Genomic DNA, 141665 nt, shown 5'->3' on the forward strand with positions numbered 1-141665 from the left:
CACGACAGGACCTCCTCTTCCCGTTGTTCTTCATGGTAGTGTTTCTTAGGACATGGAGCTCTGTCTGGTCCTCCAGCCAGACATGCTGTTGATGCAGATGCTTCTAGCCAGTGGGCAGGGGAAGGGTGGGGCCTGTAAGAGGGAGCAGACGCTGCTGGAGGGGTGGGTCTCCCAGAAACGCTCATTTTTTGGGGGGCTGTGCCCGCAACATGTAGAAGTTTCCAGGACAGGGATTGAACCTGCAGCACAGCAGCAACCCAAGTAGCAGCAGTGACAATGCCAGGTCCTTAACCCACTGAGCCACAGAGGGACTCCAGAACCCTCCTCTGTACCTAAGATAGAGAGCACTCTGGACGGGGTTGGATGAAGGGTCATAGGATACAAAGGGCCTGGGACAGGGTTTGGGGGGTGGCGGGCTGGTCCTGGTGATGAAGGGCCCACATGGTGGTGGCAGGTGGCCTGCAGCCCCTTTGTGTTCCTCCCTCATGTCCAGGAGCCCCACCTCCTTTCTGCTCCGCTGACACCTCCCATCACCTGGGACGCCTCTCCAGCTGGCTTTGAAAAGCCAGGTCGATTCCCTCTGCTTCCCTCTTCCTGGTACATCATCTGGACAAAGAGCTCACAGGCCCTTGTTGTGTTAGGATCTTTACTGCCAACCGCAGGGGGGAAAGGATGGAAGCACCACAATGACAAAAATGAGGAAGCGTGCTGTGCTCTCTGGTCTGAGCTGAGCTGTGCTTGGGGCTCCCTCTCCACTCTCCTGGCAGGATCCCCCACACCCCCCACATCCTCACACAGTTCCAGGAGGTCACCTCTGCTCCTCAGCTGGTCTTCCCACGCTTGGTTGCTGAAAGATTCCTGCTTATATTTCAAGTCATACCTCCTCGAGAAACTGCCTCTGCCAGCTGATTTGCAGTTTTGTTTTTTCCCCTGTATTTTCCCACAGCACCTTGTATTAATACTCACCCCTTGTGGTAATTAATACTCACCCCATGTGTCACCATGCAGGTCTATCTCTAAGACCAGGTGGTGTGCTTGGGCTGCGGGGGGAAGGGATGTTTTTACCCCTCCTCCCTCATGAATAGTTTGTACTCCTACCTATGTTTTCCTTTGCTGTGCTCAGGGCAGGCATTATTAATCGAGCATAGCACTCTTTTTTTTTTTTTGGATGATCCCAAACTCAGCACTTCACAGTCATTCTCAGCCCAGCACTTCAGGATCCAAACAAGCACGACCCCCTTAAGAGGAGTCCAATGCGCTGGCTGGCCTTAGGCACTCCCTAGCAGAGGTGTACCCTGGTTCTCTTGTCACTTGATACTCATCAGCTATTGGGTTGACATTAGGAAAATGATAAACAATGCAGCTATCCCACAGAAATGTGCCTATTCTCATCAAGGGGAGAAGAGGAACTTGGGGGATGACAGGAAAAATGATAGGATTAAAAAAGAAATCCAGGGGAGTTCCCATTGTGGCTCAGCAGTAATGAACCTGACTAGTATCCATGAGGACTAGGATTCAATCCACAGCCTTGCTCAGTGGGTTAAGGATCCAGCATTGCCGTGCACTGTGCTGTAGGTCTCAGACACAGCTTGGATCTGGCATTGCCATTGCTGTGGTATAGGCCAGCAGCCTATACCACACTATAACTCCAATTAGACCTCTAACCTGGGAACTTCCACATGCCACAGATATGGCCCTAAAAAAAAAAAAAAAAAAAAGAAAGAAAGAAAGAAAAGAAAAAAAGAAATCAAATCCTGACATGATGGGAAGTGGTCCAGATTGTGGTGACACATTTCTCAGCTCCTGGGCTGAGAATTAGTGTGAGAACCAGAAGAAGGGGGCCAGAGCTGGTGCCAGGCTGGTCCATCATGGATACACTGCACGTCTTTCCTCTCCAGCTATGTCTGCACTAATGCCCTCCTTGATTCTCCAAGGCCAGGGGCTCACAGAAGAGTGCCCTGCCAGGACAAATTATCCTGAAGACATGCTATCCCCCTGGGCATCCTGCCCTGTATTTGCTCAGCAGCCCACATCCTGCTCGGCCCTGAACCTTGGAGCAGACGTCCCACAAATCCATCCACATTCTCCAAGGTTCAAATGCAGCCTATATTCAGGGAGCGCCTCAGAGTCTTCCAGGTTCACCTAGAAGGAAGTTGGAAATTGCATGGCTAATGTCAGTGCTTTTGCAGCTGGGGAATAGCCAGTCTGTTCATATGACAATCAATTGAACACACCTAAGTTGTTCCCACAGATTAGCCACTGATTGTTAGAAAAGTCCTTCACTTCCTTTATATTGATTTATGGCAGCAATAGAAATCCACTACCGGGGGAAGACACGCCCCCTTTTAGCTGAGAACCTATAAATGTCAAGGCATTTCATTCAAATTGAGAACCCAGCAAAATGGGGACCTCCGCAGTCATCCTTGAAATATGTCTTTTATTGAGTCAAGTTCTAACCACAGGTATGATACCTAATTTTTACATTTGTTCATTTCATGATTGCAAGTCCGAAACATGGCAAATTGTATCTATTTGTTTCTTGGCGCTAGATTTTTTTCTGTCCCAAGGGGAGTTTTGTTTCAAGGGGGAGGAAGGTCTTTACTGATAATCCTAAATGGGAAGTAGGTTTTGTTTGGTTTCTGGCTGAGAAATGCAGTGGTAGCTAGAAAGAGTCTGTCATTCTGTCAAGGTTTTCAGGGAGTCGCTCAAGTAAGGACATTATTGATGGGTCTTAGGAAATTTCTTAAAATTAAAGTTGTGTTTTATTAAGAGGCCCTAAAACTCTGTCACCATTGGTTCAGCATGAAAATGGGCAGATACGATTGCCCTGCAAATGCTCAGAATGGGCCTTCTTTTCTGCAGGCGTGTCTGGGCTTGATAATATTTGCCCAGTAAAATCCAATCAAGCAGCTGAGCACAGATAAGATTATTACGATTCCAAGTTTGTGTCTGTCACTGCTTTAGAGAAATGACTTGAAGCTTAGCTACTTAAGTATTTCTTTGTGTTCTTAGAGTGTCAAGTGATAAAAGGTACAAGAAAGAGCCCCGGGCAAATCAATGAGACCATTGAATCTCCCTGTCATTATACTGAGATGCTAGGCAAACAGGATGATTGGCCAGTCTATTATCTTCCTATCTGGTTCTCTCTACTTTTCTCTGTCTCTTCTATTTACCTGTGTTTCCATCCCTCTTCCTCCTTCCCTTTCTCCCTCTCTCTTTCTCATCCTTCATTTATTTCTTCCTTCTTCTTTCCACACCCATGACCTCCCCACCCCCAACTTTTTTCCTTAGTGTCACGTTTTGCTACATGCATTAGTTTCAGAAGACAGGGAAAAACTATCCTAATTTTCGAATAACTTCCAAAGCCCCAAGGCTTCACAGGGGCAGCTCTGAAAGTAGATTAATATATATTCTTTTTTCAGATACTTTTCCATTATGGCTTATTATAGGACATTAGCATAGTTCCCTATGCTGTACAGTACGACTTTGTTGTTTACCCATTTTTATATATATATAAGTTATCCTTACCACCCTCCCCCAGCAGCTTGGCAACCACAAGTTTGTTCTCTATGTCTCTGGTCTGTTTCTGGTCCATAGGTAAGTTCATTTGTGTCATATTTTAGATTTCACATATAAGTGATATCATATGGGATTTGTCTTTCTCTTTTTGACTTACTTCACTTAGTGTGATAATCTCTAGGTCCATCCATGTTGCTGCAAATGGCATTATCTCATTCTTTTTATGGCTGAGTAATATTCCACTGTATGTAGGTACCACATCTTCTTTATCCATTCATCTGTCCATGGGCATTTAGGTTGTTTCCATGTCCTGGTGATGGTGAATAGTGCTGCTAGGAACATAGGGATGCATGCATCTTTTCAAATTATAGTTTTGTCCAGATATATGCCCAGGAGTGGGATTGCAGGATCATACGGCAACTTTATTTTTAATTTTTTGAGGAATCTTCTTCATACTGTTTTCCATAGTGGCTGCACCAATTTACATTCTCAATAAAAGAAGAGAGGGTTCCCACCAAAAGATTTTTTTTTTTAGGTCCATATCCGGGGAATATGGAAGTTTCCAGGCTCGGGGTCAAATCGGAGCTGAGGTGCCAGCCTATACCACAGCCACAGCAACACCAGCTCTGAGCCTCGTCTGGGACTTATACCACAGCTCACAGCAACTTGGGATCCTTAACCCACTGATCAAGGCCAGGGATCAAACCTGCCTCCTCATGGATACTAGTTGGGGTCATTAACCACTGAGCCATGACGGGAACTCCACCAGCAAAAGAATTTTTTAATTTCATTTCTTGGTTCCAGTTCTTTAAGGCTAGGTTTTGCAAAATAAGAAAGGAGTAACTGCTAACAAACTAATTCCTCGTAAATTGTTAATGCTCGTACATCCCTTTCCACGGTTTATCGGGGGGTTGGCAATGATTAATGCCTTAAAAAGGAGGAAATCTAATGGGACTTTTAGTCACGGTGAGATGTCTTTAATTGGGTGACATTTGGCCGGGGGAGGCACTTCATTGACATAGACCACACAGAGGTCTCACTACTCCCTCGCCAGCTCTCTTCGCTGCCACCCGTCTTTATTGCGCAAACTCCCTACTGGGCAGTTACGTAACTCAGTCCAGGGCAGGTGCGGAATTTTACAGAACAGGGAGAAGTGCAAGGCGGTGCCCGGGCCTGAGTCCAAGTGCTGCCGCAGCCCTGGCACCCCGGACCCCACGGCCCCGCCTGTCCTTCCCAGCATCTTGACATCTTCACACCTGCCTGACAACACCCACCTGGGTTTCGGTTCCCACATGCTCCCTGCTCTTTTCCACCTCGTGGTTTTAGTTCTGCTCGTTTTGCAGGATCCCTTGCGGCAGGATAGCTCATAGTACAGAGCAACCTGTTCTGCCCCCTTCACAGGGCACTGCAGTAAGGCCACCTCTTGTCATGGTGACTGTGCTCATGCTGTTCCCTCTACCTGGAAGGCAATCTTATTCTCACCCACCCCTCCCCAGCCTGGCTAAATCTAGCTGCTCTTTTTAAATACCATGGACACAGTCCCTTTCGGGACACTTATGGGAACGTCTTTATGTCAACAAGTCAGACTTAGGATGTAGCCAACAACCATTTGGGAAAACCTTAAAAACCTAACTTTACTTGACGTTAAGCAAAATACAGACATTAAGGAAAGATAAATAGATGAGGTGAGGGATGCGTGAATTAACTAGATGGGAGAGGGTCTTTCCACATTGCGTATGCATCTCGAATCACCAGGAGGTGCACTTTAAGTATCTGGTCAACCACACCTCAGTAGCCTGCGGGCTCCAGAGCCCTGAGCCTCCCCCTCTACGCAGGGTCCCATCTTTCTCCCTGAATTTTGGCGCAGTGCCCCTTGTGGTCAGACCCGGCCGTATTCCCAGTGAATCAATTAATGAGTGGCGGGTCCAGCTACCCTCCAAAGCAGCCCCTTCCTCTGCTTGAATGAACCGGTGGGGGTTGGCGGTGGGGTGTTCAGATTTTAACGTTTTCAGAAGAGCGCTCATTGGGCTATTTTTCTTAGTATCTTCAACAACGCAAACAGAATCGACCACTGAAGACCGAACACAAATCACAGAAACTGCTTTCTGGGAGACGCAGACAATCAACTCTGGTAACTCTGATAAACTCTGCCGCGGGGTGATGGTGGGACTCAAGCCACCCTCTGGGACTCGGGAGGGACTGCTGCAGAGATTCCTGCTGGCTTTTAGATGTAGGACAGGAAAGACCTCCTCCGATGGGGTCCACTGGGACTCTTAGCCCTTTCCTCGCGAGTTTCTGTCCTGACCAAGAGGCAGGCCCGTGCAAGTCTCTGTCCAGCCACCCCTCTTTCCTAAGACCTCTGCCTCTGAGGCTGCCCCGCTGGGTGTCCAGCAGGGATTATAGACAACAGGGCAGAGGGGGAGACTGGGGACAGCAGCATCTAGCTGAGCCTCGCTGGACAAAATCACATTTCTCTTCTTTTCTAGAATTGTTAACAAGTCTTGGGGGAACAAGGACTGTCCCTGCCTCAGCCAGTGCTTTAAACGATAACGGCTTCCATGCACTAATTCCTCGATAATTGGCATTCTGTGTGTGCAGGAGTGCACCTGCCTGAGCAAAAGCACAGACCATGATTTGGGCCAAAGAATACAAGTACTGAAAATATATATTCTGGGAGGCAGACTAGTGAAGTGGTCAAGCCCAAGAGTCTGGGCACAAATCCCGCCCCCATCACCTTCTGGTCCATTGATGTGGGTTCCCTTCCCTAGCCTCAGATTCCCCACGGGATTGTGTGAGGATTGTGAGATGACACGTGCAAACCAAGGCCCCCGGGTTAGAAAATGTTCAAAGTCATCTGTTATGATGAATATGACCCAAGCCCGGGTTAGAAAATGTTCAAAGTCATCTGTTATGATGAAGCTTTAAAACTCAGCCCCTCGGCTGTGTGTGAGGGAGGAGAAGAGAAGTCACAGGGTAGACCTCGGGATGCAGGGATGTAGCCATTTTATTTATTTTTAAAATGTATTTTATTGAAGCATATTTTATTTACAATGTTTATTTATTTGCTGTCCAGCAAATTATTTATTTGCTGTCCAGCAAAGTGATTCAGTTACACACAGGTATGTACACTGTCTTTCCTGTTTTTTCCATTAAGGTTTGTCACAGGATATTGAGTATAGTTGCCTGTGCTGTATTGTAGCACCGTGTTGGTTATCCACTGTGGATATGATAGTTTGCATCGGCTAATCTCAAAGCCCAAATCCATCCCTCTACGCCCCACCCCTGCCCTCAACCACAAGTCTCTTCTCTTTGTCTGCGAGTCTGTTTCTCTTGCAGATAAGATCATTTGTGTCATATTTTAGATTCCACATATGCGTGATATCATAGGATATTTGTCTTTCTCTGTCTGACTTACTTCACTGGGTATGATAATCTCAGGTCCACCCACATTGCTGGCACCTTATTTCATTCTTTTTTAATGAATATGGCTGTCTTGGAAGCGAGCCTAGGTCTCTCATTGCACACACTAGAGCCTCAAGAAATCTGTATTAATTTGCATGACATTTCAAAAGCAGATTCCAGACTTGTTGATGTAGATCTACCTGCAGTTATTATATCTTGACTTCAGAGTCAACTCTAAGAAAAACAATGGCTCAGAGGTGGCTCTCTTAATTAGGGCCCCTGTGTATGAAACATATGTGCTGATTTTTCTTTTACTCCTTTACAGTTTCTGAATCAGATCTTCCTGGAACACATGGTAAGTGATTTGAAAACAATATCCTGTGTTTGGTTTAAAATTTATTTTTCATTCTATGCAGACATTTATATCTTACAAACAAGCCCTGCCTTACTGGACTTTAATGAATGGTATGAGGGCTGCATACAAATATGGTTTGTGTCCTTAATGGAAATACAAGGCAACAGAATCTTCTTTCAGCCACAGCATGAAGTAGACCATGTGGTACTACAGTTAGGTTCTTCTAAAGTAGTATTTTGCATTTGCTTCAAACTTCAGGGCACATCAGAATCAACTAGCGTATTTGATTGAAGTCAGGTCTTTGGAATTAACCTCCCTGCTCCCGGCTTGGATTTAGAGGGTCTGGGTTGGGGCTCAAGAATCTGCTTTTTTATTTCTTTTTCGGCTGAACCCATGGCATATGGAAGTTCTCAGGCCAGGGATCAAATCTGAGCTGCAGCTGCAACCTACGCCACAGCTGTGGCAATGCCAGATCCTTAACCTACTGTGCCAGGCTACATATGGAACCCATGCCATCTCAGAGACAATGCTGGGTTCTTAACTTGCTGTGCCTCAGTGGGAATTCCAGGAATCTACATTTTTATATAACTTAAAATAAAGATAGTCTACAGACCACACCTTGAGCAACCATGCTGCCGGGTCCAGGACTCAAGTTTTCATGTTTGCAGTGTAATTATGGAAACATGACTTTGCCAAGAAATTCCAAAGCAAGGACAGAAGATATGTGTGTATATTTTAAGTGCTACCTTTTTTTTAACTTATTTTTCTTAATGTCTATATTTTGCTTGATGCCAAGTAAATTTTTGAGATTTTTGATATTTTCCCAAATGGTTGTTGGCTACATCATAAGTCAGAGTTGTTGATGCAGAGACTTTTCCATAGGTGTGTTACTAAATGAACCTTCAAACATCTTTCAAGATGGCCTCAATATCTGTGCCACCTCATTTGGCAAGAAGCAGTCCTACTAGGATCCTCCTAAATAGGAGAAGCTCCAGTGGGGGCTTTCTGTTATTTCAGGGGAATATGATTCCTGCCTTCAGGAACTTAGGGATTAATGGCGAGAAAGGCATTAATCAGCTGAGCACACAGTTACAATTACAGCCGTATAAGGGGTCTGTAGCAGCGGAGATGTGACCAAGCCATCAGTGAGAGGAGCCCTGAGAAAGTCACAGGTGAATGGAGGCCAGGGCTGGGGTAGGAACCAGCCAGCCAGAAGCAGAAGGAAGAGTTTTTCTGTTTTCCACAGTTGCAGTTGTCAGGACCTTGAGGGGGGTGGTACAGACTTCCACTGACTGCAGCTACCCACGCCCCCCAGGTCAGCCGTCCTAACATGGCATCTAGCCAGCACAGGGCCCCTGGGTCCCATTCCCCACACTTTCTGAAGTTCTAGAGAAAAAACCTTCTGATCAACAAAGTTTGGAAATGTCCCCTGCCTTTGGCGATAGAACACGGTCTGTCTTTTGGGACAAGCAGGGAAAGAGCAGAGAGGGCGGCCGCTGCAGTCAGACTCGGTTCTTATTTGCCTTCGAAGTCCTTGTCTAAATCGGCCTGGGGGTGGTGCAGGCAGAGCTGTATCCATGGGAAAATCTCTGGGATGCTCATCCTTGGTCACGTCTTAAACCGACGCATTAAAAATGAGCAGTCTTGGAGCTCCCTTGTGGCACAGTAAGAATCCAGCATAGTCACTGCAGCAGCTCAGGTTGCTGCTGTGACCAGGGCTTGATTCCTGGCCTGGGAACTTCTGTGGTTTTTTGGGTTTTTTTTTTTTTTTTGTCCTTTTTTTAGGGCCGCACCTGCATCATATGGAAATTCCCAGGCTAGGGGTTGAATCGGAGCTGCAGCTGCCAGCCTCCACCACAGCCACAGCAACACAGGATTAGAGCCATGTCTGCGACCCACACCACAGCACATGGCAACCCCAGATCCTTGAACCCACTGAGGAAGGCCAGGATCCAACTAGTGGGGTTTGCTACCGCTGAGCCATGACGGACGGAACTCCACGTCCCCAGAACTTCTGTCTGCTGCAGGCACGGGGCCACCCCTCCCGAAAAACAAAACAAACAAGAAATGAGCCATCTGACACCATCTCCGCTTGGTGGCACCCTGTCCCTCTGTACCATACCTTTAGGCTGGCCATTTGCTTAGGAACAGTGAGACCCCATGAAGAGGGCTCAGACAAGGCTCCCATCTACAAAAATCTTTAAACCCCACTGAGACGAATGCAGTCTGCATGGCAGAAAAGATTGTACCTGAGAGGGTGAAATAAGCTGGATGCTTGTGACAGAGGAAAGCCACAATGATCTTCTTATCAAAAGTTGCTTAGGCTAGCATGGTGCTGCAAAATCAACGGAAAAACAGTGGTCATGTCTCCTGGGTCACTTCCCATTGAAAACTCAGTTTGGGTTGGTTTATGGAAAGTGGGTTAGCACAGACCGCTGTCCTTGCAAGAACCACACAAAGTGAGTTGATGGCAGGCAGTGGCTGTGACAAAAGGCAGCACTGGATGACAGCCAAAAGCATGGACAGTGGAGTTCCCTGGCGGCTCGGCAGGTTAGGGATCCGGTGTTGTCAAGGCTGTGTCTGAGTCACTGCTGTGGCACGGGTTCGATCTCTGGCTTGGGAATTTCTGTATGCCACAGGTATGCCCCCACCCCCCAAAAAAGGCGAGAAAAAAAACATGGACAGAAGATGGAATCTGTGTGTCCTTGGGGTACCTTTTTGTTTGTTTTCGGCTTTTAAGGGCTGCACCCACAGCAGACAGAGGTTCCCAGGCTAGGAGTCAATTCGGAGCTGTAGCTGCTGGCCTACACCAGAGCCACAGCAACGCCAGATCCAAGCTGTGTCTGCAACCTACACCACAGCTCACAGCAACACCAGATCCTTTAACCCAGTGATGGAGGCCAAGGATCAAACATACATCCTCATGGATGCTAGTCAGATTTGTTTCCACTGAGCCACGACGGGAACGCCTGGGCTACTGTTCTGATGTTTGTGCCTCAGTGTCCTGGTCTGTAAGTGGGAGAGAAAATTTATTTCACTATTTCATCTTCCTTTTAGGCAATTCTGCCATTCTTCCATTTTTTAAATTATATATCTTTTACAAATAATTGTTAATAATTGATGAGCAGTGGTGAACTAATCCTTTGAGTGAGGAAATACCAAAACATTTGAAGATATGGGAAAAATTAGATCACTGAAGAGTCCATAATACATCTTAGATTTATAAAAGGATCCAATGAATCCATAAAGTGCCTATAAGATAGAAGAAGTTTTATTCTATTTTTTTTATTAGTAGTAGACTACTCTCTAACCAAGCTAACTGGCTACAATTATTCTATTTTTTAAATGAATAAATATTCTTTTTGTGCTTTGGAAGACCTCTAGAAACATATGTCGTGAAACATCCATCCTCACAAATACAGTTGATCTGCTCAAAAAAGTAACTCAAAAACTAAAATTGAGGAATTGCCATTGTGTCTCAGCAGTAGCAAACCCAACTAGTATTCAGTATTTATGAGGGCTCAGGTTTGATCCCTGGCCCTGTTCAGTGGGTTAAGGATCCAGTGTTGCCATGAGCTGTGGCATCATAGGTCACAGATGCAACTTGGATCTGGCGTTGCTGTGGTTGTGGTGCAGGCCAGCAGCCACAGCTCTGATGGGATCCTTCGCCTGGAAATTTCCGTATGTCTTGGGTATGGCTCTAAAGACAAAAAAACCCACCAAAAAACCCCACAAAAAAACCAAAATTGAGTTTAAAGGACTATGAGGGTACGCTGAGGGTTGACCTGAAGTGAGGAGGGCGTGGAGTAAGGCCTCACTGATGATAAAATTCCAGGTTCTCTAAATTTCAGTTTTCTTCAAGGTACAGTGGAAATTTCTCAGGATACACATCGTAGGGAACAGGAGCGCTGACACCAAAGTATTTCCTTATTTAGGGGGCCCCCCAGTGGCCATTCCCAGTGCTGACTTTCCTCAAATTTCAGACTGGGGGGTGGATTCATCCACCGCCCAGATTTCTTGACGACCAGTTTAACAACCAGTTTAGATTACATCCTGCAACTATAACTAGCATTAGGAGCCTAGTAAAGAGACATGCACTTTATTATATCTAAAATTACTTCCAACCTACTTGCGTTAAACTTCTAGAGCAAAACCCCACTTTCAGCAAGAACATATAAACCCAAGATGGAACCACAGCGCCCCCTGGCAGGATTGCAAGGTGAACCTCAAGCCAGTTTCTGTGACTGCCCATCATTTACCAAGAATGGAATTGCCTAAAATGAATTTGGTTTCTTTCTAGACCAGTGGATTCCACAGACTACAGACAATGATAAGATAGGGTTTTTTTTTTCCTGTCTTCCCGTGGTTTTGCTCACTGGCTGGGTAGCTGCTGTTGGCTGCTGGAGGCTGAGTGCCGTCTTGGCCACAGACCAAGCACTTGTCCTTTAACGCAGGGATGGAGAGGGAGGGGTCGAGGGGTGCAGAGACCTGAGCATGTCCCCGACACGCACTCAGCCAATCCCCTCTGTCATTCTTCTTCCTTCTTCTCTCTGCCTCTTGGTCCTTCATTGGATGAGATCAGCTTCAACTCGGTGTCAGGAGAGAAAGATGAAAAAAAAAAATCAGTGCCTCTTCTCACCATTAATGCCAGTTATATGAAAGATAGTTAACATCTTCCAAGCCCTTGCTTTGTACCCTGGGCAAGATTATTTTCACATATGAAATGAGTTAATAAATTTAAAAAGCATTTAAAATGCTAGTGGCCCATAATAAGTGCTCGACTAATGCACATGGTAAGTAGTGCTGTTGTTGTGAAATCTTCCCAACAACACTTTGAGGTAAGTTGCATTATTACGCCCCTTGTGCAGATGGGAAACTTCGGCGCAGATAGGCCAATCGCCAAGTTCTATGTCTGGGGTCACATGGGGGGTACGTGGCCGGGCAGAGATTTGAACCCGGAACAGATGCCTTTGCCTCTGTTGACAATTTTTACTAAAAGTCTTATCTTTCCTTCTCTGCGGTGAGAGTATGCACCCTTTGCGTGCTCACTTAGGACAGCCCACCCCTCCATTGGGTCTTGGCTGTGTTGTCCTTTCAGAGTGTGCCCTGGGAGTCCAGAAGTGGCCTGGGAGGCACTTGAGGAGCAGATTTTTGGTGACTGACCCCCAGTAGGGGGCAGACTGAGACTGGGAGCCTGAGATCTCTTTGGCAGGGACCGCTCACAGGAGGGACGGGAGGCAGCAGGAAGGGCTAAGGAAGCCCAGAATGCACCTTGGAAACACCCCCCAGACGGTCGGACTGGTCTTCCCTCCCGCTCCCTGAGCCCGCTCCTGACAACAACCATAGACGCCACCTGTGCCCTTCTCTCCCATCGCATTCCAACTCTCTGGTCACTCCTTGACCAAACATTCTCATGATCTCAGACTAACCACTGACGAGGCTCCTGCTGTCAGGATGCTGGGCGGTCAGCAGGCTGGGCTGGATCCCTCGGAACCTGCTGCCTGTTTTCCTTGTGTTATCTGTGTGGGTGATTTAGCAGGATCATGCCAGGCAGGAGCCTGGTGCCACTGACTCTCTGGTCATGGTCAGCTTCATGGTGGGAATCAAGGCTCTCGAAGCCCCTCACAGGGGGCTCAAAAGGTAGGTTGAGGCCCATTCTTGGACAAGCCCATCTTGAACTGGTGGGAATGGAGAAGACACTGAAGCATTTTGAACAGGAAAGTGACTGAACATACCTGTACTCTATGAAGATAAGACTTGAGACAGGGAGTTCCTGCCGTGGCTCAGTGGAAACGAATCTGACTAGTATCCATAAGGACACAGATTCAATCCCAGGCCTTGCTCAGCGGGTGAAAGATCTACCATTGCCGTGAGCTCTGGTGTAGGTTGCAGACACGGCTCAGATCCTGTGTTGCTGTGGCTGTGGTGTAGGCTGGCAGCTGTAGCTCAGATTCAACCCGTAGCCTGGGAGCATCCATAGGCTGCAGGTGCAGCTCTAAACAAACAAACAAACAAATAAACAACAACAACAACACAAAAAAACCCCAAAAAACTTGAGACGATCTCGGGGAGACAGACGAAGCATCTCAGCACAGGAACTGGCTTGGCATAAGCACTTCATGCACACTGCTTTCATCAGCGGGTGCGGCTGGATTCGAGAAAGGAGAAGGAGGGAGCTGAGTGGGGGACCCCGGCCAGGTTCAGGAGAAGGAAGGTCTTACCTGGCAAAACTGCAGCGCAGTGAAAAGAAAAGACCACTTGGGTGATATTGGACGTAAGAGGCGGGGAGCACGAAGAGTCAACTGCCCCCCCCCCATCTCCTACACAGCGCGGTGGACCGTGATGACGCTTGATTCCAATGGAAGAAAGAGCTGGTGTTGAGTGTGGGATGACGATGGGGACCCAGGAGGCTCTGAACATGTCGGTCTGGGATTGGGGCTGTCCAGGATCAGAGAGGGGTTTTGGGGGTCCTCTTCCTGGAAAGCTCTCAGATTACATGAGGTCCTTCAGGTGGGCAAGAGAGGAGAGCTAAGATGGTGCCTGGGGGAGCTGTGATGTGTAAAGTCCCAAGGGAGGAGAAACATTGCTCGAGGAGAGGGGACAGGGGTCAGAGGGGACAGGCGGGCAGGGCGTGCTGGGTAATGAGAGCCGGGGGTGGGGGGCGAGCAGAAAGAGGGATGGGGGGCTTTCCACGGTGTCAATACAAGGTGGTCCTGAGGCCGGTGAATGGAAGTGACGGGTGTCAGGGCCGGGTAGAGCACCTGTTCCATGGCTGCTGGGGCACCAAGTGCGATGGCACCCGGGACACCTGGGATGCAGATGTCATTTGTCTGGAGCTCAGCTGTGGCCATTCAGTGTCGCTCCTGGGTGGGGGTCCCCTCCATCAGGGCTCAGGGAACATTCTCCTGGGCTCCGTGTGCTGCTTGGGACAGGAGCCCTCTGTCAAGCTGCTCCCACAGCAGGTGATAGGACCATGAATGTGGCCACAGGGAGAATGCTGGAGTTGGGGGCTCAGGTCGTGCCACCATCACTGGCACTGTCACCTGTGTCACTCTGAGGACAGGGGCTCCTGTGCTCCTCAGTATCACATATACGTAACACTTGGCAGTTTACCTGCTCTCTCTCCTCTAAGGTGTGTCTTCTTTGATGTTGGGGTGGGTATTACTCTCCTTTCTCACACAGAGAGAAATGGAGGTTCAGAGAGGGTAAGCCACTTGGCTGAAGTCCTAAAGTTGGGGGGGGGGAGTTTCAGTCTCAGCCCTCCAGAGCTTGCTGATGCAGTCACCCCGGGCACACCACCCCTCAAGCAGCATCACGACCGTCCTCAGCCCAGGGTGATCACATAACTTCCTAAGTGGTACCTCCTCTGCGCTTTAAATGCAGGGAAGGATCGGGGACTTCCAGCCTTTAAAACTTAAATCTATACCAAAATCAAACTGAGGAGTATCCAACATATCCTCTTTATGGGGGATTAAATGCCAAACGAAGGATGTTTACGCTTTCAGTGCAGAAGAGAACTTCTCCCCAACCCAACCTAGCAAATCCCGACATTTCTCTGTTGTTCGCAGAGGGCTGGTGGGTGTTCTAGCACCAAGGGGTCCTTTAATCCACAAGCAAACCTCGAAGGATACTGCCTCTTATGTGAGCCCCCAAAGGGAGTCAATCTGCCCATCTTTAGAGCAACGTCTGGCATTTACGATGTGGACCACTGTATGCATATACGTCACTGAGCCCAGGATGGAGCCATGATATTCCAACCACCACAGGAGAACACGTTCCCCAAGAGAGCGTGTCGGTCCAGGCACTCACTTTGGAGCCGGTTTATTTCAGTGTTTGGCCAAGCAGCTTGGAGCCTTCCTTTCCTCCTAGTTGGGGCCACCCTTCAGGAATGTCTCAGTGATGGGAGATATTGGTCATTCCTTTGAGCCAATAGGCAGTCGGCATTTGGAGTTTAACCTTGTGAAGAGATGTGGGTTGTTCATCAATGGGGTGATTTTTTTTTTTGGATGGAGACGGTGGAAGCAGAAGAGGCGGGAGGATGCTGGCAGGAACCAAGAACATCCCTGGTGGCCTCCAACATTGACCGAGGGCTGGCAGAGTGGCAGAGAGATGGATTCTGCCTCACAAGGAAGACAGCCTTGGGGCTGGGGCAGGGCTTCCGGATCTCCATCTCCTGTTTCAGAGCCAAGGGGCAGGGGGGTCACCCCTTCCCTAAGGAGGACCCATGTCCAGTGACCTCTTCTTCTCCCCACTCTGCAGCTTCTTCGTTTCACACGGAGGAACCCTTAACCACAATCGCAGCAGAAGGTAACGTTTGGTATGAGGGGTCCCTGTGGGCTCATGACCCTGCTGCACCCAGAGGATTGTCTCTGATCCACAAGGGGTGCAGCAGGTGTAAGAGAGGGGGGCGCTCAGTTCTCCAGGGTGGGGCTCTGAACCAAGCTTCAGGCCTGAACATGTATCTCTTCCACGGGCCTTGACTCAAGTTGGGGAGGTGCCAACGGGCAAGGGGTGCTCCAAGGTGGAGCTTGGTGTTCTGTCTCCAAGAGGGTCCTATTGTCCAAGCTTAGAGCCTGCCCGTGTGGTCCTCACCAGTGTACGTTGGCTCTGGTAGGGCCAGGGGCCCGGGTCTCTGCCTGCGGAACCTGGAGGGGCAGGTGCAAACCTGTTGGGACAGGGGACTCCATGTTCCCCTTCCGGGGCCACATCAGGTCACTTTGATGTGTATCTGCTGCAGAGGAAACACGACCCTTTAGCCTGTGGGTACTGGGGGTCCTGTGAACCCCCCAGCACTTCCTATAGGAGAGCTGGGAGGTACAGCGAGAACAGCTGAGCTTCTGACAGCCTGGGCTTGGGGAGGAAAAACCTCTTCCCTTTCCCGGTGATACAGATTAACTCATGGCCATGTTCAAAGGTGAATCCCTGCCTAGACACTATGGCCAACAGGGAGTCCCCTAAGTCTGAGCCTGCCTGAGGCCTGTGACCTCAGGAGACATGAGGCTGTGTTCTTGTGCTGCCCCCTAGGGACCGAATGGGATTTGGCCCTGAGGCTGGTGAATGGAGGTGACAGGTGTCAGGGCCGAGTGGAGGTCCTGTACCAAGGCTCCTGGGGCACCGTGTGTGATGACAGCTGGGACACCAACGATGCCAACGTGGTCTGCAGGCAGCTGGGCTGTGGCTGGGCCGTATCGGCCCCAGGAAGTGCCCGGTTTGGTCAGGGCTCAGGGCCGATTCTCCTGGATGACCTGCGCTGCTCAGGGCATGAGACCTACTTGTGGAGCTGCCCCCACAGTGGCTGGAAAACGCACAACTGTGGACACCAGGAGGACGCTGGTGTCATCTGCTCAGGTTAGTATCAAGTCTTGGGGGCGGAGATTCCTCTCTGGGGGCCTGGTTTCCTTCTTATATTGTGATCCTCTTCAAATTTTTCTACGTGTCTCCTTTCCTTAAAATCACCAATTTTCCTAAGTTAATAGGAGCTTTTGTCAAGCTGCCAGCATGATGGTGGTGAATGAGAACAGAGGTCACCTCTAAAAGCGACAATCAAGGCTTTATTCCCCCCTGTGACAGACAGGGCCAGGCTGAGATAAAGAGGAAAGCTCTGTAAGGAGGCCTCTGACCAGAGGCACGTGGGCCAGGACCGCAGGTGGCCCAGGTGTTGGATCCCGAGTCCTGGACCGTAGCCCCTCCAGAGCCCTGAGATGCCCTGTCTGGTCACCAGGTCTGCTGTGCGCAGGGCAGTGGCCCCTGTGGGGCTTGTCAGGCACAGCTTTGTTCATCAGCTCACACATGAGATTTAGTCTGAAGGTGGGCTCTGCAGTCTTACTGCCTCTGTGAACCCATAAAAGCTGTGGCTGCACTGGCTGGGCATCAACGCTGTCGTCTAGACACAGAGCTCATCAGCTGACACTGGGAGTACTGGTTGGAAATCCGCCTGGACCCCTCCCAGGAGCCTCTTTGGAGGCCTGTGGGTGGCAGAGGTCCCCCCTCCAGGGCAGGGGACAAGCACGGACTGAGCATCTCACCTGCTCAGCATCGTCCCCTTTGGCCCCGTTGTGCCCCTTCTGTGCGATGTGTCTGATCTGCCTTCTGTCTCTCACAGGTGCCCAGCGCTCGTCCACGGTCATTCCAGGTGAGTCCAGGTGCCTTTGACTCTTGGGTGTCCCCTCTGTCCCCACTCACCTCCACAGCCCCAACCAGGAGCTCCAGGAGGGGCGTGTGGAGCTTCCCTCTCAGTACCCGCCGTGGTCACTCTAGAGCATGTAGACGGCTCCAGATGAGCCATAACCCCTGGATCCTCTGTCAGGCTCTGTGATTTAAGGACAGTGTGGACACACATTGTTCCCTCAGAGGGCTTGGTGACAAAGTGCTTTGTCTTGGGGTCATCGTGCTTGAAAATATTGTCTGGAACCAGAATTCTGTGTGAGGGGAGACTACAGCTCTTCCATGTCATGTTCCGCAGGCAGAGTCTACGGGATGCTTTTACCGGGAGCACTCCGTCAGGAGGGCACGGGGATTGCTCTGGGGACGGTACCCCCTCAGTGCCATGTGTGCACATTTGAGGGCAGGATTGAGCTCACAGCAAACTCTCAGAAAAGGCCTCTTTCTCCCCCAGGCCGGGAAGCATCTCAGACCCCACTGTCCTTGATCTCAGCTCCAGGTCACTAGACCAACCTGGATTCTACCCACCTCCTTCCTCCCTCCCTTCCTTCCTTCTTTCTGTCTTTCTCTTTTGGCCACACCCATGGCATGAAAGTTCCCAGGCTGGTGGTCCCATCAGAGTTGCAGCTGCCAGCCTACACCACAGCCACAGAAGCACAGGATCCAAGCCAAGTCTGTGACTTACGCCATAACTCATGGCAACGCTGGATCCCTCACCCACTGAGTGGGGCCAGGGATTGAACCTGTGTCCTCATGGATACTAGTCAGATTTGTTTCTGCAGCACCATAATGGGAACTCCCTCCCCACCTTCTCCCTTCCTTCCGTTCATCTTTCTGTCTTTCTGTATTTCTTTTTTTGGTCTTTTCTTTCTTAGGGCTGCACCCGCAGCATGTGGAGGTCCCCAGGCTAGGGGTCTAATCAGAGCTATAGCTGCGGGCCTACACAACAGCCACAGCAATGCGGGATCCAAGTCACGTCTGTGACCTACGCCATAGCTCACGGCAACGCCAGATCCTTAACCCGCTGAGCCGGGCCAGGGATCGAACCTGCAACCTCAGGGTTACAAGTGGGATTTGTTTCTACTGCACCACAATGGGAACTCCGTGAATATAATTTCTAAATCTCGGTGGAAGCCTCTGTGTTCCCCACCTCATTCACTGTGGCAAGTTCCCTCCTCCGAGCAGAACAAGCAGATACATCAGCACATGGCTAAGCATCACCTACCCATTAGAGACTGCGTTTGTCAGGATGGCTGTGTTGGCAAGTGGCAGGATCCCCCTGAAACTCTCTTAAGCCAGAGGGGGATGCACTGTCTTCCAGAGCCAGGATGTTGAGTGGTGGGCCTGTCTTCAGGCAGAGCTGGATCCAGAGCTTGCAAGGCTTTCTGTCCCCCTCTGCACGTCTCTTATCTCTACGTGCTCATGTGTTTGGGCTTCCCGCTCAGCTTGTTTGCTGCCATGGAGCAGGGGCCATCCCCAGGTCGATGTCCCAGCAGGAGAAGGAGTCTGTCCCTGTCCTTCAGGGGACAAGTCCTAGAAGGACTCTGAGCAGCCTGCTGGCACCAGGCACCTTCTCCCCAGGCATCGCCACGTGCTCTGCTGACATTCAGCGGGTCCGGGGTTTGTTTTCGATTCGGGCTAAGCTAGGGCTTGACAGTGGCACGAGGGCGTGCTCAGGGGAACGGGAGCCTTCAGAACAACGTCAGGCCTGATGAGGCAGGGGCTGGGGGAGGGGCGAGCAGCCGAAGGGGGCTCCTTGGCGGGGGCCGGGAGGCTGTCTCTGGTGGTGCCCTGCTGCAGGGGCTCAAATCCATCAAGCGGTCACTGTGGAGGCAGGCTGGGGGCTGCCCCGTCCCCTCTTACCTCCCAAGGCTGGGTTGGGCTCTTCGTTTGGGGCTGTGGTGGGGCAGCAGTCAGAGAACCTGCACGGATCAGACCCCCACATGGCAACTCCTTGGAGATAGTGATGATGAACCGGCTTCCTTCCGTCAAGTGCCCTCGATGGGGAACATTACCTAGAACTCAGAGTCTTTCCTGGGCGAGTTCTGACTCTCACGCAGCCCTCAGGCCCTCTTCCTTCAGGAGACACAGCAGAAGGCAATTTCCTGTCTCTTTCAAGGAAGTGAATCGGGTTTGGCCCTGAGGCTGGTGAATGGAGGCGACAGGTGTCAGGGCCATGTGGAAGTGCTGTACTAAGGCTCGTGGGGCACCTGTGTGACGACAGCTGGGACACCAATGACGCCAGCGGGGTCTGCAGGCAGCTGGGCTGTGGCCGGGCCATATCGGCCCCAGGAAGTGCCCAGTTTGGTCAGGGCTCAGGGCCGATTGTCCTGGACGACACGGCCTGGTCAGGGCATGAGACCTACGCGTGGAGCTGCCCCCACAACACAAATATCCGGTGTGCACTACATTGGGAAGTACTCTGTACTCCCCGCCCGTTTGACCAGTCACTGTGTAAATTAGGATGGTCAAGGCTCTGAGAAGTCCTGCAGTAAGGCAAAGGATTTGCTTTCTCCATCCACGTGATGGTCATAGAATTAAAAATGTTTTACCCAACAGTATCCTAAAATCACTTTCTTTTCTTTGTAGCTTGGTGGCACCCAACAACTACAACCGCAGCAAGTAAGTACCACATTTTTCCACCTGAATTATCCCCTGGCCTGGCTGTCTGCCACAGATGCCTACACATGCCCAGCACCCCCCACCCCCCACCCCCCACCTGCACACACGACCTGCCCAGGCTGCCCCTCCCTATCCCCCCCTGGCCCGCAACCCACAGCTGACATGGAGCTTCCACACCCTCCGCCTTCATATCTCCCCTGCTCCAGAGATGACTTTCGTTTTAACTAGGAAGATCACCTGCCCTTTTTATATGTAAATGAGAAGAGAGATTCCTAAAAGCATAGATTTTGTGGCTTTTACTTTTTAGAGTATCTCCAAAGCTTTGAGAGGAAGAAGGGGGACAAAGAAGAAATGGATGATTTCACAAATCATCATATGCTCTTACCCATAATTCTTTATCTCATGATATGGCTATGGTTCCACTGTTCTTAAGAAAAGTTATGGCTGGACTTCACATCGAGGCTCAGTGGTCACAAATGCGACTAGTATCCATGAGGACACGGGTTCGATCCCTAGCCTTGCTTGGTGGGTTAAGGAGCCGGTGTTGCCCTGAGCTGTGGTGTAGGTCACAGACACGGCTCGGCTCTGGCGTTGCTGGGGCTGTGGTGTAGGCTGGCAGCTGTAGCTCAGATTCAACCCCTAGCCTGGGAGCATCCATAGGCTGCAGGTGCAGCTCTAAACAAACAAACAAATAAACAACAACAACAACAAAAACACAAAAAAACCCCAGAAAACTTGAGACGATCTCGGGGAGACAGACGAAGCATCTCAGCACAGGAACTGGCTTGGCATAAGCACTCCATGCACACTGCTTTCATCAGCGGGTGCGGCTGGATTCGAGAAAGGAGGAGGAGGGAGCTGAGTGGGGGACCCCGGCCAGGTTCAGGAGAAGGAAGGTCTTACCTGGCAAAACTGCAGCGCAGTGAAAAGAAAAGACCACTTGGGTGATATTGGACGTAAGAGGCGGGGAGCACGAAGAGTCAACTGCCCCCCCCATCTCCTACACAGCGCGGTGGACCGTGATGACGCTTGATTCCAACGGAAGAAAGAGCTGGTGTTGAGTGTGGGATGACGATGGGGACCCAGGAGGCTCTGAACATGTCGGTCTGGGATTGGGGCTGTCCAGGATCAGAGAGGGGTTTTGGGGTCCTCTTCCTGGAAAGCTCTCAGATTACATGAGGTCCTTCAGGTGGGCAAGAGAGGAGAGCTAAGACGGTGCCTGGGGGAGCTGTGATGTGTAAAGTCCCAAGGGAGGAGAAACATTGCTCGAGGAGAGGGGACAGGGTCAGAGGGGACAGGCGGGCAGGGCGTGCTGGGTAATGAGAGCCAGGGGTGGGGGGTGAGCAGAAAGAGGGATGGGGGGCTTTCCAGGGTGTCAATGCAAGGTGGTCCTGAGGCCGGTGAATGGAAGTGACGGGTGTCAGGGCCGGGTAGAGCACCTGTTCCATGGCTGCTGGGGCACCAAGTGTGATGGCACCTGGGACACCTGGGATGCAGATGTCATTTGTCTGGAGCTCAGCTGTGGCCATTCAGTGTCGCTCCTGGGTGGGGGTCCCTTCCATCAGGGCTCAGGGAACATTCTCCTGGGCTCCGTGTGCGGCTTGGGACAGGAGCCCTCTGTCAAGCTGCTCCCACAGCGGGTGATAGGACCATGAATGTGGCCACAGGGAGAATGCTGGAGTTGGGGGCTCAGGTCGTGCCACCATCACTGGCACTGTCACCTGTGTCACTCTGAGGACAGGGGCTCCTGTGCTCCTCAGTATCACATATACGTAACACTTGGCAGTTTACCTGCTGTCTCTCCTCTAAGGTGTGTCTTCTTTGATGTTGGGGTGGGTATTACTCTCCTTTCTCACACAGAGAGAAATAGAGGTTCAGAGAGGGTAAGCCACTTGGCTGAAGTCCTAAAGTTTGCGGCGGGGGGAGTTTCAGTCTCAGCCCCTCCAGAGCTTGCTGATGCAGTCACCCCGGGCACACCACCCCTCAAGCAGCATCACGACCGTCCTCAGCCCAGGGTGATCACATAACTTCCTAAGTGGTACCTCCTCTGCGCTTTAAATGCAGGGAAGGATCGGGGACTTCCAGCCTTTAAAACTTAAATCTATACCAAAATCAAACTGAGGAGTAACCAACATATCCTCTTTATGGGGGATTAAATGCCAAACGAAGGATGTTTACGCTTTCAGTGCAGAAGAGAACTTCTCCCCAACCCAACCTAGCAAATCCCGACATTTCTCTGTTGTTCGCAGAGGGCTGGTGGGTGTTCTAGCACCAAGGGGTCCTTTAATCCACAAGCAAACCTCGAAGGATACTGCCTCTTATGTGAGCCCCCAAAGGGAGTCAATCTGCCCATCTTTAGAGCAACGTCTGGCATTTACGATGTGGACCACTGTATGCATACACGTCACTGAGCCCAGGATGGGGCCATGATATTCCAACCACCACAGGAGAACACGTTCCCCAAGAGAGCGTGTCGGTCCAGGCACTCACTTTGGAGCCGGTTTATTTCAGTATTTGGCCAAGCAGCTTGGAGCCTTCCTTTCCTCCTAGTTGGGGCCACCTTCAGGAATGTCTCAGTGATGGGAGATACTGGTCATTCCTTTGAGCCAATAGGCAGTCGGCATTTGGAGTTTAACCTTGTGAAGAGATGTGGGTTGTTCATCAATGGGGTGATTTTTTTTTTGGATGGAGACGGTGGAAGCAGAGGAGGCGGGAGGATGCTGGCAGGAACCAAGAACATCCCTGGTGGCCTCCAACATTGACCGAGGGCTGGCAGAGTGGCAGAGAGATGGACTCTGCCTCACAAGGAAGACAGCCTTGGGACTGGGCAGGGCTTCCGGATCTCCGTCTCCTGTTTCAGAGCCAAGAGGCAGGGGGGGTCACCCCTTCCCTAAGGAGGACCCATGTCCAGTGACCTCTTCTTCTCCCCACTCTGCAGCTTCTTCGTTTCACACGGAGGAACCCTTAACCACAATCGCAGCAGAAGGTAACGTTTGTTATGAGGGGTCCCTGTGGGCTCATGACCCTGCTGTACCCAGAGGATCGTCTCTGATCCACAAGGGGTGCAGCAGGTGTAAGAGAGGGGGGCGCTCAGCTCTCCAGGGTGGGGCTCTGAACCAAGCTTCAGGCCTGAACATGTATCTCTTCCACGGGCCTTGACTCAAGTTGGGGAGGCGCCAACGGGTAAGGGGTGCTCCAAGGCAGAGCTTGGTGTTCTCTCTCCATGAGGGTCCTATTGTCCAAGCTTAGAGCCTGCCCGTGTGGTCCTCACCAGTGTACGTTGGCTCTGGTAGGGCCAGGGGCCCGGGTCTCTGCCTGCGGAACCTGGAGGGGCAGGTGCAAACCTGTTGGGACAGGGGACTCCATGTTCCCCTTCCGGGGCCATATCAGGTCACTTTGATGTGTATCTGCTGCAGAGGAAACACGACCCTTTAGCCTGTGGGTACTGGGGGTCCTGTGAACCCCCCAGCACTTCCTATAGGAGAGCTGGGAGGTAGAGCGAGAACAGCTGAGCTTCTGACAGCCTGGGCTTGGGGAGGAAAAACCTCTTCCCTTTCCCGGTGATACAGATTAACTCATGGCCATGTTCAAAGGTGAATCCCTGCCTAGACACTATGGCCAACAGGGAGTCCCCTAAGTCTGAGCCTGCCTGAGGCCTGTGACCTCAGGAGACATGAGGCTGTGTTCTTGTGCTGCCCCCTAGGGACCGAATGGGATTTGGCCCTGAGGCTGGTGAATGGAGGTGACAGGTGTCAGGGCCGAGTGGAGGTCCTGTACCAAGGCTCCTGGGGCACCGTGTGTGATGACAGCTGGGACACCAACGATGCCAACGTGGTCTGCAGGCAGCTGGGCTGTGGCTGGGCCGTATCGGCCCCAGGAAGTGCCCGGTTTGGTCAGGGCTCAGGGCCGATTCTCCTGGATGACCTGCGCTGCTCAGGGCATGAGACCTACTTGTGGAGCTGCCCCCACAGTGGCTGGAAAACGCACAACTGTGGACACCAGGAGGACGCTGGTGTCATCTGCTCAGGTTAGTATCAAGTCTTGGGGGCGGAGATTCCTCTCTGGGGGCCTGGTTTCCTTCTTATATTGTGATCCTCTTCAAATTTTTCTACGTGTCTCCTTTCCTTAAAATCACCAATTTTCCTAAGTTAATAGGAGCTTTTGTCAAGCTGCCAGCATGATGGTGGTGAATGAGAACAGAGGTCACCTCTAAAAGCGACAATCAAGGCTTTATTCCCCCCTGTGACAGACAGGGCCAGGCTGAGATAAAGAGGAAAGCTCTGTAAGGAGGCCTCTGACCAGAGGCACGTGGGCCAGGACCGCAGGTGGCCCAGGTGTTGGATCCCGAGTCCTGGACCGTAGCCCCTCCAGAGCCCTGAGATGCCCTGTCTGGTCACCAGGTCTGCTGTGCGCAGGGCAGTGGCCCCTGTGGGGCTTGTCAGGCACAGCTTTGTTCATCAGCTCACACATGAGATTTAGGTCTGAAGGTGGGCTCTGCAGTCTTACTGCCTCTGTGAACCCATAAAAGCTGTGGCTGCACTGGCTGGGCATCAACGCTGTCGTCTAGACACAGAGCTCATCAGCTGACACTGGGAGTACTGGTTGGAAATCCGCCTGGACCCTCCCAGGAGCCTCTTTGGAGGCCTGTGGGTGGCAGAGGTCCCCCCTCCAGGGCAGGGGACAAGCACGGACTGAGCATCTCACCTGCTCAGCATCGTCCCCTTTGGCCCCGTTGTGCCCCTTCTGTGCGATGTGTCTGATCTGCCTTCTGTCTCTCACAGGTGCCCAGCGCTCGTCCACGGTCATTCCAGGTGAGTCCAGGTGCCTTTGACTCTTGGGTGTCCCCTCTGTCCCCACTCACCTCCACAGCCCCAACCAGGAGCTCCAGGAGGGGCGTGTGGAGCTTCCCTCTCAGTACCCGCCGTGGTCACTCTAGAGCATGTAGACGGCTCCAGATGAGCCATAACCCCTGGATCCTCTGTCAGGCTCTGTGATTTAAGGACAGTGTGGACACACATTGTTCCCTCAGAGGGCTTGGTGACAAAGTGCTTTGTCTTGGGGTCATCGTGCTTGAAAATATTGTCTGGAACCAGAATTCTGTGTGAGGGGAGACTACAGCTCTTCCATGTCATGTTCCGCAGGCAGAGTCTACGGGATGCTTTTACCGGGAGCACTCCGTCAGGAGGGCACGGGGATTGCTCTGGGGACGGTACCCCCTCAGTGCCATGTGTGCACATTTGAGGGCAGGATTGAGCTCACAGCAAACTCTCAGAAAAGGCCTCTTTCTCCCCCAGGCCGGGAAGCATCTCAGACCCCACTGTCCTTGATCTCAGCTCCAGGTCACTAGACCAACCTGGATTCTACCCACCTCCTTCCTCCCTCCCTTCCTTCCTTCTTTCTGTCTTTCTCTTTTGGCCACACCCATGGCATGAAAGTTCCCAGGCTGGTGGTCCCATCAGAGTTGCAGCTGCCAGCCTACACCACAGCCACAGAAGCACAGGATCCAAGCCAAGTCTGTGACTTACGCCATAACTCATGGCAACGCTGGATCCCTCACCCACTGAGTGGGGCCAGGGATTGAACCTGTGTCCTCATGGATACTAGTCAGATTTGTTTCTGCAGCACCATAATGGGAACTCCCTCCCCACCTTCTCCCTTCCTTCCGTTCATCTTTCTGTCTTTCTGTATTTCTTTTTTTGGTCTTTTCTTTCTTAGGGCTGCACCCGCAGCATGTGGAGGTCCCCAGGCTAGGGGTCTAATCAGAGCTATAGCTGCGGGCCTACACAACAGCCACAGCAATGCGGGATCCAAGTCACGTCTGTGACCTACGCCATAGCTCACGGCAACGCCAGATCCTTAACCCGCTGAGCCGGGCCAGGGATCGAACCTGCAACCTCAGGGTTACAAGTGGGATTTGTTTCTACTGCACCACAATGGGAACTCCGTGAATATAATTTCTAAATCTCGGTGGAAGCCTCTGTGTTCCCCACCTCATTCACTGTGGCAAGTTCCCTCCTCCGAGCAGAACAAGCAGATACATCAGCACATGGCTAAGCATCACCTACCCATTAGAGACTGCGTTTGTCAGGATGGCTGTGTTGGCAAGTGGCAGGATCCCCCTGAAACTCTCTTAAGCCAGAGGGGGATGCACTGTCTTCCAGAGCCAGGATGTTGAGTGGTGGGCCTGTCTTCAGGCAGAGCTGGATCCAGAGCTTGCAAGGCTTTCTGTCCCCCTCTGCACGTCTCTTATCTCTACGTGCTCATGTGTTTGGGCTTCCCGCTCAGCTTGTTTGCTGCCATGGAGCAGGGCCATCCCCAGGTCGATGTCCCAGCAGGAGAAGGAGTCTGTCCCTGTCCTTCAGGGACAAGTCCTAGAAGGACTCTGAGCAGCCTGCTGGCACCAGGCACCTTCTCCCCAGGCATCGCCACGTGCTCTGCTGACATTCAGCGGGTCCGGGGTTTGTTTTCGATTCGGGCTAAGCTAGGGCTTGACAGTGGCACGAGGGCGTGCTCAGGGGAACGGGAGCCTTCAGAACAACGTCAGGCCTGATGAGGCAGGGGCTGGGGGAGGGGCGAGCAGCCGAAGGGGGCTCCTTGGCGGGGGCCGGGAGGCTGTCTCTGGTGGTGCCCTGCTGCAGGGGCTCAAATCCATCAAGCGGTCACTGTGGAGGCAGGCTGGGGGCTGCCCCGTCCCCTCTTACCTCCCAAGGCTGGGTTGGGCTCTTCGTTTGGGGCTGTGGTGGGGCAGCAGTCAGAGAACCTGCACGGATCAGACCCCCACATGGCAACTCCTTGGAGATAGTGATGATGAACCGGCTTCCTTCCGTCAAGTGCCCTCGATGGGGAACATTACCTAGAACTCAGAGTCTTTCCTGGGCGAGTTCTGACTCTCACGCAGCCCTCAGGCCCTCTTCCTTCAGGAGACACAGCAGAAGGCAATTTCCTGTCTCTTTCAAGGAAGTGAATCGGGTTTGGCCCTGAGGCTGGTGAATGGAGGCGACAGGTGTCAGGGCCATGTGGAAGTGCTGTACTAAGGCTCGTGGGGCACCTGTGTGACGACAGCTGGGACACCAATGACGCCAGCGGGGTCTGCAGGCAGCTGGGCTGTGGCCGGGCCATATCGGCCCCAGGAAGTGCCCAGTTTGGTCAGGGCTCAGGGCCGATTGTCCTGGACGACACGGCCTGGTCAGGGCATGAGACCTACGCGTGGAGCTGCCCCCACAACACAAATATCCGGTGTGCACTACATTGGGAAGTACTCTGTACTCCCCGCCCGTTTGACCAGGCACTGTGTAAATTAGGATGGTCAAGGCTCTGAGAAGTCCTGCAGTAAGGCAAAGGATTTGCTTTCTCCATCCACGTGATGGTCATAGAATTAAAAATGTTTTACCCAACAGTATCCTAAAATCACTTTCTTTTCTTTGTAGCTTGGTGGCACCCAACAACTACAACCGCAGCAAGTAAGTACCACATTTTTCCACCTGAATTATCCCCTGGCCTGGCTGTCTGCCACAGATGCCTACACATGCCCAGCACCCCCCACCCCCCACCCCCCACCTGCACACACGACCTGCCCAGGCTGCCCCTCCCTATCCCCCCTGGCCGGCAACCCACAGCTGACATGGAGCTTCCACACCCTCCGCCTTCATATCTCCCCTGCTCCAGAGATGACTTTCGTTTTAACTAGGAAGATCACCTGCCCTTTTTATATGTAAATGAGAAGAGAGATTCCTAAAAGCATAGATTTTGTGGCTTTTACTTTTAGAGTATCTCCAAAGCTTTGAGAGGAAGAAGGGGGACAAAGAAGAAATGGATGATTTCACAAATCATCATATGCTCTTACCCATAATTCTTTATCTCATGATATGGCTATGGTTCCACTGTTCTTAAGAAAAGTTATGGCTGGACTTCACATCGAGGCTCAGTGGTCACAAATGCGACTAGTATCCATGAGGACACGGGTTCGATCCCTAGCCTTGCTTGGTGGGTTAAGGAGCCGGTGTTGCCCTGAGCTGTGGTGTAGGTCACAGACACGGCTCGGCTCTGGCGTTGCTGGGGCTGTGGTGTAGGCTGGCAGCTGTAGCTCAGATTCAACCCCTAGCCTGGGAGCATCCATAGGCTGCAGGTGCAGCTCTAAACAAACAAACAAATAAACAACAACAACAACAAAAACACAAAAAAACCCCAGAAAACTTGAGACGATCTCGGGGAGACAGACGAAGCATCTCAGCACAGGAACTGGCTTGGCATAAGCACTCCATGCACACTGCTTTCATCAGCGGGTGCGGCTGGATTCGAGAAAGGAGGAGGAGGGAGCTGAGTGGGGGACCCCGGCCAGGTTCAGGAGAAGGAAGGTCTTACCTGGCAAAACTGCAGCGCAGTGAAAAGAAAAGACCACTTGGGTGATATTGGACGTAAGAGGCGGGGAGCACGAAGAGTCAACTGCCCCCCCCATCTCCTACACAGCGCGGTGGACCGTGATGACGCTTGATTCCAACGGAAGAAAGAGCCGGTGTTGAGTGTGGGATGACGATGGGGACCCAGGAGGCTCTGAACATGTCGGTCTGGGATTGGGGCTGTCCAGGATCAGAGAGGGGTTTTGGGGGTCCTCTTCCTGGAAAGCTCTCAGATTACATGAGGTCCTTCAGGTGGGCAAGAGAGGAGAGCTAAGACGGTGCCTGGGGGAGCTGTGATGTGTAAAGTCCCAAGGGAGGAGAAACATTGCTCGAGGAGAGGGGACAGGGGTCAGAGGGGACAGGCGGGCAGGGCGTGCTGGGTAATGAGAGCCAGGGGTGGGGGGTGAGCAGAAAGAGGGATGGGGGGCTTTCCAGGGTGTCAATGCAAGGTGGTCCTGAGGCCGGTGAATGGAAGTGACGGGTGTCAGGGCCGGGTAGAGCACCTGTTCCATGGCTGCTGGGGCACCAAGTGTGATGGCACCTGGGACACCTGGGATGCAGATGTCATTTGTCTGGAGCTCAGCTGTGGCCATTCAGTGTCGCTCCTGGGTGGGGGTCCCTTCCATCAGGGCTCAGGGAACATTCTCCTGGGCTCCGTGTGCTGCTTGGGACAGGAGCCCTCTGTCAAGCTGCTCCCACAGCGGGTGATAGGACCATGAATGTGGCCACAGGGAGAATGCTGGAGTTGGGGGCTCAGGTCGTGCCACCATCACTGGCACTGTCACCTGTGTCACTCTGAGGACAGGGGCTCCTGTGCTCCTCAGTATCACATATACGTAACACTTGGCAGTTTACCTGCTGTCTCTCCTCTAAGGTGTGTCTTCTTTGATGTTGGGGTGGGTATTACTCTCCTTTCTCACACAGAGAGAAATAGAGGTTCAGAGAGGGTAAGCCACTTGGCTGAAGTCCTAAAGTTTGCGGCGGGGGGAGTTTCAGTCTCAGCCCCTCCAGAGCTTGCTGATGCAGTCACCCCGGGCACACCACCCCTCAAGCAGCATCACGACCGTCCTCAGCCCAGGGTGATCACATAACTTCCTAAGTGGTACCTCCTCTGCGCTTTAAATGCAGGGAAGGATCGGGGACTTCCAGCCTTTAAAACTTAAATCTATACCAAAATCAAACTGAGGAGTAACCAACATATCCTCTTTATGGGGGATTAAATGCCAAACGAAGGATGTTTACGCTTTCAGTGCAGAAGAGAACTTCTCCCCAACCCAACCTAGCAAATCCCGACATTTCTCTGTTGTTCGCAGAGGGCTGGTGGGTGTTCTAGCACCAAGGGTCCTTTAATCCACAAGCAAACCTCGAAGGATACTGCCTCTTATGTGAGCCCCCAAAGGGAGTCAATCTGCCCATCTTTAGAGCAACGTCTGGCATTTACGATGTGGACCACTGTATGCATACACGTCACTGAGCCCAGGATGGGGCCATGATATTCCAACCACCACAGGAGAACACGTTCCCCAAGAGAGCGTGTCGGTCCAGGCACTCACTTTGGAGCCGGTTTATTTCAGTATTTGGCCAAGCAGCTTGGAGCCTTCCTTTCCTCCTAGTTGGGGCCACCTTCAGGAATGTCTCAGTGATGGGAGATACTGGTCATTCCTTTGAGCCAATAGGCAGTCGGCATTTGGAGTTTAACCTTGTGAAGAGATGTGGGTTGTTCATCAATGGGGTGATTTTTTTTTTGGATGGAGACGGTGGAAGCAGAGGAGGCGGGAGGATGCTGGCAGGAACCAAGAACATCCCTGGTGGCCTCCAACATTGACCGAGGGCTGGCAGAGTGGCAGAGAGATGGACTCTGCCTCACAAGGAAGACAGCCTTGGGACTGGGGCAGGGCTTCCGGATCTCCGTCTCCTGTTTCAGAGCCAAGAGGCAGGGGGGGTCACCCCTTCCCTAAGGAGGACCCATGTCCAGTGACCTCTTCTTCTCCCCACTCTGCAGCTTCTTCGTTTCACACGGAGGAACCCTTAACCACAATCGCAGCAGAAGGTAACGTTTGTTATGAGGGGTCCCTGGGGGCTCATGACCCTGCTGCACCCAGAGGATCGTCTCTGATCCACAAGGGGTGCAGCAGGTGTAAGAGAGGGGGGCGCTCAGTTCTCCAGGGTGGGGCTCTGAACCAAGCTTCAGGCCTGAACATGTATCTCTTCCACGGGCCTTGACTCAAGTTGGGGAGGTGCCAACGGGCAAGGGGTGCTCCAAGGTGGAGCTTGGTGTTCTGTCTCCAAGAGGGTCCTATTGTCCAAGCTTAGAGCCTGCCCATGTGGTCCTCACCAGTGTACGTTGGCTCTGGTAGGGCCAGGGGCCCGGGTCTCTGCCTGCGGAACCTGGAGGGGCAGGTGCAAACCTGTTGGGACAGGGGACTCCATGTTCCCCTTCCGGGGCCATATCAGGTCACTTTGATGTGTATCTGCTGCAGAGGAAACACGACCCTTTAGCCTGTGGGTACTGGGGGTCCTGTGAACCCCCAGCACTTCCTATAGGAGAGCTGGGAGGTACAGCGAGAACAGCTGAGCTTCTGACAGCCTGGGCTTGGGGAGGAAAAACCTCTTCCCTTTCCCGGTGATACAGATTAACTCATGGCCATGTTCAAAGGTGAATCCCTGCCTAGACACTATGGTCAACAGGGAGTCCCCTAAGTCTGAGCCTGCCTGAGGCCTGTGACCTCAGGAGACATGAGGCTGCGTTCTTGTGCTGCCCCCTAGGGACCGAATGGGATTTGGCCCTGAGGCTGGTGAATGGAGGTGACAGGTGTCAGGGCCGAGTGGAAATCCTGTACCAAGGCTCCTGGGGCACCGTGTGTGATGACAGCTGGGACACCAACGATGCCAACGTGGTCTGCAGGCAGCTGGGCTGTGGCTGGGCCATATCGGCCCCAGGAAGTGCCCGGTTTGGTCAGGGCTCAGGGCCGATTCTCCTGGATGACCTGCGCTGCTCAGGCATGAGACCTACTTGTGGAGCTGCCCCCACAGTGGCTGGAAAACGCACAACTGTGGACACCAGGAGGACGCTGGTGTCATCTGCTCAGGTTAGTATGAAGTCTGGGGGCGGGGGTTCCTCTCTGGGGGCCTGGTTTCCTTCTTATATTGTGATCCTCTTCAAATTTTTCTACGTGTCTCCTTTCCTTAAAATCACCAATTTTCCTAAGTTAATAGGAGCTTTTGTCAAGCTGCCAGCATGATGGTGGTGAATGAGAACAGAGGTCACCTCTAAAAGCGACAATCAAGGCTTTATTCCCCCTGTGACAGACAGGGCCAGGCTGAGATAAAGAGGAAAGCTCTGTAAGGAGGTCTCTGACCAGAGGCACGTGGGCCAGGACCGCAGGTGGCCCAGGTGTTGGATCCCGAGTCCTGGACCGTAGCCCCTCCAGAGCCCTGAGATGCCCTGTCTGGTCACCAGGTCTGCTGTGCGCAGGGCAGTGGCCCCTGTGGGGCTTGTCAGGCACAGCTTTGTTCATCAGCTCACACATGAGATTTAGGTCTGAAGGTGGGCTCTGCAGTCTTACTGCCTCTGTGAACCCATAAAAGCTGTGGCTGCACTGGCTGGGCGTCAACGCTGTCGTCTAGACACAGAGCTCATCAGCTGACACTGGAAGTACTGGTTGGAAATCCGCCTGGACCCCTCCCAGGAGCCTCTATGGAGGCCTGTGGGTGGCAGAGGTCCCCCCTCCAGGGCAGGGGACAAGCACGGACTGAGCATCTCACCTGCTCAGCGTCGTCCCCTTTGGCCCAGTTGTGCCCCTTCTGTGCGATGTGTCTGATCTGCCTTCTGTCTCTCACAGGTGCCCAGCGCTCATCCACGGTCATTCCAGGTGAGTCCAGGTGCCTTTGACTCTTGGGTGTCCCCTCTGTCCCCACTCACCTCCACAGCCCCAACCAGGAGCTCCAGGAGGGGCGTGTGGAGCTTCCCTCTCAGTACCCGCCGTGGTCACTCTAGAGCATGTAGACGGCTCCAGATGAGCCATAACCCCTGGATCCTCTGTCAGGCTCTGTGATTTAAGGACAGTGTGGACACACATTGTTCCCTCAGAGGGCTTGGTGACAAAGTGCTTTGTCTTGGGGTCATCGCGCTTGAAAATATTGTCTGGAACCAGAATTCTGTGTGAGGGGAGACTACAGCTCTTCCATGTCATGTTCCGCAGGCAGAGTCTACGGGATGCTTTTACTGGGAGCACTCCGTCAGGAGGGCACGGGGATTGCTCTGGGGACGGTACCCCCTCAGTGCCATGTGTGCACATTTGAGGGCAGGATTGAGCTCACAGCAAGCTCTCAGAAAAGGCCTCTTTCTCCCCCAGGCCGGGAAGCATCTCAGACCCCACTGTCCTTGATCCCAGCTCCAGGTCACTAGACCAACCTGGACTCTACCCACCTCCTTCCTCCCTCCCTTCCTTCCTTCTTTCTGTCTTTCTCTTTTGGCCACACCCATGGCATGAAAGTTCCCAGGCTGGTGGTCCCATCAGAGTTGCAGCTGCCAGCCTACACCACAGCCACAGAAGCACAGGATCCAAGCCAAGTCTGTGACCTACGCCATAACTCATGGCAACGCTGGATCCCTCACCCACTGAGTGGGGCCAGGGATTGAACCTGTGTCCTCATGGATACTAGTCAGATTTGTTTCTGCAGCACCATAATGGGAACTCTCTCCCCACCTTCTCCCTTCCTTCCGTTCATCTTTCTGTCTTTCTGTATTTCTTTTTTTGGTCTTTTCTTTCTTAGGGCTGCACCCGCAGCATGTGGAGGTCCCCAGGCTAGGGGTCTAATCAGAGCTGTAGCTGCGGGCCTACACAACAGCCATAGCAACGTGGGATCCAAGTCACGTCTGTGACCTACGCCATAGCTCACGGCAACGCCAGATCCTTAAGACACTGAGCCGGGCCAGGGATCGAACCTGCAACCTCAGGGTTACAAGTGGGATTTGTTTCTACTGCACCACAATGGGAACTCCGTGAATATAATTTCTAAATCTCGGTGGAAGCCTCTGTGTTCACCACCTCCATTCAATGTGGCAAATTCCCTCCACTTGCAGGAATTATGGCTACCGTCATCCATAAGTTATGGGGATGTAATGCTCAGAATGCCTTTGTTTGCCGGTGGTGGGATCCCAGCTCATATTGTCTTAATTTGGGCAGGCTGGGAGGATGCAAAGGCTTACATAGAAGAGATCGATTGGTAGGTTGGTCTTCAGGTCCAGTTGGATCTAGAAATTCCAATACCTTTTGTCCTCCTGCACGTCTCACCTCCAGTTTCTTATGTCTGTGGGCTTCACACCCAGCTTGCTTCCTGACATGGGGACGTTGTCAGGCCTAAGTCAATACCCCTCCAGGCTGTGGTACCAATTACAGGTCACTAGACCAACCTGGATTCTGCCCACCTTCTTTCTAATGCTGCTTTGTTTCCCCTCCAGATTGGTGGTACACAACGCCTCGTTCCCAAAGTAGGTATCACTGGGACCCTGCCAAACCGACAGTGTTCAAATTTAATCAACAGGCCTGGGTGCACTTTCTAAGTCTGGGGTCAGGCTGCTGTGTTCCCCACCTCATTCACTGTGGCAAGTTCCCTCCTCCGAGCAGAACAAGCAGATACATCAGCACACGGCTAAGCATCACCTACCCGTTAGAGACTGCGTTTGTCAGGATGGCTGTGTTGGCAAGTGGCAGGATCCCCCTGAAACTCTCTTAAGCCCGAGGGGGATGCACTGTCTTCCAGAGCCAGGATGTTGAGTGATGGGCCTGTCTTCAGGCAGAGCTGGATCCAGAGCTTGCAAGGCTTTCTGTCCCCCTCTGCACGTCTCTCATCTCTACGTGCTCATGTGTTTGGGCTTCCCGCTCAGCTTGTTTGCTGCCATGGAGCGGGGGCCATCCCCAAGTCGATGTCCCAGCAGGAGAAGGAGTCTGTCCCTGTCCTTCAGGGGACAAGTCCTAGAAGGACTCTGAGCAGCCTGCTGGCACCAGGCGCCTTCTCCCCAGGCATCGCCACGTGCTCTGCTGACATTCAGCGGGTCCGGGGTTTGTTTTCGATTCGGGCTAAGCTAGGGCTTGACAGTGGCACGAGGGCGAGCTCAGGGGAAAGGGAGCCTTCAGAACAACGTCAGGCCTGATGAGGCAGGGGCTGGGGGAGGGTCGAGCAGCCGAAGGGGGCCCCTTGGCGGGGGCCGGGAGGCTGTCTCTGGTGGTGCCCTGCTGCAGGGGCTCAAATCCATCAAGCGGTCACTGTGGAGGCAGGCTGGGGGCTGCCCCGTCCCCTCTTACCTCCCAAGGCTGGGTTGGGCTCTTTGTTTGGGGCTGTGGTGGGGCAGCAGTCAGAGAACCTGCACGGATCAGCCCCCCCACATGGCAACTCCTTGGAGATAAGTGATGATGAACCGGCTTCCTTCCGTCAAGTGCCCTCGATGGGGAACATTACCTAGAACTCAGAGTCTTTCCTGGGCGAGTTCTGACTCTCACGCAGCCCTCAGGCCCTCGTCCTTCAGGAGACACAGCAGAAGGCAATTTCCTGTCTCTTTCAAGGAAGTGAATCGGGTTTGGCCCTGAGGCTGGTGAATGGAGGCGACAGGTGTCAGGGCCATGTGGAAGTGCTGTACTAAGGCTCGTGGGGCACGTGTGTGACGACAGCTGGGACACCAATGACGCCAGCGGGGTCTGCAGGCAGCTGGGCTGTGGCCGGGCCGAATCGGCCCCAGGAAGTGCCGAGTTTGGTCAGGGCTCAGGGCCGATTGTCCTGGACGACACGGCCTGGTCAGGGCATGAGACCTACGCGTGGAGCTGCCCCCACAACACAAATATCCGGTGTGCACTACATTGGGAAGTACTCTGTACTCCCCGCCCGTTTGACCAGGCACTGTGTAAATTAGGATGGTCAAGGCTCTGAGAAGTCCTGCAGTAAGGCAAAGGATTTGCTTTCTCCATCCACGTGATGGTCATAGAATTAAAAATGTTTTACCCAACAGTATCCTAAAATCACTTTCTTTTCTTTCTAGCTTGGTGGCACCCAACAACTACAACCACAGCAAGTAAGTACCACATTTTTCCACCTGAATTATCCCCTGGCCTGGCTGTCTGCCACAGATGCCTACACATGCCCAGCACCCCCCACCCCCCACCCCCCACCTGCACACACGACCTGCCCAGGCTGCCCCTCCCTATCCCCCCTGGCCCGCAACCCACAGCTGACATGGAGCTTCCACACCCTCCGCCTTCATATCTCCCCTGCTCCAGAGATGACTTTCGTTTTAACTAGGAAGATCACCTGCCCTTTTTATATGTAAATGAGAGGAGAGATTCCTAAAAGCATAGATTTTGTGGCTTTTACTTTTTAGAGTATCTCCAAAGCTTTGAGAGGAAGAAGGGGGACAAAGAAGAAATGGATGATTTCACAAATCATCATATGCTCTTACCCATAATTCTTTATCTCATGATATGGCTATGGTTCCACTGTTCTTAAGAAAAGTTATGGCTGGACTTCACATCGAGGCTCAGTGGTCACAAATCCGACTAGTATCCATGAGGACACGGGTTCGATCCCTAGCCTTGCTTGGTGGGTTAAGGAGCCGGTGTTGCCCTGAGCCGTGGTGTAGGTCACAGACACGGCTCGGCTCTGGCGTTGCTGGGGCTGTGGTGTAGGTTGGCAGCTGTAGCTCAGATTCAACCCCTAGCCTGGGAGCATCCATAGGCTGCAGGTGCAGCTCTAAACAAACAAACAAATAAACAACAACAACAACAAAAACACAAAAAAACCCCAGAAAACTTGAGACGATCTCGGGGAGACAGACGAAGCATCTCAGCACAGGAACTGGCTTGGCATAAGCACTTCATGCACACTGCTTTCATCAGCGGGTGCGGCTGGATTCGAGAAAGGAGGAGGAGGGAGCTGAGTGGGGGACCCCGGCCAGGTTCAGGAGAAGGAAGGTCTCACCTGGCAAAACTGCAGCGCAGTGAAAAGAAAAGACCACTTGGGTGATATTGGACGTAAGAGGCGGGGAACACGAAGAGTCAACTGCCCCCCCCATCTCCTACACAGCGCGGTGGACCGTGATGACGCTTGATTCCAACGGAAGAAAGAGCCGGTGTTGAGTGTGGGATGACGATGGGGACCCAGGAGGCTCTGAACATGTCGGTCTGGGATTGGGGCTGTCCAGGATCAGAGAGGGGTTTTGGGGGTCCTCTTCCTGGAAAGCTCTCAGATTACATGAGGTCCTTCAGGTGGGCAAGAGAGGAGAGCTAAGACGGTGCCTGGGGGAGCTGTGATGTGTAAAGTCCCAAGGGAGGAGAAACATTGCTCGAGGAGAGGGGACAGGGGTCAGAGGGGACAGGCGGGCAGGGCGTGCTGGGTAATGAGAGCCAGGGGTGGGGGGCGAGCAGAAAGAGGGATGGGGGCTTTCCAGGGTGTCAATGCAAGGTGGTCCTGAGGCCGGTGAATGGAAGTGACGGGTGTCAGGGCCGGGTAGAGCACCTGTTCCATGGCTGCTGGGGCACCAAGTGTGATGGCACCTGGGACACCTGGGATGCAGATATCATTTGTCTGGAGCTCAGCTGTGGCCATTCAGTGTCGCTCCTGGGTGGGGGTCCCTTCCATCAGGGCTCAGGGAACATTCTCCTGGGCACCGTGTGCTGCTTGGGACAGGAGCCCTCTGTCAAGCTGCTCCCACAGCGGGTGATAGGACCATGAATGTGGCCACAGGGAGAATGCTGGAGTTGGGGGCTCAGGTCGTGCCACCATCACTGGCACTGTCACCTGTGTCACTCTGAGGACAGGGGCTCCTGTGCTCCTCAGTATCACATATACGTAACACTTGGCAGTTTACCTGCTCTCTCTCCTCTAAGGTGTGTCTTCTTTGATGTTGGGGTGGGTATTACTCTCCTTTCTCACACAGAGAGAAATGGAGGTTCAGAGAGGGTAAGCCACTTGGCTGAAGTCCTAAAGTTTGCGGCGGGGGGAGTTTCAGTCTCAGCCCTCCAGAGCTTGCTGATGCAGTCACCCCGGGCACACCATCCCTCAAGCAGCATCACGACCGTCCTCAGCCCAGGGTGATCACATAACTTCCTAAGTGGTACCTCCTCTGCGCTTTAAATGCAGGGAAGGATCGGGGACTTCCAGCCTTAAAAACTTAAATCTATACCAAAATCAAACTGAGGAGTATCCAACATATCCTCTTTATGGGGGATTAAATGCCAAACGAAGGATGTTTACGCTTTCAGTGCAGAAGAGGACTTCTCCCCAACCCAACCTAGCAAATCCCGACATTTCTCTGTTGTTCGCAGAGGGCTGGTGGGTGTTCTAGCACCAAGGGGTCCTTTAATCTACAAGCAAACCTCGAAGGATACTGCCTCTTATGTGAGCCCCCAAAGGGAGTCAATCTGCCCATCTTTAGAGCAACGTCTGGCATTTACGATGTGGACCACTGTATGCATATACGTCACTGAGCCCAGGATGGAGCCATGATATTCCAACCACCACAGGAGAACACGTTCCCCAAGAGAGCGTGTCGGTCCAGGCACTCAATTTGGAGCCGGTTTATTTCAGCATTTGGCCAAGCAGCTTGGAGCCTTCCTTTCCTCCTAGTTGGGGCCACCCTTCAGGAATGTCTCAGTGATGGGAGATACTGGTCATTCCTTTGAGCCAATAGGCAGTCGGCATTTGGAGTTTAACCTTGTGAAGAGATGTGGGTTGTTCATCAATGGGGTGATTTTTTTTTTGGATGGAGACGGTGGAAGCAGAGGAGGCGGGAGGATGCTGGCAGGAACCAAGAACATCCCTGGTGGCCTCCAACATTGACCGAGGGCTGGCAGAGTGGCAGAGAGATGGACTCTGCCTCACAAGGAAGACAGCCTTGGGACTGGGGCAGGGCTTCCGGATCTCCGTCTCCTGTTTCAGAGCCAAGAGGCAGGGGGGTCACCCCTTCCTTAAGGAGGACCCATGTCCAGTGACCTCTTCTTCTCCCCACTCTGCAGCTTCTTCGTTTCACACGGAGGAACCCTTAACCACAATCGCAGCAGAAGGTAACGTTTGTTATGAGGGGTCCCTGGGGCTCATGACCCTGCTGCACCCAGAGGATCGTCTCTGATCCACAAGGGGTGCAGCAGGTGTAAGAGAGGGGGGCGCTCAGTTCTCCAGGGTGGGGCTCTGAACCAAGCTTCAGGCCTGAACATGTATCTCTTCCACGGGCCTTGACTCAAGTTGGGGAGGTGCCAACGGGCAAGGGGTGCTCCAAGGTGGAGCTTGGTGTTCTGTCTCCAAGAGGGTCCTATTGTCCAAGCTTAGAGCCTGCCCATGTGGTCCTCACCAGTGTACGTTGGCTCTGGTAGGGCCAGGGGCCCGGGTCTCTGCCTGCGGAACCTGGAGGGGCAGGTGCAAACCTGTTGGGACAGGGGACTCCATGTTCCCCTTCCGGGGCCATATCAGGTCACTTTGATGTGTATCTGCTGCAGAGGAAACACGACCCTTTAGCCTGTGGGTACTGGGGGTCCTGTGAACCCCCCAGCACTTCCTATAGGAGAGCTGGGAGGTACAGCGAGAACAGCTGAGCTTCTGACAGCCTGGGCTTGGGGAGGAAAAACCTCTTCCCTTTCCCGGTGATACAGATTAACTCATGGCCATGTTCAAAGGTGAATCCCTGCCTAGACACTATGGTCAACAGGGAGTCCCCTAAGTCTGAGCCTGCCTGAGGCCTGTGACCTCAGGAGACATGAGGCTGCGTTCTTGTGCTGCCCCCTAGGGACCGAATGGGATTTGGCCCTGAGGCTGGTGAATGGAGGTGACAGGTGTCAGGGCCGAGTGGAAATCCTGTACCAAGGCTCCTGGGGCACCGTGTGTGATGACAGCTGGGACACCAACGATGCCAACGTGGTCTGCAGGCAGCTGGGCTGTGGCTGGGCCGTATCGGCCCCAGGAAGTGCCCGGTTTGGTCAGGGCTTAGGGCCGATTCTCCTGGATGACCTGCGCTGCTCAGGGCATGAGACCTACTTGTGGAGCTGCCCCCACAGTGGCTGGAAAACACACAACTGTGGACACCAGGAGGACGCTGGTGTCATCTGCTCAGGTTAGTATGAAGTCTGGGGGCGGGGGTTCCTCTCTGGGGGCCTGGTTTCCTTCTTATATTGTGATCCTCTTCAAATTTTTCTACGTGTCTCCTTTCCTTAAAATCACCAATTTTCCTAAGTTAATAGGAGCTTTTGTCAAGCTGCCAGCATGATGGTGGTGAATGAGAACAGAGGTCACCTCTAAAAGCGACAATCAAGGCTTTATTCCCCCCTGTGACAGACAGGGCCAGGCTGAGATAAAGAGGAAAGCTCTGTAAGGAGGTCTCTGACCAGAGGCACGTGGGCCAGGACCGCAGGTGGCCCAGGTGTTGGATCCCGAGTCCTGGACCGTAGCCCCTCCAGAGCCCTGAGATGCCCTGTCTGGTCACCAGGTCTGCTGTGCGCAGGGCAGTGGCCCCTGTGGGGCTTGTCAGGCACAGCTTTGTTCATCAGCTCACACATGAGATTTAGGTCTGAAGGTGGGCTCTGCAGTCTTACTGCCTCTGTGAACCCATAAAAGCTGTGGCTGCACTGGCTGGGCATCAACGCTGTCGTCTAGACACAGAGCTCATCAGCTGACACTGGAAGTACTGGTTGGAAATCCACCTGGACCCCTCCCAGGAGCCTCTATGGAGGCCTGTGGGTGGCAGAGGTCCCCCCTCCAGGGCAGGGGACAAGCACGGACTGAGCATCTCACCTGCTCAGCGTCGTCCCCTTTGGCCCATTTGTGCCCCTTCTGTGCGATGTGTCTGATCTGCCTTCTGTCTCTCACAGGTGCCCAGCGCTCGTCCACGGTCATTCCAGGTGAGTCCAGGTGCCTTTGACTCTTGGGTGTCCCCTCTGTCCCCACTCACCTCCACAGCCCCAACCAGGAGCTCCAGGAGGGGCGTGTGGAGCTTCCCTCTCAGTACCCGCCGTGGTCACTCTGGAGCATGTAGACGGCTCCAGATGAGCCATAACCCCTGGATCCTCTGTCAGGCTCTGTGATTTAAGGACAGTGTGGACACACATTGTTCCCTCAGAGGGCTTGGTGACAAAGTGCTTTGTCTTGGGGTCATCGCGCTTGAAAATATTGTCTGGAACCAGAATTCTGTGTGAGGGGAGACTACAGCTCTTCCATGTCATGTTCCGCAGGCAGAGTCTACGGGATGCTTTTACCGGGAGCACTCCGTCAGGAGGGCACGGGGATTGCTCTGGGGACGGTACCCCCTCAGTGCCATGTGTGCACATTTGAGGGCAGGATTGAGCTCACAGCAAGCTCTCAGAAAAGGCCTCTTTCTCCCCCAGGCCGGGAAGCATCTCAGACCCCACTGTCCTTGATCTCAGCTCCAGGTCACTAGACCAACCTGGATTCTACCCACCTCCTTCCTCCCTCCCTTCCTTCCTTCTTTCTGTCTTTCTCTTTTGGCCACACCCATGGCATGAAAGTTCCCAGGCTGGTGGTCCCATCAGAGTTGCAGCTGCCAGCCTACACCACAGCCACAGAAGCACAGGATCCAAGCCAAGTCTGTGACCTACACCATAACTCATGGCAACGCTGGATCCCTCACCCACTGAGTGGGGCCAGGGATTGAACCTGTGTCCTCATGGATACTAGTCAGATTTGTTTCTGCAGCACCATAATGGGAACTCCCTCCCCACCTTCTCCCTTCCTTCCGTTCATCTTTCTGTCTTTCTGTATTTCTTTTTTTGGTCTTTTCTTTCTTAGGGCTGCACCCGCAGCATGTGGAGGTCCCCAGGCTAGGGGTCTAATCAGAGCTATAGCTGCGGGCCTACACAACAGCCACAGCAATGCGGGATCCAAGTCACGTCTGTGACCTACGCCATAGCTCACGGCAACGCCAGATCCTTAACCCGCTGAGCCGGGCCAGGGATCGAACCTGCAACCTCAGGGTTACAAGTGGGATTTGTTTCTACTGCACCACAATGGGAACTCCGTGAATATAATTTCTAAGTCTCGGTGGAAGCCTCTGTGTTCACCACCTCCATTCAATGTGGCATATTTCCTCCACTTGCAGGAATTATGGCTACCGTCACCCATACGTTATGGGGATGTAATGCTCAGAATGCCTTTGTTTGCCGGTGGTGGGATCCCAGCTCATATTGTCTTAATTTGGGCAGGCTGGGAGGATGCAAAGGCTTACATAGAAGAGATTGATTGGTAGGTTGGTCTTCAGGTCCAGTTGGATCTAGAAATTCCAATACCTTTTGTCCTCCTGCACGTCTCACCTCCAGTTTCTTATGTCTGTGGGCTTCACACCCAGCTTGCTTCCTGACATGGGGACGTTGTCAGGCCTAAGTCAATACCCCTCCAGGCTGTGGTACCAATTACAGGTCACTAGACCAACCTGGATTCTGCCCACCTTCTTTCTAATGCTGCTTTGTTTCCCCTCCAGATTGGTGGTACACAACGACTCGTTCCCAAAGTAAGTATCACTGGGACCCTGCCAAACCGACAGTGTTCAAATTTAATCAACAGGCCTGGGTGCACTTTCTAAGTCTGGGGTCAGGCTGCTGTGTTCCCCACCTCATTCACTGTGGCAAGTTCCCTCCTCCGAGCAGAACAAGCAGATACATCAGCACACGGCTAAGCATCACCTACCCATTAGAGACTGCGTTTGTCAGGATGGCTGTGTTGGCAAGTGGCAGGATCCCCCTGAAACTCTCTTAAGCCAGAGGGGGATGCACTGTCTTCCAGAGCCAGGATGTTGAGTGGTGGGCCTGTCTTCAGGCAGAGCTGGATCCAGAGCTTGCAAGGCTTTCTGTCCCCCTCTGCACGTCTCTTATCTCTACGTGCTTATGTGTTTGGGCTTCCCGCTCAGCTTGTTTGCTGCCATGGAGCGGGGGCCATCCCCAAGTCGATGTCCCAGCAGGAGAAGGAGTCTGTCCCTGTCCTTCAGGGGACAAGTCCTAGAAGGACTCTGAGCAGCCTGCTGGCACCAGGCACCTTCTCCCCAGGCATCGCCACGTGCTCTGCTGACATTCAGCGGGTCCGGGGTTTGTTTTCGATTCGGGCTAAGCTAGGGCTTGACAGTGGCACGAGGGCGTGCTCAGGGGAACGGGAGCCTTCAGAACAACGTCAGGCCTGATGAGGCAGGGGCTGGGGGAGGGGCGGGCAGCCGAAGGGGGCTCCTTGGCGGGGGCCGGGAGGCTGTCTCTGGTGGTGCCCTGCTGTAGGGGCTCAAGTCCATCAAGCGGTCACTGTGGAGGAAGGCTGGGGGCTGCCCCGTCCCCTCTTACCTCCCAAGGCTGGGTTGGGCTCTTCATTTGGGCTGTGGTGGGGCAGCAGTCAGAGAACCTGCACGGATCAGCCTCCCCCCACATGGCAACTCCTTGGAGATAGTGATGATGAACCGGCTTCATTCCGTCAAGTGCCCTCGATGGGGAACATTACCTAGAACTCAGAGTCTTTCCTGGGCGAGTTCTGACTCTCACGCAGCCCTCAGGCCCTCTTCCTTCAGGAGACACAGCAGAAGGCAATTTCCTGTATCTTTCAAGGAAGTGTATCGGGTTTGGCCCTGGTGAATGGAGGCGACAGGTGTCAGGGCCATGTAGAAGTGCTGTACTAAGGCTCGTGGGGCACGTGTGTGACGACAGCTGGGACACCAGTGGGGTCTGCAGGCAGCTGGGCTGTGGCCGGGCCATATCGGCTCCAGGAGGTGCCCAGTTTGGTCAGGGCTCAGGGCTGATTGTCCTGGACCACGAGGCCTGGTCAGGGAATGAGACCTATGCGTGGAGCTGCCCCCACAATGGCTGGAACTTGCACAACTGTGGGCATCACGAGGATGCTGGTGTGACATGCTCAGGTTGGCTTCCAAGAAATTGTGACTCTGCTTTAGCACATGTTTTTCTCCAGGAAAGGGCCCCTCTTTCTGGCTCTTGGCACCCTGAGCTTCCCTGAAAGATGGGCTGTTTCCCTGAGAGCAGCACCCACAGCAGTTGGTGTCCCTGGTGGCCCGTTGAAATAGACAAGGTGTAATGGACACTAAGGATTTATCAACTCGATCCCCCAAACTTTCTTGTCTGGAAACTACTCTCTGGGGTTGACGTTTGCTCTTCAGCTCCCCTGGACCACTCCCAGGATGCCCTGCTCAGGCCACGGAGGGGACGGGCCCTCAGCATCTCTCTCAGGAACCCGTCCCGTTTGTGGCCACACATCCTGGGCACTGAGGCTGATCCTGTTTCCTCTTTCTTGCAGCTGCACACATCAGATCTACTATCCCAGGTGAGTGGGTGCAGAACCGCTGAGCCCGATTCCTCTCTGGACTTCCACCCTCTCGGGTTCTAGAATTAGGAGACAGGCAGACTCCTGCTGGGGCGTGGTTCCCCTCTGAGGACTCGGGGATTTGTTTCGGTGACCAGCTGAGTCCCCAGGACCATGGCTGCTCCTCAGCTCTGGCTGGAGGGCCCCTCTGGTCTCCTGCTGTTGCCTGATGTCATTCCCAGGTCAGAGAGCCTGTGGGGGACAAGGTTTATCCTGGGATCATTTCTGATGAAAGGAACAGTCCAAGTCATCCCGCAGAGAATGGTGACTATGCCGGAAGCATGGCCAGTTAGCCCTCATGCTGATATTTGTCTGTAAAAGAATCCATCACGTGGAGAGCAAGTCCAAAGGGAACTTTATGGCACAGTACAAATATCCGGTGTGCACTACATTGGGAAGTACTATGTCCTCCCCGCCCGTTTGACCAGTCACTGTGTAAATTAGGATGGTCAAGGCTCTGAGAAGTCCTGCAGTAAGGCAAAGGATTTGCTTTCTCCATCCACGTGATGGTCATAGAATTAAAAATGTTTTACCCAACAGTATCCTAAAATCACTTTCTTTTCTTTCTAGCTTGGTGGCACCCAACAACTACAACCGCAGCAAGTAAGTACCCATTTTTCCACCTGAATTATCCCCTGGCCTGGCTGTCTGCCACAGATGCCTACACATGCCCAGCCCCCACCCCCACCCCCCACCTGCACACACGACCTGCCCAGGCTGCCCCTCCCTATCCCCCCCTGGCCTGCAACCCACAGCTGACATGGAGCTTCCACACCCTCCGCCTTCATATCTCCCCTGCTCCGGAGATGACTTTCGTTTTAACTAGGAAGATCACCTGCCCTTTTTATATGTAAATGAGAGGAGAGATTCCTAAAAGCATAGATTTTGTGGCTTTTACTTTTTAGAGTATCTCCAAAGCTTTGAGAGGAAGAAGGGGGACAAAGAAGAAATGGATGATTTCACAAATCATCATATGCTCTTACCCATAATTCTTTATCTCATGATATGGCTATGGTTCCACTGTTCTTAAGAAAAGTTATGGCTGGACTTCACATCGAGGCTCAGTGGTCACAAATGCGACTAGTATCCATGAGGACACGGGTTCGATCCCTAGCCTTGCTTGGTGGGTTAAGGAGCCGGTGTTGCCCTGAGCCGTGGTGTAGGTCACAGACACGGCTCGGCTCTGGCGTTGCTGGGGCTGTGGTGTAGGTTGGCAGCTGTAGCTCCGACTTGACCCCTAGCCTGGGAACTTCCATGTGCCGCGGGTGTGACCCGAGCAGGAGAAAAAAACAAAAAGAAAAGAAGTTATGGCTACTTTTCCTTGTCATCACGTCTTCTCTTACTATCATTTTAAATAAAGGACCCTATGAGGACGAATATTTTTATAAATAAACTTTGCATACTTTCTCAATAGTTTTAAGGCAGAAATAGATTTACTAGACTAAATTTACTATAGCGGGGGTGCATAGAAAGTACTTAAGAAACACAACCTCTTATTTTGGATGGAGTATTTTACCATCTTTGCTGTACGGATGGTTATATCGCCATCAAGAATGGTTGTAAATTACAGAATGATGAAAAGGCGATATAATCTACTCACGCAGGTATTAAGTATTTAAACCTGTATTGCTGCTGTCATCACAGTTGTGGCAGGTGCTTCCCAGGGAAAGTTCGCTGTGCAAAGGGGGCACTTTAGCAGAGACTTTACTTGCTCAAGGGATTAAGAGAAGTCCTTTGGAAGAGACGCTTTTGCTGAGGCTTACAGGAGAAGCAGGTTTGTTCATTTGGTGAAATGCCTGCCAGCCGGAAGGAATGCCTTCAAGATCGAGGTGGGAAGGAAGCTGACTTTTTGAATGAGTGGCAGGTGGCAGCAGAAGGGATTGTCAGGGAGCTGGGCGAGGGAGGGCCAGATCATTCAGAGCTTTGTGGGCAGGTTAAAACTCCTGGCTTTATCCTAAGGGCAGGGGTGGCGGTTGAAATGTTTTCAGCTGGGCAATTACACAACCAGAAGTATGTTTGCCAAGGGTCACACTTTTTTTTTTTTTTTTTTTTTTTTGCCAAACTCTTCATTTTCCAAGAGCAGAAATCACGTCTTCCATTTTCGTCATTGCATCCTTAATTATCTAGCGTTGTGTCTGGTACTCCATAAATGTTTGGAGAAAGAAGTGGGCAATGAATGGATGGATGAATATATAACTAATGTTAGCATTCTGATGTATATTCCATTTCCACATACAGGCACACAAAGTCCAGTATTTTTTTTTTTTTTTTATTTTCCCACTGTACAGCAAGGGGGTCAGTTTATCCTTACATGTATGCATTACAATTACAGTTTTTCCCCCACCCAGTATGTTTTACACCTTATTTAATAACATCCTTTTTCACTGGCATAGACAATAAATACTTTTGTGGATGGCCTTAAAGTTAGCATTTTATGGCACTGAAATTATTTCTACACCGCCAAGTTTAATGGCTGCATAGTTTTCGACTGTATGGATATACCATGATCTAGGCAAGTAATTACTATTTGTAGGATAAAAGAAATAATTCCTTCTGATGATATTTTTTCTTGTCATTAATTTTTTTTGCTGTTGTTCACAATGTCTGATGATGTATTAGAGCTGAAAAGAATATCCTTTTTTCCCCCACTTTTTAGGGCTGCACCTGCAGCACATGGAGGTTCCTAGGCTGGGCGTCCAATTGGAGCTATAGCTGCCTGCCTACACAGCACCATCAGAGCTAAGCCGCAACTTCGACCTACACTGCAGCTCACAGCAATGCAGGATCCATAACCCTCTGAGCGAGACCAGGGATCAACCCACATCCTCGTGCATACTAGTTGGATCTGTTTCCACTGTGCCACTGCGGGAGCTCCCTGGAGTCCTCTCAATCCTGCCGGGAGCTCCTGGGTCACTCAGGCAGTGGACGGCTGTCCTGGGGAGGGGGTGGAAATACCTGAACTGTCCTGTCTGCCCCGTCCCGTCATCTCCAGGGACTCAGCCGAAACCCAGCGAGAGCCACCAGGAGTTCCCAAGCTGCCAAACAGGGGTTGGGCTTGGCCTTCACCTGCAGCTATGGCGCCCCAGCCTGGATGTGTCCTGGGGAGGCCGGGGTTGCCTCCTGCTCACCTCCTTTTGGGGTGACGGGCTGTGTCTGCATCTCATTTGAGCAGCCTAACTTGGGCCGAAGAGGAATCTCTCTTCTTTTCCCTGTGGGGAAAATGAACTCCTGGGCATGTACAAAGGTGAATTCCTGGGAGATCGTGTCATGGCTCAGTGGGAACAGACCTGCCTAGTATCCATGAGGATGTGGGTTCAATCCCTGGCCTTGCTCAGTGGGTTAAGGATCTGGCGTTGCCGTGAGCTGTGGTGTAGGTCACAGGTGCGGCTCAGATCCTGCATTGCTGTGGCTGTGGTGTAGGTCAGCAGCTGTAGCTCCAATTCAAGCCCTAACCTGGGAACCTCCCTATGCTGTGGGTGTGGCCCTGGAAACCCAACAAATAAATAAATAAATCTTGAAAAGGATGACTCCCTGCCCAGGGAAATGTGGCCAACAGGGAGTCCCCTAAGTCTGAGCCTGCCTGAGGCCTGTGACCTCAGGAGACATGAGGCTGTGTTCTTGTGCTGCCCCCTAGGGACCGAATGGGATTTGGCCCTGAGGCTGGTGAATGGAGGTGACAGGTGTCAGGGCCGAGTGGAGGTCCTGTACCAAGGCTCCTGGGGCACCGTGTGTGATGACAGCTGGGACACCAACGATGCCAACGTGGTCTGCAGGCAGCTGGGCTGTGGCTGGGCCGTATCGGCCCCAGGAAGTGCCCGGTTTGGTCAGGGCTCAGGGCCGATTCTCCTGGATGACCTGCGATGCTCAGGGCATGAGACCTACTTGTGGAGCTGCCCCCACAGTGGCTGGAACACGCACAACTGTGGGCATCATGAAGACGCTGGTGTCATCTGCTCAGGTTAGTATCAAGTCTGGGGGCGGGGGTTCTTCTCTGGGGGCCTGGTTTCCTTCTTACAATCTGATTTCTCTCAAAGCACTTCCTAACTTTCTCCTTCTTAAAATTTTTTCAGATTCAGCATTAGCTTGTGTTCAGCTACTGGGTGGTGGGGGGGAGATGGTGAATTAGAACGATCCAAAGTGGAAGCGACAATCAAGGCTTTATTCCCCCCTGTGACAAGGCCAGGCTGAGATAAAGAGGAAAGCTCTGTAAGGAGGTCTCTGACCAGAGGCACGTGGGCCAGGACCGCAGGTGGCCCAGGTGTTGGATCCCGAGTCCTGGACCGTAGCCCCTCCAGAGCCCTGAGATGCCCTGTCTGGTCACCAGGTCTGCTGTGCACAGGGGCTTGTCACACACATCTTGTCATAAGCTCTGGTTGGGCCTGACAGCTCCCACGTGGGATTTTGGGCTGGAGCTGGGCTCCTCTCTCTTGCTGCCAGTGGACCCATAAAATCTGTGGCTTGGTTTCAGTGTCACCTTGTTCATTTAGATGCAGAGCTAATCACCATGACATGGAAATAAGGGATGCTGCTCTGCCTGGACCCCTCCCAGGAGCCTCTTTGGAGGCCTGTGGGTGGCAGAGGTCCCCGCTCCAGGGCAGGGGACAAGCACGGACTGAGCATCTTACCTGCTCAGCGTCGTCCCCTTTGGCCCGGTTGTGCCCCTTCTGTGCGATGTGTCTGATCCGCCTTCTGTCTCTCACAGATGCCCAGCGCTCGTCCACGGTCATTCCAGGTGAGTCCAGGTGCCTTTGACTCTTGGGTGTCCCCTCTGTCCCCACTCACCTCCACAGCCCAACCAGGAGCTCCCAGAGGGGCCTGTTGAGCTTTCCACCTCTCAGAACCCACCCTGGTCACTCTAGAGACTGTGGATGAACCGTAACAGGTGGATCCTCTGTCTGGGCCAGTGACTTGAGGGCATTGTTCCCTCAAAGGGCTGGCTGGTGGGGAGCTGTGTCCTGGGGTAATTTCTGCCTGAACATATTGCCTGGACCAAGAGGAACGCGTGAGGATCGAACAGAGATTTTTCATGTCATATTCCTCAGGCAGAGTCTAAGGGATGATTTTACCAAAAAAACCCTCTGCCGCTAGAGCATGGGGACTGTTGTTGTTTGTGGATTGTACTGCTTCAAGGCCACGTGGTGGGCATTTGATGGCTTGATTTGGGCTCACTAAAAGGTCTCAGAAATGGTCTCTTTCTCCCCCATGTAGAGAAGCTTCTCAAACCCATTAGCCATGATCCTAATGACAGTCGCTAGACCAATCTTGATTCTAACCTTTTTTTCTTTTTCTTTTCTTTCTTTCTTTTTTTTTTTTTTTTTTTTTTTGTCCTTTTAGGGCCGCATGCTTGGCATATGGAAATCCCCAGGCTAGGGGTCAAATCGGAGCTGTAGTCACTGACCTGAGCAACAGCCACAGCAACATCAGATCCGAGCCGAGTCTGTGACCTACACCACAGCTCACAGCAAGGCTGGATTCCTAACCCACGGAGCAAGGCCAGGGATCGAACCCATGTACTAGTGGATGCTAGTCAGATTCATTTCCGCTGAGCCATGACTGGAAATCCCTACCCACTTTCTTTCTAACGTTGCTTTGTTTCCCCTCCAGATTGGTGGTACACAACGACTCCTTCCCAAAGTAAGTATCACTGGGACCCTGCCAAACCGACAGTGTTCAAATTTAATCAACAGGCCTGGGTGCACTTTCTAAGTCTGGGGTCAGGCTGCTGTGTTCCCCACCTCATTCACTGTGGCAAGTTCCCTCCTCCGAGCAGAACAAGCAGATGCATCAGCACACGGCTAAGCATCACCTACCCGTTAGAGACTGCGTTTGTCAGGATGGCTGTGTTGGCAAGTGGCAGGATCCCCCTGAAACTCTCTTAAGCCAGAGGGGGATGCACTGTCTTCCAGAGCCAGGATGTTGAGTGGTGGGCCTGTCTTCAGGCAGAGCTGGATCCAGAGCTTGCAAGGCTTTCTGTCCCCCTCTGCACGTCTCTTATCTCTACGTGCTTATGTGTTTGGGCTTCCCGCTCAGCTTGTTTGCTGCCATGGAGCGGGGGCCATCCCCAAGTCGATGTCCCAGCAGGAGAAGGAGTCTGTCCCTGTCCTTCAGGGGACAAGTCCTAGAAGGACTCTGAGCAGCCTGCTGGCACCAGGCACCTTCTCCCCAGGCATCGCCACGTGCTCTGCTGACATTCAGCGGGTCCGGGGTTTGTTTTCGATTCGGGCTAAGCTAGGGCTTGACAGTGGCACGAGGGCGTGCTCAGGGGAACGGGAGCCTTCAGAACAACGTCAGGCCTGATGAGGCAGGGGCTGGGGGAGGGGCGGGCAGCCGAAGGGGGCTCCTTGGCGGGGGCCGGGAGGCTGTCTCTGGTGGTGCCCTGCTGTAGGGGCTCAAGTCCATCAAGCGGTCACTGTGGAGGAAGGCTGGGGGCTGCCCCGTCCCCTCTTACCTCCCAAGGCTGGGTTGGGCTCTTCATTTGGGGCTGTGGTGGGGCAGCAGTCAGAGAACCTGCACGGATCAGCCTCCCCCCACATGGCAACTCCTTGGAGATAGTGATGATGAACCGGCTTCATTCCGTCAAGTGCCCTCGATGGGGAACATTACCTAGAACTCAGAGTCTTTCCTGGGCGAGTTCTGACTCTCACGCAGCCCTCAGGCCCTCTTCCTTCAGGAGACACAGCAGAAGGCAATTTCCTGTATCTTTCAAGGAAGTGTATCGGGTTTGGCCCTGGTGAATGGAGGCGACAGGTGTCAGGGCCATGTAGAAGTGCTGTACTAAGGCTCGTGGGGCACGTGTGTGACGACAGCTGGGACACCAGTGGGGTCTGCAGGCAGCTGGGCTGTGGCCGGGCCATATCGGCTCCAGGAGGTGCCCAGTTTGGTCAGGGCTCAGGGCTGATTGTCCTGGACCACGAGGCCTGGTCAGGGAATGAGACCTATGCGTGGAGCTGCCCCCACAATGGCTGGAACTTGCACAACTGTGGGCATCACGAGGATGCTGGTGTGACATGCTCAGGTTGGCTTCCAAGAAATTGTGACTCTGCTTTAGCACATGTTTTTCTCCAGGAAAGGGCCCCTCTTTCTGGCTCTTGGCACCCTGAGCTTCCCTGAAAGATGGGCTGTTTCCCTGAGAGCAGCACCCACAGCAGTTGGTGTCCCTGGTGGCCCGTTGAAATAGACAAGGTGTAATGGACACTAAGGATTTATCAACTCGATCCCCCAAACTTTCTTGTCTGGAAACTACTCTCTGGGGTTGACGTTTGCTCTTCAGCTCCCCTGGACCACTCCCAGGATGCCCTGCTCAGGCCACGGAGGGGACGGGCCCTCAGCATCTCTCTCAGGAACCCGTCCCGTTTGTGGCCACACATCCTGGGCACTGAGGCTGATCCTGTTTCCTCTTTCTTGCAGCTGCACACATCAGATCTACTATCCCAGGTGAGTGGGTGCAGAACCGCTGAGCCCGATTCCTCTCTGGACTTCCACCCTCTCGGGTTCTAGAATTAGGAGACAGGCAGACTCCTGCTGGGGCGTGGTTCCCCTCTGAGGACTCGGGGATTTGTTTCGGTGACCAGCTGAGTCCCCAGGACCATGGCTGCTCCTCAGCTCTGGCTGGAGGGCCCCTCTGGTCTCCTGCTGTTGCCTGATGTCATTCCCAGGTCAGAGAGCCTGTGGGGGACAAGGTTTATCCTGGGATCATTTCTGATGAAAGGAACAGTCCAAGTCATCCCGCAGAGAATGGTGACTATGCCGGAAGCATGGCCAGTTAGCCCTCATGCTGATATTTGTCTGTAAAAGAATCCATCACGTGGAGAGCAAGTCCAAAGGGAACTTTATGGCACAGTACAAATATCCGGTGTGCACTACATTGGGAAGTACTATGTCCTCCCCGCCCGTTTGACCAGTCACTGTGTAAATTAGGATGGTCAAGGCTCTGAGAAGTCCTGCAGTAAGGCAAAGGATTTGCTTTCTCCATCCACGTGATGGTCATAGAATTAAAAATGTTTTACCCAACAGTATCCTAAAATCACTTTCTTTTCTTTCTAGCTTGGTGGCACCCAACAACTACAACCGCAGCAAGTAAGTACCCATTTTTCCACCTGAATTATCCCCTGGCCTGGCTGTCTGCCACAGATGCCTACACATGCCCAGCCCCCACCCCCACCCCCCACCTGCACACACGACCTGCCCAGGCTGCCCCTCCCTATCCCCCCCTGGCCTGCAACCCACAGCTGACATGGAGCTTCCACACCCTCCGCCTTCATATCTCCCCTGCTCCGGAGATGACTTTCGTTTTAACTAGGAAGATCACCTGCCCTTTTTATATGTAAATGAGAGGAGAGATTCCTAAAAGCATAGATTTTGTGGCTTTTACTTTTTAGAGTATCTCCAAAGCTTTGAGAGGAAGAAGGGGGACAAAGAAGAAATGGATGATTTCACAAATCATCATATGCTCTTACCCATAATTCTTTATCTCATGATATGGCTATGGTTCCACTGTTCTTAAGAAAAGTTATGGCTGGACTTCACATCGAGGCTCAGTGGTCACAAATGCGACTAGTATCCATGAGGACACGGGTTCGATCCCTAGCCTTGCTTGGTGGGTTAAGGAGCCGGTGTTGCCCTGAGCCGTGGTGTAGGTCACAGACACGGCTCGGCTCTGGCGTTGCTGGGGCTGTGGTGTAGGTTGGCAGCTGTAGCTCCGACTTGACCCCTAGCCTGGGAACTTCCATGTGCCGCGGGTGTGACCCGAGCAGGAGAAAAAAACAAAAAGAAAAGAAGTTATGGCTACTTTTCCTTGTCATCACGTCTTCTCTTACTATCATTTTAAATAAAGGACCCTGTGAGGACGAATATTTTTATAAATAAACTTTGCATACTTTCTCAATAGTTTTAAGGCAGAAATAGATTTACTAGACTAAATTTACTATAGCGGGGGTGCATAGAAAGTACTTAAGAAACACAACCTCTTATTTTGGATGGAGTATTTTACCATCTTTGCTGTACGGATGGTTATATCGCCATCAAGAATGGTTGTAAATTACAGAATGATGAAAAGGCGATATAATCTACTCACGCAGGTATTAAGTATTTAAACCTGTATTGCTGCTGTCATCACAGTTGTGGCAGGTGCTTCCCAGGGAAAGTTCGCTGTGCAAAGGGGGCACTTTAGCAGAGACTTTACTTGCTCAAGGGATTAAGAGAAGTCCTTTGGAAGAGACGCTTTTGCTGAGGCTTACAGGAGAAGCAGGTTTGTTCATTTGGTGAAATGCCTGCCAGCCGGAAGGAATGCCTTCAAGATCGAGGTGGGAAGGAAGCTGACTTTTTGAATGAGTGGCAGGTGGCAGCAGAAGGGATTGTCAGGGAGCTGGGCGAGGGAGGGCCAGATCATTCAGAGCTTTGTGGGCAGGTTAAAACTCCTGGCTTTATCCTAAGGGCAGGGGTGGCGGTTGAAATGTTTTCAGCTGGGCAATTACACAACCAGAAGTATGTTTGCCAAGGGTCACACTTTTTTTTTTTTTTTTTTTTTGCCAAACTCTTCATTTTCCAAGAGCAGAAATCACGTCTTCCATTTTCGTCATTGCATCCTTAATTATCTAGCGTTGTGTCTGGTACTCCATAAATGTTTGGAGAAAGAAGTGGGCAATGAATGGATGGATGAATATATAACTAATGTTAGCATTCTGATGTATATTCCATTTCCACATACAGGCACACAAAGTCCAGTATTTTTTTTTTTTTTTTATTTTCCCACTGTACAGCAAGGGGGTCAGTTTATCCTTACATGTATGCATTACAATTACAGTTTTTCCCCCACCCAGTATGTTTTACACCTTATTTAATAACATCCTTTTTCACTGGCATAGACAATAAATACTTTTGTGGATGGCCTTAAAGTTAGCATTTTATGGCACTGAAATTATTTCTACACCGCCAAGTTTAATGGCTGCATAGTTTTCGACTGTATGGATATACCATGATCTAGGCAAGTAATTACTATTTGTAGGATAAAAGAAATAATTCCTTCTGATGATATTTTTTCTTGTCATTAATTTTTTTTGCTGTTGTTCACAATGTCTGATGATGTATTAGAGCTGAAAAGAATATCCTTTTTTCCCCCACTTTTTAGGGCTGCACCTGCAGCACATGGAGGTTCCTAGGCTGGGCGTCCAATTGGAGCTATAGCTGCCTGCCTACACAGCACCATCAGAGCTAAGCCGCAACTTCGACCTACACTGCAGCTCACAGCAATGCAGGATCCATAACCCTCTGAGCGAGACCAGGGATCAACCCACATCCTCGTGCATACTAGTTGGATCTGTTTCCACTGTGCCACTGCGGGAGCTCCCTGGAGTCCTCTCAATCCTGCCGGGAGCTCCTGGGTCACTCAGGCAGTGGACGGCTGTCCTGGGGAGGGGGTGGAAATACCTGAACTGTCCTGTCTGCCCCGTCCCGTCATCTCCAGGGGCTCAGCCGAAACCCAGCGAGAGCCACCAGGAGTTCCCAAGCTGCCAAACAGGGGTTGGGCTTGGCCTTCACCTGCAGCTATGGCGCCCCAGCCTGGATGTGTCCTGGGGAGGCCGGGGTTGCCTCCTGCTCACCTCCTTTTGGGGTGACGGGCTGTGTCTGCATCTCATTTGAGCAGCCTAACTTGGGCCGAAGAGGAATCTCTCTTCTTTTCCCTGTGGGGAAAATGAACTCCTGGGCATGTACAAAGGTGAATTCCTGGGAGATCGTGTCATGGCTCAGTGGGAACAGACCTGCCTAGTATCCATGAGGATGTGGGTTCAATCCCTGGCCTTGCTCAGTGGGTTAAGGATCTGGCGTTGCCGTGAGCTGTGGTGTAGGTCACAGGTGCGGCTCAGATCCTGCATTGCTGTGGCTGTGGTGTAGGTCAGCAGCTGTAGCTCCAATTCAAGCCCTAACCTGGGAACCTCCCTATGCTGTGGGTGTGGCCCTGGAAACCCAACAAATAAATAAATAAATCTTGAAAAGGATGACTCCCTGCCCAGGGAAATGTGGCCAACAGGGAGTCCCCTAAGTCTGAGCCTGCCTGAGGCCTGTGACCTCAGGAGACATGAGGCTGTGTTCTTGTGCTGCCCCCTAGGGACCGAATGGGATTTGGCCCTGAGGCTGGTGAATGGAGGTGACAGGTGTCAGGGCCGAGTGGAGGTCCTGTACCAAGGCTCCTGGGGCACCGTGTGTGATGACAGCTGGGACACCAACGATGCCAACGTGGTCTGCAGGCAGCTGGGCTGTGGCTGGGCCGTATCGGCCCCAGGAAGTGCCCGGTTTGGTCAGGGCTCAGGGCCGATTCTCCTGGATGACCTGCGATGCTCAGGGCATGAGACCTACTTGTGGAGCTGCCCCCACAGTGGCTGGAACACGCACAACTGTGGGCATCATGAAGACGCTGGTGTCATCTGCTCAGGTTAGTATCAAGTCTGGGGGCGGGGGTTCTTCTCTGGGGGCCTGGTTTCCTTCTTACAATCTGATTTCTCTCAAAGCACTTCCTACTTTCTCCTTCTTAAATTTTTTCAGATTCAGCATTAGCTTGTGTTCAGCTACTGGGTGGTGGGGGGGAGATGGTGAATTAGAACGATCCAAAGTGGAAGCGACAATCAAGGCTTTATTCCCCCCTGTGACAAGGCCAGGCTGAGATAAAGAGGAAAGCTCTGTAAGGAGGTCTCTGACCAGAGGCATGTGGGCCAGGACCGCAGGTGGCCCAGGTGTTGGATCCCGAGTCCTGGACCGTAGCCCCTCCAGAGCCCTGAGATGCCCTGTCTGGTCACCAGGTCTGCTGTGCACAGGGGCTTGTCACACACATCTTGTCATAAGCTCTGGTTGGGCCTGACAGCTCCCACGTGGGATTTTGGGCTGGAGCTGGGCTCCTCTCTCTTGCTGCCAGTGGACCCATAAAATCTGTGGCTTGGTTTCAGTGTCACCTTGTTCATTTAGATGCAGAGCTAATCACCATGACATGGAAATAAGGGATGCTGCTCTGCCTGGACCCCTCCCAGGAGCCTCTTTGGAGGCCTGTGGGTGGCAGAGGTCCCCGCTCCAGGGCAGGGGACAAGCACGGACTGAGCATCTTACCTGCTCAGCGTCGTCCCCTTTGGCCCGGTTGTGCCCCTTCTGTGCGATGTGTCTGATCCGCCTTCTGTCTCTCACAGATGCCCAGCGCTCGTCCACGGTCATTCCAGGTGAGTCCAGGTGCCTTTGACTCTTGGGTGTCCCCTCTGTCCCACTCACCTCCACAGCCCAACCAGGAGCTCCCAGAGGGGCCTGTTGAGCTTTCCACCTCTCAGAACCCACCCTGGTCACTCTAGAGACTGTGGATGAACCGTAACAGGTGGATCCTCTGTCTGGGCCAGTGACTTGAGGGCATTGTTCCCTCAAAGGGCTGGCTGGTGGGGAGCTGTGTCCTGGGGTAATTTCTGCCTGAACATATTGCCTGGACCAAGAGGAACGCGTGAGGATCGAACAGAGATTTTTCATGTCATATTCCTCAGGCAGAGTCTAAGGGATGATTTTACCAAAAAAACCCTCTGCCGCTAGAGCATGGGGACTGTTGTTGTTTGTGGATTGTACTGCTTCAAGGCCACGTGGTGGGCATTTGATGGCTTGATTTGGGCTCACTAAAAGGTCTCAGAAATGGTCTCTTTCTCCCCCATGTAGAGAAGCTTCTCAAACCCATTAGCCATGATCCTAATGACAGTCGCTAGACCAATCTTGATTCTAACCTTTTTTTCTTTTTCTTTTCTTTCTTTTTTTTTTTTTTTTTTTTTTTTTTTGTCCTTTTAGGGCCGCATGCTTGGCATATGGAAATCCCCAGGCTAGGGGTCAAATCGGAGCTGTAGTCACTGACCTGAGCAACAGCCACAGCAACATCAGATCCGAGCCGAGTCTGTGACCTACACCACAGCTCACAGCAAGGCTGGATTCCTAACCCACGGAGCAAGGCCAGGGATCGAACCCATGTACTAGTGGATGCTAGTCAGATTCATTTCCGCTGAGCCATGACTGGAAATCCCTACCCACTTTCTTTCTAACGTTGCTTTGTTTCCCCTCCAGATTGGTGGTACACAACGACTCCTTCCCAAAGTAAGTATCACTGGGACCCTGCCAAACCGACAGTGTTCAAATTTAATCAACAGGCCTGGGTGCACTTTCTAAGTCTGGGGTCAGGCTGCTGTGTTCCCCACCTCATTCACTGTGGCAAGTTCCCTCCTCCGAGCAGAACAAGCAGATGCATCAGCACACGGCTAAGCATCACCTACCCGTTAGAGACTGCGTTTGTCAGGATGGCTGTGTTGGCAAGTGGCAGGATCCCCCTGAAACTCTCTTAAGCCAGAGGGGGATGCACTGTCTTCCAGAGCCAGGATGTTGAGTGGTGGGCCTGTCTTCAGGCAGAGCTGGATCCAGAGCTTGCAAGGCTTTCTGTCCCCCTCTGCACGTCTCTTATCTCTACGTGCTTATGTGTTTGGGCTTCCCGCTCAGCTTGTTTGCTGCCATGGAGCGGGGCCATCCCCAAGTCGATGTCCCAGCAGGAGAAGGAGTCTGTCCCTGTCCTTCAGGGGACAAGTCCTAGAAGGACTCTGAGCAGCCTGCTGGCACCAGGCACCTTCTCCCCAGGCATCGCCACGTGCTCTGCTGACATTCAGCGGGTCCGGGGTTTGTTTTCGATTCGGGCTAAGCTAGGGCTTGACAGTGGCACGAGGGTGTGCTCAGGGGAACGGGAGCCTTCAGAACAACGTCAGGCCTGATGAGGCAGGGGCTGGGGGAGGGGCGGGCAGCCGAAGGGGGCCCTTGGCGGGGGCCGGGAGGCTGTCTCTGGTGGTGCCCTGCCGTAGGGGCTCAAGTCCATCAAGCGGTCACTGTGGAGGCAGGCTGGGGGCTGCCCCGTCCCCTCTTACCTCCCAAGGCTGGGTTGGGCTCTTCGTTTGGGGCTGTGGTGGGGCAGCAGTCAGAGAACCTGCACGGATCAGCCCCCCCCCACATGGCAACTCCTTGGAGATAGTGATGATGAACCGGCTTCCTTCCGTCAAGTGCCCTCGATGGGGAACATTACCTAGAACTCAGAGTCTTTCCTGGGCGAGTTCTGACTCTCACGCAGCCCTCAGGCCCTCGTCCTTCAGGAGACACAGCAGAAGGCAATTTCCTGTCTCTTTCAAGGAAGTGAATCGGGTTTGGCCCTGGGTGAATGGAGGCGACAGGTGTCAGGGCCATGTGGAAGTGCTGTACTAAGGCTCGTGGGGCACCTGTGTGACGACAGCTGGGACACCAGTGACGCCAGCGGGGTCTGCAGGCAGCTGGGCTGTGGCCGGGCCGAATCGGCTCCAGGAAGTGCCCAGTTTGGTCAGGGCTCAGGGCCGATTGTCCTGGACGACAAGGTCTGGTCAGGGCATGAGACCTACGCATGGAGCTGCCCCCACAACACAAATATCCGGTGTGCACTACATTGGGAAGTACTATGTCTCCCCGCCCGTTTGACCAGTCACTGTGTAAATTAGGATGGTCAAGGCTCTGAGAAGTCCTGCAGTAAGGCAAAGGATTTGCTTTCTCCATCCACGTGATGGTCATAGAATTAAAAATGTTTTACCCAACAGTATCCTAAAATCACTTTCTTTTCTTTCTAGCTTGGTGGCACCCAACAACTACAACCGCAGCAAGTAAGTACCCATTTTTCCACCTGAATTATCCCCTGGCCTGGCTGTCTGCCACGGATGCCTACACATGCCCAGCCCCCCACCCCCACCCCCCACCTGCACACACGACCTGCCCAGGCTGCCCCTCCCTATCCCCCCTGGCCGCAACCCACAGCTGACATGGAGCTTCCCACCCTCTGCCTTCATATCTCCCCTGCTCCGGAGATGACTTTCGTTTTAACTAGGAAGATCACCTGCCCTTTTTATATGTAAATGAGAGGAGAGATTCCTAAAAGCATAGATTTTGTGGCTTTTACTTTTTAGAGTATCTCCAAAGCTTTGAGAGGAAGAAGGGGGACAAAGAAGAAATGGATGATTTCACAAATCATCATATGCTCTTACCCATAATTCTTTATCTCATGATATGGCTATGGTTCCACTGTTCTTAAGAAAAGTTATGGCTGGACTTCACATCGAGGCTCAGTGGTCACAAATCCGACTAGTATCCATGAGGACACGGGTTCGATCCCTAGCCTTGCTTGGTGGGTTAAGGAGCCGGTGTTGCCCTGAGCTGTGGTGTAGGTCACAGACACGGCTCGGCTCTGGCGTTGCTGGGGCTGTGGTGTAGGCTGGCAGCTGTAGCTCCGACTTGACCCCTAGCCTGGGATCTTCCTTATGCCGCGGGTGTGACCCGAGCAGGAGAAAAAAACAAAAAGAAAAGAAGTTATGGCTACTTTTCCTTGTCATCATGTCTTCTCTTACTATCATTTTAAATAAAGGACCCTGTGAGGACGAATATTTTTATAAATAAACTTTGCATACCTTCTCAATAGTTTTAAGGCAGAAATAGATTTACTAGACTAATTTACTATAGCGGGGGTGCATAGAATGTACTTAAGAAACACAAACTCGTATTTTGTTGAGTATTTTACCATCTTTGCTGTACGGATGGTTATATCACCATCAAGAATGGTTGTAAATTACAGAATGATGAAAAGGCGATATAATCTACTCACGCAGGTATTAAGTATTTAAACCTGTATTGCTGCTGTCATTACAGTTGTGGCAGGTGCTTCCCAGGGAAAGTTCACTGTGCAAAGGGGGCACTTTAGCAGAGACTTTACTTGCTCAAGGGATTAAGAGAAGTCCTTTGGAAGAGACGCTTTTGCTGAGGCTTACAGGAGAAGCAGGTTTGTTCATTTGGTGAAATGCCTGCCAGCCTGAAGGAATGCCTTCAAGATTGAGGTGGGAAGGAAGCTGACTTTTTGAATGAGTGGAAGGTGGCAGCAGAAGGGTTTGTCAGGGAGCTGGATGAGGGAGGGCCAGATCATTCAGAGCTTTGTGGGCAGGTTAAAACTCCTGGCTTTATCCTAAGGGCAGGGGTGGCGGCTGAAATGTTTTCAGCTGGCAATTACACAATCAGAAGTATGTTTGCCAAGGGTCACACTTTTTTTTTTTTTTTTTTTGCCAAACTCTTCATTTTCCAAGAGCAGAAATCACGTCTTCCATTTTCGTCATTGCATCCTTAATTATCTAGCGTTGTGTCTGGTACTCCATAAATGTTTGGAGAAAGAAGTGGGCAATGAATGGATGGATGAATATATAACTAATGTTAGCATTCTGATGTATATTCCATTTCCACATACAGGCACACAAAGTCCAGTGTGTTTTACACCTTATTTAATAACATCCTTTTTCACTGGCATAGACAATAAATACTTTTGTGGATGGCTTTAAAGTTAGCATTTTATGGCACTGAAATTATTTCTACACCGCAAAGTTTAATGGCTGCATAGTTTTCGATTGTATGGATATACCATGATCTAGGCAAATAATTGCTATTTGTAGGATAAAAGAAATAATGCCTTCTGAGATATTTTTTCCTGCCATTAATTTTTTTGTTGTTGTTGTTCACAATGTCTGATGATGTATTAGAGCTGAAAAGAATATCCTTTTTCCCCCACTTTTTAGGGCTGCACCTGCAGCATATGGAGGTTCCTAGGCTGGGGGTCCGATCGGAGCTATAGCTGCCTGCCTACACCACAGCCACAGCACCATCAGATCGAGCCGCATCTTCGACCTACACTGCAGCTCACAGCAATCCTGGATCCTTACCCACTGATCAAGTCCAGGATTGAACCAGCAACCTCATGGTTCCTAGTTGGATTCATTTCTGCTACGTCACAACGGGAATTCCAAAAAGAATATCCTTTATGAATCTCTGTGTGGCTCAGAAAAGTTACAGTATTCCCAATTCCCTCTTTTTATAAAGTTCCACAATTTTTTTTTTTTGGCCCTTAACCAAATTCTTCTCTCTTTGCTTAAATATCAAAGAACATTTTATTTTGTTTGCATACTTGGCCGAATATTGCGTCGTTGGTCTTCTGTCTCACTTGTTCTCATTTTTCTAATTACATTTTATATACTTAGATAATTCCATCAATAATATTTTTATTTTATACATGTCTATTATATTTTTAGAAATCTGTAGTGCATATTCTTGTCTCTAAAGCTTTGGCCTTATCTTTTATCATTTCCTACTACAGAAATAAAACTTCCAAGTGGGCATATTTGACAGGCCGAATTATCGTTATAAAACACTGCTTTTTCTCAGAAGGAGAGAAAAAAAATTGCAAATTACACATCTCACAAGAGACTTGCGTCGAACGTATGAAGACCTTTTTTTTTTTTTTTTTAATGTCCGCATCCGCAGCATATGGAATCTCCCAGGCTAGGGATTGAATCCAAGCCACAGCTGGGACCTATGCCTGTGGCAATGCTGGATCTTTTAACTCACTGTGCCAGGCTGTGGATTGAACCTGCACCTCTGCAGGTACCTGAGCTGCCACAGGTGGAATCTTAACCCACTTCACTGTAGCAGGAGCTCCTAGAACATACAAAGTCAATAATAAACAGTCACAATAATAAACAGTCACAGAACCCAATAATAAACAGTCACAGAACCCAGCTAAAAATGACTAAAGGCTCTGAGTAGATATTTCTCCACAGAAGATAGTCAACGAATGGGCCAAAAGCCCATAAACATATGCCCACCATCATTAGCCATCGTCATTTGGGAAATGCAAACCAAAACCACAAAGAGATACCACTTCACACCCAGTAGCTTGGCTAGAATCAAAAATCAGGTAATAATAAGTGTTGACGAGGACATGGAGAAATCAGAACACTCATACACTGCCCGTGGGAATGACCTACACCACAGGTCACAGCAACACCGGATCCTTAACCCACTGAGTGAGGCCAGGGATCTAACCCACATCCTCAAGGATACTAGTCGGGCTCTTAACCTGCTGAGCCACAATGGGAACTCCTGAAGCGAATCCCCTCTTGCCAGAGAATAGCTCTTCTAGGCTCAATGCAGGCATGGAAACTGAGACCAAGGTCTCTAAGGTGGGACCAGATCTAAGCGAGGGCACTTGTGCAAAGAAAAGCTGACTCCTCTTGAAAGCACAGAGGATAAAATCCAAGGACTCTCACCCAGAAGACAAGTGCTGGTCTCAGCATATCTGAAGACCCGGCCACAATGGAGATGGCCCTCATCTCTCCTCTCTAGGTCCCTCTTCACCTTGTGGTGGCTTCTTGACCAGTGCCAGTGGGACATTTTCCAGTCCATCCTACCCTGGATTGTACCCCAACAATGCCAACTGTGTCTGGGAAATAGAGGTGAACTCCGGCTATCGCATAAACCTGGGCTTCAACAATCTACAGTAAGTAACACCCAGGACACCAGGAGACCTGGATGCAGCCTCCACAGCACACCTGGGGTTTAGGTTGTGTCCTGGGCTGGCAGGCTTTTCACTCTCATGGGCCATGGACTACATTTTAGGTTGCTCTGATCTCTACCAGGGAGCTCAGGCAATATTGAGAAGTTCTTTGATCTGATTGAGGAAGAGCAAGAAAAAAAAACTTAGATTCAATAGCATCACTCATAAAGTCCAAAATATCTATAAAATACCTGAGCAGCAGAAATTCTGATGTGGACATGAATCTGTTTTCTCATACAGGTTGGAGGTGCACATTAATTGCATTTATGATTACATTGAAATCTTTGATGAATCACCGGGTAGCAATACTTCGCTGGGGAAAATTTGTAATCACACCAGCCAGATATTCACATCTTCTTACAACCGAATGACAGTTCGATTTCGGAGTGATGGCAGTGTCCAAAAACCTGGCTTTTCTGCTTGGTATAACTCTTTTCCAAGAGGTGAGTGCAAGACAGAGAGAACAGACTTGCGGTTGCTAAGGGGGAGGTGAGATGGGAGAGGGACAAATTGGGAGATTGGGATTAGCAGATGCAAACTATTATGTATTGGCTTGGATAAACAAGTCCTACTGTAGCACAGGGAACTATATTCAATATCCTGTGATAAACCTTAATGGAAAAGAATAGGAAAAATAATGTCTATAAGTATACTTGAATCACTCAGCTATACAGCAGAAATTAATACAACATAGTAAATCAATTATATTCAATAAAATAAATTTTTAGGGAGCTCCCATTGTGGTTAAGCAAGTTAAGAACCTGACACAGTGTCTGAGAGGATATAGGTTTGATTCCTGTCCTCATTTGGTGGGTTAGGGATCTGGCGTTGCTGCAAGCTGCAGAGTAATTCACAGGTGCAGCTCAGATCTGGCATTGCTGTGATTGTGGTGTAGGCTGGAAGCCACAGCTCCAACTCAGCTCCTAGCCAGGGAACTTCTGTATGCCACAGGTGTGGCTGTAAAAAGAAAAAAAAAAATTTAAGAAGAGGTGAGTGAAAACCAGACCTGACCTTTGAGGCTCAGTGTATTTATGCAGCGCTCTCTTCTGCATGCATCGTGGTCCCCGTGAAATCAAAGAAGGGCTTTGGGGATGCGTTACCCCTTCCCCTTATCTCGCAGTGGACCATAATCCAAGGCAGCAAGTTGTGGGGGGGGGACACCCCCCGGCCTTGGGTTTGCCACCGATGTCCTGGGGTACCTGGTAACTCATCTCCCCATCTCAGGATGAGGGGGTCTGGAGCCCCTTCTAAGCCATTCATGTGGCTGTTTGTACCATAATCAGTGCCATTTGGTGACTCTGGGGATAAGGAAGGGCCCGTGGGTTAGTCAGCCTTTGGGGTTTTTTGGGGACAGGGCCATCACCTTCAGTGGCATGTGTCTTTCAGACGCCAGCTTGAGATTGGTCAACTCGAACTCCTCCTACCCCTCATGTGCTGGGCGTGTGGAAATTTACCAAGGTGGCCGATGGGGAACTGTTTGTGATGATGGCTGGGACATCCAGGATGCCCAAGTGGTCTGCAGACAGCTGGGGTGTGGAAATGCAGTGTCGGCCCCAGGAAACGCTTATTTCGGCCCCGGCTCTGGCCCCATCACCTTGGATGACGTGGCGTGCTCGGGGACGGAATCCACTCTCTGGCAGTGCCGGAACCGAGGCTGGTTCTCCCATAACTGTGGCCACAGTGAAGATGCTGGAGTCATTTGCTCAGGTATCGCATGATATCACTCATGGAAGGCCCTTTCACCTCTGCCCTGCTGCTGGTGGAAGCTGGAGGCCAGCAGCGGATGGTATTCGTGGCTCAGGTCCGGTGGCGGGGGGTGGGGGGGGGGGGGGGGCGGGGGGGAAGGGGAGGCAGGCAGCCTGTCAGTCTTGTCCCCTCGTCCTGTCCACTCCAGGAGACCATGCAGGGCCCATTTTATCTCTGGTGGTTCTGAGGTCAGCCTGGTTTCACTCTCCCATTTGCTTATGACTTTCATCAATGAGTTAATCTCTCTAAGCTTCAGTTTCCTTGTTTATCAAGAGATCATCACCATAGAACCTGCTTCCAATGGTGGTTGGAGAATTAAACGGATAATGCTTGCACACCCTGGGCACGTAGGAAGGGTTGAGGAAATGATGGGGTTACAACCTTAGCTGTGACGCTAATGACCCCCAAGTAACGACGGGGCAGGGATCGGGGGTGGCCCTTAGGCCTCATCCCGGGATCACAGGCCTTCATAGCCGGAACTCAGGGGACCAAGGATGCACTCGCTGATTTCCAGCCACGCTCTGGTGACCGATGTGTCCCTTCTGTCCCTTTTTAGGAACCTACCAAACGACACCTTGTAATTGCCCATGGTTGTGGTTTCTGTCTCACCACTCGGCTGCCCCTCTCTGCTGCTGGCCCTTGGGCTGCAGCCACATCACTCACTCTCCCAAGAGTTTGCCCCTCCTGCCTTTCCTGGCCCGTGGCATCCTCTGAGGCTGGGCCTCTCTCTAGGCTCCTCTTTGTTAGTATCCTGACAAGCCTAAGATTCAGATCTCTGGTCAGTCCCTAGGCGAGGTCATCCCCTGCATAGATCCTGCCCTCCCCAGGGACACTAGACCCTGGTCCGCATGGGCTGGAAGGAGCCTGCTTCACAGCTGAGCTCGGGGCAGGACCCCCAAAGCTCCTGACTGCCAGCCTCTGAACCTCTGCTGCGCACCCCCCGCCCCCCCCCCCCCGCCAGATTGCCCCTCGCCCTCCCCTGCCCCAACCTGGCTTCCTGCAGCAGCAGCTTCCGGCAGCCTGCACTCCCATCCCCTCTCCCCAGTGCAACTAGGCGCATCTTTGGGAAATGCCAACCTGTCCCAGTCTCATGGGGACTGATAGCTCAGGCCCTTCGGGCATAGACCCTCACCGCTCAGGACACCCTCTCGGCCTGTCCGTGACCCCCTGCTGTGGTCTGTCTGGTTCCCGCCATCTCGCCTCTCCCTACTCCATCCACGCCGAGGTTCCCCACATGTGCCAGATACCCTCACACCTAGGTCCCTCTGCACATGCTGTCCCCTCCGCCTGGGACCCCTTCCTGCCTGTTGGCCTCACATCCGTGATTGCTTTCCTATCCCTGCTCAGTCTGGGTCAGGCGCCAAAGCTCCAGGCTCCCGCCACTTCCTGGGCTTTGCTCCATCACAGCCCATCCTGCCACGCTGGGAGTCGTTCCTTTCCGTCCTCTCCTCTCGGCTGTGAGCTCCCCAAGGGCAAGGCTTGTGGGCAGCACGGCGCTGTGGACCCCGGGCTGACACCTTTCCAACACCGAGCCAGCAAGCCCTCGACGGTTGTGTCAAAGATGCCAGAAAACTGACCATTTATCTTTTCTCTTCGTCCACAGTTCCTGATTTCACCACCACCCCTCCCGCCAGTAAGTTCTGAGCTCCCTGACCACCCCCAGTCCCTTCTCCTCTGTGACCGCGACACCGGGGAGGGATGATGAGGATGCTGAGAGGACGCCCCTGAGCACAGCCTCCCTGGAGGGGCTCCCCGCTGACCCTCAGGGACAGTCCTGGGCTAGGCACTTGCTGCTGGGTTTCTGTCTTGGGGATTGTTAAAAAGGTCTCCCCCAGATGACTGTGCAGCGGGCGCCACGGCCCCTCAGCATTCCCACTTTGTCCCAACAGCAAATTATTCCTGCGGAGGCTTCCTGTCCCAGGCGGCGGGGGGCTTTAACAGCCCCTTCTACCCTGGGAACTACCCGAACAACGCCAACTGTGTGTGGGACATCGAAGTTCAGAACAACTATCGGGTGACCGTGGTCTTCAGAGACGTCCAGTAAGTGTGTGGGGGACTCTGGACACTTGGAAGCGGAAAAAGGGTACCTAACACCTCGGGCAGCTTGTTTGCCCCCTCGATGTTTTTTCTTCTGGGTTCAATTTTTGACCGAGCACAGAGGCGGTCATGGACGTGGGACCAGCACCAGAGCCCTGGTTTAAAGTTGCAGCTTCATCGCTAATTTGCTGCATGACCACGAGCAGCCTCTTAGCTCTCCCGAGCCTCAAAAGAGGAGGACAACATCCCTGCTTTCCTCCCCTCGCTGGTTCCTGAGGAGGTCACAAGACAGAAATACATGAAAATGCATGAAAACGTTATCCGATAGGAGAGGTTATTGTTAGGAGTAATAGTAACACAAAGAATCCTGTTAACAGCCACGCCTATTTTTCTGAACCCCTTTCTCTCTGCTCCCTCTTCTTTGGATGAGTTCTGGGGGGTCAGGCCGAGGAGGAGAAATCACTCTTGCAGTGGTTTTGTCTGTTTCTCACCATTGGAGATGGGAATCGTGGTTTTAAGCAGAGGAGACATTAGCAAACCTGCAAGGAGGCGGGTAACCACGCCGAGGCACCAGTATTTCCTAGCATCCTGGGGAAAGGGCCCCATAATTTCTTCTCTAAGAGCTATCACTGAACAAAAGAGTTTTCCCTCTTGATTTTCAGTTGCAGGGGCTTTGGGAGTCTCTGCCTTGGAAATTCACTTGGGTTTTTGCAAAAGATACAATATTATTTATTTATTTCTGGCTCACCCGGGGCATATGGTTCCTGGGGCCATGGATTGAATCCAAGCTGCAGCTGTGGCAACGCCGGATCCTTTAACCCACTATGTCTGGCCAGGAATTGAACCCACACATCCACAGCGACCCGAGCTGCTGCAGTTGAAGTGGGGGGTGTTTTTTTTTGTTTTTTTTTTTTTGGCCTGCAGGTGCGGCATATGGAAGTTCCCAGGCTAGGGGTCGAATTGGAGCTGCAGCTACCAGCATATGCGCAGCCACAGCAGCACCAGATCTGAGCCAAACCTGCAACCTACACCACAGCTCACAGCCAACCCCAAAAGCTTAACCCACTGAGTGAGCCCAGGGATTGAACCTGCATCCTCTAGATGCTAGTTGGGGTCATTTCTACTGAGTCACAACAGGAACTTCCTGCAGTTGGATTCGTAACCAACTGTACCACAGTGGGAACTCCTGTTTTTTAATTTTTAATGCTTTGCATTTTTTAAAAAAGGTTATTGGAGTATAGTTGACTTACAGGACTGTGTTAGTGTCAAGTATACAACAAAGCGAATCAGTTATACCTACACATGTATCCATCCCTTTTCAGATTCTTTTCCCATGTAGGTTATCGCAGAGTGTTGAGTCGAGTTCCCTGTGCTGTACAGAAGGTCCTTGCTGGTTATCTATTTACATATAGTAGTGCGTCTCTGTAATCCCAGCCTGCTCATTTGTCCCTGCCCCTGACATTTCCCCTTTGGGAACCCTAAATTTGGGTTCAAAATCTTCGAGTCGCTTTCTGTTTTGTAAATAAGGTCTTCTTATATCTTTCTTTATTAGATTCCACATGTAAGTGACATCATGTGATATTTGCCTTTGATCTCTTCATTGTTACAGTTCACTTTGGATTTGGGGGGAGACGGTGTTTAAAGCTCAGGAATTTTTATGGAGGAAGGTTGACCATGATTGGTTCTGAGCCAGCATCTTAATCAACCACCACCATTTGTGACATTTTATGAAGCATTTCCCATGTGTTATACCCTTTGAGCCTCACGACAACTCTCCTCAGTATCCATGGTTGGGGGGTTTCACCCACGTAAATAAGAAACCTAAGCGTCAGAGGAGTTCTCCGACTTGCCCAGTATTTATTTATTCAATTATTTATTCCTATCACTATGCGTTCATGGATTTTAAAAAATTCTATGGAAAACTGGGGTCTTTTTAATCAAGGAAAAAGTCTGAGTCTTACATGATACAGAAGGCTGTCAGGGGAGGGGCAGCAGGTGTCAAATGTGTGACCCCAAGAAGCAGGACTCAGACCCATGTACCGAGGTCATGGGAAGGTTAAACTCATGGCCAGACAATTTAAGTATGTAAAATGTAAGGATACTGACCCCTTGCTGTACAGTGGGAAATAGAAAAAAATTCCGTCTGGAACGTCTGCGTAACCCCAAGGATGCAGGTTCGATCCTTGGCCTTGCTCAGTGAGTTAAGGATCTGGTGTTGCTGTGAGCTGTGGTGTAGGCCAGCGGCTATAACTCCAATTCAACCCCCAGCCAGGGAACCTCCATATGTCATGGGTGTGACCCTAAAAAAAACCTAACAAACTAGTGGTTACCAGTGGGGAGAGGGAAGGGAGGAGTGGGGACAGGACAGAGGATTACGAGGTGCGAACTATTATGTACAAAATAAGCTAAAAGGTTAAATTGTACAGCACAGGGAGTATAGCCAATATTCCAGAATAACTGCAAATGGAATATAGCCTGTACAAATTGTGACTCACCATATTGTACCCCTGGAATGTATAATATTATATAGCATCTATACTTCAGTAAAAAAAAGGAAAATCTATTATTTTCAGTGATTAAATTTGTTGGTGTTTCTGGCTTAGAGGTGGGACCCCCCCTCTCACCGTGATTCTGACCCCCGGCACCAAATTTTGGTTAAAAGTAACGCCAAACTGTGCTCCATTTCTGCAGGCTTGAAGCGGCTGTAACTTCGATTACATTGAGGTGTTTGACGGCCCCTACCGCAGCTCCCCGCTGCTTGCCCGGGTCTGCAATGGGGCAAGTGGCTCCTTCACTCCTCGTCCAACTTCATGTCCATTCGCTTCATCAGCGACGTCAGTGTCACAAGGGCAGGGTTCCGGGCTAACTACTACTCCAGTCCTTCCCTGGGAGCACCCGTAAGTCATCAGCGCTGGGGTGCTTCTCAGAGCCTTCTGTGCAGCCATCCTGTGGCTGCGAGATGAGAAACGAGAGCCACCTTGTCAGGTCACCCAGGCTTGAGCTGGTGCAGGAAGGGGTCAAGAGGAAGTGGATCTTGGGACTCTAGCTGCCCAGAAGTGGCCGATGGGTGGCATATTGGCCTTTCTGTGGACAGCAGAGATGAAGTAGATGGGGCAGGATGCTTTCAGCAGAGAGTGAGATGTCAGTGCCAAGGGCAGAGGGGACCACCTGAGGCCTGGTGACCGTCCCAGAGTGTAGGATGCTGTGACTCTGTCCTGAGACCTAGCACTTTCTGTGCTCCCTGATGATGAACCAAGCTGGTCTCAGCCACTTCCAGCTGAGCTGTTAGATGGACTGATTTACAGCTGGGCCGGGGCAGGGCAAGGTGTTGGGCTAGCTGTCCTTTGCAGTCAGGATTTTAGGCTCGGACCTGCCCTGGGGCTGAAGGGCCTCCAGAGCTAAGGAGGTAGATTTCACAAGATCCCACATTTCAACCCAAGTGTAATTGGCCAGGCACCTAGTGCATTTCGCATCCTGCCTCCGTTTCTCCATCAGAGGAACCCTAAGTCCCTGTGCCCTCGAAGGACTCTCATGAGACTGCCTTGAGCCACAGGGCACCAGGAGTGGCATTGGCTGTGTCTGGAGGCAGACCGTCCACCTGGATCTCTGTGCCTTTATGTGGGTTCAGGGGACCCAGACTGACTGCACTGTCTCCCCCGGCCCCCAGGGCTGCATTGCCTGCAGAATCACATGCAAGCCAGCGTCAGCACGAGCTACCTCCAATCCCTGGGCTACTCCGCCAGGGACCTTGTCATTCCCGGCTGGGAGTGGAGCTACCAGTGTCAGCCCCAGATTACGTCTACCCAGGTGACATTCACGATTCCCTACTCCAGCTGTGGCACCATCCAGCGGGTAAGCCTGGACTCCCTCCCCCACCCCCCAGCTCCCCTGAAGCCAGCTTTCTTACTGTGATGAGTGCTGTGCTTTGGATTCTGGGGACCCAGAAGACATGACTAGGGCATAACCAGAACGCATTCAGGGTGAGGTCATAAATCTGTTCCTTGGTGCCATGACGTAGCTGCAGCCACACGCAAAGAGAAGGAAGAAAGGTCAGCAGGGAGTTTTCCTAGCATCGCCGGGCAGAGAGGGTGGCTGGCAGGCTGCCATCGTGTCGGCAGGAACAATAGCAGCTCCCAGGGCAGCTCAGGGTTTCAAAGGGCCTGGAGCTTATGCAGGTTGGGGTTGGGCTGAGTGAGAGAAGCGGTGCCTCATTCATGGAAAGAATGCAAACATATCTTACTTTCAGAAATCTTATAGAAACACAGGGCTGAGCCAATGCATTTCTAAGCCTTCAAAGAACCTGTGCACAGGGGCCCCTGAACCTTAAGCTTTATTAGCCTCTGCAGGAAATCAGCCTCTGCAGCTACCACCTAGGGTGACCGACTGTCTTGGCTGGCCTGGGACTTTGCAGATTTTAGCATGGAAAAGCCCTGTGTCCTGGGAACTGCCTTGATCTTGTCACCCTACAAGCATCCAACACTGAGGACTTCCTGTTGTGTTTCCCTACGTTGTCTCTGTTGTGAGGACACGGGTTCCCTCCTGGGCCTCACTTGGTGGGCCAAGGATCTGGTGTGGCTGCAAGCTGAGGTGTCGGTTGCAGATGCAGCCTGGATCTGGTGTTGCGTTGGCTGCAGCGTAGGCTGGCAGCTGTAGCGCTGATTCACCCCCTAGCCTGGAAACTTCCATATGCCGTGGGCGTGGCCACAAAAACAAGTGGCAGACCCTGAGATCCGTCTGTATCAGACTCCTCAGATCCCCGCTAAGATGGTACGGGTCTCCGTCAGCATCAGCCCACTTGAAAAAGAGGGACCCTGGGCTTCGCGGGGTCAGGCACGTTGCCCAAGGCCACTTCGCCAGGAAGTGGCAGGGCCGATGCCAGACTCTGAGACTCTCAGAAAGGGTTAGGCTGAGTGAAAGCCAGACCCGCGAGGTTACCTAACCTGTGATTCCGTTTCTGGGAATGGAGACATCTGAGACCCAGCGGACCGGGCGAGGGGGTGTTGCCTACCAAGGGGCAGAAAATAGAGCGGTTGGGTTAATGGCCATGGTGAGTTTCTTATGGCCACATCTCCCTGATTTCCATCAAACCCCACGGAATGGTTCACTCACAGTGGTTGCATTTGCTTTTATGTAGATTTCTTTTACTGGTTTTTTTTTTTTTTTATTACTCGAAGAATTGTAGATTTATTTTAAACTCTCCACTCTAGGTTCTGAATTTCTGATGACTCTAAAGTCATCACTTTAAGATTTTTGTCTGTGGAAATACACAGTGCAAACACTTTTTTTTTTTTTCTTTTTACTGCCACACTTGTAGCATATGGAAATTCTCCTGCTAGGGGTTGAATCCAAGCTGCAGCTGCTGTATCCTTAACCCAGAGAGCAAAGTCAAGGATCAACCCCACATCCTCAAAGACACTATGTCGGGTCCTTTACCCACGGAGCCACAACGGGAACTCCACAATGCAAATACTTTTATTAGGTTTAGGACCGCGGTGAATATATGGCACAAGATGCTCAAACATGTACGAAGTGTGAGACAGACACAATCAAAGGGTTCGTCACTCATTAAAAACATACTGAACATTTGCCGTGTGCCAAGCTGGGCCCTCAAGGATGCTATTCACTCTCTGTCAAGTCACAAAAAACAGTGGGAGAGGATGAGGACACTAACCAGATGGCTTGTCAGCCGTGGGTGAGTGCCTGGGCCTGAGGGTCTGCAGTCGGCATTGGGGTCACCAGAGTCACTGCAGACACCAGATCTCTTTCTGAGATGGGCTGAATGGGCCAGGGAGGCTTACACGAGGAGAAGGTTGTGCCACGCAAACAATCTAGTGGAACTGGCTTTGGTATTTTGCCCTATAAATCAGTCGTGTGGGATTCTGGTTTGTCACGAGTTTGTCAGGCTATCAAAAGTGACCACCCATTCTGGTTCTAAATGTGCAGCCTGGAGACTCTAACATCTGATCTGTCCCATTCATGTTGCTTCATCTGCACTAGTGGCTCCAAAGCCACCAGCCAATCCTGATCGTCTAACGTGGCTGGTGGTGGGCAGCACGTGCTTATTCTTGCTTCTCTGCTTATGTAAATGACTGTCTTCCCACCAAACCATGCCTCCGGGGTCGACCAGTGTTCCATTCATCTTTGCAACTCCCAGTGCCCTGGTGTGGCGCCTAAGCCTTTGTAATCAGATTATTAATGGCTAATATGTGTACCAGGCACTGAACTAAGAAGCCCATAAGACTTGTTCCCATTTCCTCACGGGAAATGGAGGCTTACAGGGTTAAGCCACTTGCCCAGGGCCACGTGATCAGGAACAGCAGAGCCCAGATTCAAAGGCGGGCTTTCTGCAAATCCTCCAGGCAGCCCGTTTAGCAGGTGTCTGACCAACGTTGGCCCTTGTGGCTGAATAGACGAGAGATCTCCCCATCACAGGAGAAGGATGCAAGGTGGAGAGTCCAAGTCCCTCGGGGACAGCAGTTGACGTGTCTACCCTACTGCCATTCCACCCTGAGTGCCTTCCGCACAGAGCAGACCTCCCATAATGAATTTTAATTTAAAATCAGAACTGCTTCTCATGATCAAGAAATAAGCCTGCATTCCGTGTCCATTGTTTGAAAGGCATTCAGAATCCACCTTGGCCCTGGCAACTGCAGTCAAGTGTGGATTCAAAAACTTTCATGTAAATGCACAGAGTTAAACTGAAGCCACCTCAGCTCATCTTGAAGGAGGAACAAATGATACATTTATATGGTTTATTTCGATAACCACTGGCACTCAAATATAAAGTCCTCCATTTTTTTTCTTTTTAGAAATTATAGGAGTTCCCATTGTGGCTCAGCTATAACGAACCCACTAGTATCCATGAGGATGTGGGTTCGATCCTGGCCTTGCTCAGTGGGTTAAAGGATCCCGTGTTGTTATGAGCTGCGGTGTAGGTCACAGACACGGCTTGGATCTGGCATTGCTGTGGCTGTGGTGTAGGCAGGCAGCTGCAACTCTGATGTGACCCCTAGCCTGGGAACTTCCATGTGCCATAGGTGGTGCAGCCCAAAAAGAAAGAAAGGAAGAAAGAGAGAAAGGAAGAAAGAAAGGAAGAAAGAAAGAAAGAAAGAAAGGGAGAAAGAAAGAAAATAAAAGAAAGAAACTATAAAGGCATCAGTGTATATTCCCATAAAGAGATGGAAGACCTAGAGCCTGTTCTAGGGCCTTCTCCAGACCCAAATTCAAAGTGTGGCTCTGGCGCCCCCTGCAGGCCAGAGTCTCCCTCTAACAGGAGAAAAGGGAAACAGCCCTCAGAGAAGAGGCAAGGGTCCTGGGGCGACAAAACCACGTTAACGTACTTGATAACTTTCCTCTTCAAGTCCTTTGCCCCTTTCTGGAAGGGACAAACTCAGAGATGAGTTCTGCAACTGAAGACCTGAAATGAAAGCCCCTCCAATGCATTTTGTCCTAAAGAATAATCAGATTTATGTTTTACGAGCACCAGCTTCAAAAGGGAATTGTCTAATCGCCCAGATGGCCAGGAATGACTTTTGCTCCTGACAGCATTTACATGGCTAAATGACAAACTTTCTATTCTTTTTTGTAAAATAGGGCAAGGCTCTCTGACGTTTTAAGATGTCTATTTGGGCCACTGTGGCGTTATTTTGGGACTTGTGTTTACAAAGTCCCCCGGGGCTGGTGGGAACTCGTACCTGGAGAGAAGTTTGCTTTGTGACCATCAGAGCATCTGGGAGGGAAAGAGGTCCCCCTAGTCTCCACCTGGTGATGCCGCTCCTGGGCTCCCCTCACTGAGGCCAGATGATCATATGACCATGGAACAGTTGCTCACCAGTGTTTTTTTGGACATTTGGGCTGGCTGTCCCTGGCCCCATCCTTCATCATGACACTGCTTTTGTTGGGATCCTGTCCCTGGACCTTCTTCTTTCCATGGATCTTTATTGATGCTACTGAGCGGTTGTTAACACCGCACCAGGCCCTGGGAAAAGAGAGATGCTTAGACATCCTTGCCTGACCCTAACCCATCCTGTGAGCATCCTCCTTGACATGCTCACAGACCACCAGGTGCCAAGACTCCTTGGAAGGGTCACTCTTACAAGACGGTGGGCACATTCAATGGCATGAGAGACCCACATTCTTCTGAGTTTGCAGCTTGGCGAAAGACACAGTGGGAAAGTGTCCTGTAGTTTGGGGAGCAGAGAAGCAAAGCATGATGGGAAGTGCCCCCACATGGGTATATCCCCCTAGGTGTCCATATGAGCTCTGGGGGAGTTCTTGCCCCGGAAGACAGAGACCTACAGCAGCTATAACCCTGGATCTCTGTCATTTTTTGCTCTGGCAGCTTCAGATAGACACTGAGCCATGCAGAGAACCCAGTGAAAGCTGATCCCATCAGCCCCTCTCACAAAACTGCCTCACTGGCAACAGTGAGAATGAAACAGAACAAGCCAGGAGGACCCTGAGCCATAGAGTTCAAACTCAGCTTAGTCCTTTAGCAGGTGTAGGGGTCACCCAACACACCCATCTTTCCATGAGCATCGGCTCCCTGGAGGTGCCAACCCTTGGCTCTCACCGTGGTCCCCATCACGGGGCATCCTGTGGCAGAGGGAAGGGCATGCGTGAAAGGAGGGATGTTACTAGTGAAACACGTGCCTCCCAGACAAGGGCAGCCATGTCAACAGGCATGTGCCCTCTCTGGGTGGTTCTGGGAGGGTTTTGAAATCTCGGGGCATGACTCCTCTCTCATTCTAGCCGGAAACAACCAGGAGGTCCCCTTAGCAGGTGACGTGTGCCTGACGCTGTTCTCCTGCCTGCCTCTCCCAGGTGGACAATGACACCATCACCTATTCCAACTCCCTCAGAGCGGCTGTCTCAAGTGGCATCATCAAGAGGAAGAAGGACCTCCACATGTACGTCAGCTGCAGAATGCTCCAGAACACCTGGGTTAACACCGTGTACATTGCTAACGACACCCTCGAGGTCCAGAACGTGCAGTATGGCAACTTCGACGTCAACATTTCCTTTTTTACCTCCTCTTCGTTCTTATATCCCGTGAGGAGCAGCCCATACTACGTGGACCTGAACCAGAATCTGTACCTTCAGGCTGAGATCCTCCATGCCAACGCCTCCCTGGCCTTATTTGTGGACACCTGTGTGGCATCACCATATCCCAATGACTTTACAACTTTGACTTACGACCTCATCCGGAGCGGGTAAGGAGGGTCCTCACGGGTGTACGTCAATCTTTACCTGATAACTCACGCACGACCCGCCCAGAGCTCAAGGAGGGCGGCTCGTGCTCCCAGGGGCTCAGGCTTGACCGGTCAGGGTATCATCTCTGGGTGTCGGAGAGTGAAGGTGGCTCAGGGTGGCTGTGGAGTGAAGTTAGACCAGGTGACTGAAGTCCAGGCAAGCCTTAATATTAAAGTCATGCATGTAGTGGGGAAAACATTGACCTTGAAACAGATTAACATTGAGATGCCAGCTCTGCCGCATGCCAGCTGCATCAGTCTGTGCCAGCGATGGCACCGCTCAGAGCCACTTTCTTCAGCCATCAGATGAGCATAGCGAAGCCCATCTCAAAGCCTGCTGGGAGGACTGAATGAGTAGATGGGGCCCCAGGCAAAGAGCCTGCCCAGCAGGTGGTCTACAGGGAATGTTGCCCTGAATATTGTCCCTGGTTCCAACCAAGTTCAAGATGCAGAGGTGAGGCCGGGGGCGCCCAGGATGGGCTGCCCCACCATAGTCCTCCTTGGTGGCCTGAGCGGACTCTGGTGAAGGGGGGTTGCCTCTTCCGAGCTGGTACAGGGGTCCTAGGACATCAGCACAAGCAACTCTAGCTCCTGTCTTTCATCTCTGTCCATTGGTGTCTACACCACATCTTTGCTTTTATAATTTGACCTTGGCAGCTCGGTCACAGTTGGCTCACTTAGAAGTGACACCGACAGGGTGAGGGCTCAGCTGGCAGTTGGGGCTTGGGGGCTAAATTCCACACTCCGAAGGTAGGCAGGCGAGAGGCAGCAGGGGGTCCCAAGATGGGGCTGCGGGGTCCAGGCCAGCACCTCCGGGGTGCAAACACGTGGTGCCAGTGAGCCTCACTGACGGCCACTCTTCTCGCCTTCCAGGTGTGTGAAGGACGAAACCTACCAGTCCTACTCTCAGCCGTCGCCCCGCATCGTCCGCTTCAAGTTCAGTTCCTTCCACTTCCTGAGCCGCTTCCCCTCCGTGTACCTGCAGTGTAAGATGGTCGTGTGCAGGGCGTTCGACTCCTCCTCCCGCTGCCGCAGAGGCTGCGTGGTGAGGTCCAAGAGGGACGTGGGCTCCTACCAGGAGAAGGTGGATGTCGTCCTGGGACCCATCCAGCTGCAGACCCTGCACGCTGAGAAGAGGAGCCTGGGTAGGTGACCGCCACCCCCCACCACCGCTTGCCCAGGCCCAGCATGGGAACCATGGGAACTTGGGATGCTTCTGTAGAGGGGTGTCTGGTCTCCCCTCCAGTTGGGTACCTACTGCAAGCCAGACACCCTGTGCTGTGCTGTGAGATTCAGAGTTGAACTAGACCAGGTTCCCAGCTTCTCCCAAGGATGTCTGGTCTATAGGGGAGGCCCATAGGGGCTTTGATCAAGATAGTTCCAACCTGGAGTTCCCCTCGTGGCTCAGCCGTAGCAAACCCAACTTGTATCCATGAGGATGCAGGTTCGATCCCGGCCCTGCTCTGTAGGTTAAGGACCAGTGTTGCCGTGAGCTGTGGTGTAGGCTGGCAGCTGTAGCCTCGATGTGACCCAGAGCCTGGGAACCTCCATATGCCACGGGTTCAGCCCTAAGAAGACGGGGAAAAAAAAAAAAAGAAAAGAAAAAAAGAAAAGAAAAAGACAGTTCCAACCTGGGACAGATGCTCCTGACACTTTTATCCCCCACGGTCTGAAGATACCAACCTCACACAGCTCATCTGTAAATAACATGCTAGTACTTACCTCTTAGGACTGTTGAGAGGGTGACATAAAATACGGTTAGTGACACTGCTTTGGTCCCTACCTGGCACAAGTCACAGGCTACAGAGAACAATGATTTTTGTTACTGTCATTATTGTCACCAATATTTTTTTTTTTTTTTTGTCTTTTGTCTTTTGTTGTTGTTGTTGTTGCTATTTCTTGGGCCGCTCCCGCGGCATATGGAGGTTCCCAGGCTAGGGTTGAATCGGAGCTGTAGCCACCAGCCTACGCCAGAGCCACAGCAACGCAGGATCCGAGCCGCGTCTGCAACCTACACCACAGCTCACGGCAATGCCGGATCGTTCACCCACTGAGCAAGGGCAGGGACCGAACCCGCAACCTCATGGTTCCTAGTCAGATTCGTTAACCACTGCGCCACGACGGGAACTCCCCTATTGTCACCAATATTAACATTAATTGTCAGATTAATACGCGTGATGAGGGCCAGCTATAGCCCTGGGGGAGGGCAATCAGGGTCTGGGTGGGGCTATGGATCCAGGCAGCCTGGTTTATTCTGGCTGTTTCCAGGGGTTGACATTGGAAAAGCCATTTCACGTCCCTCGTCTGGAATGGAGAGCAGATTTCCTGCCTGGCTGTTCTGACGTGGGTGTGGAGGAGCAGTTGCAGAGGGCTCCCCACGGTTTCTGACCCACGCCGGGCCAGGTCAACCAATGTGGTGGCTTGGTGACAGGGCAGGCATGGGGCCACAGTCGTTGTCACAAACCCTCCTGCATACAGTCACAGGACTCTCTGCCCACAAAAGAGCTTCTTCGGGGCCCATATTCAGGCCTCCCCACATCTGGCTGCTTCTAGACGCTCCTATCATGTATTCAACATTCCACGCATCTTTTGAAGGCCTCTTTTGTGCCGGGAGACTAAATGGATCAAAATCCCTGCCCCGTAGCAGCGTCCAGTCCAGTGGGAGGGACCAGGGCAGACACCAGTCACCTGCATGGTCCCCCATGGGGGCTGGAGCTGCAGAGAGCAGGCAGGCGGGGTGGGGGACGGGCAAAGGGCCTGTGGGAACCCTCCTCTCCTCCCTCTTCCCAGCACCACTGCAGGAGCTTAAGCCTTGTGTCCTTCTTCCTGGGACTCTGGTGGCCTTTTCCCAAATGGGCTCAGGGCCCCAACTCGCTCCCTCCTGTCATCAGGAGCCTGCAGCCACATCTGACCCCCTGACCTCCCCAAGCCCAGCTCTGCCCTCTTGCCCACAATGCTTCCCAGCCCCGCTGGCCAACAAGACCCTGACATCAGCTGCCCCGTGGGGTCTGGCCTCAGTTTCCTGAAAGGCCCTCCCTCGCCCTTCCTTCTTCCCCTCCCCCCAGACAGCCAGCTCTGGGTGCTGTCACCTGCCTGGGGACCCCCCTTCCTCCCCTGCTGGGCTCATTCTTTTTTTTTTTTTTTTTTTTTTTCTTAAGGGCTGCACCTGCAGTGTATAGCAGTTCCCAGGCTAGGGGTCAAATCCGACCTGCAGCTGCTGGCCTACACCACAGCCACAGCAACACCAGAACGGAGTTGCATCTGTGACCTACACCACAGCTCATGGCAACGCCAGATCCTTAACCCACTGAGGAAGACCAGGGAGGGAGCCCGCATCCTCATGGATCCTAGCTGGGTTCATTACCACTGAGCCGCAGCAGGAACTCAGCGGGCTCATTCTGATTCTGACTTTCCTTTCCTTCCCAGACCAGCCAGCGGTTGACCTGGAGGAGAAGGCCAGCACCCAGGGGAGCTACGACGGTGCTGCTATCTCTGCTGGGATCTTTCTCGTCGTGGTCTTGGCCGTGGCAGCCTTCACCCTGGGGAGGCGCGGCCGTGCTGCCGACGGCCAGCCTCTGATCTCTAAGACATGATGCAGGGAAGGGCGCACGGTGCTCAGAGGTCCCCGAGCTCCGGAGCCCCCGGAGGAAGGAAGAAACCAGGGTCCAGAGCTGGGCACCCAGAGCACCCCACTCGCTTCCTCTGGCCCAGGTGCATGGTGGGGGGTGGGTGAGAAGGACGGGAGTAGGTTTTCCCAGAAACACCGCCTTGGTGCTGGGACAAAACGCCAGGCCAGCAGGTACCAGAACCTGAAATCCTGCCTGCAGCCATGAGCCACACTAGAGGCAGCAGCACTTTTCTGGATAGAACTTACTTTCTGATCTTTTATGGGCTTCCGGGGCCTGTCGTGTATATCTTAGCCTTTGCTTATTACAGGACCAGCTGAATAAAGAACTTTTTTGAAAGCACGTGTGGGCTTGGTCACTGTTTCCAGTGTGTCACCTGAGCCCGGGATCTCTTCAAATTAGGCAGACAGATAGGGTGAATGCTCACAAGGAAGAAGAAAGCCTGGGGGGCCAGGGCGGGGTGTCCTGTAGCTTCCAAAATCTTCTGCCGAATAGGTAAGGTGTCCTCCTTGGTTAGCGGCATGTTTTGGTTCTGCCCAAAGCAGGAAACGCAAGGGGAAGACTAGAGAAAGACCTGAATGCTAACCGCATCAGAAATTGGTGTTCCGGAGTTCCCGTCGTGGCGCAGTGGTTAATGAATCCGACTAGGAACCATGAGGTTGCGGGTTCGATCCCTGCCCTTGCTCAGTGGGTTAACAATCCGGCGTTGCTGTGAGCTGTGGTGTAGGTTGCAGACGCGGCTTGGATCCCACGTTGCTGTGGCTCTGGCGTAGGCCAGTGGCTACAGCTCCGATTAGACCCCTAGCCTGGGAACCTCCATATGCCGCGGGAGCGGCCCAAGAAATAGCAACAACAACAACAACAAAAGACAAAAGACAAAAAAAAAAAAAAAAAGAAAAAAAAAGAAATTGGTGTTCCCATTGCGGTTTCAGCGGGTTAAGAACATGATGAAGTCTCTGTGAGGATGCAGGTTCGATCCCTGTCCTCACCCAGTGGGTTAAGGATCCGGCGTTGGCGTGAGCTGTGGTGCAGGTTGCAGACGCGGCTCGGATCTGGCGTTGCTGGGACTGTGGGCAGCTGCAGCTCCGATTAGACCTCTAGGCTGGGAATTTCCATATGCCGTGAGTGTGGCTGTAAAAACACAAATAAAACAAAATAAAATACAGTAAAATAAGACGAAACAGATGATTGCGTGCATTTCTCCATGATCCTGTGTATCTTTCAGTTTTTGTCAGCTCATCCAGAACTTCGGGGTGTCAGGGAAGAGAGCTGACTCCTAGGGCCTAGATCTCGGGTGCACTGGACAGGGCCACCAAAATTCTGGTTTGCTCTTGGTCTCCAGAGAGAATTGGAATTACTCGGGACCCCAGAAGCTCAGAAGAAATGGAGGGATGGAGTGGTTTCCTAGGAGGCAGTGAATTTGCCAGAGATGAGAGAGAAGCAGACACGGGGGCCTCCACGGCCCTGGGCAAGCGGGGTGCTTGGCAGCTGCTGCTCAGAGGACAGGGGAGGCTGAATGCCACCACTGGGCTGAGCTTGGTCTTTCCCCTGAGCTTGAGGAGACGGTAAAGGGAGCCGAGGACAGACGGGCAGAGACAGTTGCCCAGCAGCCTCCACGCGCAGCCCGTGGGGCTTCCTGGGCGAAGAGGCTATAAGGGGCCAGACCCCCGAGCCACACCAACCTGCCTCCCCGTGAGCCCATGACGGCCTCTGTCCACAGAGTGCGGGGGCCTAGTTGGCTGCATGGCCTTCCTGCTAACTGTCCTCTATGGAAGAGGTGGCTGAGGGTGGCCTGGGGGCCCTGGGGTGGCCTCAAGCTGGGAGTGTGGCTGAGACAGTGAAGTTGCAGGAGCTCCCCTGGGAAACAGAACAGACACCTCCCTACAGAGACTGCTCAGTGACTCTGGACAGCCCCCTCCCCTGGGGCTGGGGGAGGGGAGCAGGCTCAGCGGAGGGTCAGGAAGTGCAGGAAGCTGCGGCCTTTCAAACCTTTGTGACAGCATCTCCTGCTAGGTCGCCAGGGGACGTGGCTGACCCTGCTGCATGGGGTTGGCCAGCTGACCAATAAACCCTCTGTCCCCTCTGCTTTGACCACTGGATCCCCATTTAGACCGCCCTTGTTCAAGGGGGGACCGCTCATCTTTATTTTCCTGGGACCTTCTTTTTTCCTATTTTTTTTTCCTCCGGAAAACTATTTGAATAGTTACAAAACATTTTTTTTTTTTTTGTACAGAATCCGTATAAAATAGCAGTAGATTTCTCCATAATTATCAGAATTATTTATCCTTGGAGATCTTGGCTAAGTGGGGCTGAAATCAATAAAAGGTCCTGGACTTTTGGCTCAGAAATCTTCCAGGAAGCCCACCATGCTGATGTCTGTCATGCTCATGAGATGATCAGTCCTTTTCTTAAAAAAACTCTTTGTTTTTGTTCTTTGGCGGCTGAAGTGAATTTGGCAGCTTTCGTTAAATACCTTCCAGCTCACGTCATCTGCCACTTCCTCAACACTCAGTTCTGACTGCTTCCATTTCAAGTTGGTCTGTTCTTTTCTAAGTTGCTTTAATCATGTAAAAGCATCCACCTTCTCTCTCTCTTCTCAAAGTCATTTTTTTTTTTTTTTTTGGTCTTTTTGCCATTTTCTCGGGCTGCTCCGTGGCATATGGATGTTTCCAGGCTAGGGGTCAAATCAGAGCCGTAGCCACCGGCCTATGCCAGAGCCACAGCAACGAGGGATCCGGGCCGTGTCTGCAACCTACACCACAGCTCACGGCAACGCTGGATTCTTAACCCAATTGAGCGAGGCCAGGGATCGAACCTGCAACCTCATGGTTCATAATTGGATTCGTTAACCACTGAGCCACGACGGGAACTCCTGAGGTCTGAGCTCTACAGGTTTTCATGACTCTGTCCCTACTGGCATGAGCCTCCATCAGAGACTCATAAAGCTGTTTACGGGTTTGGCTGGCATCACGTTTCCCCGCAAAGGAAGCGGTTGGAACTGTGGTGTTTAATTCACGTACTGTCTGTCATCAATTGTCCTTATCACCTTGAATAATTCCTGGAACTCGGCCAACTCACAGTTCACACCGCCACTGGCACCACCATATTCTTTTATTCTATTTTTATTACAGTGTAGCATTTTTATTTACAATGTTCCTTCAATTTCCGCTGTACAGCAACGCAACTCAGCTATAGATGTACATATGTATTATAGGCACATTTTTTTTTCATGCCATCTTCCATCATGTTCTTTCTTGGGTTAGAACATCCTGAGACCTTCTTGGTTTAGTGAAGCCGTCCCATGTCCTGAGAGCCCCTCTGTCCCCAGCAAACAGGGAGGGCTGGTCACCCTAGAGGTGGAGCAGCAGGGGTCGAGGGGAGCTGGTGTGGAGGTTCCCATGACAACCACCAGATGCAGCAGACAGGATGGAGATGGAGGCGGGAAACCAGGCCAAAGAGCAGCATCCAAGGTGGGTCCTGCCTGCCTTCATCCCCCAGACACAGGACTTTGGAGACCACCCTCGGCTCAGGTGTGTGTCTTGGTCATTTTTCTGAATGTGGTCTCTAGGGGCAAAGAACAGATGGATGAGAAGAACTGAGGATTCACTCAGGACTGGATCAAAACCCAGGGTTCCTGTGGGGTGTTTGTGTGTGCGTGGGGTTGGGGGGTGTCCCTGGGTGGGCTGGATAATGTCTCCTGGCAGCATCTGAGGAGCTGGGTTGGCCTAGTCACCTTCACTTCCCAGTACTGAGGGCTCCACCAGCAGGAGAAATGGGAATGGGACCTGCCCCTGGAGCCTGGGAGTCACAGGACCCAGTTCTAACAGGATGTCCATTTTGGGAAGAGATTCCTGGAAAGGAGGCTAGTGCTGCTCTGCCTTCTTGGGGAAGGGGGGGGGCTCTAGCTCACAGAGGGGAGAAGGCATTTGGGGGTTGTCTGCCCATTTCAGGAGGACAGGCTGGAAATTGCAAACAGGCTGCATCAGTAAAGCCATAGCCACTGAGCCCGCCCTGGGGCAGGCTTTGTGGGAATGGAGATCAGGCAGAGGAGGCTCAAGCCTGGTCCCTGGACTTGTTCTCAGCTTGTCACTGGGTCTGTGATGTGCCCAACTCCTTCCTGTAACACGAGGAAGCAGAGCGACCTCATCCTTGGAGGTAAAGGCTGCTGAAGCCGAGTAGGTTTGGCTTGAGGGGGCAAAGTTTGTCTTTATCCCTAATCTTAGGGTTTTATGTAATCAGGGCTGTGGCTTCCGTTGACAGAAGACACCTCAATTGGAGGAATGCTTACAGACTTCTTTAATGGAAATTTTACATGATGTGGGAGACTTCATAAGAAATGAGCCACCCCGCCCCCCGCAAAAAAATGGGAAACCTCTTTCCTTTACGTGCGGTTCAACAAAGAGAGGCAATTGTGGAAAAGTAATCATATGATGTGGGGGATAGAAGATAATTCGAATTATTTCATCAAGATCTCTTTGCATAGACTTCTCTGAACTCAACTTTATGTCCTGATGATAAGAATGTTATTTTCTCCTGGTTCAGCGAGGATGCATTTCAGTGGCACTTATCTCCTGCTTTTAAGAAAAGGAAAGGTCAGAGAGAGAGAGTGGTGTGTGTGTGTGTGTGTGTGTGTGTGTGTATTGCTGGGGTTTTTTTGGATTTGCCTTTTTTCAAATGTTTTTAAATCAAAATAGTCAATATGCAAAACGTACTTTGGGGTGGCATGATCTGAATTCCTTCAGGGTAAACATGAAAATAGGTTCAAACTGATTTTAAATTGATTCAGTTGTTTGAAACTACTTGGTTTTGAAACAACTGAATCAAGAGCCCCTTTGGTTGACCTGGTGCCAGGCAGTGATTTCAAGTCCTTACTGTTCTCAACTGTGAGTTTTAAGGAGGTGCTTTCCAGCCACTTTGAGAAACATTCCTTTGACTTTGGGTAAAAACCTCCCTGAAATTCAACCCATACCTATGCGGATAACATAGGAAAGAAGCAAAAGTTCACATGGTTTTAAATAGAAGAGCACTGTTTCCAAGATCTGGAAAAACTGATGACACACAAATGGTCAGTGGGGTGACGCTCTGGGGTCGAGTGGGGGTGGGGAGCCCTGTGTCTCTCCTGATAGGATGTGTTGGAAGAGCCAGCAGCCAGCAAACCCCAGGGGACTGAAGCTCATGGACCCACCCAATGGCCACCAGCCAAGGGAGGCTGGTGAAAATTTTGTGCTGGATCTGGGGCCACCACTGTGGGAGGCAGAAGATAGACACAGCCCAGGGCTCCGGGATCTCTGACTATATCTCCAATTAGATCTGCCCTTTCTTCATTATCTCTGCAGGAGGTTCAGTTGGGTCTGGGCTTTCGGCCCAGGAAACAGGCACGTGGAGGGGACTGTAAAATCAATAACACCAGGAAAGGACAGTGTGGGGGTGGAGGATGGGGACAGGGCTGCGGGAGGGGAGACAGAGAGACACAGGGGGTCAGAAACATCCCACTCCAAATGGACCTGTGAAACCCAGTTACAACCCAAGAAATTAACAAAATGCTAGGCATGTTGGCCATCAAAATCCACGCCTGGAGCAGCAGTTCACTCTGGATTAGTTTGTTGGTGGAATCTTTTTAAAAGGAAGTGAAATTACCTAACATAAAAGGAACACTTTAAAGTGTACTTCGGGGGAATTTGGTGGGCAGATGCTGTGTGCCCACCCCTCGATCTGGTTCCAGTGCATTTCCATGAGCCCTAAATGAAGCCCTGGGCCCATCAATGGTCCTGTCTTTCCCTTCCACCCCGAGACTCTTGCAACCACCAATCTGTTTCTGCCTCTAAGGGTCACCTAGTCACTCCAGATTAATTTTTAAGAGTACTCCAGCAAAGACGGTAATAGGAATCCTGAAGGTGATCGATGGTATCATTGAAGACCTAACTACTGATATCCAAAACATAATTTATTTTGAAATAATTTCAAACTAGTATAGACAAGAATCCTTCACTAAAAGTACATTGAATCCAACCATGTGTTAAAGACGATTATACACACAGTCATGTGGGATTTATTATGGGGACGCAAGCCTGATAGGATATTCAAAAGTCAATGATTGTAATCCACCACTCCAGAAAGGTGAAAAAAAAAAAATACATGCTTGAAAAACAAATTCCACACTCATTCCTTAAAAATACTCAAGAGTAAAAAAGGAGTGGAGAGAAACCTCCTCAAGCTGATGAAAAGTATGTGTAAAAACCCCATAGCTGACATCATACTTATTGATGAGAAACACAAATCTGTCCCATGAATGTCAGGTTCAGGCCAAGTATCTTCCTTCCCACCACTCCTTCGCAACATCATCCTGGAAAGCTTTGCTTCTGATATGCAACAAGGGAAGAAAAATAAAAGTATTCCGATTGGTGAGGAAGAAATAAACTCTGTTCACAGATGACATGATCATCTCTTAGAGAACATGAAAGAATTGTTCAAAAGGAAAAAACTCCTGAAAGTAATAATGGCTATAGCAAGGCTGCTGAATAAAAAGGTTAATATATGAGTCAATTGCTTGCCCATAGATTAATAATGAACAAGCCAAATTTGAAAAAAAATATATAATTTACATTAGCACCAAATGAAATGTTTAGGTTTTAATCAAACAAAAATGTGACACAATGAGAAAAACTACAAAGGTCTGTTGAGTGAAGTTAAAGACAGCTGAGTGAAGGGAGATACTCCATGTTCATGGACAATAAGACCCAAGTTGTCAAGACTTCATTCTTCCCAAATCGATCCCTAAATTTTATGCAATTCCATTCAGAATCCCAGAAGTTATTTTGTGGGTATGGAAAAGCTGATTGAAAACTTTTTTTTTTCTTTTCTTTTTAGGGTTATACCTTTGGCATATGGAAGTTCCGGGTCAGGGTTTGAATCAGAGCTGCAGCTGCCGGCCCACACTCAGCCGCAGGAACACAGGATCTGAGCAGCATCTGCAACCTATGCCACAGCTTGAAGCAATGCTGGATCCTTAGCCACTGAGCAAGGTCACGGATTAAACCCACATCTGCAAAGACTCTACGTCACAGAACTATGTCAGCTGCTTGACCTGCCAAGCCACAGCAGGAACTCCTTTTTTTTTTTTTTTTCTCATCTTTTTGGAAAACTTTTTATGTGGAGACAAATGACTCCAAAGAGACCAGAAAATATTGCAAGAGGACAAAATTGGAAGCCCAACACAACCTGAGTTCAAAATTTACTATGAGGACACAGTAATCAAGACAGTGTGAGGAGCTAGATAGCTTAATATCAAGGAAAAAACAACCCCATCAAAAAATGGGCAGAAGACCTCAATAGACATTTCTCTAAAGCAGACATACGGATGGCCAACAGGCACGTGAATGGATGCTCCATATCACAAATTATTAGAGGAATATATATTAAAACTACAGTGAGCTATATCCCTCACTTTAGATAAATGGCCGTATTAAAAAGCTTGCAAATAATAAATGCTGGAGGGAGTAGAGAAAAAGGAACCCTCCTATACTGCGGGTAGGAATGTAAGTTGGCACAGCCACTGTGGGAAGGAATATAGGAATTCCTTTAAAAAATAAATACAGCACTACCATATGCTCAGTGGACCCTGCGCCTCTTCCCTGAGCCCCAAGCCCGGCCGGTCTAGACAGAGGGCAGCTGGCAGGTTGTGACGGGGTGGAGGGCGCTGGGGGCCTGAGAGCCAGGACGGAGCCTCCCCAGCTGTCAGGAGAAGGCGAGGAGAGCCCTGCAGGGGGCGCCACAGGGGAAGGGCTCGGGAGGGGACCAGGCTGGTTCTGGGCCCTCAGAAACCAGCTGGGACACTTGGGGACAAAGATCTGAGGGACACAAATGCTCTAAAGCTGCTCTTAACCCAGACACTTCCTCAGGAGGGTGTGGTGACTTCAGGACCCTCAGACGTTGGTTCCCGAGTGGCCCCTGGAAAAGGGACTGTCCTTTCTGTTTGTCCCCAGGCAGCCCCCGCTTCCCCACCTGGACGCTTCTGGGGGGACAGCGGGCCTGACACGCTGGAGCTGAAGGCAGGCTCCTTGGGGGGGGGTGAGATGAGGAGCTGCCTCCCCCCGCCGTGGTCCCCGCCTCTGCTCCATCCGGGCATTTATGTCCACGGGGAGCTCCGTGTCCTCTCCCCAGACCAGGGCAGGGGGTGTTCTGAGGGCAGGGACTGTGAGGGGCATCTGGGGAGACCAGGAAAGAGAGTCTGGAGCGAAGAATCTGGGAGGAATTATTGCATTTATAGTAGAAACAACCAGGGCACTCAAGCACGGAAGCAGATTAGCTCTGTTATTTTGAGAGGGAGAAACTTCCTAATTTGCTTCCTCCTTCATTCATCAGGCAGGAGGCCTGAGGGAGCAGGTGGCTGAGGGCAGCCTCCCTGGTTCTGCAGGAAGTGGGACAGGGCTCCACGCTGGGGACCTGAGGGCCCCTGTAAGAGAGAAGTAGGAGGGAGAGGACAGGAAGTCCTCCCTGTCCCTAAGAGGCAGATGAGCGAAAAATTGGCCCAAGATATGGATGAACAGGTATTTCACAAAGACCTGCCCTTGAACTAGAAACAGAAAAAGAGGCCAAGTCTCCTACCAATTGGAGAAATACAAAATTTTATTTTATTTTTTTTAATTTTTTTTTTTTTATTTTCCCACTGTACAGCAAGGGGGTCAGGTTATCCTTACATGTATACATTGCAATTACAATTTTTCCCCCACCCTTTGTTCTGTTGCAACATGAGTATCTAGACATAGTTCTCAATGCTATTCAGCAGGATCTCCTTGTAAATCTATTCTAGGTTGTGTCTGATAAGCCCAAGCTCCCGATCCCTCCCACTCCCTCCCCCTCCCATCAGGCAGCCACAAGTCTCTTCTCCAAGTAAAACTTGTTGCTATGTATAGAATTTTTGATCAGCAAGAAATCCGGAAAGAGTTGGCAAAATCCAGAGTTGTTTAGATTTCAGGCAAGTGGACTCGCAAGTCTCCTGGCTGGTGTGTAGGTGGTGATGCTCCTTAGAAGCCAGTCGGGGGGCCCCTGCTTCTCCTGGCTTGATGACTTCCTTCTTCAGCGGATGGACATTTGGGTTGTTTCCAGGCTCCGTCTCTTATGACTAATGCAGCTGTAAATAGTCATGAACTGTTTTATGCGTGGACATATATTTTCATTTCCTCGAGTAAATATCCAGTGAAACCCTGGGCCCCCTGGAGACCCTTGTATGAGCTGTTGAGACCCTGACAGGTTGTCGTCCACAGGGGCGTCTGCTGGGTTCCCATGACTGTGATTCTCAGTAGACTCAGCCCTGTGGTCTCGGCATCATAAATACAGAGATATTCGGCCGTGCACACGTGTCGCCCTTGTGGACACGCCCACACACAGGGGTGTGCACTGCAGCTGCCCCGCCAGTGCTGACCCACACCTGGAGCAGACTGGGGGCTCTTTGTGTGGCTTTGCCCTGAGGGACACGGGACAGCTCTTAGAGAGACCAGGCAGCCGGGAGCTCAGACCTCGACCTGATTCAGCTACGGTCACCCTGTGACGCTGGGCAAGTGCCTTGGTCTCTGTGGGTCTTCTTAGTTCCTGTCCTGTCCAAGGTGTTGTGAGGCTCATGTGGGTTCATGGAGCTGAAAGTGCAGTAGCTTAACCCCAGGCAGGGCGGCTCCCCAAACACCTATCATCGGTGATCAGCTTGTCACCCTTAATCCGGGATGACAAAAAGGGGACAAGAAGAAAAGAAAGCAGGCGTCATATCCCAGTCTAGGTGGGGAAGGACCCAGAGAGGGTCTGAGAAAGGCCAGGGTGCTGAGCAGGCACCCCTCCCTCTGAGCAAGCCAAGGCCCCCAGCACCTCAGCCCCTGCAGCCCTGCTGGCCTGGGCCCCAGGGGGAGGGAGGAGATCAGGTTGCAGCGGCTGGGCTATATAGCCCCAGCCTCCAGGGACAGGCTCACTGCTGAGGCTGGGGCCAGGCTGCTGAGATGAAGCTGGGCAGCGCCATCCTCTGGGCCTTGCTGCTCAGTACAGGTGAGGCGGGCCCCGCCCTTGCTCCTGGCCCCTCTCTGCTTCCTCTGCAGCTCAGGGGGTCTGTGCAGGGTGCTTGGTGCAGACCCAGAAGCTCTGGGGGTGACAGTCTGCAAGGCACGCCCCTCCAACAAGACACCTGCCTCATGCTGAGTGGGGAGGAGGGGGCCAACAGCCTGGCCATGACCCTGGGTTTGGAAACCCTTTCTAGGCCCCCTGTCCTTGCCTCCCTTTCCTCCCTGCCCCCTCCCTCCTGCCTTAGCACAAGTCCCAGGATGCCCTGGGGGGCAGCCAGGGCTCAGCCCCGACCTGGATGAGGAGGTGAAGCAGAGGGGCTTGGGCTTTGGGGTGTTCTCAGTGGGGTGACTGTGTGGGTGCTGGAGGGGGGACCCTGGCTTGACCTGAGGGCAGAGGGCATCCGAGGGGGAAGTGGGGCCCTGGAGAAGCCCCTGGCAGCTGGAGGTGCTCTGCCTCTGCCCTAGGATGAGACTTGGCAGCAAGACATGCTGAGGAATGAAGAGCAGGAAGCAGCAGCTCCCAGCAGGGGCTGAGGCTGTGCTGACAGGGACAGCCCCTCCCCTGCAGGGGGCTGGGCACTGGGACTGCCCGGACCCCCCCAGGGAGACCCGCTCTGATTGTGGATGCTGGGAGGGGCACGGGCGCCCATTCTTCAGGGAAGCATCTGTCTGCGGCTCCCTGCTGCTCTCTGTGCAGTTCTGTCCCCCTCATCCTCTGCCCCCTTTTCTGCTCAGGCGCCTCTTCTCATCTGTCCTCACTCCCCCCCACCCCGCCCCGCTCACCTTTGCCCTTTGCACTCAGCTCAGGGGCTGCCTCCTCCCAGGCTCTCTTCCTCCTCCCTGTCCCTGTCCTCTCCTCTCAGGCAGAGGACTGTGGGTGGTGACAGGAGCCATGAGGGCCAAGGGGAAGGGCAGGTGTGAGCTCAGGTCCCTGTCGGCCTCCATTCCAGGCTCCTGGGCTGAGGACCTGCCTCTCCCCCTGGTACAGGGAGGGCTGATCTCCTGGGCAAGTCTGTGGGTAGCTTGTAGGGAGCAGTGGGTCCATCAGAGCTCTTCCTGCGCCTGCTGTTCCTCAAGCGTCTTCAGTTCAAATCATCAGTACGCAAAGGTGGCATATTTGGAGTGCGGTGCCCTGTACCCATTCAAGCAGCCCTGTTTTCTCTGTTTTGAAGCCTGGTCCTAGGGGTCTCAGCAGAGGAGTTCACTGTAGATGAGGGTCCATCCAGAGATGCCTTCTAAAGTGACAGGGAAGTTTTGGATTCTGCCCTAGAGGCCTGCTTACCGTAAAACCTTGATTCATAATTTGCAAGCAGATTTAATGGACACCGCGGTTACGAGGAGATGTATTTTTTTGTTCCCAAAGGACCAGTGCAGCCTCAGGGCCCAGGAGGGGCAGCTGGAGATGGGCTCCCACTGCTGTGGTTGAAAGATATAGAATTGTTTTCAGGGCATTTGTTGATTCCTAATTTACTTAGGAAAGAAATATCATCCAGGGAGTCCCCGGCGTGGCTCACAGGTAATGAATCTGACTAGTATCCATGAGGACTTGGTTCAATCCCTGGCCTTGCTCAGTGGGTTAAGGATCCGGTGTTGCCGTGAGCCGTGGTGTAGGTCATAGACACAGCTCAGATCCTGCATTTCTGTGGCTACGGTGTAGGTCAGCAGCTGTAACTCTGCTTCGACCCCTAACCTGGGAACCTCCATAGGCCATGGGTGTGGCCCTAAAAAGAAAGAAATGTCACCCAGTTTATGACATAAAATGAATGTCTTAAAATTTCACAATGGCCAGTAACTGAGTGGAGAGTCCCCACCAGGCTGGGCACTGAGCCGTGTACGTGTGGATTCTTCCTGGAACCCAAGGAGCCAGTTACTACTAAATTCCCATTTTACAGATGAATGGACTGAGGCTTAGGGAAAGTAAATAAATTTTCCAAAGCCATCCAGCTCTCATGCCCGCAGGGTTGTGACCCAGGGGTATCTCTGCCCACCTGTCATACCAGAAACACAGGCCACAGTGCAGGGAGCCCTCGTAGGCTATGTGAGGGCTGATCCAAGCGCCTAACGCACGTCCATGATACAGTGACCCTTCCACACACTCAGATGGTTCCATGCCTCCTCAGCTGAAAATTCAAGGTGTTTACGCCAACCTCAATTCTTCGTTGGTCTCAAAGAATACACAAGAAATAGTTGGGTTCTTTGAGGGCAACCAGCCATCTGGGATTATGGGAGAGGAGACCACGGGTGCTGAGACCAGGAAATTCCCGGGCTCATGGGACAAGTCGGTCACCCTCCTGAGCTGACTTTTCTGACTGTGGCTCCAGAGAAGGAACATTCATCGAGGTTCCATTGAAGGAAACGTGAGATGAGGAGACCACAGCTGAACGAGCGGGTCTCTGCCAGCCGAGCCCAGATCCCCTGCCCGCCCTTCCCCTGTGAGACCAGGCTGGTCCCCGGGATGAGGACAGTGACGGCTCCTCCTGCTCAGCCCCATCCCTGGCGCTCGGGTCCTTGCACAGCGGTGTGCATTTTGCATTCTCTGATCTGACCCGTCGGTAACTGCCTGTTGTCATGGTGTTTTTCTGTTTTGGTGTCTTTCAGCCACACTGGTTTCAGGTGCATGGAACAGAAGTAAGTGCTGACAACGTTACGTCCCCACGTCCCCTCCTCACACAGAGATGTGCTCGGAGCTGGAACACACACGGCTGCTCCACAAGGGAATCCAATGTACCAGGAACCCGTTTGGCCAAAAGACCGTGGTTTTCCCCACCTAACAGTCTGCTCCAGACTTAACTATCCCTAAGCCCACCTCCCCAGGCCTCTGAAGACCCCGACCTGCCCCCCTCCCGAGCCAGCAGCAGCTCAGAGGGAAAGGAGAAGGAGCCTGGTCTCCGCAGCACAGGCGTCACAGGGGAGGGAGCCCCCCAAGTGGCTGGACTCAGGAGGCCGAGGGGCGGCACCAATTCAGGGTCAGAAATGGGACCTCGAGGGAGAGGACAGGGGTCATGGTGAGGGGTCAGGGCAGAGGGCGGGGGCGTCTCCTGTTGGGGCAGGAGGAGGCAGAGTGGGGGTGCATCTGGGGTCCCAGGTCCAGGCCTGGCTGAGCCCCTCAGCGCCTGAGCTCCGCAGGGGCCCCAGGCCTGGGGCAGTGCCATCTGTCTCCTCAATCCCAGAGCTGGGGCATCGCTGAGCAGGCGCTGCAGCCCCTCCATGCAGGTCCCCACAGTGAGTGGGGCTCAGGCTCTGAGAGGTCAGGGTCCTTTGATGCGGAGACCCGATTCCTGCTCTTTCTCAGGCTGCAGGAGGATGCCCTGCAGGGGGCCGGGCTGAGGGCTCTGTCTCCATAGGCTCACCTCTGATCCAGGACATTGTTGAGTCAATGAATGGTTTCCTGAAGATGTGTTGAATTTCCTGTCACAGTGGTCAGAATAAATGGTCATGATGGGTATGGGGCTGTTAATTTTTTTTTAAAATACTGAAACAAACAAAAAACACATCTTTTTATGAGTTATCAGGCTTTGATCCTGGATGTTCACCTGTGGTTTCAGGAACTAGGAAGTTATAACAGTCAATGAGGGTGCAGGGGATGGCACAGCCCCCAGGGCCTGCGCTCTTTCTGGGCTCCAAGCATCCTCTCTTCTCTTGCAGGGTCTCGTTCCTGTGGCGGGGTCCTCAGAGACCCTCCTGGGAAGATTTTCAACTCTGATGGGCCCCAAAAGGACTGTGTCTGGACGATCAAGGTGAAACCACACTTCCATGTTGTTCTGGCAATACCGCCTCTCAAGTGAGTGCTCAGGGTGTGAGTCTCCTTGGCTGATGTTGTCGTTTTACGGGAAGGGGTGGCTCACACTCATCCACACACATCCTGACTCCCTTCCTCTCCCCCTGGACACCCTTCAATGGCTCTGCCCGCTGGATAAAGTTTGCTCTCCTTACATGGACCTCCCAGCCCTCATGACACCCCTGGATCCCCCCCTCCCTTCTCACCTCTTCCCCTCCCCCACCCTCTCTGAGCTGAGTCATCGCACCCTCGGCCTGGAATCATCCCCCACCTCTTCCGGACTCACCTGCCTGCTGCTTAGAGGCCTCATTTCCTGTTTCATGATTGCACCTGAGGACTGAACTTTCCATCACACCCGATACCCCTTTTCTGACTCCGTGCACAGGAGGACAGATCTGTCTCTGATGTGTCCCCATCCCTGACCCCATGCCAAACCTGGGGTGGAATTCACAGCATCATATCACTCCTGCCCATGTCTGAGTTTGTACCTAAGAGAAAGTGGGTCTGTTTTCTTAACTGTTAAGTGAAGGAATAAATGAAAGCGTGGATAACGGGTTCAAAGAGCGAATGAAATGATACGGCCACAGAAGGTCTTGCCAGAACAGCCATAGTTACAACGTCTCTACAGCAGGTTGGTCTGCATAGATTTTAACTTGGGAGGTGCATTTCTACTCACCGCAGCGTGACTGACACTGGCCACGGTGGCAGCGGAGTCGGGCGATCTTATCTGTGACTGAGGGTCCTGCCCGTCCAGACCTTCCACACGGCAGGACCCCCACCAGGCTCAGGGGCTGCTCTGCGGGATGAGGACAACTAGAGACGCTGCCTCACAGCAGGGCTGCGACTGTCTCCCCAGACCACACCCATGAGGTCACCATTTCTAGAAGGGGCAGAGGGACGGTTTATTCTGAAAACTTCCTCTTATTGTCCAGCGGACTTTTGCAAAGACTGATTTTGGATCTGTCTGTCCTTGGCTCCAAGGAAGGAATCAGTCTGTCCCAGAGCAAAGTGGCATAAAGTCTGCCAAGTGTATGTCCTGGTGAGACGTCCCTGCCGTGTCCTGCTTTAGCCCAGAGAGGCCCGGGCCCCTCCTGTGTGGGGGACACGCTGGTGGCTAAGTGAGGATGACAGGCTGGGGTCAGGGCTGAGGGGCAGGAGAGAGAGACGGGAGGCCGGGCAGGAGGGTGACAATCCACGTGCACTTGGCCCAAGCACGTGGAGGTGGACGCCCCTCTCGCCTCTGCTGGTCCTGGAGGCCAAGCTGGGGGGCTGGGCCCCATGTGCCCAGGATGCAGGGGGAACAGCAGTGAATGTCCCTTGTCATGTGTGGGCCTCACCTGACACAGTGGCTGTTGCCCAAGGAAACGCTCCATGGGGTGGGCTGTGTCGTGACACTCAAGTGGCCTGAGGGACAGTGACTCTCGATCCCAGTGTCCTGCGTGGGCTTCCCTGAGCCATAAGTGGGGCTGCCCAGGGGATGTGGGAGTCCCCTGCAAGCCCAGGTGGAGGCACGTCCTCAGGGGGAGGCGGGAGGGTCCTGGGCGACTGTCCCCTCTTCCGAAGGCTGACTCTCCTTCTCTGGAGGCACCAGGCCTGGAAGGTCTGCTGAGCAGAGGGGTGTGACTGTGTCGAGTCCCAGGAGGGGGCGGCTGCCTGCAGGAGGGACCAGGATCCCAAATGCTGATGCTGCCTTTCCCTCTCCCACCAGCCTCAGCTGCGGGAAGGAGTACGTGGAACTCCTCGATGGACCCCCAGGATCTGAGATCATTGGGAAGATTTGCGGAGGCATAAGTCTTGTGTTTCGATCTTCTTCCAACATCGCCACCATCAAGTACCTCAGGACATCAGGCCAGCGTGCCTCTCCCTTCCACATATATTACTATGCTGATCCAGAAGGTAAGTGGCCGGGCATCGGGACCAGATCGTGGGCCCTCCCCTGTTCCTGCCTGGCTGTGTGGGGGATGGGCATGAGGCTGTGCCCCTGACCCTGAAATAAGGGTGAGGGTCCCTGGGTTGGGAGGAATGAGAGATTTCAGGATGACCCTGTCTCTCCAAATACATACAGCTGTTTTATCTCATCCTCTCTGCATCTCCCGATCTTGTGGCTGGGGAGACATATATTAAAAATTCTTTGAGAAGGTCGCTTGTTTGGCATACACTCTCAAAATGCAAAATCTTTCTCTCCATTTTATTATGATCCCTTCATTTTTTGTAGGGTATTTATTTATTTATTTATTTTTTATTTTCCCCCTGTACAGCAAGGGGGTCAGGTTATCCTTACATGTATACATTACAATTACATTTTCCCCCCAGCCTTTCTTCTGTTGCAACATGAGTATCTAGACATAGTTCTCAATGCTATTCAGCAGGATCTCCTTGTAAATCTATTCTAGGTTGTGTCTGATACGCCCAAGCTCCCGATCCCTCCCACTCCCTCTCCCTCCCATCAGGCAGCCACAAGTCTCATCTCCAAGTCCATGATTTTCTTTTCTGAGGAGATGTTCATTTGTGCTGGATATTAGATTCCAGTTATAAGTGATATCATATGGTATTTGTCTTTGCCTTTCTGGCTCATTTCACTCAGGATGAGATTCTCTAGCTCCATCCATGTTGCTGCAAATGGCATTATGTCATTCTTTTTTATGGCTGAGTAGTATTGCATTGTGTATATATATGTAGGGTATTTATTTAAATGGGTATTATACATAGCATGCTATGCAGAATGTACATATATGTATCAGGTAGGTATAATAGAATAGATATGTACTTTACTACATGAAATGTATATAAATGTTCAGTATATAAATATTTATACATATAGCTACATATCTATATATCTCTCTCTATATATATTAGGGCAAACCAGACACAGGCCCTTAAAATTGTTTCTTTCTCTCACCAATGAGTAGCTGAACTTATCCCTCATTTATCAATTGGAAGAAAATGCTTATTTAATTGGCCGAACAAAACTCCAGTTAAGCTTCTCTCCTCCCCACAGGCCCCTTACCTTTTCCTTACTTTGAACGGCAGACAATCATTGCTACAGAGAAAAACATCCCTTGAAGACTCTTCCAGAATCAGCTGGCCACAAGGACAGACATCCAGTCACCTGTCTGATCACATCCTCTCGTCCCTGTCTGTCTCCTCCATCCTTCCCAGCTTCCCATCTCTTCCCTGCAAAGGGCTACATTTTACATCTGAGCTTTAGATCCTTGCCAATCTTCTGGTTGGATCATTCTACTTATGGCTATAATCATTTTGAATAAAGTGTCTTTTGCTGAGTCTGGATTTCTTTATCTTTCATTGGAAAATTCTCATGCCACTGTGCTGGAGCCTCAGGCATCACAGCGAGCAGGTGAAACCCCTTCTGAAGGTTTTTACAATCAGAGGGAGTCTCATTGTCTGGGGTCTATGTTGACACAGGAGGGCTGTCTATTTACTATTTCTCTCACCTGCCCAAAAAATCCCTCTACAGACACAGAAAGGAGACGTTGACCTGGTTTCATGCTAAACTTTCCGGCAACGTGGTTGGTGCTAAAGAGTATTTGTTGAGGAGTTCCCATGTGGCACAGCAGAAACGAATCCAACTAGGAACCATGAGGTTGAGGGTTTGATCCCTGGCCTGACTCAGTGGGTTAAGGATCCAGCGTTGCTGTAGCTGTGGTGTAGGCTGACAGCTGTAGCTCCAAGTAGACTCCTAGCCTGGGAACCTCCGTATGCTGCAGGTGAAGCCTTAAAGCGCAAAAAAAAAAAAAAAAAAAAAAAAAAAAAAAAATTTGTTGAGATATGTTCTATTTCTTCTGATTCCCATCATCCAACCATAAATTATACTACATCAGTGTATCTTAAAAAGTTCTGGAAAGGGTAAAACATAGGAGTTCCTGTCATTCCTCAGCGGTAACAAAACCAACTAGTATCCAAGAAGATGCAATTTAATCCCTGGCCCTGCTCAGTGGGTTGAGGATCCAGTGTTACCATGAGCAGTGGTGTAGGTCACAGATGCAGCTCAGATCCTATGTTGCTGTGGCTGTGGCCAGCAGCAGAAGCTCTAATTCAACCCTAGTCTGGGAGTTTCGATGTGATGCAGGGGCAGCCCTAAAAAAAAAAAAAAAAAAAAAAAGAGCAAAACATTAAGCCCACAGTGTTTGTGGAGTCATCAGACTCAGGTTTTCACTGTTGCATATCATCAGATTGAGAGGTAAAAGGATCAAAATGACACCGGCTTCACGAATGGCACAGCCCCCACAGGACTGGAATTGACCTCAGCTGTCTCCATGTTCTTTTTTAAAGTTTGGAGAGTCTGGTACTGTAGTGGCCTCTTCACAAAATCCTGGGCTGGGAACAACACGACCTGTGTCTGGACCACCCCAAAGAGGCCAAAGCAGGAAGTCACAGTGGGATTTCTTTTCCTCAAGTGAGTTCTCTGGAGGTGGGTTTTCTTTGCTAATATGGTTGCAGACTCTAGGAAAGATTCCTTCTTGGTCTCCTCCAGTTCACCCTCCACCACCAGCCCAGGCATCGCAACACTGTCGGACTCCATCTGCCCTTCCTGTTGAAAGCCCCTCAATGGATCCCACCTTCAGGATACAGTTTACCCACTTGGCATCATTTTATAAAATCTCCCCCCCAAACCCAGCCTCCCCCCTCCCCTTCTAACCTCTTCTCCCCTCTGCCCCCTCTCAGTGCTGAGCCACCACACACTGAGTTTGGGACAGAGCAGACTGCTGGGCAGGTTCGTGCCTTTGCTCACCCTGTCCCCTCTGCCAGAAAGTCATCCTTCCAACACTTCCAGACTCAGCTGCCCAGGGCTTGGGGTCCCCATCAGGGCATCAGGTTGAGCTGAAGGGCCGACTCCACCTCCCCATCCTCCCGACTCTCGGTGGACCAGCCTCTGTCCTTCCGCCTCTTCACTTGCCTCGTGTAAATCTCTAGGTGGGTTAAGTACAGTATCATCTATCATCTGCTTGATGATACTCTAAGCTTTGGGATCCTAGTTGTAATTCTTCTTTTTTTTTTTTTTCTGTTTTTTACGGCCACATTTGCAGCACATGGAAGTTCCCAGGCTAGGGGTCGAATCGGAGCTATAGCTACTGGCCTACACCACAGCTCACGACAACGCTGGATCCTTAACCCACTGAGCGAGGCCAGGGACTGAACCCACATCTTCACATATACTAGTTGGGTTCTTAACCTACTGAGCCACAGCAGGAACTCCAAGTTGTACTTCTTTAATGAATGAATAAGTGAATGGATGCAGGGATACAGATGCATTTTTCAGTGCTCCGGCAAGGTCCTGGACGGCTCTCCCAGTCTTGGCAGATGTTAACACGGGAGTCACATTTCCGTCAACTGCAGGTTTAGCCAAACACAGCCCATAGCAAATGCTGAGAATGATGATGCCATCTGTGTGCCCAGGGGCCCTGTCCCTCCAGAAGTACCATGGGGTCAGGACCTACACTAAGTGACTCGGATGTACCCCCACCTTACAGAAGGCAGCCGCAAAAACAGGATTTAGACTCTCAGTGCAGACTTTGCCAGTGTAAACTTAAAAAAGACAGTAAGGGCAAGAATCAAGATTGTGAAACACAGAAGAAGAGGCTGAGGTTGAAGGCGCTGGGCACTTCCTGTGTGTTACGTGATTTCCGGAGAGTTCAGGTGGACGGACTCTTCTGCAAATTTCTCTGCATTGGCCCTTTCCCTTTCCAAAGATGCTTGGGTCTTCCCATCCTTGCCTCTGAGAAGGCTCAGGTGGGATCAACAGCAAAACTTGTACAGAAAAGTCACCATAAGTGTGTTCCTGTTGGATGTATCCTCAATGGCTGGCTCACTCCCATTAGCAGGAAACAGCTTGTGGCCAAGTGCGGATGAAGGAGGGAGATCAGGGGTTAAGAGCAGAGGGGCTCTGAGGGCCAGAGAGAGAAGTGGAGGGACCTCCCCAGGACGAGGAGAAGGCTACCAGCTCCTTGTCTCACCCTCGACGGAGACGGACACCACGTGTGCCTCTGGCCCTGGTCTTGGAGGACGAGCTTGGCTGCTGGAGCCATGTACCTGTCTTCCCACCCATCTGCCAGGGGAGGAGCAGCAGAAACCAAGGAGCAGCAGCTACATTCTCACGGGTAGCTCTTAGGATAGAACAGCAAAGGGAAGTAGGTCCAGTCTCTTAGGATGGAACATGATGGGGGATGATCTGAGAAAAGGAATGTATACTATGGATGACTGGGTCACTTTGCTGTACAGCAGAAATTGGCAAAACATTGTAAATCAACTACACTTTAATAAAGAAATATATATATATATAATTTTTTTTTTTGGTCTTTTTGCTATTTCTTTGGGCCGCTTCCGCGGCATATGGAGGTTCCCAGGCTAGGGGTCTAATCGGAGCTGTAGCCGCTGGCCTACGCCAGAGCCACAGCAACGCGGGATCTGAGCCGCATCTGCAACCTACCCCACAGCCCACGGCCGGATCGTTAACCCACTGGGAAAGGGCAGGGACCGAACCCTCAACCTCATGGTTCCTAGTTGGATTCGTTAACCACTGCGCCACAACGGGAACTCCTATATATATAATTTTTAAAAAGAAAATAAAATAGACAATTCACCAAGGGAAACTGGACACTCTATCATAACTGGTTGTCCTGAACAAATTATATAAATAATAATGCTTACCACCATGGATGGTCTATTTCCCAGGAAATCTCTGCAGTAAATCTCTAAGCAGAATTTTTCTTTCTTTCTTTTCTTTCTTTCTTTCCTTTCTTTCTTTCTTTCTTTCTTTCTTTCTTTCTTTCTTTCTTTCTTTCTTTCTTTCTTTCCTTCCTTCCTTCCTTCCTTCCTTCCTTCCTTCCTGCCTGCCTGCCTTCCTTTCCTTCCTTCCTTGCTTCCTTCCTTCCTTCCTTTCTTTCTTTCTTTCTTTCTTTCTTTCTTTCTTTCTTTCTTTCTTTCTTTCTTTCTTTCTTTCTTTCTTTCTTTCTTTCGGCATACCAGCCGCATATGGAAGTTCCCAGGCTAGGGGTAGAATCAGAGCTGCAGCTGCCGGCCTACACCATAGCCACGGCATCAGCAGATACAAGCCACATCTGTGACCTACGCTGCCACTGGCAATGCCAGATCCTAACCCATTGAGCAAGAGCACAGATTGAACCCACATTCTCATGGATACTAGTCTGGTTCTTAACCCGCTGAGCCACAACCGGAACTCCAGAGTTTTTTTCTTGTTTTATTCACCAGTGAGAAAACAAGTCATTGTATCTTTGCCCTCAAATACATTTCAGTAATTTAAATTAATTCAGATGAAACCATGTACTCCACAGGCGGTACTTTAATTCTTTAATATTATGGGTTCAATTCATTTCTGGGTAGATGTTAACTATCTTACAGATGTAAGTCTAGAATATTTTCATTAAAGCCATATGGATCACCTAAAAATATATGGTCTTTCATTTCATTTTTTATATGTACCTAAAGCAAAAAGATTCAGAATGTCATTCATTAATAAAAACAAGTTCATTTTCCAGGGTGGGGGGGGGGTGGAAAAAGAAGAAGCATCTTGTTTCTGAGGACAAAACAAAGGGTATGTTTTTTGTTTGTTTGTTTTTCCTGCAGAAAGATCCATTCATCTTTCCCACTCCTCAATTTTACCTGAATTTTCCGTCATGTGGGCAGCTCCTTTTAGGGATGTGGTTGGCAAATACAGCTCCTCTAGTCTCGATGGGCGAGTTATGCGGGTCCCCCCTGGCATCTACCTAGAGAAAACAATTCATGGTAAACAGTTCACCAGGAAGCACCTTGATCAGTAGGGAGCAGGGAAAGATGGAGGGATGGCGGTAGGTGATAAACAGGAGGCTGGTGAGCCTGCGAGGGCACGGCTGCCTGAAGCACAGTCCCAGGAGACACTCCAGGCAGCCATGTACACGCCAGAGTCCTCACATCTCCAGGGAGATGGTGAGGCTTTCACAGACCATCTGCTGAGCATGACTGGCCTCTGGTCCTGGGCCACATTGGTATGAGGACGTCTGAGCTGTCCCAGGAGGGGAGGTGGCTTTCATACCTCCGAGAAGCCCTCAGCCAACTGATGCAGGAAATGGGTTTAGTAGATGCAAACTATTACAATTAGAGTGGATAAGCAATGAGGTCCTACTGTACAGCACAGGGAACTCTTTCCAGTCTCTTGGGATAGACCATGCTGGAAGATAATACGAGAAACAGAATATGTGTGTGTGTGTGTGTGAGTGTGTGTGTGTGTATGTTTATATATATGTACTGGGTCACTATACTGTGCAACAGAAATGAACTCAACACTGTAGATCAACTATACCTAATTTATTTTAATTTCTATTCAGAAAATAAAATTCAATCAGATTTATGAGTAGCCCTTAACTGATATTCAATTGCTGTACTTATTCTGGGAAATGAGAAGAATTAATAAAGCAAGCTACTCTTCCGGCTAGATTGATTTCACATACATGCACAAAATATACATATGCATACATATGCATAACCGAGTCTCTGCTGTACAGAAGAAATTGGCACAATGTTGTAAATACGTTATACTTTAATAAAAAAATTTTAAACTAAATATAGAACTGGCATATGATCAAGCAATCCCACTCCTGAGCATTCTATCCAGAGAAAACCATAATTTTAAAAGATACATACACCTCAGTGTTCATTGCCACACTATTTACAATAGCCAAGACATGGAGGTCAAGACAAGTCCATTGACAGATGTATGGATAAAGAAGATGTGGTACATATATACAATGGAATATTATTTGGCCATTAAAAAGAATGAACTTTTGTCTTTTGATATCACTAGTGCATGGAATCTAATGAAAATTATACAAAAGAACTTAGTCCCAAAACAGAAACAGACTCAAAAATTTCAAAACCAGTGGCGAGAAGGTAGGGAAAAGGAAACCCTCGTACATAGTTGGTGGGAATATAGACTGATGCAGCCATTATGGGAAACGGTAAGAACAAGTCTCAAAAACCAAAGAGAACTACCAGATAATCCAACAATTATATCCCCCAAACCCACAAAAACTAAAGGAAAAGAAACATGCAGTCCAATGTTCACAGCAACCTTCTTTACAACTGCCGAGATATGGAAGCAAACTAAGTGTCCCTCAACAGATAAACAAATAAAATCCAAGATGTGATATATATGTTTATATATACATAGATGTATGTAGGTATACATGCACAGTGGAATACTACTCAACCATGTAAAGAATGAACTTTTGTCATTTACAGCAATATGGATAGACTTGTAGGGTATTCTGCTAAGTGAAATAAGTCTGAAGACGACAAATACTGGATGATATGACTTATAGGTGGAATCTACAAAATAAAACCAACTCGTGTACATCACAAGAAAGAACCAGACTCACAGATAATAGAGAACAAAGAAGTGGTTACCAGTGAGGAGAGAGAAGGGGGAGGGGCACGATAGTGGTGATGGATTAAGAGGCACAAACTACTATGCATAAATAAATAAGCTACAAGAATATATAGTACCACACGGGGGGGTACACGCAACATTTCCTAATAACTCCAAAGGAAATACAACCTTGAAGTTTCTGAATCACGACGCTGCACCCCTGAAACTTATATAGTATTGAATATCAACTACACCCCAATCTTAAAAAAAGAATGAAATCTTGTCAATTTCAACAACACGGATGCACCTAGAGGGTATTATGCTAAGGGAAATAAGGCAGACAGAGAAGACAAACAGTGTTTGATTTTGCTTACATGTGTAATCTAAAAATAAGACAAATGAACAACATAAAAAAACAGACCCAGGGCTACAGACAGGTACAGAGAACAACAGGTGGTTGCCAGAAGAGAGGCAGGCGGCGGGGGGGCGGGGAGAAATAAGCCAGGGAGATTAAGAGATACAAACTTGCAGTCACTACATAAATGAGTCAGGGGATGAAATTCAGAGTGTACAGACTTAGTCAATAACTAAGCAACATCTTTCTATGGTGTGGATGCAACTAGGCTCACTTGGTGATCATTTTCAAATGTGTAGAAATATTGAATCACTGTCATGTGTACCAGGAACTAACCTAGTGCTGTAAGTCAATTATACTTTGAACACAAACAAACGCATTGAGAAAGAAATCACAGAGCTCCCACTGTGGCAGAGCGGAAATGAACCTGACTGGTATCCATGAGGACGAGGGTTGGATCCCTGGCCGTGCTCAGTGGGTCAGCGATCCAGTGTTGCCATGAGCTGCAGTGTAGGTCGGAGACGCAGCTCAGATCCTGTGTTGCTGTGGCTGTGGTGTAGGCCGGCAGCTATAGCTCCGATTCAACCCCTAGCCTGGGAACTTCGATATGTCTCAGGTGTGGCCCTAAAAAGGGGGAAAAAAAGAAAAGAAAAAGAAATCAGATTAATAGTCACCAGAGGCAGAGGATGTGGGGAGGGGGAATTGGGTAAAGGGAGTCCAAATACACAAACTCCCAGTTTTAAAGTAAATATGATCTAGAGTACAACACGATAAGTGTAATTAACACTACTGTAGGTTACACAGGAAAGCTGTTGAGGGGATAAATCCCAAGAACGCTCTTCACAAGGAAGAAAAAAATTTCCTATCTCTTTACTTATTGATGTTTATTAAACTTATGGTGATAGGCATTTCATGACGTATGTAAGGAAAATCATTAGGCGGTACCCCTTCAATTTATACAGTCCTGTGTGCCAATCATATCTCAGTAGAACTGGAGGAGAAAAGGGAATACAGTGATCTTATAGTAAAATATGATAACAGGTGTCCCCAAACGTATCGAGAGTAAAAAAGTTTTCTGCTCCAAAGCCATGGTGCCAGACAGGCTTACAAGGAAATAGCACTGCCTGTGATTATCATAATCTGATTCAAAATATCTTGGTGGGAGGAAAAAGGCCACCCAACTCATTTTGTAAATGTAGAATAATCTGATGTGAGTATAATCTGATATGCATAATGGGCAAGGACAGTACAGGAAAGAAAGCTTAGGCAACCTCATTTATGAATAGAGATGCAAAATAAGATCCAGTACAATAGAAGAGAGTAGAACTTTAGGAAAGTGAATTTAGTAGTATAAAAATATCCTATAAAAATCTTAGGGATTATCCTAAGATTGCCAAGGTGATTCAAAATCAGAAAATCTATTAAAAGTAATTTTTCACATTAAGAGAATGAACCCTGAAATTCATAACACCTCAGTGGATGCACAAACAAATCCAACAAAATGCAAAAGGCATTAATGATGCAAAAAAAAAAAAAAATCTCCTGGACCCTAGACCCTGAAGGAAACAAGTTTCATTTCATAAAGCACAACTTCGAAGAACACCCAGCCAAACATCTCATTTAGAATGGAGACTTCAGAAGGCATTTTAAGTTAAATTTTAAATTCCATTAAGCAGAATGGCTGTCAATATATTCAGTATATGTTGGATTGGAGACTTTGGACATTGTCGCCTTTCCTCCGCAAGAAAAGCAGAGCTGGCACGGATGCTCCATCTTGGGAGCTTGAAGAGAAGACCGTTTTTGTTCTAATAAGACTCCCGGAGGAACCTTAGAGACCCTTTCTGTCCTGGGATTCCTGGCCCTGGAAGGGGGGATGTTTGTGCTGCAGTCACTCAAACCCCCACAAACACCTTAAACCAGGAGCACAGGGAGGACTCCTGGGGCGGGAAGGGGGGCTTCGGGGTGGCATTGCCCAGGGGCTCTGCACTGGCAGCCCCGCCTGCCTCTGGCTCCGCCTCCCTGGGGGGGCGTCCCATCAGGTGGGGGACCTGGGGGCACAGCCCTCCCCCTCCCTTGCAGCCACACCTCCCCTGTCCCTTACCAGCCCATGGGGGGACACGCCCATTCCTGCAGTGTCACCCACCAGGACAGGAGCCTCCTGCAGCAACCACCCCTCCACCACCACGGAGGCCCCTTCCCAGAGCTGGGTCTGGGCTCAGCATCTCCAAGGCCCAGGGGACACGCAGGGGGAGGAGCGCCTGGGAAAATGGCGGGTCTCTGGCAACGAGGAGGGTCCTGGCTGGGGGGCAGCTCCCAACATGCCCAGCAGACCCTGTACCCCTTCCCTGAGCCCCAACCCTGGGATGGAGGCAGGGGCTGGTCTAGACAGAGGGCGGCTGGCAGGTTGTGATGGGGTGGAGGGCGCTTGGGGGCCTGGGAGCCAGGATTGAGCCTCCCCAGCTGTCAGGAGAAGGCGAGGAGAGCCCTGCAGGGGGTGCCACAGGAGAAGGGCTCGGGAGGGGACCAGGCTGGTTTGGGGCCCTCAGAAACCAGCTGGGACACTTGGGGACAAAGATCTGAGGGACACAAATGCTCTAAAGCTGCTGTTAACCCAGACACTTCCTCAGGAGGGTGTGGTGACTTCAGGACCCTCAGACGTTGGTTCCCGAGTGGCCCCTAGAAAAGGGACTGTCCTTTCTGTTTGTCCCCAGGCAGCCCCCCTCCCCACCTGGACGCTTCTGGGGGGACAGCGGGCCTGACACGCTAGAGCTGAAGGCAGGCTCCTTGGGCTGGGGGGTGAGAGGAGGAGCTGCCTCCCCCTGTGGTCCCCGCCTCTGCTCCATCCGGGCATTTACGTCCACGGGGAGCTCCCGTGTCCTCTCCCCAGACCAGGGCAGGGGGTGTTCTGAGGGCAGGGACTGTGAGGGGCATCTGGGAAGGTCAGGAAAGGGAGTCTGGATGGAGGAGAACGGGGTGGCATTATTGATTTTATTGTAGCAATAATCAGGGGGCTCAAGGGCCGAAGTGGAATTGACCTTTGAAGGAGGACATGTCCCAAGCGGCCTCCCCTGCGGTCATCAGGCAGGAGGCCTGAGGGAGCAGGTGGCTGAGGGCGGCCTCCCTGGTTCTGCAGGAGGTGGGACGGGGCTCCACGCAGGGGACCTGAGGGCCCCTGTAAGAGAGAAGTGGGAGGGAGAGGACAGGAAGTCCTCCCCTGTCCCTTAGAGAAAGGTGAGTGATGGACGTGTAATAGAAAATTGGCTTCTCGGGTGTCCTAGCAGTTAAGGATTTGGTATTGTCACTGCTATGGCTTGGGCTTGAGCCCTGGCCCAGGAACTTCTGCATGCTACAGGCACAGCCAAAAAAAAAAGTAATAGAGAGCTGGCCAAAAATATGGCTAAATCAGTATTTCACAAAAAAGCAGCAGTTGAACTAGATGCATAAGAAAGGAGATGAGGTCCACTGGCAACAGGAGAAATACGTATTTAAAATATATATATATTATTTTGAAGCTTTCTACTCAGCAAGGCATTTGGAAAGACTGGTAAAATTCAGAGTCGTTTAATGTCGCACAATGGGCTCTCTCGTGTAGGTGGTGGCGTGTAGGTGGTGACGGTCCTTGGAGGCCGTTGGTGGCCGTGGCTTTTCATGGATGAATGTCTTCCATCCTAGAGGCAGACCGTGATTTATTTATCCCTTCAGCGGTGGATGGACCTTTGGGTGCTTCTCCTCTCTTTCCTTCTGGAGTAATTCTGCTCTGAATATTCACGGGAATTTCCCGTGTGGACCTAAGTCTTCATTTCCTTGGGGAAACACCTGGTGGAAAGCCGGGCCACATGGAAAATCCTGAGAAAGGTGCTGAGAACCGGCTCAACTGTCTTGCACTGGCAGGTCTGCTGGGTTCTTGTAACTGGGGAGCTCTCAGGGACAGAGCCATGTGGTCTCAGTATAAATAGGGAAGAAGTGGCGACACCTGCACACGTGTCATCCTTGTGGACACGCCCACACACAGGGGTGTGCACTGCAGCTGCCCCGCCAGTGCCGACCCACACCTGGAGCAGACTGGGGGTTCTTTGTGTGGCTTTGCCCTGAGGGACATGGGACAGCTATTAGAGAGACCGGGCAGCTGGGAGCTCAGACCTCGTCCTGATTCAGCCACTGTTACCCTGTGATGCTGGGCAAGTGCCTTGGTCTCTATGGGCCTTCTTAGTTCCTGTCCTGTCCAGGGTGGTGTGAGACTCATGCAGGTTCACGGAGGTGAAAGTGCAGTAGCTTAACCCCAGGCAGGGCAGCTCCCCAACAGGAGGTCCTGGTGCTTGTGGCCAATCTGTTACCCTTCATCCAGGATGACAGAAAGGGGACAAGAAGAGAAGAAAGCAGGCCTTGTGTCCCAGTCTAGATGGGGAAGGACCCAGTGAGAAAGGCCAGGGTGCTGAGCAGGCACCCCTCCCTCTGAGCAAGCCAAGGCCCCCAGCGCCTCAGCCCCTGCAGCCCTGCTGGCCTGGGCCCCAGGGGGAGGGAGGAGATCAGGTTGCAGCGGCTGGGCTATATAGCCCCAGCCTCCAGGGCCAGGCTCACTGCTGAGGCTGGGGCCAGGCTGCTGAGATGAAGCTGGGCAGCGCCATCCCCTGGGCCTTGCTGCTCAGTACAGGTGAGGCGGGCCCCGCCCTTGCTCCTGGCCCCTCTCTGCTTCCTCTGCAGCTCAGGGGGTCTGTGCAGGGTGCTTGGTGCAGACCCAGAAGCTCTGGGGGTGACAGTCTGCAAGGCACGCCCCTCCAACAAGACACCTGCCTCATGCTGGGCGGGGAGGAGGGGGCCAAGAGCCTGGCCATGACCCTGGGTTTGGAAACCCTTTCTGGGCCCCCTGTCCTTGCCCTCCCTGCCCTCCCTGGGTTCCCTGCCCTCCCTGCCCCCTCCCTCCTGCCTTAGCACAAGTCCCAGGATGCCCTGGGGGGCAGCCAGGGCTCAGCCCCGACCTGGATGAGGAGGTGAAGCAGAGGGGCTTGGGCTTTGGGGTGTCTCAGCAGGGTGACTGTGTGGGTGCTGGAGGGGGGACCCTGGCTTGACCTGAGGGCAGGGGGCATCCGAGGGGGAAGTGGGGCCCTGGAGAAGCCCCCCGCAGGTGGAGGTGCTCTGCCTCTGCCCTAGGATGAGACTTGGCAGCAAGACATGCTGAGGAATGAAGAGCAGGAAGCAGCAGCTCCCAGCAGGGGCTGAGGCTGTGCTGACAGGGACAGCCCCTCCCCTGCAGGGGGCTGGGCGCTGGGACTGCCCAGACCCCCCCAGGGAGACCAGCTCTGATGGTGGATGCTGGGAGGGGCACGGGTGCCCATTCTTCAGGGAAGCGTCTGTCTGCGGCTCCCTGCTGCTCTCTGTGCAGTTCTGTCCCCCCTCATCCTCTGCCCCCTTTTCTGCTCAGGTGCCTCTTCTCATCTGTCCTCACTCTCCTCCCTCCTCCCCCTCCCCCTCTCACCTTTGCCCTTTGCACTCAGCTCAGGGGCTGCCCCCTCCCCAGGCTCTCCTCCTCCTCCTTGTTCGCCCCCCTCCCCAGGCACAGGACTGTGGGTGATGACAGGAGTCATGGGGGCCAAGGGGAAGGGCAGGTGTGAGCTCAGGACCCAGGCTCCTGGGCTGAGGACCTGCCTCTCTTCCATGTTCAGGTGGAGCTGTTCTGGGTTTTGGGCAGCTTTTATGGAGAATCAGGTCCATCAGGGCCCTTCCCGCATCTGCTGTTTCTCAAGTGCCTTCAGTTCAAGTCATCAGTTTGCCAGAGTGTTATATTCGGGGTCACACGTCCCAAACTCACACAAGGGGCTGCATGCTTTCTATGTTTTGAAGCCTGGACCTGAGAATCTCACTGGGGAGATGTGGGCCCATCGAGAGACACCCTGTGAAGTGATGGGATGTTTCTGTTCTGCAATTGAGACCTGCTGTAAGGCCAACCTTGATTTACGTTTTTGAGAGCAGACGTGGTAGACACCCCAATGTGGGGAGGTTTCCTTGGTGCTCCCTGATGCAATGCACCTTACGTTCCAGGAGGGGCAGCTGGAGATGGACTGTCAGTGTCCTGGTTAATGTTTATGCTCTTTTGTTTTAAATGGCATATGGAAACATATGGAAGTTCCCAGGCTAGGGGTCGAATTGGACCTGCAGCTGCCAGCCTACGCCACAGCCACAGCCACGCCAGATCTGTGCCCACTTGTCACCTCAGAAGCACAAGCCACCGTGCAGGGAGCCCTCACAAGCTGTGTGATTGCCGTCACGACACTTGATCCTTGCACCCAACTTGGGTCCATGACAAAGCGAAATTCCCACGCATTCAGAGGCCTCGTGGAGTTGAAAATTTTATTCAGAGTTTTTATTGTAATCAGTTGAAAATTTTATTTGGAGTTTTTATTGTAATCTCAAATTCATCATTGGTCTCAAAGAATAGGCAAGAAATGTTCAGGTTCTTTAAGGGCGACCAATCGTCTTGGTTTATGGGAGAAAACACCAAGGGTGTGAGACCAGGAAATTTCCCGGGCTTATGGGACAAGTCCGTCCCCCTCCTGAGAGCTGACTTTTCTGACTGTGGCTCCAGAGAGGGCAGGTTATGGTTGAGTGGGGCTGGACTAGCAAGGAGACCACAGCTGAAGGAGTGCGATTTGGAGGCTGAGCCCCAGACCCGCTGCCCGCCCTTCGCCTGTGAGACCAGGACGGTCCTCGGGATGAGGACAGTGACGCCTCTCCCCTTGCTCAGACCATGCCGGGCGCGCGGGTCCTGTTCCCCGGGGTGTGCAGTTTCCGTCTCTAACTGCCCGCTGTCGTGATGTTTTTCTGTTTTGGTGTCTTTCAGCTACACTGGTTTCAACTGCACAGAATAAAGGTAAATGCAGAAAATATGATGTCCCCACGTCCCCTCCTCACACAGATGTGCTCGGAGCTGGAACACACACGGCTGCTCCACAAGGGAATCCAATGTACCAGGAACCCGTTTGGCCAAAAGACCGTGGTTTTCCCCACCTAACGGTCTGCTTTGGACTAACCATCCCTAAGCCCACCTCCCCAGGCCTCTGAAGACCCCGACCTGCCCCCCTCCCGAGCCAGCAGCAGCTCAGAGGGAAAGGAGAAGGAGCCTGGTCTCCGCAGCGCAGGCGTCACAGGGGAGGGAGCCCCCCAAGTGGCTGGACTCAGGAGGCCGAGGGGCGGCATCAAGTTCAGGGTCAGAAATGGGACCTCGAGGGAGAGGACAGGGGTCATGGTGAGGGGTCAGGGCAGAGGGCGGGGGCGTCTCCTGTCGGGGCAGGAGGAGGCAGAGTGGGGGTGCATCTGGGGTCCCAGGTCCAGGCCTGGCTGAGCCCCTCAGCGCCTGAGCTCCGCAGGGGCCCCAGGCCTGGGGCAGTGCCCTCTGTCTCCTCACTCCCAGATGTGAGCTGGGGCATCGCTGAGCAGGCGCTGCAGCCCCTCCATGCAGGTCCCCACAGCGAGTGGGGCTCAGGCTCTGAGGGGTTAGGGTCCTTTGGGGCAGGAGACCCGCTTCCTGCTCTTTCTCAGGCTGCAGGAGGATGCCCTGCAGGGGGCCAGGCTGAGGGATCTGTCTCCATGGGCTCACCTCCCGTTGGGGACACTGTCGATGACAATGAATGGTTTGCTGAAGAAGCAATAAATTCTTCTATTTTCAGTGGTCAAAAGAAATAGTACTAATGGGTATTTTTCTTTATAATTTTTTTTTTTAGGGCCGCACCTGCGGCATATGGAGGGTCCCAGGCTAGGGGTCAAATCGGAGCTACAGCTGTCAGCCTACAACACAGCCACGGCAATGAGGGATCCAAGCCGCATCTGCAACCTGTACCATAGCTCATGGCAACACTGGATCCTTAACCCCCTGAGACCAGGGATCGAACCCACATCCTCATGGATCCTAGTCAGGTTTTTTAACCTCTGAGCCATGAACAGAACGCCCCCCTCTAAGATTCTGAAAAGAGTAAAACGTTAAAACCGTGTTGTTGTGCATCATTAGACTTGGAGGATGGATGCTGGGTTGTGACTGGGGGACGTGGAGAAAGGACAATCCACAGGGCTGCAGGGCTCAGGGATGGCGCAGCCTCCCCAGGGGCCGGGTGCTGCTTCTGGGCACCTGAATCCTCTCTCCTGTTGCAGGGCCTCATAAATGTGGGGGTGTCCTCAGAGACCTCTCTGGAAGGATCTCCACTTATGAAGGGCCGAAAACTGATTGCATCTGGACCATCCTGGCAAAACCGGGCAGCAGAGTTTTTGTGGCAATACCGTATCTCAAGTGAGTGCTCAGGGTGTGAGTCTCCTTGGCTGATGTTGTCGTTTTACGGGAAGGGGTCGCCCTTGGCCTCCTCCGGTTCACCCTGAACCATCCCGCACTCTCATCCACACACATCCTGACTCCCTTCCTCTCCCCCTGGACACCCTTCAATGGCTCTGCCCGCTGGATAAAGTTTGCTCTCCTTACATGGGCCTTCCCAGCCCTCAGGACACCCCTGGATCCCCCTCCCTTCTCACCTCTTCCCCTCCCCCACCCTCTCTGAGCTGAGCCATCGCACCCTGAGCTGGGGACCCAGCACCCTGTGGGGCAGCTCTGAGCCTTTGCTCCCACGGTCCCCTCGGCCCGGAATCATCCCCCACCTCTTCCGGACTCACCTGCCTGCTGCTTAGAGGCCTCATGTCCTGTTTCATGATTTTACTCAAGGACATACCCGATACCCCTTTTCTGACTCCGTCCACAGGAGGACAGATCTGTCTCTGATGTGTCCCCATCCCTGACCCCATGCCAAACTTGGGGTGGAATTCACAGCATTATATTATTCCTGCCAAGTCTTGGTCTGCCTTTCCTGGAATGGGAGACTTAAAAAAAAAACTAATGAATGAAGAATAAATAAACAGTTGAAAGAGTGAATGAAATATAAAGGTCTTAGAGGAATTACCAATGCAGCAATAAGTCACAGTTTCTATACTAGGTTTGTTTTCATAGATTTTGACATGGAAGCTTCATTTCCATCAATTTCAGACCAAGTGACATAGGTGACAGTGGTGGCTGAGCTGGGTCAGGTTACCTTGTAACTCAGGACCCCTGCCCCTCCAGACATAGGGTGAGGACCCCCACCAGGCTCTGGGGCTGCTCGGCAGCATGAGGACAACTAGAGATGCTGCCTCACAGCAGGGCTGAGACCGTCTCCCCAGACCACATCAGGGGGAGGGGGTCAGGCATTTCCTGCATCACCATTTCTAGAAGGGGCAGAGCGATGGGTTATTCTGAAAACTTCCCCTTATTGTCCAGTGGACTTTTGCAAAGACTGATTTTGGATCTGACCATCCTTGGCTCCAAGGAAGGAATCAGTCTGTCCCAGAGCAAAGTGGCATAAAGTCAGCCAAGTGTGTGTCCTGGTGAGACGTCCCTGCCGTGTCCTGTTTTAGCCCAGAAAGGCCCAGGCCCCTCCTGTGTGGGGGACACGCTGGTGGCTAAGTGAGGATGACAGGCTGGGGTCAGGTCTGAGGGGCAGGAGACAGAGACGGGAAGCCTGAGCAGGAGGGTGACAATCCACGTGCACTTGGCCCAAGGACGTGGAGGTGGACGCCCCTCTCGCCTCTGCTGGTCCTGGAGGCCAAGCTGGGGGGCTGGGCCCCATGTATCGGGATGCAGGAGGGGAGCCAGCAGTGGTGTCACATGCCATGTCTGAGGCCCCTCCTGACACAGTGGCTGTTACCCAAGGAAACAGTCCACAGGGTGGGCTGTGTCGTGACACTCAAGTGGCCTGAGGGACAGTGACTCCTGATCCCAGCGTCCTGCGTGGGCTTCCCTGAGCCATAAGTGGGGCTGCCCAGGGGATGTGGGAGTCCCCTGCAAGCCCAGGTGGAGGCAAGTCCTCAGGGGGAGGCGGGAGGGTCCTGTGCGACTGTCCCCTCTTCCAAAGGCTGACTCTCCTTCTCTGGAGGCACCAGGCCTGGAAGGTCTGCTGAGCAGAGGGGTGTGACTGTGTCGAGTCCCAGGAGGGGGCGGCTGCCTGCCGGAGGGACCAGGATCCCAAACGCTGATGCTGCCTTTCCCTCTGCCCACCAGCCTCGCCTGCGGGAAGGAGTACGTGGAAGTCCAAGATGGACTGCCAGGTGCTGGTAATTATGGGAAGCTCTGTTCAGGTATAGGCCTCACCTATCAATCTTCTTCCAATGCCTTGAGCATCAAGTACAGCAGAACGGCTGGCCACTCGGCATCTTCTTTTGACATATATTACTATGGGGATTCATAAGGTATGTGTCGGGGGCAGGATGCCTGCTCATGCACCTTCTCCAGTTGGTGCATGGCTGTGTGGGAGCTGGGTGTGAGGCTGCCTACATGATGTTAGATAAGATTGGCGGAGTTCCGTCGTGGCGCAGTGGTTAACGAATCCGACTAGGAACCATGAGGTTGCGGGTTCGGACCCTGCCCTTGCTCAGTGGGTTAACGATCTGGCGTTGCCGTGAGCTGTGGTGTAGGTTGCAGACGCAGCTCGGATCCCGCGTTGCTGTGGCTCTGGTGTAGGTCGGTGGCTACAGCTCCGATTCAGCCCCTAGCCTGGGAACCTCCATATGCCGCGGGAGCGGCCCAAGAAATAGCAACAACAACAACAACAACAACAAAAAAGAGAGAGACAAAAGACAAAAAAAAAAAAAAAAAAAATTTAGATAAGATTGGCCATCCCTGGGTGGGGACGTCCGTGCGATCAGTGAGCCTCTGCAGAAACAGACACCAGTTCTATCGCAGCATCTCTGTCTCCCCGATCTTGGGATTGGGAAGACCAGATATGAGAATTCTTTAACAAATTTTATTTTTCCATTGATAGTGTCTCAGATTTCCCCCAATATAATATTTCCCTTTCTTGATCTTATAGCAAAACCTTTGATATTTTAGTGTATATATTTAAAATGTGCAATGCACATAGTATGCTATACTAAATGTATATTTAGCAGATATGTATATATATTGCAGATGTTGATAAGTAAAAAAGATACATGGTTATGGGAGAAGGTACCTATGTGGCATACTATATGAAATGTACATTATGTTCATTATACAAATATTAATATTAATTATAATTTATATATTATAATATACTACATAATATTAATATATTAATGTATTATGCGATATACACTCTAAATATATAACCCAGGGAAAACCAGACACAGTGCCTCAAAATTGTGTCTTTTATATCTAGTGATAGCTGAATTCTCCCCCAACTTATTAATTCAAAGAAAATGCTTGTTAAATTGACTTAACCAAAATCTACTTAAATTGCTCTCCATCTGACAGATTAGTGATCTTTGCCTCACACCTAGGGGTGGACAATCATTGCAAATGAGAACAATCTTCTTTGAAGACTTCCAGAATCAACTGACCATGAGAAGAGACATCTCCTGGTCATCTGTCTGGTCACTCCGTCAATACTCCCACCCCAACCTCTCCAGTCTTCTGTCTCTTCCCTGCAAGAGTAAATTTCTTACTCGTGAGCTTTTGATGTTGCCAGTCTCGTGGTTTGATCATTCTGCTAACTGCTATAAACATTTTGAATAAAGGCTCTTTACCTGAGCCTGAGTTTGTTTGTTGGTTGTGTTTTTGTTTTTGTTTTTTTAGTTTAAATTGGACAAGTTGGATCCTCAGGCATCAGTAAGAGTGGTTGGAACCCATTCTGAAGGTCTTTAAAATAAGAGGGATTCTCATTTGTTTGAGGCTTGCCTATTTTTCTCGCCTTCACAAGAAAAACTTCTACCCACACAGAAAGGGGATGCTATCCTGGCTTTCTGCTAAACTTTCTGGCCATGTGGCGGATGATAAAAGACATTAGGTGATGATGTGTTAAATTTCCTCTGATTCCCACTAGCCAACAGTAGATTTTACTACACTGGGGTCTCCTTAAAAGTTATGAAAAGAATAAAAGTAAAGCCCACATTATTTGTGGGGTCATCAGACTCATGCAGTACATGACATTCGTACATAGCATCCTTCTGAATAGCACAACCCCCAAAGCTGAAGATACCCTCAACTGTATGCCCTCTTATTTCCTTTGGAGATCTGAAGGTTTGAGGGTCTCTTCGCAAACTTTTGGGCAGGGCCACCAACTCCCTGTAGAACAACATTACAAGTGTCTGAACTATCCTGATGAGAACAACTCAGAGAGTCATAATGGGATTTTGTTTTCTCAAACGAGTTCTCAGGAGGTGGGTTTTCTTTGCTTACGGTGTAGATTCTAGGAAAGAGTCTATCTTGATCTCTTCTACTTCATCCTCTGCCATCCAGCACAAGCACCTAAACACAATCCAAATTCCATTTTCACTTCCCTTTGAAAGCACATCTATGGATTCAAGTATTCGATATTCTGAAAAAACTAAAACTGAAGACATTAAGACAGCTGTTAACAAACCCAACTAGGATCCATGAGGATGAGGGTTCCATCCCTGGCCTCGCTCAGTAGGTTAAGGATCTGGCGTTGCTGTGAGCTATGGTATAAGGAACAGACAGCTCAGATCCTGTGTTGCTGTGTCTGTGTTGTAGGTTGGCAGCTGTAGCTCTAATTCAACCCCTAGCCTGGGAGCTTCCATATGCTGTGGGTTCAGCCCTAAAAAAAAAAAAAAAAAATAAGAGTAGTTGCTAAAACAATCAGTAGTGTTCATCAGTGGAGGGGTAGTGATGAGTATGTGGAGCATGGAGGATTTTTCGTCCCATGAAAATATTCTGTAAAATATAATATTATAATGATGGGTATATATCATTATACTTTTGTCCAAACCCTTAGTTGTTCAATATCAAGAATGAACCCTTTTTAAACTATGGACTTCAGATGATTATGATGTTTCAATTTTGATTCAGCAATTGTAACACTTTTTCCATTCTGGTGAGTGATGATGATAATACAGGGGGCTGTTCATTTGTGAGGCATGGGGCATGTGAAAAATCTTTGCACCTCTCTCTCAAGTTTACTGTGCAGCTGAAAATATTCTTTTAAAGTCTCATTAAAACAAGGGTAATGAGACAGACTTCTTTAAAAATGTTTTATCTATTCATTAATTCTTTGATCCAACAAGTATTTATTGTTTGCCTAAAAAATGGAATTAATAACCATAATTCCTGTTTTATAAAGAAATATAAATCTCAACAAAGTGGGTATAAAGGGAACATACCCCAACATAATAAAGGTCATATGTGAGAAGCCCATCATACTCAAGGGTGGAAAGCAGAAAGTGTTTCCTCTAAGATCAGAAACAAGGCAAGGATGCCCACTGTCACCACTTTTATTCAATGTAGTATTAGAATTCCTAGCCACACCAATCAGACAAGAAACATACATAAAAGGAAACCAAATTGGAGTTCCCATTATGACACAGTGGTTAACAAATCTGACTAGGAACCATGAGGTTGCGGGTTCGATCCCTGACCTTGCTCAGTGGGTTAAGGATCTGGCATTGCCATGAGCTGTAGTGTGGATTACAGACTCAACTCGGATCCCGCATTGCTGTGGCTCTGGTGTAGGCCAGCAGCTACAGCTCCAATTCAACCCCTAGCCTGGGAAACTCCATATGCCACGGGAGCAGCCTAAGAAATGGCAAAAAGACAAAAAAAAAAAAAAAAAAAAAAAAAAAAAAGGAAACGAAATTGGAAGGGAAAAAGTAAAACTGTCATTCTTTCTAGATGACATCATAGTGTGCATAGAAAATCTAAAGACTCCATCCAAGTAACACTAGAACTCATCAATGAATTTAGTAAAGTTTCAGGGTACAAAATTAATGTACAGGAGTTCCCTGGTGGCTCAGCTGGTGAAGGATCTGGCATTGTCACTGCTATGACTTGGGTTGCTGCTGTGTTGTGGGTTTGATCCCTGGCTCAGGAGCTTCCAATCCATGAACATGGTATATTTTTCCACCTATTTGTGTTGTCTTCAGTTTCTTTCATTAGTGCCTCATCGTTTTCTGAGTACAGGACTTTTACCACTTGAGGTTTATTCTTAGGTATTTTATTCTTTTCAATATGATTGTGAATAGGATTGTTTTCTTAATTTCCCTGATAGTTTGTTGTTAGTGTATATGAGTGCAACATATTTCTGTATATTAATTTGGGGTTTTTGTTTGTTTGTTTTTTGGCTGCACCTATAGCATGCAGAAGCTAGGCCAGCAGCTATAGCTCTGATTCGATCCATAGCCTGGGAGCTTCCATAAGCCATGGATGTGGCCCTAAAAAGACAAAAATAATGAAAAATTAAAATATATAAACAACTTATTCAACTCCGTATCAAAAAACAAACCACCTGATTTAAAAGTGGGCAGAAGACCTGAATAGATATTTTTTCAAAGACACACAGATTGCCACCAGGCAAAGGAAAAGATGCTCAACATCATTAATCATTGGAGAAATGCAAATAAAACCCCCAAGAGATGTCACATCACACCTGTCAGAATGACTATCAGCAAAAAGACAACAAATAACAAATGCTGACAAGAATATAGAAAAAAGGAAATCCTCGTATACAGTTGGTGGGAATGTAAATTGGGGCAGCCATTATGGGGAACAGTATAACTATTTCTCAAGAAACTAAAAAGAGAACTACTAAATAATTCAACAATTCCACTCCTGGGTATGTATATCACTCTGCCTAAACCTACAAAAAACTAAAGGCAAAGATACATTCAGTACAATGTTCATTGAAGCATTATTTATAATTGCCAAGATATGGAAGCAAACTAAGTGTCCCTCAACGGGTGAGTAGCTAAAGAAGCTATGAATGGAATACTACTCAGTCATAAAAAAGAATGAACTTTTGTCACTTGCAGCAACACAAATGGACTTGTAGATTATTCTGCTAAGTGAAATAAGTCAGACAGAAAAAGACAGATAGTTTATGATATCTCTAAATGCAGAATCAAGAATAAAAGTAACCGGAGTTCCCGTCGTGGCGCAGTGGTTAACGAATCCGACTAGGAACCATGAGGTTGCGGGTTCGGTCCCTGCCCTTGCTCAGTGGGTTAACGATCCGGCGTTGCCGTGAGCTGTGGTGTAGGTTGCAGACGCGGCTCGGATCCCGCGTTGCTGTGGCTCTGGCGTAGGCCGGTGGCTACAGCTCCGATTCAACCCCTAGCCTGGGAACCTCCATATGCCGCGGGAGCGGCCCAAGAAATAGCAACAACAATAATGCCGCGGGAGTGGCCCAAGAAATAGCAACAACAACAACAATAACAACAACAACAAAAGACAAAAAAAAAAAAAAAAAAAAGAATAAAAGTAACCAATGTACATAATAAGAAAGAAACAGACTCAGAGATAGAGAATAAAATAGTGGTTACCAGTGAGGTGAGAAAAGGGGGAAAGAGCATGATAAGGGTAATGGATTAGGGGGTGGAAACTGTTATGCATAAATACATAAGCTACAAGGATATATAGTACAACGTGGGGCTATACTCAACATTTTATAATAACTCCATATGAAATACACCCTTTAAAATTGTGAATCGCTATGCTGTACACCTGAAACTTACATTTATCATACATTAGCTATGCCTCGCAAACAAACGCATTGAAAAATAAATCAGATTAAAGTTTACCAAAGGCAGTGGGTGTGGGGAGGGTGAATTGGATGAAGGAAGTCCAAAGGTTCAAACTCCCAGTTTTAAAATAAATATAAGTTTAAAAAAATTGTTCCTATGTCTTTAATTTAGTTATCTATATGAGTTGAGGGGTATTCACCAAACTTATTGTGAGAGTCATTTCATGATGTATGTAGGGAAAATCATTCTGCTGTACCCCTTAAATAAAAACAGTCCTGCATGCCAATTTTATTATGATAAAACTGGAGAGGAAAAAAAGGTAATACAGTGATCTTAAAATTAAAATAGGCTGACAGATGCCCTGACACGGATCCAGAGAATGAAAAAAAAAAAAAAGTTTTCTGGTCCAAAAGACCATAGTTCCAGACAATTTTACAAGGAAATACCACTGCCTTCAATCATTGTTATCTTATTCAAAATATCTTAGTAGAAGGAAAAAGGCCACCCAACTCATTTTACAAATTTAGAATAATCTGCTATAAGTAAAATCTGATATGAGTACTGGGCAAGAACAGTACAGGAAAGAAATGTTTGGCAATCTAGTTTATGAATATAGATGTACAATAAGATCAGATAGAGTAGGAAGTTCCCAATGTGGCTCGGTGCGTTAAGAACTTGATTAATATCCATGAGGATGTGGGTTTGATCCCTGGCCTTGCTCAGTGGGTTAAGGATCGAGAGTTGCCACAAGCTACAGTGTAGGTCACAGATGAGGCTCAGATCCAGTACTGCTGTGGCTGTGATGTAGGCTGGCAGGTGCAACTCTGATTTGACCCCTAGCCCTGGGAAATGCATTATGCCCTAAAAAGAAAAAATTAAAAAAAAAATAGAATAGGACAGAACTTTGTAACAGAATTTGGTAGTATAAAAATATTCTTAAAAAGTAAGAATTTATACTAAGGATGAAAAGATAAATCAAAAATCAGAAAATCTATTAAAGCAATTTCTCAGATTGATAGAATAAGCACTGAAATTCATATTAACATCTCAAAGGATACAAAAAAGATTCGATTGAACCCGACTGAATTGCTGTTGATGATGTAAACAAACTCTTTGACACTGGTCATGGGAGGAAACAAGTTTAATGTCATAAACTCAACTATTAAAAATACTCCAGCAAAACATCTTTCCTGTTGAGATTTCAGAAGCGATCCGTTGATGTCAAGAGCAGGACCGAATGGCTATCACCAGTCGTAAACACTGGTATTGGAGGCTTTGGCCATTTAGCCCTTTCTCCACAGAAAAGCAAAGCTGTAGCAGGTCCCCTCAGCTTGTGGAGCTGGAACACAAAATAGACTCTTCTTGTTCTTTAGCAACTTAGAAGCACTTTCTGTCCTGGGATTCCTGGCCCTGGAAGGGGGGATGTTTGTGCTGCAGTCACTCAAACCCCCACAAACACCTTAAACCAGGAGCACAGGGAGGATTCCTGGGGCGGGAAGGGGGGTTTTGGGGTGGCATCGCCCAGGGACTCTGCACTGGCAGCCCCGCCTGCTTCTGGATCCGCCTCCCTGGGGGGCTTCCCATCAGGTGGGGGACCTGGGGGCACAGCACTCCCCCTCCCCTGCAGCCACACCTCCCCTGTCCCTTCCCAGCCCATGGGGGGGACACGCCCATTCCTACAGTGTCACCCACCAGGACAGGAGCCTCCTGCGGCAACCACCCCTCCACCACCACGGAGGCCCCTTCCCAGAGCTGGGTCTGGGCTCAGCGTCTCCAAGGCCCAGGGGACACGCAGGGGGAGGAGCGCCTGGGAAAATGGCGGGTCTCTGGCAACGAGGAGGGTCCTGGCTGGGGGGCAGCTCCCAACTGCCCCACAGACCCTGCGCCTCTTCCCTGAGCCCCAAGCCTGGGCTGGAGGCAGAGGATGCTGTCCACGGGCGGTCTAGACAGAGGGCAGCTGGCAGGTTGTGATGGGGTGGAGGGCGCTGGGGGGCCTGGGGGCCAGGACGGGGCCCCCCCCAGCTGTCACGGAGAAGGAGAGGAGAGCCCTGCAGGGGGCGCCACAGAGGAGGGGCTCTGGAAGGGACCAGGCTGGTTTGGGGCCCTCAGAAACCAGCTGGGACACTTGGGGACAAAGATCTGAGGGACACAAATGCTCTAAAGCTGCTGTTAACCCAGACATTTCCTCAGGAGGGTGTGGTGACTTCAGGACCCTCAGACGTTGATTCCCGAGTGGCCCCTGGAAAAGGGACTGTCCTTTCGGTTTCTCCCCAGGCAGCCCCCGCTTCCCCACCTGGACGCTGCTGGGGGGACAGCGGGCCTGACACACTGGAGCTGAAGGCAGGCTCCTTGGGCTGGGGGGGTGAGATGAGGAGCTGCCTCCCCCCGTGGTCCCCGCCTCTGCTCCATCCGGGCATTTACGTCCACGGGGAGCTCCCGTGTCCTCTCCCCAGACCAGGGCAGGGGGTGTTCTGAGGGCAGGGAGTGTGAGGGGCATCTGGGAAGGTCAGGAAAGGGAGTCTGGATGGAGGAGAATGGGGTGGCATTATTGATTTTATTGTAGCAATAATCAGGGGGCTCAAGGGCCGAAGTGGAATTGACCTTGAGAAGGAGGACACCTCCCAAGCGGCCTCCCCTGCGGTCATCAGGCAGGAGGCCTGAGGGAGCAGGTGGCTGAGGGCGGCCTCCCTGGTTCTGCAGGAGGTGAGAGGCTGCTCTACCCTGGGGACCTGAGGGCCCCTGTAAGAGAGAAGTGGGAGGGAGAGGACAGAAAGTCCTCCCCTGTGCCTTAGAGAAAGGTGAGTGACGTAAGTGTAATAGAAAATCAACCAAAATATGCTCGAACATGAATTTCAAAAAGAGCTTCATCTGGACTAAAAACAAAAAGAGGCAAGACCCCTGGCAACTGGGAAAATACACATTTTAAAAGTTAGGTATTAGAGCTTACATATTTATCAGTAAGGAAATTTGTAAATTCAGTAAAATATAGAATTCCTTAATTTCAGGAAAATGGGTATGAATATGTTTTGGGGCCTCTGCTTGGTAGGCAGTTCCTGGTAGGTAGTTGGGCTGCCATTTCTTTTTATGGCCGAATGATTTCCATTGCATGGACAGACTTTGTTTTAATTATCCATTCATCAGTGGTTGGAAATGTGTGTTTTTAAAGTGTTTGGATCTTATGAGTACTGCTGCTGTGAATATTTATGCACAACTTCCCGTGTGGATGTACATTTTTATTTACCTGGGTAAACACCTACTAGAAATCTGAGCCATATGGATACTCTTTGGAACCAGTTGAGAAAATGCACATATGTCTTCTACGGGGCCTTCTGCTGAGTTATTATAACAAGGACACTGCCCTTGGACTGAATCCCATGGTCTTGGAATCAGAATATACAATATATAGAGACAAGTACACACCTGGCATCCTTGTGGACACACCCACACACAGGGGTGTGCGCTGCCACTGCCCTGCCACTGCTGACCCACGCATGGAGCAGACTGGGGGCTCTTTATGTGACTTTGTCCTGAGTGACACAGGATGGATCTCAGAGACACCAGGCAGCCAGGAGCTCAGACCTCGTCCTGCTTCCTACACTGTCACCCTGTGACTCTGGGCACATTCCTTGGTCTCCCGCTCTCCGTTCCACTTTCCTGGAAGGGGTTGTGAGACTCATACACGTTCATGGAGATGAAAGTAGCCTAACCCCAGGCAGGAGGGCTCCCCATCAGGAGTTCCACGTCATCGGTGATTATTCTGTCACCCTTCATCAAGGACCAGGGAATGCAGAAAGGAAAAGAAGAAACTGGAATTCATATCACGGCTCGGGAGGGTTAAGAACCCAACATAGTGTCTGTAAGGATGAGGGTTCGATCCCTGGCCTCGCTCAGTGAGTTAAGGATCTGGTGTTGCAACAAGCTGTGGGGTAGGTTATTGATGTGGCTCAGATCCGGTGTTGCCATGGCTGTGCCGTAGGCTGGCAGCTGTAGCTCTGATTAAACCCCTAGCCTGGGAACTTCCATGAGCCGCAGGTGCAGCTGGAAAAAAAAGAGAGAGAAAAAAAAAAGAGAAGGTCCTAGAAAGGCCAGGGTGACGAGCAGGCACCCCTCCCTCTGAGCAAGCCAAGGCCCCCAGCACCTCAGCCCCTGCAGCCCTGCTGGCCTGGGCCCCAGGGGGAGGGAGGAGATCAGGTTGCAGCGGCTGGGCTATATAGCCCCAGCCTCCAGGGCCAGGCTCACTGCTGAGGCTAGGGCCAGGCTGCTGAGATGAAGCTGGGCAGCGCCATCCCCTGGGCCTTGCTGCTCAGTACAGGTGAGGCGGGCCCCGCCCTTGCTCCTGGCCCCTCTCTGCTTCCTCTGCAGCTCAGGGGGTCTGTGCAGGGTGCTTGGTGCAGACCCAGAAGCTCTGGGGGTGACAGTCTGCAAGGCACACCCTTCCAACAAGACACCTGCCTCATGCTGAGTGGGGAGGAGGGGGCCAACGGCCTGGCCATGACCCTGGGTTTGGAAACCCTTTCTGGGCCCCCTGTCCTTGGGTTCCCCTGGGCTCCCTGCCCTCCCTGCCCCCTCCCTCCTGCCTTAGCACAAGTCCCAAGATGCCCTGGGGGGCAGCCAGGGCTCAGCCCAGACCTGGATGAGGAAGTGAAGCAGAGGGGCTTGGGCTTTGGGGTGTTCTCAGCGGGGTGACTGTGTGGGTGCTGGAGGGGGTCCCTGGCTTGACCTGAGGGCCAGGGGCATCCGAGGGGGAAGCGGGGCCCTGGAGAAGCCCCCCACAGGTGGACATGCTCTGCCTCTGCCCAAGGATGAGACTTGGCAGCAAGACATGCTGAGGAATGAGGAGTGGGAAGCAGCAGCTCCCAGCAGGGGCTGAGGCTGTGCTGACAGGGACAGTCCCTCCCCTGCAGGGGGCTGGGCGCTGGGACCGCCTGGACCCCCCCAGGGAGACCCGCTCTGATTGTGGATGCTGGGAGGGGCACGGGTGCCCATTCTTCAGGGAAGCGTCTGTCTGCGGCTCCCTGCTGCTCTCTGTGCAGTTGTCCCCCTCATCCTCTGCCCCCTTTTCTGCTCAGGCGCCTCTTCTCATCTGTCCTCACTCTCCTCCCTCCTCCCCCTCCCCCGCTCACCTTTGCCCTTTGCACTCAGCTCAGGGGCTGCCCCCTCCCCAGGCTCTCCTCCTCCTCCCTGTCCCTGTCCTCCCCCCTCAGGCAGAGGACTGTGGGTGGTGACAGGAGTCGTGGGCGGCCGAGGGGAAGGGCAGGTTCGGGCTGTCAGTGTGTGAGCTCAGGTCCCTGTCGGCCTCCATTCCAGGCTCGTGGGCTGAGGACCTGCCTCTCCCCCTGGTACAGGGTGGGCCGTTCTCCTGGGCAAGTCTGTGGGCAGCTTGTAGGGAGCAGTGGGTCCATCAGAGTCCTTCCTGCACCTGCTATTCCTCAAGCACCTTCAGTTCAAATCATCACTATGCAAAGGTGCTACATTTTGGGGGGACATGTCCTGAACTTCTCAAGGGAAACATGTTCTCTGTGTTTCTGGCCTGGACCTAAAATTTAGACACGAGGAGTTCATTGCAGATGAGGCACTGGTCCAGAAATGTCACTTGAAGCAATGGCGAGGTTTTAGGGTTTGAACTTGAAGCCCGCTTTCAGGTGAACCTTGATTTAGATCTGCTGGAGGACATGGAGGATATGACAGTGTGGGTGGTTTCTTTTGTGGGCACCCCCAACCCCCCCAATCTGACACCACCTCAGGGTCCAGGAAGGGCAGCTGGAGATGGTTTCCCAGTGTCGTGGTTGACATTTGTGGTCAAATAGTTTCCAGAGCATTTGTGGATTTCTATTTACTGAGGAAAGAAATATCATCTAGTTTGTGAAATAAACAGAATATCTTAAAAATTGACAGTGGGAGTTCCCGTTGTGTCACAGCAGGTTAGGAACCAGACTAGCATCCATGAGGTTGTGGGTTCAAGTCACTGTGGCTGTGGCATAGGCTGGCAGCTGCAGCTCCAACTCATCCCCTAGCCCAGTAAATCCCATATGCCATGGGTGCAGGCCTAAAAAAAAGAAAAGTTGCCAGTGGCGGGCAAATGTGGTGGAGAGCCTCCCGGGGCTGGGCACTGAGCCCTGGGTGTGTGGATTATCCTCCAGAACCCGAAGAAACATTTGCTGCTACTGTTCTCGCTAGTGGTGTTATTTCCCTTTTATACATAAAGGGATTGAAGCTGTGGAAGAGGAAACTCACGTAGAGCCATCCAGCTCTCATGCCCACAGGTCCCAGGGCCACCTGCCTCGGAGCTCGGCTGTGCCCATTTGTCATGTCATGGACACAAGCCACAGGGCAGGTCAGCCCTTAGAGGCTGCGTGATTGAGCTCACAGTCCTGGACCTTAGCGCCTAACCCAGGTCCCTGAGAGAGTAAAACTTCTGTAAATTAGGATGGTTCATTTCTTATCAGTTCAAAATTTTTTTCAATGTGTTTTCTCCAACTTCAGATTCATCACTGGTCTTATTAGAGAATGTACAAGAAATATTTGGGTCATAGTGTGTTGACCCACACTCACGGTTTGACCAGGTCTGAGGTTTCTAGGGAAAAGGGTCCTTTGGTGCTGGGACCAGAAGTTCCTAGACTAAGCGGATGAGTCAGTCCCTTCCAGAACACTGACTTTTCCAACTCTGGCTCCAAGAGGGAAGGTAGCCTTAAACTGGGAAGAACTGGAGAAACAAGGACGTCAAGCTGAACGAGCGAGTCTTGGAAGACCCCCTGCCCACCCTTCCCCTGTGAGACCAGGCCGGTCCCCGGGATGAGGACAGTGACGGCTCCTCCTGCTCAGCCCCATCCCTGGCGCTCAGCTCCTCTGCACAGCGGTGTGCATTTTGCATTCTCTGATCTGACTTGTCTGTAACTGCCCGCTGTCATGGTGTTTTTCTGTTTTGGTGTCTTTCAGCCACACTGGTTTCAACTGCACGGATCAATGGTAAGTGCTGACAATGCTACGTCCCCACGTCCCCTCCTCACACAGAGATGTGCTCGGAGCTGGAACACACACGGCTGCTCCACAAGGGAATCCAATGTACCAGGAACCCGTTTGGCCAAAAGACCGTGGTTTTCCCCACCTAGCAGTCTGCTTCGGTCTTAACCATCCCTAAGCCCACCTCCCCAGGCCTCTGAAGACCCCGACCTGCCCCCCTCCCGAGCCAGCAGCAGCTCAGAGGGAAAGGAGAAGGAGCCTGGTCTCCGCAGCGCAGGCGTCACGGGGGAGGGAGCCCCCCAAGTGGCTGGACTCAGGAGGCCGAGGGGCGGCACCACATTCAGGGTCAGAAATGGGACCTCGAGGGAGAGGACAGGGGTCATGGTGAGGGGTCGGGGCAGAGGGCGGGGGCGTCTCCTGTCGGGGCAGGAGGAGGCAGAGTGGGGGTGCACCTGGTGTCCCAGGTCCAGGCCTGGCTGAGCCCCTCAGCGCCTGAGCTCCACAGGGACCCCAGGCCTGGGGCAGTGCCCTCTGTCTCCTCACTCCCAGATGTGAGCTGGGGCATCGCTGAGCAGGCGCTGCAGCCCCTCCGTGCAGGTCCCCACAGTGAGTGGGGCTCCGGCTCTGAGAGGTCAGGGTCCTTTGAGGCAGGAGACTCGCTTCCTGCTCTTTCTCAGGCTGCAGGAGGATGCCCTGCAGGGGGCCAGGCTGAGGGCTCTGTCTCCATGGGCTCACCTCCCATTGGAGACACTGTTGATGATAGATATTGATTTGGTGAAGAGGTGTTACTTTTTTTCACTTGTGCAAATAAATTGTAGTGATGAGTATGAGTCCCTTTAAAATCTCTGAAAGAGTAAATCATACAAACCGCCTTTTGGTGCTTCCTCACGCCTGGACCATGGCTGCTGGGTTGTGATGGAGCAAATAGGGAACTTAGCAAGATTACTCACGGTGCAGGGCCCACGGATAGCTCCGTCTCTCATGCGCCTGGTGCTGCTTCTCGCACCTGACGCCTTCTGCTGTCTTAGGCCCTGATGAATGTGGGCGCGTCATCAAGGACACATCGGGAAGCATCTCCAACACTGACAGGCAGAAGAATCTGTGCACCTGGACCATCCTGATGAAACCTGATCAGAAGTCCGAATGGCAATACCGTATCTCAAGTGAGTGCTCAGGACGTGAGTTCTCTTGGCTGAGGTTGTAGTTTTGTGGGAAGGGGTCCCTTTTCACCATCTCCAGTTCACCTCTGAAGCTTCCAGTACACACCTCCAAACACATCCTGACTCCTGCTAACTTTCAATGGCCCCCCGCCTCTTAAATGGACCTTCACGTCCTTTCATGAAACCGCTGGATCACCCTTTCCTTCTGTACCCACCCCCTGAGCTGAGCCATCACACTGAGCTGAGGATCCAGCACCCTGTGGGGCAGCTCCGAGCCTTTGCTCCCACGGTCCCCTCGGCCTGGAATCATCCCCCACCTCTTCCAGACTCACCTGCCAGCTGCTCAGGGCCTCATTTCCTATTTCAGGATTTCACTCAAGGATAAATATTTCCATCACACCTGATACCCCATTTCTTCTAATGTTTTGGTTGGTCTTTTTTGAGGCCATACTTGCAGCATGTGGAAGTTCCCAGGTGACAGCACCATGGGGTCTGAGCCGCATCTGTGACCTACACCACAGCTCACAGCAACCCCTGTTCCTTAACACACTGAGCGAGGCCAGGGATCGAACCTGTGTCCTCATGGATACTAGTGGGGTTTGTCACCCCTGAGCCACAGTGGGAATTCCTTGATACCCCGTTTCTGACTCTGTCCACAGGACAGATCTCTCTGATTTGTCCCCATTCATGACCCCATGCCAAACTCTGGGTGGAATTCACAGCATACTCTCCTGCCCATGTCTCTGACTCTCCCAGAATGGGGTCGATTTTTCTAACTAATGAGTGAATGAATGACAGAAAGAACAGTAAGTGGTTGAAAGAGTGAATGATACATATGTACACATACATACATGTGAATCCAGATCGCAAAGTCCATATGGCAATACCATATTGCCATAATTAATTAACGTATGTATGTATATATTAATTTTTTTGGCTCCACGTGCACACACGGGAGTTCCCAGGCCAGGGATTGAAAAAAAGAGTGAATGAAATGATACGGCCACAGAAGGACTTTCCATGATAGCAATAGTTCCAGCATTTCTTTCTTTCTTTCTTTCTTCCTTCCTTCCTTCCTTCCTTTTTTTTTTTTTTTTTTTGTCTTTTTGCCTTTTCTAGGGCCACTCCCACAGCATATGGAGGTTCCCAGGCTAGGGGTCGAATTGGAGCTGTAGCCACAGCCACAGCAACACCAGATCCAAGCTGTGTCTGCAACCCACACCACAGCTCACGGCATCGCCAGATCCTTAACCCACTGAGCAAGGCCAGGGATCAAACCTGCAACCTCATGGTTCCTAGTCGGATTCGTTGACCACTGAGCCATGACAGGAACTCCTCCAGCATTTCTATAGCAGATTAGTCTTCACAGATTTTAACGCGGGAGCCACATTTCCATCAATGGCAGACCGAGTGACACACAGCTCACAGCAGTGGCTCTGATGAGTGATCTTATCTTGTGACTGAGACCCTTCCCCTCCAGACCTTCCACAGGGCAGGACCCCCACCAGGCTCAGGGGCTGCTCGGCAGCATGAGGACAACTAGAGATGCTGCCTCACAGCAGGGCTGACACCGTCTCCCCAGACCACATCAGGGGGAGGGGGTCAGGCATTTCCTGCATCACCATTTCTAGAAGGGGCAAAGCGATGGGTTATTCTGAAAATTTGCCCCTCTTTTTTTGGTGCCTTGACTTTTGCAAAGACTGATTTTGGATCTGACCATCCTTGGCTCCAAGGAAGGAATCAGTCTGTCCCAGAGCAAAGTGGCACAAAGTCTGCCAAGAGTGTGACCTGGTGAGACGTCCCTGCCGTGTCCTGCTTTAGCCCAGAGAGGCCCAGGCCCCTCCTGTGTGGGGGACACGCTGGTGGCTAAGTGAGGATGACAGGCTGGGGTCAGGTCTGAGGGGCAGGAGAGAGAGACGGGAGGCCTGAGCAGGAGGGTGACAATCCACGTGCACTTGGCCCAAGGACGTGGAGGTGGACGCCCCTCTCGCCTCTGCTGGTCCTGGAGGCCAAGCTGGGGGGCTGGTCCCCATGTACCCAGGATGCAGGGGGGAACCAGCAGTGGTGTCACATGTCATGTCTGAGGCCCCACCTGACACAGTGGCTGTTGCCCAAGGAAACACTCCACGGGGTGGGCTGTGTTGTGACACTCAAGTGGCCTGAGGGACAGTGACTCTCGATCCCAGTGTCCTGCGTGGGCTTCCCTGAGCCATAAGTGGGGCTGCCCAGGGAATGTGGGAGTCCCCTGCAAGCCCAGGTGGAGGCAAGTCCTCAGGGGGAGGCGGGAGGGTCCTGGGCGACTGTCCCCTCTTCCAAAGGCTGACTCTCCTTCTCTGGAGGCACCAGGCCTGGAAGGTCTGCTGAGCAGAGGGGTGTGACTGTGTCGAGTCCCAGGAGGGGGCAGCTGCCTGCAGGAGGGACCAGGAACCCAAACGCTGATGCTGCCTTTCCCTCTGCCCACCAGCCTCGCCTGCGGGAAGGAGTACGTGGAAGTCTTTGATGGCTTGCTGTCGGGCCCTAGCTATGGAAAGCTGTGTGCAGGTGCAGCGATTGTCTTTTTGTCTACGTCCAATACGATGACTATCAAGTACAACAGAATTTCTGGCAACTCCTCGTCTCCATTTCTAATATATTTCTATGGTAGTTCACCAGGTAGGTAGAATTGGAGGGCCCCTTTTGTGGCCCCCTCCCCTGTCCCTGCATGGCTGTGTGGGAGCTGGGTGTGCGGCTGCCTATATGATGTGAAATAAGGTTGATCGTCCCTGGGTGGGGACGTCCATGTGACCCGTGAGCCTCGGCAGAAACAGACACCAGTTCTACCCCAGCATCTCTGCTTCCCAGATCTTGGAGTGGGGAAGACACGCTAGGAAAATACTTTTACAATTTTTCTTTTCCATCTTATGTCCCCTATTCCTGCCAAATATAAAATTTCCTTTTTTTGATCTTATTATAAAATCTTAGACATTCTTTATGTAATTATTTAGTGTTGCAAAACACAGAGTCTAGTATACAAAATGTATATATTTTGTAGCTATGTGGATATACAGCAGATATATACAGATGTAGCAGAATGTGTATATATACCATATATATATATATATAGGAAGTGTATGTGAAGTTTGTTATATAGATATTTATGCACACAAATCTACATACATGTGTATACATGCATATGTATTTGTGTGTTTGTGTGTCTCTGTATATTACCTGGGCCAAAGCAGACACAGTCCCTCAAAATTATTTCTTTTATATTATTAATGTTAGCTGAACCTTTCCCCACTTATAAAGTGGAAGAAAATGCTTGTTAAAGGGACTTAACTCTAGTTAAGCTGCTCTCCTCACCACAGGATCCGAATATTAGCCTCCTGCCTAAGAGTGGACAAGCAAGTGAAAACAACCTTCCTTAAAGACTCTTCTGGAATCAACTGACCACGAGGAGAGACATCTCCAGGTCACCTGTCTGATCACACCTGCTCTCCCATCCTGCTTTTCCTGCAGCATCCTGTCTCTTCTATGCAAAGGAAATTTTCTTCTTCCTGAGCTTCTGATTCTTGCCAGATCATTTCATATTGCTGTAATCATTTTGAATAAAGCCTCTTTATCTGAGCCTGTGTTTTTTGTTGTTTTATTTATTTACTTACTTGCTTACTTTGAAAATCCTCATTTCACAGTGTTGGAGGCTCAGGCATCAGTGAGAGTGGTTGAAACCCCTCCGAAGGTCTCCAGAGTCAGAGGGCGTCTCACTTATTTGAGGCCCCTCTTGGGGCAGAGATGCTGCCTATTTACTCTTTCCCTCACCTGCCCAAGGAAAACCTCTACACACACACACACACACACACACACACACACACACACACACACACACCAGAGATGTTGGCCCATCTTTCCGCTAAAGCTTCTGGCCGTGTGGTGGACGATAAAGCATATCTGCTGAGATGTGTTCAGTTTCCTCTGATTCCCATGAGCCAATTACAAATTATATCACATTATGGTCACATTAGAGGTTCTGAAAAGAGTAAAACACAAAGCCCATGTTATTTGTGGAATCATCAGTTTCTCCGGGTTGCGTTTTTTTAACGCAGTGAATTTTATCTCATTTATAGTTGCACAATGATCATCACAACCCAATTTCATAGCATTTCCTCCCAAACCCGCAGCCCATCCCCCCAACCTATAAGTTTTTCAAAGTCCGTGAGTCAACGTCTGTTCTGCAAAGTTCGTCGTGTCCTTTTTTTCGATTATACATGTAAGTGACAGCGTATGACGTTGGTGTCTCACTGTCTGACTAACTTCACTTAGCATGTTAATTTCTAGATCCATCCCTGTTACTGCAAATGCCATTATTTCGTTCCTGTTAATGGCTGAGTAATATTCCATTGTGTATATGTACCACATCTTCTTTATCCACTCCTCTGTTGATGGACATTTAGATTGTTCCATGCCTTGGCTATTGTATACAGTGCTGCAATGAACACTGGAGTGCATGTATCTTTTCAAGTCATGGTTTTCTCTGGATAAATCCCTAGGAGTGGGATTGCTGGATCAAATGGTAATTCTATTTTTAGTCTTCTGAGGAATCGCCATACTGATTTTCACTGTGGTTGCACCAGTTTACATTCCCACCAAGAGTGTAATGGGGTTCCCTTTTCTCTGCACCCTCTCCAGCATTTATTGTTTGCAGACTTTTTGATGGGGTTGCATTTTATTAGAGACAGGGGGGGTTGGGAGGATGAAAAGCATTGTGTTCGCCTGAATGACACACCCCCACAACACCGAGGAGACCCTGACCTGCCTCCCGTCATTGTGTTCTCTTTGGAGAGACGGGGGTCTGGGGGTCTCTTCAGAGACTTGGGGCAGGGGGGCATCACCTCCCTCAGGAGCAACAGTTCCAATGTCTGGACCATCCTGATGAGGCCAAGGCAGAAAGTCACGCTGGGATCACCTTTCCTCAAGTGAGTTCTCTGCAGGTGGGTTGTTTTTTTTTTTTCTGAAGATGTAGATTCTAGGAAAGATTCCATCTTGGTCTCCTCCTCTTCACCCTCTACCACCAGCTCAGGCATCTCAACAAAGTCAGACTCCATCTGCCCTTCCTTTTGAAAGCCCATCAATGGACTGGCCTTCAGGATACAGTTTACCCACTTAGTGACATTTTATAAAACCGCTCCCTCTCTAGCCTTTCCTCCCTTCTTCCCTCCCGGCTCCACTCCCTCTCAGTGCTGAGCCATCACGCACTGGGTTTTGGACACAGAAGGCCACCGGGCAGCTCCAAGCCTTTGTCCACAGTGTCCCTTCTGCCAGGAACCTACCCTTCCAGACTCCCCTGGCCACAGTGAGGACTCTCGTGTTAGCATAACATGGTTCAGATTGAGGGCTACCTCTTCCTTTATATCCTCCTGACACCTGCCAGGTACACAGGTGCCTCCACTTGCCCCATCACGTACCTCACGTAAATCTCTAGGTGGTTTTGCTTTGTGGTATCATGTGTTTATTAATTGAGAGGGGAATACGCTTGTGGGGCTCTAACTTTAGGGTCCAGCTTGTCATTCTTAAAGGAATGAGTGAGTGAATGAGCATCAGGACCACAGATGTATTTCCAATGTTCCTAAAAGATATTGCATTTCTCCCCAGTCATCAGCCATGTTCACCAGGGAGTCCCATTTCCTTCCCTTCTAGGCTAACTCAAACAAAGCCCACAAAAGTGGATGGTATAATTTCTAGAATTAGGGTCTCCTGTTCCTCCAGACCTTCTTGGAGGGGGAAATCTATACAAAGTAACTCAGCTGTGCCCTAGGATGGTGTGACCTCGCTCATGGCTGCCACAAAAACAGGGTTTAGACTCTCTACTCAGCTTCGCTTCTATACACTTGAAAAAACAGTGTGGTCAAGAATCAAGACTGGGAAACAAGCAGAGGAGCCTGAGGTAGAAGCAGCCAGGCATTTCCCATAGGTTATATAATTTCTTAAGGGTTCAGAGGATGGACTGCTCTGAAAATGTCCCTGCAGTGGCCTTTTGCCGTAATTAAAGCTTCCCGGCTCTTGCTGTCCTTGCCTCTGAGGAGGCTCAGGCTGGCTGATAGTAAACCTAGTACAGCAGGTCCTGGTGTGTGGGTTCCTGCTGGATGCATCCCCATTTCTCACTGTGTCCCATAGAGCCTCTATCCTGCCTCCTATGAGCAGGAAACGGCTGTGGCCAAGCGAGGATGAAGGAGGGAAATCGGGGGTTAAGAGCAGAGGGGCCCTGAGGGCCAGAGAGAGAAGTGGAGGGACCTCCCTAGGACGAGGAGAAGGCTACCGGCTCCTTGTCTCACCCTCGACGGAATGGACACCACGTGTGCCTCTGGCCCTGGTCTTGGAGGACGAGCTTGGCTGCTGGAGCCTCCGCCCACCTGCCAGGGCAGCACTAGGCAGAAGCCAAGGAGTGGCAGCTACATGCTCATATCAGGAGGGACTTGATTCTGAGGACAGAACAATAGAAAATTTTCTTTTCTGCAGGAACATTCATCCATCTCAACCATTCACCAGTTTTTCCTGGGTCCTCCTTCTCATGGGCAGCACTTTTCAGGGATGTCATGGTAAATACAGCACCAGCCTCAATGGGTGTGTTGCATGGGTCCCCCCTGGCATCTACCTAGAGAAAACAATTCATGGTAAACAGTTCACCAGGAAGTACCTTGATCAGCAGGAGGGAGCAGGGAAAGGATGGAGGAATGGCAGGTAGGTGATAAATGGAAGGCTGGTGAGCCTGCAAGGGCATGGCTGCCTGGAGCACAGTCCCAGAGGGAGATTTCAGGCAGCCATGCACACCCCAGAATCTTCACACCTCCAGGGCGATGGCCTCCGACCTGTCCCAGGAAAGGCTGTGGCTTTCACTCATACGAAAGGAAAGCCCTCAGCCACACTGACGCAGGTCATAGTCATGAGACCTGCAGGGAGTCCCCTGTTATGTCATGGGTTGGGGGATCACAATGCATCTGCTAAGACCCCTCAGAGGGTCCGTGAAAAACATCAGCCCAGGGTCAATTTTCAGAGTTGCTTCAGCTTTGATTCTACTTGGACACATCTGTGCTTTGGGTCTAAGCTTCCTTCTCCTTCTCACAGATGCCCCACCCCAGCCCACAGTCTGGCCAGGTGAGTCTCCAGCATCCTTTCTCAGAATGTCCCTTCTCTCCTGCCCTTTCCCCCGTAAGAGAACCTGTCCATGCACTTTTTCTGCAGTCCTTTCTGGACACATGGCTTATTCTCCTGTGGGCAATGTCCACGCCCTGTAGGGGCTTCTTATCCAGACATCAATTAAATCTCACAGGGCCTTGGACAGTATATCCTTGGCATTGGCTTTCTGCAGGGGAACAAGGGACCGAAACGCTGACTTCCTAGAGCTGCCCCAAGCATTCCCCCACCCTTTTAAAAACATATATTGTAATTTACTCAGTCTTCGTTTAAATTAAAATTTAACATTTTAATTTAATTTTTTTTTTTTGGTCTTTTGTCTTAGGGCTGCACTCACGGCATATGGAGGTTCCCAGGCTAGGGGTCGAATCAGAGCTGTAGCTGCCAGCCTACACCACAGCCACAGCAATGCCAGATCCTTAACCCACTGAGCGAGGCCAGGTATTGAACCTACAACCTCATGGTTCCTAGTCTGATTCATTTCCACTGTGCCACTACAGGAACTCCTAATTTTTATTTTATATTGGAGTAGAGTTGATTTACAATGTCGTGGTATTTTCAAGTGTGAAGCACGTGATTCAGTTGTACATATATCCATCCTTTTTCAGATTCTTTTCTGATATACGGTATCATAGAATATTAATTAGAGTTCCCTGTGCTATGCAGCAAGTCTTTTTGACTATTTTTTATAGTAGTCGGTATATGTTAATCCAAACTCTTGACTTATCCCTCTCCCCACCTTTCCTCTTTGGTAACCACAAGTTTGTTTTTTGAAGTCTGTGAATCTCTTTCTGTTGTGTAAGTAAGTTCATTTCTATCGCTTTTTTAGATTCCACATAACTAATATCATGTGCTATTTGTCTTTCTCTGTCTGACTTATTTCACTTAGTATGATCATCTCTAAGTCCATCCATGTTGCTGCAAATAGCATTACTTTATTCTTTTTATGGCTGAGTAATATTCCATTGTATATGTATCACATCTTCTTTATCCTTTCCTCTGTTGATGGACACTTAGGTTGCTTCCATGTCTTGATGATTGTGAATAGCGCTACAATGAATATTGGGGTGCATGTACCTTTTCAAGGTTTTCTCCAGATATATGCCCAGGAGTGGGTCTGCTTGATCATATGGTAGTTCTATTTTTAGTTTTTTAAGGTGCCTCCGTGCTATTCTCCATAGTGGTTGTACCAATTTATATTCCCACCAACAGTGTAGGAGGGTTCCTGTTCTCCACACCCTCTCAAGTATTTATTGTTTATAGAGCTTTTGATGATGGCCATTCTGACTGGTATGAGGTGGTATCTCATTCTAGTTTTGATTTACATTTCTCTAATAATTAGCAAAGTTGAGCACCTTTTCATGCACTTTTTGGCCATCTACATGTCTTCTTTGGAGACATGTCTATCTAATCTTCTGCCCCTTTTTTGATGGGGTTGTCTTTTTTTTTTTTTTTTAATATTGAGCTGCATGAGCTCTTTGTATATTTTAGAGATTAATCCCTTGCTGGTTGCTTCACTTGCAAACATTTTCTCCCATTCTGTGAGTTTTCTTTTCATTTTATTTATGGTTTCCTTTGCTGTGCAAAAGATTTTAAATTTAATTGAGTTCCATTTATTTTTTTCATTACTCCAGGAGGTGGATCCAAAAAGATATTGCCGTGATTTATATCAAAGAGGGTTCTACTTGTGTTTTCCTCTAGGAGTTTTATAGTATCTGATCTTACATCTATTCAGATTTTTAATCCATTTTGAGTTTATTTTTTGAATGGTGTTAAGGAATGTTCTAATTTCATTCTTTTGCAAGTAGCTAGCTGTCCAGTTTTCCAGGCACCTCTTATTGAAGAGACTGTCTTTTCTCCATCATATATTCTTGCTTCCTTTGTTGTAGACTGACATAGGTGCATGGGTTCATTTCTGGGCTTCGTATTCTGTTCCATCGATCTACATTTCTGTTCTTGAGGTATGCTTCCTAAGTTGAGTCCATACGACTGTCCATTCAGCAATCTAGTGGTGGAGCTGGCGATACCAGCTTGAATGTAAAGAAAGAGATTTCACTCAGGTTGAGCCTTTCCTGGTAACTTTGATTCACACCCCTTTGAATCTGTAGGGTTGGCCAAAATCCACAGTCTTCAATCCCAGCTTTGGCTTTATCTTCTTCATAACATCTTTTGGTTCCTTTCCTTCAACTGAAGAGACTAAAAACCTTCTTTTACCTAAATCTCCATTTGGGGAGTTCCAGTCTTGGCTTAAGAGAAACGAATCTGACCAGCATCCATGAGGACGCGGGTTTGATCCCTGGCCTCACTCAGTCGGTTAAGGATCTGGCACTGCCGTGAGCTGTGGTGTAGGTCAGAGATGAGGCTCGGATCTTGCGTTACTGTGGCTGTGGTGTAGGCTGGCCGCTGTAGCTCCAGTTTGACCCCTAGCCTGGGAACCGCCATGTGCTGTGAGTGTGGCCCTAAAAAGACAAAAAAATAAATAAATAAAATAAAATAAATCACCATTTGGATTCTCCTCGAAACTTAAGTTTTGTTAATTCAGGCAGTCAGCATGAATGATATTCATACATGTCTGGGCTTTTCAGAATCTACTGTGTCCATCCCCTAAACCTGCTCTGGAGCAAGAAACCACAGATAACTCTAGGCATGTTCACTAGATAAGACTTTGTAATAAATTAATTAATTAATAATTTTTTTTAAAGACCTTTGTGTTTGAATGGACGAAAAGTTAACTCAATCTACCCTTTGGTCTCCTGCCACCTCCTGCTGTCACTGTCCTTCAGAGAGAATGCAGAAGAAAAAGATTTGTTCCTCTGGTCATTTTGGATAAAAATAACTATTTCAGTTGTTCCATGGAGAACTGCGACCGTATTAGAAAGACAATCAGGTAACACTTCTACAAAGGTTTGTTTATTAAAGAATCTTTCACATTGAGAACAATCCCCAAAATGATCTTTATGGCACAGAGGCAATATCTGGTGACAAACATGTTGAGAACTAGCCCGTTTAGCCAGTTATAGTGTAAGTAGGAATGGTCAAGGCTCTGAGAAGTCCTGCAGTGAGGAAAAGGATTTACTTTCAACATCAAACTGATGACCTTGGAACTTTAAAATGATCATGTAATATCCTAAAAATGCTTCTTTTTTAATACATTGGTGCCACTGACCAACTCCAACCACAGAGGGTATGTGTCACATTTTTCCACCTGAAACACAGGGCAGGGGTTTCTTATTCCCAGGCCTGGGTGTTTGTGCAGCAGATGCCTACAAATGCAGAGCCCCCCTCAACCTGCCCGCACAACCCCCCCAGGCTGCCCCACCACATCTCACTCCTGTCCCACCCAAGCCTCCACGGAGCCCACACACCCTCAGTCTCATCCTTTCCTGCCCGGTAGGGGCTTTTGTTCTAAATAAGATCATCTTCCCCTTCTTACATGTGAAAGGCATACATGATTCTTAAAAAAAAATAAACTTCAAGACTCTGATTTCTTGGGATAACGCCAGGGCTTCAGAGGAAGATGGGCAATATGATAAATGGGTAAGTTCACTAGGAATCATGGTTTTGAGTTACCAATTTACAACTGACTGAGCCTCTGGCGTTGTCTCTCTCACCTTTGCTGCTGAAAAAATTCTCAGTGTTTGACAAAAATCTCAGTTGCTAGGGAAGGAAGAAAGCTCTGGAAGAGAAAAGGGGGGATGGCAAGTGACCCGCGGGTCACATTTCCTGGAAGAGTCCCTGTGTCCAGCGGAATCTCAGCTCTTCCCAACGCTTAGTCCATGTACCTACCGAAGCCTGCCTTGTGCCAGGAAACAACCAAACAGAACCCGATTGCTGCCCCCTAGCAGCGTCCAGTCCAGTGGGAGGGACCAGGGCAGAGACCAGTCACCTGCATGGTGCCCCATGGGGGCTGGAGCTGCAGAGAGCAGGCAGGCGGGGTGGGGGACGGGCAAAGAGCCTGTGGGAACCCTCCTCCCCCCCTCTTCCCAGCACCACTGCAGGAGCTTAAGGCCTGTGTCCTTCTTGCTGGGACTCTGGTGGCCTTTTCCCAAATGGGGTCAGGGCCCCAACTCGCTCCCTCCTGTCATCAGGAGCCTGCAGCCACATCTGACCCCCTGACCTCTCCATGCCCAGCTCTGCCCTTCTGCCCACAATGCTTCCCAGCCCTGCTGGCCAACAAGACCCTGACATCAGCTGCCCCGTGTAGGTCTGGCCTCAGTTTCCTGAAAGGCCCTCCCTCGCCCTTCCTTCTTCCCCTCCCCCCAGACCGCCAGCTCTGGGTGCTGTCACCTGCCTGGGGACCCCCCTTCCTCCTCTGCTGGGCTCATTCTGATCCTGACCTTCCTCTCCTTTCCAGACCAGCCAGCGGTTGACCTGGTGGAGGAGGCCAGCACCCATGGGAGATACCACAGTGCCACCATCTCTGCTGGCGTCTTCCTGGTCATGGTCTTGGCCGTAGCAGCCTTCGCACTGGGGAGGCGCAGCTGTGCTGCCAGCGGCCAGCCTCTGATCTCTAAGATGTGATGCAGGGAAGGGCGCATGGTGCTCAGAGGCCCCCAGCTCTGGAGTCCCCGGGAGGAAGGAAAAAACAGTGTCTACTGCTCCAAGGTATCTGCAAATATACACTTTCCTTTTGGAATAGCTACTCTATTGAAATTCCAAAGGACTATCTTAAAATGACATTCCCTAGGAGTTCCCATCATGGCTCAGTGGTTAACAAATCTGCCTGGCATCCATGAGGATGCAGGTTCAATCCCTGGCCTTGCTCAGCGGGTTAAGGATCCAGCATTGCCCTGAGATGTGTAGGTTGCAGATGCGGCTCAGATCCCGTGTTGCTGTGGCTGTGGTGTAGGCTGGCAGTTGTAGCTCCGATTTGACCCCTAGCCTGGGAACCTCCATATGCCTTGGGTGGCCCTAAAATAAAACAATGACATTCCCCCAGGACCCTCCTTTTGACTAACTGCACTGCCTTGACCTGTGCCTGTGGTAGCACCGGGCCAGGGAGAAGACACTGCGGAGTGGCTCTGAGCATCAGGGCATGTCCGTCGTGCCTGGGAATGCCAGCCCTGATGGCTGGGGACTCGGGGATCCCCTCCCGCAACCCCGACAGCGATGGAAACGGAAGTCAGAGAGAAGAGACAGCACAGAACACAGGCAAGATCTGGTTAAGGAACGTCAGAGCCACGGTGGGGGCCAGCCTGCTGCCCCCAGTGCCAGGTCTGCTCATCCTCTGTCCTGGTCCCAAGGCTCCGTGACCCCAGGGAGACCTGGCCTCACTCAGAGTTTACCCGCCTTCCTGCATCTGACGCCCTGTGTGCAGCTGTGCAGGGTGTGGGACCCGTGCCGATGCCCAGCTGTTAGAGGAGGAATGGAGGTGACATCTCCAGCCTGCTGGGCCTCGTGGGACCCCGCTGCACCCCCACCTCCCTCCACCTTGACCACTTGCTCAGAGCTCACCACCCCTCGGCTCATCCGCTTAGCAGAAAGGCTGACACCCTTAGACCTCTGTCCAGCGGCCCGGAGACAGAGAGGCAGGGTCTGGGAACCTGCCTTGAGGTGTGTCCTGTCCGCTCCTGGTGACAGATCCTGCCTCCCAGCCCCTCCCAAGGCACCATCGTCTCCCTCACGCCCACTCCTGCCGCCCAAACCCTCCACATGCCGGCGTCACAGGTGCTGTGGCTCTGACTTCCCGCCGTTTTCCTGTTGAGGATCACGTGGCTCTGCTCCCCGTGGGTGCCTGTCACTGTCTGTTTTCAGAAGCTGCTCTATGCAGTTTTCCCTGCAGTGGAGATGTTCTGCCGAAGCCTGTCATTGCTCTCCCTCCCTGGCTTTAAGGAGACAGAACCGTATTCCGACCTCAGACAACAGCAGGGCGGTAGCTGTCTTTTCACCCTGGACACCACCTGATAGGTTCCCAGGAGGATGGAGACAGACACCCCCCCACCCCCGCATGTGGCCGTTCAGCTTGCAGACCTGCTGCGGACGTGGGTACAACCCGGCACAAAATCTATACCCTTTCCTGGAATGTGGAGGCTCAAGCTGAGCATCAAGAAACAATGGCCTAGGAGTTCCCGTCATGGCGCAGTGGTTAACGAATCTGACTAGGAACCATGAGGTTGCGGGTTCGGTCCCCGGCCTTGCTCAGTGGGTTAAGGATCCGGCCTTGCCGTGAGCTGTGGTATAGGTTGCAGACACAGCTCGGATCCTGCGTTGCTGTGGCTCTGGCGTAGGCCGGTGGCTGCAGCTCCGATTCAACCCCTAGCCCGGGAACATCCATATGCCGCAGGAGCGGCCCTAGAAAAGGCAAAAAGACCAAAAAAAAAAAAAAAAAAAAAAAAAGGAAAGAAACAATGGCCTCTGGAAAACATCTGCCTGCAGAGATTAACCACCTGCCAGGATTCACTGCCCTCTGTCATGGGACTCGACCCCCTACCCCTACCCTGACCCTCCCCTCCCCCTCCTTCATGGTTCCTGCCACAAGTTCCAGCCATAAACTCCAACCGCCGGTCCTTTGTAAGCCTGGCATCTCTCACAGTTGGGCTGGTGCCATCTTGAGTTCAGCCCGTCCCCGTCTGATGCCTTCATAAATCGCTCTTGCTTCACCAGCTTGGCTTTGGGTGGTCCTCCCTTGGCAAACCTAACACCACTCCTGCCTGAGGTGACACCCAGTAGCCCTTTGGGTCCTGCCCCTCAGACCTAGTGTGGCCTGGCAAGGTTCTGCCCAAGATGGGGGCTGACTGCTGGAAAGGTTTCGTGGCACCAGGGAGCTTTCAAGCTGGCTGGCTAATCAGGGACAGCCTCGCTTGTGGTCATTTGGACCAGAGGCCATGAGTTCGACATCAGAGTCTCTCCTCATTTGATTTTGGCTGGAACACGAGGTATCAGTCTGTGTGCACGTGGAGAGGCGGCCTATGTGTGTGCCAGCTGGAGGGAAGAGCGCAGCTCAGGGAGCCCACCGCGGTGATCGGACACATTTTCAGAAATTTTACAAGCCTGCTGTTATACACAGCCTTTTTCAGAAATTTAATTGCACAAGTTTACATTCAAGTCCATTTCATTTTGAACGAAGACAATATTTGATCTCATCACTGCCTAATATTTCAGCATCATGTTGCTATCATATTTGTCCCGTGTGACTTACCTTTGTTATAGCTGCCGGTATAAACTCTACACACTGCTGGGCAACAGGATATCTCTTCCCAGCTCCAGTTCAGTGATGTCACACCGAGACCATAAAACCGGCCAAAGTGGGAGTATTTCCACCGTGCATTTCATGCTACAGACCAGGGCTCCCCCAGCTCCTCCTCAGAGCCACTGTTAAATACCACACACCGCCGCTCACGCCGACCAGAAAGGGAGGAAGCCTCTAAAAGGCCTTGGCCGAACCCTCCAGGGGGCTCCACGTGCTCAGATGCCTCAGTGGGATCCCCTCCTGGGAAAAGCATCTGGGTCCCGGGAGGGCTGTTTTGGAAAGTGACCTGGGTGAGGAGATGCCTTGGCAGCACCCTTAGGCCCTCAAGCGCAGGCCCTGGTGAAGCCCAGTGGGCAGGGCTGGGGCTGGGTCTGCCCTGGGCCCTGAGAGGGGCAGCGCCGGGCAGGGCAGGGCAGGGGGCAGGGCTGTGGCACAGAGACCTGGCCCTCATTTCTCTGCCTGAGCCCAGGCCCCGCGCCTCTCCTGCCCTCACTGCCACCCTGAAGTCTGCCGCCTCTCAGCCTGGGGGCAGGAGTCGGGGGGGTCTCTGGCCTGAGGTGACCTCCAGGCGACCGTCCCCTTTCCCTGAGCTCTGCACTTCCTCAGGGACCAAGAGCCTGTCCTGTCCGTGGTCTGGACCCAAGATCAGCCTGTGTGCCAACCGGACAGGAACGTCTGTGCCACAGACTCTCCAGAGGCCCCAGCCCCAGACCGAAGGAGGAGGCGCGGGGGCCTCCACGGCCCTGGGCAAGCGGGGGGCTCGGCAGCCGCTGCTCAGAGCACAGGGGAGGCCGGGCCCGGCTGCCGGCTGAGCTGGGTCTTTGCCCCGAGCTGGAGGAGAGGACAGACGGACAGGCGGAGACAGTTGCCCAGCAGCCTCTACCTGCAGGCCCTGGGGGCTTCCTGGGCGAGGAGGCTGTGAGGGGCCAGACCCTGGACCCACACCAACCTGCCTCCCCCGTGACGGCCTCGGTCCACGGGGCGCGGGGGCCAAGTTGGGCACATGGCCTTCCTGCTGCCGGTCCTCTCTGGAAGGGGTGGCTGAAGGAGAGCTGCCAAAATCTCAGCCGCCTCTGAGACATGATGCCAAAGAGAAACGCAGAGACAGAGTTGGAGGAAACAGAAAAAGTAGCTTTAATTGCCAGACAAAGAGGGGAACAAAGCAGCCTAGTGTCTCAAAGACTGTGTCCCCGCCTTTGGAGCGGGTGGTGAGGAGTCTCACAGAGTTTGAGGA

At 51.2% G+C, this 141665-nt stretch overlaps 4 protein-coding genes across 5 annotated transcripts; all 4 read left to right on the top strand.

Annotated features, from left to right (window-relative positions):
• DMBT1 (deleted in malignant brain tumors 1) lies at positions 2298–79226 on the top strand. The gene is given in 35 exon segments (NM_001048188.1): positions 2298–2462; positions 5561–5650; positions 7247–7276; positions 15536–15583; positions 16301–16624; positions 32298–32327; positions 35492–35524; positions 38463–38510; positions 39227–39550; positions 40305–40334; positions 41927–41956; positions 43729–43755; positions 44365–44397; positions 47429–47752; positions 48497–48526; positions 49399–49428; positions 51202–51228; positions 51838–51870; positions 54899–55222; positions 55965–55994; positions 56866–56895; positions 58431–58463; positions 62014–62167; positions 62465–62667; positions 63611–63931; positions 65574–65603; positions 65860–66010; positions 68699–68703; positions 68706–68800; positions 68803–68890; positions 68893–68904; positions 69675–69859; positions 74831–75219; positions 76132–76403; positions 78685–79226. Coding segments are annotated over 35 exon segments (4041 nt in total). The 5' UTR covers positions 2298–2401; the 3' UTR covers positions 78852–79226.
• Positions 88839–95986, top strand: AWN (sperm associated AWN protein). The gene is made up of 5 exons (XM_021073582.1): positions 88839–88913; positions 91526–91555; positions 92573–92708; positions 94414–94601; positions 95704–95986. The coding sequence occupies exons 1-5, from the start codon at positions 88868–88870 to the stop codon at positions 95766–95768; spliced, it is 465 nt and encodes a 154-aa protein (XP_020929241.1). The 5' UTR covers positions 88839–88867; the 3' UTR covers positions 95769–95986.
• On the top strand, positions 106900–114011 carry AQN-1 (protein). Of its 2 annotated transcripts, none has more exons than XM_005655814.2 (5): positions 106900–107090; positions 109275–109304; positions 110579–110714; positions 112506–112693; positions 113762–114011. In XM_005655814.2, exons 1-4 carry the CDS (start codon positions 107045–107047, stop codon positions 112690–112692), a joined length of 399 nt encoding a protein of 132 aa, XP_005655871.1. In that variant the 5' UTR covers positions 106900–107044; the 3' UTR covers position 112693; positions 113762–114011. The 2 variants fall into 2 exon arrangements, with proteins under 2 accessions (XP_005655871.1, NP_001020381.1); NM_001025210.1 differs by having other exon boundaries at positions 107014–107090; positions 113736–114011.
• On the top strand, positions 122217–129680 carry PSP-II (porcine seminal protein II). The gene is given in 6 exon segments (NM_213836.1): positions 122217–122267; positions 124892–124921; positions 125944–126050; positions 126053–126078; positions 128540–128727; positions 129423–129680. Coding segments are annotated over 6 exon segments (411 nt in total). The 5' UTR covers positions 122217–122221; the 3' UTR covers positions 129437–129680.

The sequence above is a fragment of the Sus scrofa genome, chromosome 14 (genome assembly GCF_000003025.6).
Source record: "Sus scrofa isolate TJ Tabasco breed Duroc chromosome 14, Sscrofa11.1, whole genome shotgun sequence".
Taxonomy (NCBI): domain Eukaryota; kingdom Metazoa; phylum Chordata; class Mammalia; order Artiodactyla; family Suidae; genus Sus; species Sus scrofa.

Excerpts from the sequence above, each read along its gene's own strand:
- AQN-1 (XM_005655814.2), top strand. The coding sequence starts at position 107,045 with ATGAAGCTGGGCAGCGCCATCCCCTGGGCCTTGCTGCTCAGTACAG. Across the intron at positions 109,305-110,578 it reads TTCAACTGCACAGAATAAAG|GGCCTCATAAATGTGGGGGT; the intron begins GTAAATGCAGAA and ends CTCCTGTTGCAG. Across the intron at positions 110,715-112,505 it reads GTGGCAATACCGTATCTCAA|CCTCGCCTGCGGGAAGGAGT; the intron begins GTGAGTGCTCAG and ends TCTGCCCACCAG.
- AWN (XM_021073582.1), top strand. The coding sequence starts at position 88,868 with ATGAAGCTGGGCAGCGCCATCCTCTGGGCCTTGCTGCTCAGTACAG. Across the intron at positions 88,914-91,525 it reads GGCCTTGCTGCTCAGTACAG|CCACACTGGTTTCAGGTGCA; the intron begins GTGAGGCGGGCC and ends GGTGTCTTTCAG. Across the intron at positions 94,602-95,703 it reads TTACTATGCTGATCCAGAAG|GCCCCTTACCTTTTCCTTAC; the intron begins GTAAGTGGCCGG and ends TCCTCCCCACAG.